This window comes from Strix uralensis, chromosome 4, assembly GCF_047716275.1.
Source record: "Strix uralensis isolate ZFMK-TIS-50842 chromosome 4, bStrUra1, whole genome shotgun sequence".
Lineage (NCBI taxonomy): Eukaryota > Metazoa > Chordata > Aves > Strigiformes > Strigidae > Strix > Strix uralensis.
The window spans coordinates 118,844,512-118,988,690 of NC_133975.1; the positions used below are offsets into that span (position 1 = coordinate 118,844,512).

At 43.6% G+C, this 144,179-nt stretch overlaps 1 protein-coding gene across 4 annotated transcripts; it reads right to left on the minus strand.

Annotated features, from left to right (window-relative positions):
* Nucleotides 1-22,536: 22,536 nt before the first annotated feature.
* BCL11B (BCL11 transcription factor B) lies at nucleotides 22,537-115,235 on the minus strand. Of its 4 annotated transcripts, none has more exons than XM_074868751.1 (4): nucleotides 114,370-115,235; nucleotides 100,385-100,750; nucleotides 72,204-72,419; nucleotides 22,537-24,548 (listed from the first exon to the last, which is right to left on the minus strand). In XM_074868751.1, exons 1-4 carry the CDS (start codon nucleotides 114,425-114,427, stop codon nucleotides 22,537-22,539), a joined length of 2,652 nt encoding a protein of 883 aa, XP_074724852.1. In that variant the 5' UTR covers nucleotides 114,428-115,235. The 4 variants fall into 4 exon arrangements, with proteins under 4 accessions (XP_074724852.1, XP_074724851.1, XP_074724854.1 ...); XM_074868750.1 differs by having other exon boundaries at nucleotides 100,385-100,753; XM_074868753.1 differs by lacking the exon at nucleotides 72,204-72,419.
* Nucleotides 115,236-144,179: the final 28,944 nt, after the last annotated feature.

The window sequence follows — 144,179 nt, forward strand, 5'->3', positions numbered from 1 at the left end:
GTTATGTCCTCCTACATGGCAAATGAGTGTGCAGCTCACATACCATATCAAGGCACCCACCTCTGAGAGGAAGCCAAGCCAATGGATTCATTTCGTGTATCTACAGCCACTAAATATTTGCAGTGAGCTAAAACACACATTCAGATTACAGCTTTCCCCTGCTAAGACTCATGTTTAAATAATTTTCAACTTCCTATTTAATTATGTGCCTTAGAGCCCACTTTCCAGATTGAATCTTTACACTAGGCAGACTGGATATACACTAGAACAGCATGTCTCGTTTCAGCAGGTATCTGGTTGGAGATGTTGCCCAGACAGCCAACTGTATTCCACAGGGGAGAATGAAAAACAACAGAACAAAACTGGGGGGTTGAAGACCCCAGTACAGACAAACACGATGAGCAGATTTGTATCTGCATGGTACTGCCTGCCCAGCAGTGCATTGCCATGGGTGAGCAGGGCCTCTGATTCTGAGCCCCAGGCAGCAAGGACAGCTTGCAATGGGAGGGCAACTAGAACCAGGGTCAGCCTTCTGAGGCAGGCTTTGCTCTGTCTCAACTCAAAATCAGAAAGACAAGCAAGGAAGCTGCTGCAAATGCCCTGAATTGTTGGTCTGTCCTTTTAGAACAATGTAAATCATGTAAGAGGGATCAGCTGAAGAAATGAAGGAGATGGGCAGCTCCTGTGCTAACCAACAACCCTGTCAGGCCTTCCCATTACACATGTCCCTAAACTCCACCAACTGAGGCAACACTCAGAGGGACAAAGAAATCCATTAATTGTTTTTCCCTGAATATGTCAAAAACATCTCTTGCCTAGTGAACCACTCTCTCCTGTAGACCCTGAAAAATCACAAAGACAGTTTATCATAACTTGTAAAAAGCATCAAATTCAACAATCTTTACAATACTACAATGGCTGAAGATTGGATCTGATATGTCTGATGGTTTTAGGCATCAAATTCCAAAACCCCTTTATCATTTCAGTTCTCCCTGTGTGTTTATGTGAGACTATTAAATGATGGCTGTTGATTGTCTGAAGTTTAATTTCCAGAAGGATTCTCTTTAAAGCTCCACTTCCAAAAAGCAACTAAAAAAATTTTTTTCCCCACTGAAAACAGCTCCTGATTTGGGGAAGTATTGGAATTGGTTATTATTAATCCTTCTGTGTGAAAATTATCTCCCACAGGCAAGTAGTCACAACAGGTACCAACAATATCACCTACAGACTTCTAATCACTCAAGGTGAGAGCAGAACTGAAGAATTTCTTCCTTCGGTCACAATAATTTTTTTCCTCTCTGCCTATCTATAGCTTTCTCTGTGAGGAAAGTCATATTTGCTGTCATAGCTTCAGCCTCACTATTTAAGTCAAAAACATGCCCTGTCTCCATTACATGATTACAGGCAGGCTTTCAACTCTGATAGTCTATGAGCTAAAGTCAAGGAACGTGAGCCAGCTGTTACAAAACAGTTTTCCTGGAAAATAGCCACCGGACCAGCAGTCAAACTAGGACATTCTACATACAAGGAAGAATAAAATAAAAAAAAAAAAAAAGCACAGCAGTACAACACATGATTTTAATAAAGTCAGGAATGCCATGAAATGTCCAGAAGAAAACATGTCTATACTAACCACTAAATTTGATGATCCATGAATGTTCAGTGCAAGAAGAGTACTGTGGCACTGAAACACCCCACCATCTTCACTTTCCATTGAAATCTGTTGCAGAAATTCAGGTGTCTTTCTATCCTGTCGAAACTTGGATACTTGCTCATCTGAGTATCTGAGGACATCACATTATGTGATGTGTCTCACATCCATCACATGTTCTTTGTTCTCTCATCATCTCCCCATGGAGGAGGAGTATGTGGCGCCAGGCCTCTTGTTTTCCTAGGGATTTTTTTTTCTGGTTTTGTCTGCACATGTTGCTGCATACTGGATAAAGCAAGGTCACAGATCATGTCTCACACTTGGAGTGGAGAACTGTGGGGCTTGTGATGGTCCTTAGCTTCTTAGGCCTTTGTTTTAATTTCATTGACGGAGAGCTTTCCTAAGGCTGTGTTTTCTTCACGTGCAAGCTTTATCCAAATGGAAGAGTGCTCTTTTGAGGCAGAAGAGCAAAACTATCAGTGTCCACCACGAGAATGCCATTTACGTAGCTTTCTACAAACTTCAGCAGATAAATCCCAGGTGTTCCCTAGAGAATTCAAGTGAGGAGTTCTGTCCTGGGCCCATTTCTGATCAGAAATGACTAAGCCTAATCATCCTCATACTACGAACCATGACAAGAGAATATATAGGTGCTGTAGCTTTATTTAACACCCAAAGCAACCTCTGCAACAAATGTTCACACCATTTAACTTCAGGAGAGAGCTTTGGTGACTAATTTAAGACTGAACTCCCATGTGTTCAGAGGCTGGGGGTTCACAGCTAGGAGCCTACTCATCCTACCAGATGCCCAGGCTCTTATGCCAGTTTCCTCATGCCAGCATGAACACAAACTGCACCAACACTAACCACAGACCTACTCACAGTGAAGAATGAACTCAAGGACTCAACTCCAGACCATAAAATTATATAAAATGCAGGAGGACCAGTTGCAAGATGTGACAACACCGCGTGGCCATGATTGCTGGCATATATCATGAGAGGAAGGAGGATGTTTAGTCAGCTTCTCCAGGATGTATTGAGAGCTGTTGGCAGCCAGGAAGGACAGTTTTGGGCAGTCGTCAGGGAAATTGCAGATGGATTAAACATTTTGGAAGGTCCGGGTATCTCAGTTGCAGGAGAATGAACGTCTGGGAGAAGGGGACTGTGACCACTCTCATCATGACTGGGAGGTGCTTCTCTGGGATTGTCTCCAGTTGACCCTGTGCATTTTGATGGCAAAGCAAAGCCATTCTGCCATGCAGAACTGAGAGCGCAGAAGCCAAGGTGCACAGCAGGGCATTGCTACTAGTTTGTTTTGAGCATTTGGGTTATTCTGTTGCAAATTACCCAAAGGAACTGCTGTTCCTGTGGCTGAGGTTCACAGTGTGAAGCTGAAAACCTAAGTCAAAGAAAAGAGAGAATGTGTGTGTGTTTGTGTAAATATGCATATTAGCTATCCTGAAGATTCAAACCAGAATTAATTGTTCTAGAAGCAAGAAAGCTTACATTTAAGACAATGAAAACAATGTCAGGCCACCAAGAAAAAACAGAGAATCACATGTTTAGCATATGCATATCAAGGTTTTTAATGTTATCAGAAGGGAAGTTCTTTCAAGAAATGCGAAGTATCCTGATTTGACTTGAACACAAGTATTCCCTTAGAAATGCTAATCAGTTAGGTAAAAATCTACAGAAGAATATTTTGTACAGATCTTTTGTCCTAGATATGGGTGAAACAAGAATAATTTCCTTATGAGATATCTACAATGGTCCCCAAACAGGGCTCTGTATAGCATCAGTTCTAGCTCTTCCTTCATCCATGAAAGCACCCCTCTCATAATTTCTTTCATTAGTACAGGCATGAGCATTTTACTGTACACTGCAAGCATCATTTCAAGGCATCATACCCATGTTGTGCTTCTAAACATGCACAGATGTGTTTGGACAAGGCAATACGGGTTAATTGCAACCTTACCAGTTATATATTGCAAACAAAATACTGACAATAAAACAAGAGACAGAAAATCAATATAGTGTCAGACAAATTAATTATCGATGGTATATGGAGTTAAAAATAATGGAATGAGATCATCCACTTAGTTATTTTCAATGGTCTGCCAAAGCAGAAAAATTACCTGTTCAGTCAAGCTTCTTTCTCCACCTGCTTCTGCAATAAAAACTCAAACACACTTCACCAGCCCTATTCATCCCTTTGGCTCAGATCATACCACTTTCCACCTTGCTGGGACCTCCTGGTGCTCTTATGCCTTATTATCCCAACTGGGAAGTGAGTTCTTCCAATTTCCAAATCTTTCCCCCTTCTCCCACTTCCTGCTCAGGTGCCCAGCACTGAAACCCACCTAACCACTCTGCTGACCCTCACCTTCCACAAAGCCCTTCTCTCTCTCACTGCCTTCTAATTTCCCTGGCCTGGATTTTATTCCCATGCATTCCTCGTTCTCTCCTTGCTTCTTTTGGTCTATCTGTTTTGCATTTTTCACATCACTCAGGCTTTTTGAACCTTTTCTTCAAACCTACTTGAAGGGCTTCCATAGCTCCATCCCACCTGCAACTCTTATAATCTCCTGTGCTTCATGCCTTTAGGTCAGGTTTCTAATTTGAATGATACAGTAACGGACCATCGCTTTCCCAAGACAAAAGCAAGATCCTGAATCGATATGTACCAGCTTGGCTCCCCTGATTTCAGGGGAAGGGTGCAGACTCAGAGCAGCTGAGCAACTCACACGCAGCTTTGCCCTAGGGGATGACTGCCACACATCACACTGAGAGTTGAGAAGTTCTCATTACCCCAGTAATGGCTATGGCTAGTCCTGCCTAAAAGCCAAAGACGGGAGCTTGTATATTGTGTTTTTATAATTGTGGGTCATTCACAGTTCTGTCAGATAGATACATAATAATCACAACAAACTTTGTTTGGCTGTTTTCAAAAACTTGGAATTGCTTGGGGGGAAAGGGGTGAAAAGCAACAAAAGGACTTAATTAAAGCATATTCACTGAGGTCACCAAGTTATGACACATACATTTGGTTAAACAATTACATTTTTGTTCATTGTTGCAAAAACTGGCAGTTCAGATTTACAAGGCCAGTTTCTGTCTGCTTAACTCTGCTGGTCTGTCTGGAGTCTCTCCTAGTGTCAGCATGGGAAAGCAGCAGCCTCCAATAACCAACGTTTACATAGGACAAAACGTGATTTTTCAGGTCCTCCTCCCTCCTGGATTACCAACCTTTAATTAACAGGACTCAGAGGTCAGTAACTCAGACTTTCTGCATTATGAGATCCTTTCATCAACAAATTATGGCTCAGATCATGCCTCCAGGCACAGCCCCGGGACAGCAGTAGGTGATGATGGCAAGTCAGCCCAGGAGCAGACCTGGGAGGCTGAACATCTCAGAGACAGCCCCGGCAGCACACAGTCCCCCTCCTGCCCCTTCCTTGGGGCAGAAAGTGCTATCTACCATCACCCTCTTCCAGCAGCAGCCTATAGCCCTCCTCATGACGGCTCAGCCGTCCCACAGAGCCACTGCCCACACGCCTGCCCGTGGGAGAGGGGAGCAGCTGAGGAGCTCCACCCGTGCACACCTGGGCACAGACAGGTTCACAATAACCTTACTCCTCTGCACGGACACATAAATCTGCCCCAACAGGTTTCTCTCCCCAGCCGCAAAATGACTGAAATATTCTGTAGATGATAGGTCTCTGAGCAAGATAAATGAATTAACAGCCAGGGCCAAACCCTCAGCTGTGAAGATTTAGAGCTGCACTGATGTGATGCAACATGGAGATTTGCTTCCCCCCCACCCCAAACCGCCCCATATATTTCCCTGCAAACCAAAGCTGTTGTCCAGCAGATTCTTCTTGCAGTTAGAGATTATATTACTGGTTTTGTCATCCCTCTTTCTCACCCCTTCTTTTTTTATGCATTTTAACCTGATAGCTTTTAAATTTAAAAAAAAAATAAGTGCTTACAAAACTTCCTGTGTGCTATCCTGACTGATGAAAGCCAACGAATCTCAGAGTAAAACCCACCTGAATAATGGTGCTACAAATGAAAATATAGAAGACACTTAGCAGAAAGTTGCCAAGAGAGGCTGTGAGATACCAGATAAAAGCCAGGGATGCACCTGAGGATACAAGGCAACTGCAAGAGGTAAGAAAGCAGATACAGAAATTTAAGCTCAAGAAATAAAACAGATTTTTGTAAATCAGAACAATGATATCAAGACAAAGATGAGAGAGGAAACCAAGAAGAACAATATTGAATTTATCAAGACAATACTAAACAAACAAACCAAAACTTGAAAGTACAGTAGTAGGAAGAAAACACAAAAGAGGGAAATATCATTTTATTGCAGTGCTGGGAAAAAGACAGAACTCCGTAAGTGACAGGGCACAAATCATTAAAAGAACGGGAGTCTCTACAGAGACCGAGTCCTGCGTTTAGAGAAACTAGCTGAGAAAAGAGTTTTTGCCTTCAAAAAGCACCTCTGAAATCACAAATGAATGAAATGCGTGGCCTGACCAAAGTGTACAGTAGGTCAAGGTACTGGCAGGTAGTTACCTTTGATAATCCATGGAACAGCCTGTCAGACAGCAGTGTGCCCTTTCTGATGTGTGTCTGGTGTCCTGTATAAAAAGAGCTGTTGGTTCCCCTTGCAGGAGATGTTTGTCTCTCTCACAAAAAAACACCAGGGCGGTTGCCACAACTGATTCTCTGAGCAGAAGTGCTGAGAGATGACTGGACATAGAGGAATACATTTCTGTGTACTGTGGGCCACAGAAACAGAGATATTCTGAATGAACAAATACAGCATCACAGTTGCAAATATACAAGATGGCCCCAACTAGGAGAGCCTTTGAAGATTGCTTCAGAAAATTTTAGAAAGATGCCATGAAGTGCATACACCAGCCTATAACACCAGCCATACAGATTTGACTGTCAGCCCCTGACTATGACCATAGGAGTGATCTGTAGGATCAGAACAAAGGTCTGCATCTTCTTTCTCCAACAGTGCACAAATACAGGTGCATGTGAAGCGTCTAAGATCAAGGCAACATGTACAACATTTCTATAAATAGTCTTCCAGTTTCCAGCCCTTTGCGGCTCAGCAATTTTTCAGGCCAGAGATGGTTTCTGTGTATTCAGGTTTCTCTTCTGCAAGCTTACAGTTTCCCCTTTAAGGCATGTAAACCTTTAGAAACATACAGCAAGGAGTTCTGCAGCTTACCTGCACGCAGGGTGAAAAACCACTTCTGACCTTCCCCAGCCAGCACCATTTCATCCATCCCTATCCACCCACAAAATTTTACACACCTCAGATATCTGTTTCACAGTCTGAATAGACCTTTTCTTAACTGTCATCTTTCCATATCTTGGATCTTTCCTGTAGACCTTATCTGAATAAGAACAATGCTAAACCACTCGAAAAAGCAAGCACCACCAATGGTCTTTGTAGCTGATATGTGGACCAAGGGAAGACAGTTTTCTATCAGGATTAATGGGGGGGGGGGGGGGGCGGGGGGTAAGGACAGAAGGGAGCAGAACGGGAAACAGTATTTCTTTAAGAAAAAGAAGGCAAGGGAGAGTTGAGAGTACATTGAAATTAATTTATTTAGGCCTGACACATGTGTAGATATGCAATGCAGGTATAACATAGCATTTCTGTAATAGAAGTGGCCTGTACAACCCAGAAGGTCAGAAGAGTCCTCCTCAAGCCTTTTGAAGCCACATGGCTCTGAAACAGCCCAGCAGAATAGGCAGAAGGTTCCAGATCTCAGATCAGTCCTTCTTCCCTACCGTTTTACCACACTGGTCCAGATTGCCACTGCACCAAAATGTGAAGCTACTTAAGGATAGCAGCAAAATATGCCTTCCTCCTAATGAGCAGGACAGCATTTCTGAGCTACCTGGGTAGCTTCATTCCACCCTCCCTTACTCTAACCCTAAATTATTCTCAGAGGAGGTGATTTTGCACTGCACTTAACTTCCATTAAACCATCTTTAACCCTACAGTGCCCCTTAATTTTAGTGAGATCAACCACAGATTAAGACACTATTCATTGCAGGAGTGACCCTGCCCTCCATTTTTGCCTCTAAGAATCAAAGCCTAGGAAACTATTTCACAGCTGATACCTGTTACCTCCCCCTCCCAGATATTTAAGAGACCAGTCTATTTGTTTATAGTACTCATTTGTCCTAGCCTAAGCAATCAAGTGCTGTCCTGCCCAGGGAACACAGCAACACTGGCAGAGCACTAATGGACAAATGCTTCCAGAGAAAAACAAGAGAAAACCAAGACAAAATGCTTGCAAATCCTCAATATCAGCTACAATCCTCTCCCACAAATGCCCAGTAATTGCTAACACTGTGGGAAGGGGCTCCAATTAGGCAATCTGCAGAGGGTAAACACTTGGGCCAGATCTTAAAGCTTCCACTGATTTTTAGCAGCTACAGATCTGTCCTGAGATCTGGTGTTCACCTATGACAAAGGCGAGAAAGAGTATGTCTTATACGTCCTGTTAGCATTTGAGCAAACATCGTGTTTAATATTAGAAGCCAGCATGCATGTGGTTGCTTAGGAATGAGAAACATCCCTTCGATATGCCCTCCAATATGCACTGGGCTGCAGTGGGATGTTTTTGTGCATTCTACTTGAGCAGTTACCAGGGTCTGGAGTCCACAGGAACATGACATTGTAATCTTGGTCATGTTTTATTTATGGGGAGTAGTGCAGCAGATAGGGTGTGTTAACAAACAAAGATGATTGCTTCAGGGGCACTCTCTCGTCCTGAGGTAATTAAGACAAAGTAGTTTCACTGGTTGGGGGATTCATACCGCAGACAACCTTTCCCTTGCTAAAATGATCTGCAGCAACTGGGCCAAAAAGGCTAAATCAGAAGCAACATAGGTAGTGTTTTATCTCTGGTTGAAGGTGCATCATTAAATGGCACTGGCATAAATTATACTCCTTAAAAATCCGTATAACATTAAAAACTACTGAGAAGAAAATGTCAGGCTCAGAGATGTGCAGATTTTCAGCTGGAGAAATATCCAAAGAATTGCTGCTGTGGCCCAGCATCTCTTTCACAGCCTGAACTGAAAACAGTGACTGTCACCAAGGCCACCCTAACCACAAACCCTGAGAGATGCTGGCCTGACAAAACATGTAAACTTGGAGTCAGGCTCAGCTGTCAGAGGATCTCAGCATCACGAGGGAAATCTATTCCACCATCAAAGGTCACAACTCAGAGACTTATAGCTGCTCACATTTGTTGGTTATTTGCAAACTGTATGGCTGTGATCACAGCCCTACAGTACTTGTTCCAGAGGAACTCACAGAAATACACACAAGGCACAGTACAGGTTTCACCAGGAAATACACTAAGACAGTCCTCCATGCCCATTTCCTCTGCTTCCTTCTTTTCCCTCTAGCCCCATACCTTCCACCGCAGCAAGCCCAGTAAGAAAACTGCCCCCAGCTCCTTCTTGCTCTCCATGGCAGCTCAGGGTCTCCGGGTGATGGGCAGGTGTGTTGGTTGGCTGAGGTCAGGCTGATCCTTCATGGTCCAACACTGTCATGCTGTGCTCCCCCCACAAGCAGAGGATGGTCTTGCCCCTTGCAGTTTTTAGCTGATGCATTGAAACCAGTGGGAGATTTTTCACTGACTTGGACAAGCTCTGGGTGAAGCTTGTATGGAAAAACATCTTTTCTTACACCTTCAGATGTCGCTTGCCATAACAACACACCTACCAAAGGATGGATGTTCCTTTAGGATTGATGAACAAGATCAAAAACCACCAGAGTTGCACTCAGGAGATCTGCGCAAAACTTCTGGTTACTTCACAGAGTTTTTTGTATGACCTTGAACAAATAACTTAACCTTTCTGTGCTTCAGATCCCCATTCATAAAGCTACTATAATAACAATTTCTTCTCTTGCTGTTTATATGTGCTTTCCAAACATATTAAGTCTCTCACAAAGCCAGAGGTAGCAAGCTCCAGCACTGCTTTTCTGAGACAGTTATAGGCATATGGGGTATTTCAGAGGCATCAACAATAAAGTATTTCATTTTCAGGATTCCCCATCTTTCACTAATAGGCTACATTTGCTGTGTAGGATGATTACAGCAGTGCTGCTGTCTTCTGTCACCATTAACCCAGAAGACTGGTCTGCTCAAATGAGAGACAATTTGAAAAGAAAGAATAAATACACTTAATGAAACCTGACAGGTACCTTTCACACCTTTCCAGGGAAAGACATTAATTGCCCCCTTTGCTTTTAACTGTCCTACGTTGGTATTTTAAAATAGATCAATATAGTATAAAACCAGTATCTTGATTGCTTGAACTGTATGTTTAATTAGGCTAATTTGCATTTTTCTCTGAGTTAAATTGAGGGCTAAATTCAGGCCTGGTGGAAGAAAGAGGCACTCTTTCAAAGGTTATGTTGCACTAGCTTACACCAGGTCTAAATCTGGTCTGCAGGTCTCTACTTAACATTTGATAACCTCTGGGTGAAGGCAAGTGTTTCCATTGAACTTCCTTGTTTAGTAAACATTTCAAAAAATCTTTGCTGTTTTAAGATGCCAATCAAAGGAGCCATGACCATTGATTTGTGAGGAAAGAAAAGGTTTGCCAAGGAAAGGATATGAGAAATGCATGAGGTGAAATTCCTTGTGAAGATGCAGTGGATATGTTTCTTCTTTGAAGTGCCATGGAGGCACTTGAAACCATGGAGGGGGAGAACATCTTTACAACAAGTTTTCCACTACTTGAGAAGAGTTATCTCCCTCCTTCACTTTGGATCCTTCTTCTGCTTTTTTTGGATACAGAATCCAAATTATTTCAGTATTTCCTCATCAAACGTACACTGTAAACTTCTGATCATTTCCTTTGCTCCCTTCAGGACAACCCTCCAACTGGCTTACATTTTTCTTGAATTGTTCTAGATGTCCAAAGTCCTCACCAGTGCTGGCCAGAGTGGACAGAGTACATCATACCATTTGCAGGCTACTCTCTTGTAGTACATCCCATGGTGGTATCTGCCTTTTTTTTGCAACAGCACATTTTTGACTGCCTGTCACTTGTGATACTTCATACCCCCTTTTTCTGACCAACAGCTATTTAGTGAATTTAGTGAGATATTAAAATCACTTTGAACACCCCCACCAGCCTTCAACATACTTTTGATCTCTCTCAAATATAAGTGTTGTCTCTAGCCCAACATCTAAGGTTTTAATGAAACTTTGTACAGAACTGATCCCAGTACTGATCCCTTAAAACCTGCTCCATTTTGAGAGTGGTTCATCCAAGATGGCTTTGTTCCCCTCGGGCTGTATGTCTCTTTCTATCCCTGAACAGAATCCCTCCCTCTTCAGAAACCCCGAAGAGAAAATCAGGAGCCTCAAGGAATTCAGACAAACTGAAATATGATGTGTGTCTGGGAGACACAGAGGCAAGCCAAACAACAATTTATTTGCAGGTATGCAGGTAGTTCTAGTGTCCTTTGTGCTCAGAGGATCTGAATTAATTTTTACTTACCTATTTTGCTTAAACAGCTATTGTATGGGAGAATTGCAGAAGCAGATCACCAGTCCTCTGAGCCAGGAGTGGTTTGCAGGAACCAAGAAATTTCCCTTGAAGCACAACTGCCTATACAAATTAGTTCACATTAACAGTTTAGGGAGAAGTCAATGTCCAGTCTTCCCTGGCCTGAGTAAGAATGACCAAAACTTCATCCATGGGAAAACAGAATGGTGAAGAGAAACATACTGGTTTTACATTGAGGAATCACTTATCACCAGGATTAAAGTGATAACATGAAATCACATCTGAATAACAGCTAACAAAAGAAAGTCTCCGAGTATGGAAAATCATGTGAACTCTGTGGATAGAGTTTCTGCATATCAAGACAAGTACATACTTCTTCGAAAAATTGCTTGAGAGATTACGTCAGAGTGAAATGACAAAAAAGCTACTTAATTCTGCTGGCTGATCATTCACATACATCACAGAAGTTCCTACTGACATGCACAGTCTACTTAATTTACCGAGAGCTACTGCTTCCTACTACACTTTTTGAGGATTGACTTACTGGGGAAGTCACACTCAGTATCACAAAGCAATCAAGGTAATTTGTTTTAAAACACTTCTTGCTTTAAAAAATCTGAAGAACTTCTTAGTCTTTTTGAAAAATATATCAGATATTAAAACCATGTACCAAGCTGGGGTGGATAGCACAAATTAGAAAATAACTCTTAGGTGATAAATAAGTAAGCCTAGCTGCCTTGGCACAACAGAGCAATGCTGATTTACACCAGGCAATGTCCTATTTTGGTTTTCTTCCCCACAAAGCAGAATTGGAAAATGCATTTCTCTAACTCGCTACCAAAAAAATATCTGTTTTCAGATCCACACCTGGGAAGAGAATCCATCTTCATAGACATATCCCCATCTCCATTGGTAATTACCCCTGTGCTGCATACATCTGCTGTGGAGTGCCATAGCATCATGGATCAACAAGACGTTCTACAGCCATGGTGAAACATCTGCCACAGAACAAGATGTGCCAACTGAACTTGTATTGCTGAGGTCCTCTCCTCTTCTCAGACTAGCTTGATCTGTCAGCGGAGAACTGGTTAATCTACCTGACTTTGCACTAGAGTAGATCAGGAGCATCTGCATCTGCAAGAGTTAATCTGCAACTCTTTTATAGAAAGGATAAACAATGGCAGAGAAGTAAACTGCAAATACTTCACATATCAAACTTCAAACTAGCACATACATAGAAACATTTTCATCAGTGAACATTTTTCATACAGAGACATGACCTTTGACTCAAAATGTGTTTTCCTCAACAAGAAAGTTCATGTTTGTTGCTGGTAGTTTGGGCATTTTAAACAGCTACAATTTCCTACTATTACTTCAAGAGTCTTTGCAATGAGCCAAATTACAGATCTAAATGTGAACCTCCTGCAGATAGAGAGGTTTCCACCAGTGTCATTCTGAGAGTTTCTCCATAGGACTACTGGAACACTTTCTGAGGAAATGACTCTGCAGCCTTTCATATCTAGCAAACTTGTTAGACCACTGTCCTGGCCATGTGCTGTTTTCCCCGAATTTGTTCTATCTGTTGGGTACAGTGATGGATTTCTACACCTGAAATATGGGGAGTTAGGAGTTATGTCTCTCTTTAGTAAAGATGAGGTTAAGCCACAAACTGAGACAGGATGAGTCTGACATTTCAATTTCTCTGTTCAAAAGTGTTCAGACATTAAAAGTAATAATTTAAGCCATTGGAATATGAGCAGAATAATATCTATGACAGGAGATTTTTTTTTTCTAAAATAACTTTGGACCACTGGCTTATTTTCAGAAGTCATTTGGAAATGCAAGGCTTGTTAAAAATCAGTGGGTCTTAGAACGCAAGTTACCTCTAAAATGGGATTTAAACTCCCATTTCACTTAGGTATTTTGAAATGTCTAACAGGCTTGATTCATCAATGATCCTCCAACACATTCTTTTCATCTGAACATTATTACCATGTGAAACATGATTTTCTCCCTTGTTTATACCTCTTGAAATCTCCTTCCCTCTCCTCTTCTAATTCTGTAATTGTATCATTTCGTTCTGTCAGTCATTTGGGGGTATTTTGCAGGAATGATGCTTTTCTCAGTGAAGCTGCATTATGTTACATCATTGCTAAGAATTCAAAGTATTCTGTGATAAGTGCCTGGTTTCTGATTAGATTGCTGCAGCCACATCCTGAATAGAAACTACTATTGCTATCAATATCAATTTTCCCTGGTTTTGCTGATGGTTCACATTGGGAATATATCATATGAAGACTTTACTCCTTTGGCCTCCTTCTTCACTGCAAAATTCTTCTCAGTGTCACATCATGGAGAGTTAAATGATGAGAGTTTGTTCTGGAGTGTTTCCACGTCTGCTCAGCTTTTGTAATTTATCTTAGTTTCACTCACCTCTCCATATCTCACACCAGTGGGAAGACCTATGCGCCATGACAAGTGAAGTCCCACATCCCCCAAACACACAGGTAGTAATATCCATCTTTTCATATAAATTAATAAATATAGTGAGAAAAAGTTATAAACAGGAAATTTCCTAGTGGTACTTTGGTATTGTGGAAACTTCACATGTCCCAGATTAGTCTGGGTAGTCACTGAACTTTGCTTTATGATCTATTGGTTTCTAGTAAAAAGCAGCATCTTAGGGATTTTAATAGTGTCTACTAGAATGTTATATGGACATTGCCCACATGCAATGGCCACTCCAATTGTGATTTCTAGAGGGGAGGCAAGGGGTCTTCATTTATCACTGTAATATCCATTTCAAATCAGTTTTGCTAAAGTAACTGGCAAACTTAAGGATATAGTGCTGTGGACTAAAATGAGCTCAGTTACACTTGTCTGTTAATCAGGAGAAATCAATATTATGCTCTAGCTTTCTACATGTACATTTGAAATTTGATTCTAAGTTATGTACACAGAGATGTATACATAGTTTTTGCACACTCGCACGCCTATAACTTGTTAGTCATTGGACATCCATTCTTTAAGTTTAAAATATTTTTGAGGAGCAATGTGTGTTTTTTGCATTATTGTAATTCCTAGACAGTTAATCATAGGAAGGATTAAAACATGATTGTTTTCCTTCACACTTTTTTTAGCTTTGATGTTCTCTAATTATACCTATGACTTCTACCATAACCAGCACTGGCACTTGCCAACTCTACATGAAAATAGGTAAATGATCTTCACTTGCACAAGAGGCTTTTCACAGGTACCCTGACAGAATAAGAAATAAATAAAAAGATACAGATAAAAGGAAACCTACATCTAACTTCTGTGCAGAAGATTAATCTGTAAATCAGTACATTTTCTGTATAACACAATGGGCTCCTGATTGGTATGGGAAATAGAATTAGAACATCTTTTGGAACTAGCCTCACCCTCAAACTACAGTCCAGCCAAGCCTTGAAGCATGAGTCCACTCTCAATAAATGTAGTACCATATTGTTATATCCTGTGATTAAACCCATGGGGAAATGGACAGTGAGAAAACTGGATGAAGAAACTTTTCTTACCAGCCAGATTTTTTTTCAATGGGTAGGTATAAAATTATATTTGATTCTGTTCTGCATAACGTCCTGTTTAGGAAATGTACTGAAAAAAAAAAACTTATATTGGTAGTGGATGGGCAAAAGGAGTGAATAGGTCTTTTTCATCTGTAACATGTGTGATCCCAGAGAACAGTTCGATATCTGTCAGTGAAATGCATGTTGTCATTGAGTAGTTAAAGGTCAGTGTTTAGCTGAGCTAGGAGAATAATTCAGAGCAAATCAACTATTAGGCAAATGTTGCCTCTTTTTTGCTTACAAGTTGTCTGCAAATAGATCACAATTTTCTCAAATATATTCATTATTCAGAATTATTTCCTGAATGATTTTGGTGTATAATTATTGGTCTGTTCACAAGCCTTTCATTTTGAGTGCTCAGTTTTCAAGCTGTTTTAATTGGATGTACAGATCACATGGTATCTTTCTGTCCTTTGATAGGGTAAATGTAACTCTTTGGCTCCACTTTCTGGTGGAAATATCTCAATTATGGAGTTAGAGTTCAATGGCCACTGCTATTCTGTTATATGTCCTTATCATTTATGTAATTTTTTGTATTTTTTTGTAAAACTGCTAAACCAGATTCAATCCAATAGAATACTTATGTAAATCTGGAGTAAATCTGTTGAATCCAAAGAAGCAATATGGTGTAGAATCAGTATAAGGAATAAGGCCCTTGAGAAATAAAATTATCTTTATAACATGTTTCTTCATTATAATAATTACAATGCTGACTTAAAGTACCTCTCCTTTCATATCAAAGTTTGAACTCCATTGGTTTCATCTGGATTTCACGAAGATTTTTCTAAACCTTTTTTCTTCTTCTTGGGTTACATAATCATGTGTGAAACAGGAGTATCCAATCCGAGGATGCTGCAAAGAGACTCATTTGGATTTAGTTGTTTGCAGCCTTGTTTGTGTTATTTCTCACATTTCCTCTGTCAAAAGGCCATAATCCCGCTTTTTTCCTCATCCCAACGTGTCTGAGTAATCAGGGCTCTGACAGACAAGCTCTAGCAGCTCAATGATGAGTTAAGCAACTCAGTGATGAGTTAAGGCATTACTACTTCCAGGAGGCCCATGCTTCTCCTTGACAGGCAGATACAGCCTCCCCTAGCAGAAGCAGTGCATGGAATATCCCCTCATGCCTCCAAACCCTCCCAGGCACAGGCCAGGACGCACAGGAGCAGCTCCTGCCACTAAATCTTCAAACACCACATCAACATCTGCAAGGCCTACAACGCCTCTAAAACTGACAAAATGACACAGCAGTGTAAAGCTCCACTAGAGTGAAGTCATGTTTATGGGGTGTCAAAAACACCCCATTCAAATGCAAACTGTACAAAATTTAGAAGTAAAATGTAACAGCCTTTACAGCTCACTGCAGAAGGCATTCAAAATGAATGTGGCATTTTGGGAATTACAGCATGAACTATTGCCCAATATAATTGTCAGTGTCGGGTTCTGATTTCATTTTCACTGTTTTTTCATGAGTGCAACTTTTCAAAGCCTGTAACTTTTATATCAGTCTGAAGCCTTGATCCAGCAAAGCACTTACACACATACCTAAATTTAGATTGTAGATTCAGGGAGCCTGAGATCAGGAAGGGACCATCTGTGGGAGCTCTTCTGTAGCACAAACCACTTAGCTTCCCCTCCTGACTTCTGAGTTGAGCCAAATACTTTAAAGTCCAGGAGCAGTTCCTTTGAAATGAATTTCAATTACCCACCTGCTTTGAATCAGAAGCCTGTTACATGGTTTGTTGGACCAGGGCCTCCAGGAAATCAGAATCTGGTCTCTGACACTCCAAATCTTTCCTGAGCTTTCCAATAATGGTTTGAATAACAATCTTCTCATTTAAGATTTCCATGCATTTGCTAACAGGTTGGCTTGATAAAGAGTACCAGGACAGTGAACTGCCTGTAACTGTCAGCTCTTATCCTCAAACTGCAAACTGTGCAAAATTCTGCCTTTAACTGTGCATGCCTTTGTCCCTAGCTGAGGAGGAGGAGCAGATGTTTAGCTGCAGTTACATTTTGGTGCTTCTCATGTAATAATACACAGTCTGTGGCCCAAATTCAGCTCCTGGTTAAATTGGTAAGTGTTCTCCCTATTTGTGTTGGCATCCAAGAAACAAAACATATTAACAGCCTTAGGTGCATACAGCACAAAGTTTATGGGGATGGAAAGAAACACAAGAGCGAAGTTCTTCTCACCATCTTCAGAAAACTGCATTAATTGCCCCAAACATAATTTCACATGAGAAATTTGACTGTTTCAAGCATTATTCTACCATTTTCTCCCAAGATCCATACTCAGGAAATACTTTACATTATATTTAAGTCCAAGGGATGTAAGCAGGACTTGAGCATCTACTTAGCATCATGCAGGTGTTCACGTGTCCTCCCCAAACAAGAATTCTCTCCTGGTTGCATCCCAAGAGAACTGGCAGAAAATACGGCACAAGCTCTATCATCTGTACTGAAGCTTCAACTCCTCACTCCCTTCTTTTTTCCCCTTCCCATCCCTCAATTTCAAAAAAACAGGAAAGACAAGATTTGGAGATCAAGTCAAATGTCCAATTTATTTTTATAACTTGAAACTGGAACAAACGTTGTTTTGAACGAGCGTACAAATGAAATGGTAGACACATGCTGAACTCAACATTGTGACAATAAGGGAAAAAAAAGAGGCCAAAAATCTTGTACAGAGAATAAAAGGAACAATAAATATTTCACTAAGCCATATTGAAATGACCTCCAGCCATCTCAACATTTTATCCATAAAAAAAAAAGTGCTCTCGTTTTTTAAACAGAGCACAAATACCAAGCAATAATAAATAGTTCCAAACTTGTAGTAAAAGACAAAACCTCCAAGTAAACAACAAAAGCTCATACAATAAGTAATAGAAAAAGGTAATAAAAATATTTTGCCTTGCCGGTACAAATGCAAACAACTTAAATCAACGTTACTTTGCTTTGCAGTTCTAAAATACAAAGAGCACCATAAAAATGAGTTTGCCTGTGATAAACAAAACCTTGGACTGTCTTTTACATAGGACTGGGATGAAATGCTGATTTTTTGACCCTTTCCTTAAAAATAGGTATTTTTCTTTCTAAAGCCAGGTTCTCGGACCTGTCCTGTTGCCAAGGGAGTTGACTGGAGTTTTTCTCTGGACTTCAAAGGCAGCAGGACTAGACACAATGAAAGTAATAAATTCAACCTTAAAATAATAACCAAAAAAACTATTTAAATTGTGAAAAGAACTATGGCAGCATTCTAGCTATTTTATGTCTATGTTATATTGTGCTTATGGCCTAGTAAACTACAGCTCTTCTAAGCAAGAAGAAGAGGGCCATTTCATTATCACTACAGTCTGCAGAAACACAACCCTTGTGCTTTTTGGTGACTTATTGTTATTTTCAGTGATCTAAGTCACAAAATTAGACAACTGCTGGTGTTAGCTATCCTGGATAATTAAAAACAACAGGGACACTGGAGCTCCTAAGCAACTTACACTAAAATAAAAGGTGAAATTCTTTCTTAAATCAACAAACTGTGGACTGAAAATATGTGGTTAACTTCTAATCTTCGTTACACTGATGCATGTCCAAGGGATTCTGCTGAGTTCTGTAACATGACTCTGGATTTATACAAAAGCCAGAGATTTGAATTTTCACCAAAAAGTGAAAATGTGCCTTTAAGGGACCACATTCCAGCCTCAGCTATGCTGGAGTAATCCAGGACTAAAAATGGTGAATAATTCCTGATTTATATCAGTTTAATTGAGATCCAGAATTTGTCCAGAAGTCTTAAGGGTATGTTGTTCAAGCCAGGAAGACATATATCTATCTGTTAGGTAGCTGGACCAAATTCTCCCTGCTGTCACACCCACGGCTCTCCAATTGCTCCAGCAGTTCTGCACCGATGAAAGCAGCAGCAGAATTTGGCATGGCAATTTTTTTTTGTTGTTTTTAAGTTTTACCGTCATTTCCTGCAAGAGCGGTGAGCTTTTTCTCCTTCTCCCCTTCACTAGAGATCAGTGCCTCTTCTGCCACTTGTCTTCCCCTCGACCCAAAAGGGAGAGAGCGTGAGAGAGAGAGAGAGAAAGAACAGCAAAGAAGAGAGAAATCAAAAGGCACAGGATTTCATCCCAGTCCCTCAAACATTCAGAAATTTATGGAATGTACAATTAGGAGTGAACAGCAGCAAAGCAGCTAATAACATGGACTGGCAAGACCTGTACATGGAGTAGGTCCTGTTCTGACAGGGAATAGGAGGGCTGTGCCTGGACCAATTTTACTTCAACCCGGTTACAGCTGTACCAACAGCAGACCATTTTACCATTTTATGTCAAAGTGGACGCAACAGCTCTCACTTTTTGCTATAAAACAACTTTCTTGCAGAGGGCAGTGGCAGGGTGCAGGCAGAAGTGAGTGGGCATGGCCAGGAGAGGGAAGATGTGTTGGACATCCTCTTGTTTGGAAGGGGGAGAAAAAAATCTCCTCTCTCTCTCTCAAATCTACAGGGAAGCTATGGGATGTCACCCCAGACACCTTTATGGGAACAGAATTTCATTTCACACAAATAGGTAATAACCATCCAGCCTGGTTCAACCATACCTGGTAAAACCTTGATGCAAGGGGTCCAGGCAACTTTGAAGTTATTTAGAGCCCTGTGGGAACAGCACTTTTTTGTAGGCCATTTCTGACAAAAAAAAATATATATACAACTAAAATTATTTGTGAACAACAACAACAAAAAAAAATAAAAATAAAGAAGCACTTAATTATTTTGTTTTGTTTCTTTTACTCAGAGGTCGTCTAACAACCCCCTTTTTTCCTGTACAATAAGGACTTCACATACAAATTTTTTTTTATTTTTGCAATATTTTATCCTGCCAAATTAAAAAAATATATTATGGCAGCCTGTTTGTTTGTTTTTATTTTTATTTCCAAATTCACTAACAAAAAGGTACATTAAATCCCTTTAAAAGGACAAGCGTACAGTTAAAAAATTACAAGCTTCAGTAAAAATACAGCAAGTGCCTACATCATATGAATCAACCAATATCAATATCCATTCCAGAAGGGGAAGAGAAGGGGGGAAGGGGAGAAAAAAAGAGAAAAATAGGTACAGGTCAGAAACGTGATTTTTTTTTCTGCAAAGCAATAACAATATTAAGCACTTTTTTCTACATACTTTTTCTACATGGTGTAGCAATCACCTTTTAATCCCCAAATACAAGATTCTATACATTTTTTGAAATAAAAATTCAACACCCAAGGCAGAAAAAAATTTACTAAAACTCAAGACTTTACAGTTACAGTGACAAGAACAAATTTATAGACCCACCATTTAAATTTTACTGCAACATTTTCAAGGAAAAAAGAAAAGTTTTTTTTTTTCTTTCTGGTTTTGTAAAATGCCCAGGCATTCTCCATTATTACAAATACTGGTCCACTTTTACAGTAATCAAGAAATTTTAATATATATAATATATACTAAAACCCCGTCACCAAAAGAAAACAATATACACATGGCCATTATGGCATTTTTTTTAATAACCTATTAAGCAAACTTTGAAAAAAAAAAGATTGCTCAAACACACATACACACAATTTCTTTTTTACCCTTGTATGTATTCAATACTGTAAACGTATTTTAAGACAGAGTGCACTAAATTTAACTTTTAAAAAAAATTAGCCGTTGTTCCTGAATTGTTTTTTCTCATTCAATGATAACAACTTGTAATTTGTGTCATTTGAGTTTTAATTCAGCAGTAAATCATTTCCATTCCATTTCCTAAGCAGCGTTGTCCTGAAAAAAAAAAAAGGCTGAGAATAATTCAGCTAATGGATGTCCGAAGTTGTGCTGGGTATACATCTTCATTTGATTGGGTCTTATGGCATTTTCATGTCCACTATCTTCAACCAGTAATTTTTTTTTTAAGTAAATGTGGCTCTTTTTTTCTAAAGAATGTACTTTTCTTGTTTTACTTTTTTTTTTTAAAAGTCTTTTCATTTCACAAAAACGTTTTGCATTTGTCTCAAGAGACTCAAATAGGAAGATCAGTTTTCAAGGCACTCACGTCAAATTGAATGGCAGTAGAAAAACTGTCCAATAAATTATTTTTATTTATTTTTCTTTATAGTGCCAGTATTGTGAATGCCATGCTTAGCAACACTGACACTTAATCTCAGCTGTTCCCTTACAGTTTAACCCACCTTTGGGCCAAATAGAAGAGTATGATGTAATTTCTTGTTGAGAAGCCATTTTTCTCTTAACCACAAACAAAAGCTTTAAAGTGCGGGTCAACATAATTAAAGTATCTAACCATAATTGTCCACTGTTTGCTAATATTAGTCATAAAAAGCTTTAAAAAATTTTGAATTTGAAAGTAGAGCAGGTGCATTTTTCTTTTCTTTTTTCTGTCGTAATGCTTTTATCTGAATACAATTCCATTCTGTTCCTAATTAAGTCAAGGAGAAAACTCTTACCAACTTCAATAGGAACAGAATCTTGCCAAGACTGGTAAATCAGCTAGAATTTATTTTTCCCTTCCTTATAATAACATCATTGTACATCATATAAGATAGTTCTAATATTTCTATTTATAAACCAAGTGCCTATGAACTGAGGCTTTTCATTGAGAAATTCACACTTTCCCATCCTCTAGTAATAGCTATTTTAACTACAGTAAGTCTGGACTAAAGTAGATGTCCTGAACTCAAATTTATGATTTTGCCGTTTAAAAGAGAAAAGATGGCAAGGTTTGAAAAGAATATTACAATGCTCAAGATGTACTTTTCCTGTCTCTGGGCAGAGTGGTGGGAGGGGAAGAGGAAGGGAAAGACACCCCAAAAAGTGACAAAATGGCACCATTATGTTGCCATACCTTTTAACAACAAGAAGAAACTATCCGGTAGTAATGCACAATTAAGAATGTTTCTGGGTTTTGTATGTAGCTGCCTTCTGCACCTATGTCTTTTTTCTTGCCATAACATTAGTGATGAAATCCATCTAGAAAAGGCCTCTATCATCAGCGACATTGTCAGTGCTACATATTCGATCCAATTCCAAAAGAAAGTGCTAATTTTAAAGATTGTTATCCGCCGTACAATTTTGTTTTCCCTAATCTTCAAGGTTATTTAAGAAGAGGAAAGGAAAAAAAAAGAAAGAAAAAAAAGAAGGAAGTATTTCTGTTCAAATGCTGGCTTCTTCACAAGAAATTACACATGCTTAGCTTAAATTTCAACAAAGCAGCGGCCCAAAATTATAATTTTAAAAGATATGTTTCTCTCCTACAATGCAAGTAATCTCAGGCTACGACTGGGTAAAATTAAAAAGGGATACCCAACAAAATTTTAAAAGAAATTTAAACAGAAAGAATAAAAAAAAGTACCTGCACATGCCAAAAAATTACAAAAACCCAATAAATACAGAAATTATTGCACAGTTAAAAGGCTCCACAATTTTTACTGCCTTAATCAACCCTCGGGTTTAATAGAACTTTGTAGACACAGGTTATATTTAAGTGCCAAAGTCTGGCACCTACCATAGTTATGCTAAGTTATGTTTACGGAGGCAAGTTAGGTCATCTTTTCTCAGTTGGCAATAGTTAAACTGTACAAATAAAATGTTACCTAGACCCCTGAAATTTAACCTAGCTGGCGGGGGGAGGCTGGGGCGGGGGGGGAGGGGGGGGGGGGGGCGGGGGGGGGGCCTTAGCTTCTTTCTGCCTGCTCAATTTTGACGTCATTTGTCAGCAAATGTTCTCCATGCCACTTTTTCATGTGTTTCTCCAGGGTGCTGTAAACACTGAAGGGCATCTGGCAAATGTCGCAGCGGTAGACCTCCTTCCCTATCTGGCCATGCGTTTTCATATGGCGCGTCAGCTTACTGCTCTGGGCACATGCATAGTTGCAGAGCTCGCATTTGTAAGGCCGCTCTCCAGTGTGGCTCCGACGGTGCACCGTCAAATTGCTGCAGTTCTTAAAGACCTTGCCACAGTACTCACATGTATCGCTCCTGCGCCCTTCCTTCGAACTGGGTCGCCCGGGGCCAGGACCGCTGATGTGGGGGGTGCTGCCTCCACTTGCCGTGCCGCTGCGCCCTGAGAGCCCCCCATCCAGCATGTCCCCTGGCGGGGTGGAGAAACGCAGGCTCCCGTTCTCCGACGAGTGCTCGGAAGAGGTCGCAAAGGGGGATTGTCGGGAGTCTGTGAATCCGAGGAACGGATCCTTCATGAAGTGCCGCGATGCTGCATACCCTACCAGCCACTGGGAGTAAACGTTTTCGGAAGGTATTATCGTTGCTGGTGGCAAGTCCAAATCTTTCTCTACCTTTATTCTTTTAGAGGAATTGTTTAAACTGGGGCTCGTGATAGGCGTCGGCTTGCGGGGGAACAAGTTTGGGAAGGGTTCACCCGGTCCAAAGTTTCTTCCATTGACCGTCCCTTCCTCAGTGCGATCCAGCTCTCCTACCACAGAGTCTTCGTCACCTGGATCTCTCTGACAAAGGTCTCGAGGACACAAGTCTCGTTGGTCAGAAGACCTTTTCATGAAGCTACTCCTCTTTTGTTTTTCCGCTAGCATGTCGTTATATTGCTGGATGGCACCTAGACTTACATTCTCGATAACTTTTCCCAGGACGAGGGATTTCTCATCCGGCAGTGACTTGGAGCCGTTTTCTCGGTTACGACTCAGCTCCGAGTCCATACTGAAGCTCGACTCTGGCCGGCTCTCATTTTCGAGCTCCTCTTCCTCCTCCTCCTCCTCTTCCTCTTCTTCATTGTCATGGCCCAGGGAAGGATCACTCTCGTTCCTGAAATCTGCCTCACTGGATTTCAGTCCCTCTCCAGTGAGCTCGCTTGTGCCCGGCTCAGGGGAACTAGTAGTGGACAGTCCATCGTCTGACCTGCCTGTCATGGAGCCAGCTTTATGCATATGCGTTTTCATGTGACGTTTTAGCTTGCTGGCCTGGGAGCAAGCGTGGTCACAGAGCTGACACTTGTAGGGCTTTTCTCCTGTATGACTGCGCCGGTGCACAATAAGGTTACTCTGAAACTTGAATGTTTTCCCACAAAATTCACAGGACTTGCTCTTGGCCTGAGGCTGGGGAGGCGTAGTGCTGCTGGGGGGCATGGGGGGCAGTGGTGGGGTGCTCAAAAAAGGTGATTTAGGACTCGGCTGGAAAGGATTCAACAGGCGATGCATAGGGTTGGTGCGACTGGGTGAGACTGGCGGAGGGGTGGAACTGTTTCCTGCCAGCTCTCGAAGCCTTCTGGAGAAATCCATCGCTGGGGACTCAATTGCCATGGGGTTTAAACGCATAACTCTGTCAAAGGCACTGGGATGCTGGGCAACTAACCCCATTTCTTCGGCACTAAGGCGATGTGGATCCAGATGATGACGAGGCGGTGGGCTGAACAGCGGGGGCGTGTTTGGGAGCCGACCCTCACCAAAGCCAGGGTGTTCACGCAAGATGGGTCCTGTCATCCGCAAAAGATTGAAAGGGTTGTTGTCTCCAAGGAAATTCATCAGTGGGGACTGTGCAACAGTCTCCGGTCCCAGAGGAGGAGGGATGGTGATGCGTGGAGTAAGGGAACTGTTTGAAGGGCTTGTTTCCAGGTAGATGCGGAATCCATGTGTGTTCTGGGCATGCTGAAGCAAGAACCAAGCGCTATTAAAAGGCTGCTTGCATGTTGTGCAAATATAGCTTGAAGGCTCATCTTTACCTATAAAAGAAAAACAGAAAGAACACTCAAAAAATAATACAGCAGAGAACATTTAAATACAGTTGGCATGTGCTTTATTTTGCTAACACACTTCCTCCTTGGCATTTCTGAAAGAAGGACTTAATTGCAATGTATTGACTGATATAAATTGTTGAACAGCACATTTACTCACCACACTTATTCACTTAACATGTATGACAAATATCACACATACGCATTCGTGCTATATACATCTATATCCTCTAACTTGCAAATAAAACTTTCCTTTATGACGCATAAAGATCCAAATCCTTTCACGTGTTTATTCCACAAAAAGGAATTTGTTTCAAGGGATTTATGACTACAGACAAAAAACAAGGAAAATGCAGTGTGGTAGGTTTTACAAGGCACCTGCAAGGAGCTTCAGTGTCATTTTCACTCTTTCATTTTATATTTGTATATACTTCATGGAGCAGTCCCCTGACATCTTGCTGAATTTAATTTATACATGCTTCAGACATGCCAGCACTTCCATTTTTAAAATACTATGTAGGTATTTAGCTGCACAAGTCCTATTCAAGTCAACAGGAACTTGGAAAACGTACCCTTGCATAAACCACTTCTGACATTCTTTTTGCCAAAACACCAAGAAGCCACTCAAATGAAACATCCGGTAATCAAAGCCGACAGCACAGTTGCAATTAACAGTAACAAATGTCGGGCCGTGCTTGAACTGGGTCCCAAGAATTTCTGAGCCTGAGCCTGCCCTCCAATGCAGAAACGCTCACCAGAGCCAAAAACATTGTTCTGTTTGCCTTTCTAGCCTCTTTGAACGACTGCATAAAGGTGGAAAGCATTCCTTTAACCTTGATTCAGCTTTACATAAAGGACAGGTGTGGACAAGTCTGCACTACAGTCATAATTTTGCTAGCTAGAAAATTCCAGTCCTGGGCACAATATAAACTATGTGCTGTCTTCAAAAAGCACTCCCCCTCCTCTTTTTTTTAATGCCTCTGCAAGACTCTGATAAATTCATAAATATGTGTCAGCTTGAAAATCATGATCCAGGATTTGTTTTGTTGTTGCTTTTTTTAAATGAGGGGGAGGTTTCCTGAAAAAACAACTACCCATTTTGGAAAACCTAAAATTAATTTCTTGCTAGTTTGTTTGTTTATGAAAGCACATATTTTGGCTAGCAATTGCCCCACTGCACCTAAAGGCACTAAACTTCCTGAAAGTTCAAAGCCTGAACCAAGCTTCCTGCCTGACCCGTATCTGCATAAGACCTGAATGAAGCCCGATCCCAGCCCCTCCACAAGACCTCAGATCCAAAGCTGAACGACATAACCCCTTTCTAGATCGGGAGACTGCAGTTCACAAAAGTCTGTTGCTTGAGCTTGAAAATGAAAGAGTTTATAAGGTGAACAGAACCATATTATCGAAACTACCTTTGTAAAGAGGAATGACTCATAGCAGTCAAAAAAAAAAAAAAAAAAAAGAAAAACATTAAACTCAGGCACACCAGGCAAAGCAGGATTGCTGCTGACTGAATTCCCCTCTTCTGGCTGTTGCTGGAACGGCTGCTGCTAACAAAACCTACAAAACCTTAGACAAGGAGGCTAGAAGATTATCTGCCTACCTATCAACCTGTCAGTCTACCTAATCTTATCACCCAATGAACATCCATAAAAGCGTAAAGGAAAAAGCATCTATTAGATTGAGACTTATTTACAAAGGTAGGTGATAAATGTGGTGCAGCTCCTCACGTTCCTATTGATTTAGTAGGGCTATTGCTGTGGATAGCAGCTTCAGACCCCGATTTCGGAGAAGCTGGCTCTTCACAGATGAGAAAAAATGTACACAACACGTCGGGTGTTTCTGCCTGGCTGACACGGCCCCGCTGCCCCAGCACTGCACGCTGCATCGTAGAGGACAGACCCAGTTGCTTTGATTAATCTCTAACAACTGCTGTGAGAAAAAACTCAAGTTTGGGAACTGTAGTCAGCTTGGAAAAAGTGCCCGTAACTGCTATTGACATTAATGAAAGCCACATACAAACATGGAAAGGAACTGATACATTATCCCTTAAAAATCTACTCAGCACTGAGGCAGTTAGGGAGTTTTATGTCAGCTCTGTAGCCAAAGAAACAGTAAATGCTCCCATTATTACTTCAAATATTTAAATTTCTGTTTCTTACAGAAATATGATGAAAATGTCTAGACCTTTAACTTTTCTTGCACAGCAACATGTGTAGTATAAAAAGTGACAGAAATCACTGAAGCAGACTAAAGTATATAACATACTCTGTCAAACGCTTTTTTTAACAATATGTTTTACCTCAGCTCACCCTAGAATAGATTTTAATAAAGCCCCTTCTGAAGTGTGATCTAATAGCAAATGAAGTGCAGCATCTTACAAGGTCATATATCTTCAAATTAAAGAGTGCTCTGCACCCTTCACCTTCATTTTATCCACTCTAATTAATCGATTTATTACCCACAGCTGTTCGATTCTTTCATTTTTAAAGTCACAGCGTGCATTCTTTTTTGTTGTGGGGTTTTTTTTCTTTAAAAAATAAAGTGTGTGAGTGTGTGTGTCTGCATGTATTCTCCTTGCTTAGCTCAAGGGCTGACAGGAGGAAGAAAGCAGCTGTGTATTAGACGACAACGAAGACAGCAACACATTTACTTCAGCAAGGCACATACATAAGGAGAAAAATTCCTGAGCAGGCTGAGGATCAAGGCCAATCTAAAACTGAAATGGCTGATTAAAAAAATTACCCTCAAAATGGCAGCTGGCTGGATGCTTGCTACTACATGTTATATGGAACTGAGATGTTTTGTTTTATTTTGTTCTCCAAAACTTCACCTCCATGAAATTCAAGTGAGGAAAGTAAATCCCCCTCCTTTTTAGTTTTTGTTCAAACAGGGCAAATTAGTGCTATTAGTGATCTAAGATTTACAAGCTAGCAGTCATAAAACAGTCTCCTCTTCCTTTTTGCTTTGTTTTGCTTTTATGCTCCTTAAGACTCCTCTCTTCAGTAGACCCCAACACAATGGCAAAATTGACTGCAGGCTACCTGGCTACCAATCTCTGACTGCCTCATCAGTGTTTGTGTGTGCATGCCTGTGTATATATATATTTTAACTTTCACAACCCTCAAAGACTCTCCCCAGACTCCCCGTTTAAAAAAAAAAAAAAAAAAAAAAAAAATGTTCATTTCCATGTTATCACTTCATGGTTATCTTGCCTAGAAGTTGCCCTGAGCAGTGTAGATCTTCACTTTTAAGAACAGAACAATGTCAAAAAGTCTTTGAAGATCCACTCCGAACATTTTTATATTCAAAAACTTGCTAAATATTTTAAACATGCCCTGAAACAGCCACATATTGCTCAAGAATGATCCTTATATTTAATAATGCAGTGCACCTACACTATAAAACTCTTTGTTATAAGGCTACTTTTGATATATGGCTATCTTAATCCCTTGCCACCTGCACTGAAGTCTGTCTAAATACCCACTTTATGACAACTACCTATATAGGCTTTGCCATATGCAGTCTTTATCACTTTAGCATGTGCTTGACTTTGAGCATATGAGTAATCAACATCAGTGAAACTTAAGCATAGGCTGAAGTGCCCTGTTGGATAGTGATGAAATTATTCTTGTGCTTAGAGTTAAGCACAAGCCAAGACTTCATTAATACTGTTCAATGAATTACACATGGATTCAACCCTACAGTCCGCAACTAGGCATGATTTTGGGGGCTGATGACTCAAGTAAAATTTTTTTATCTTTACATTAGTTGGTAGATATGGTGTATGTACTGAGTTGAGACATGCAGGCCACAAGCCCTGAGCAGTCAATAGTAGCTTCAAGGTTGCACTAAAGCCACTGAGTTCAGACATGAGACAGGTTTGTAAGGCTGGATCCTACTGAGACACAGATGTATAGGTTCAGAAATACTGATTTGAAGGCTAGGAAGGACCATGAAATTAAAGAATAAGAGGACTGGGACAAAACTTAAGGGTTGCCCTTGCCCAGTTCCTGACCCAAGGGATGTCCCTATCTATGCATCTGTAGATATCTATGGCAGATGCTCCATTATCCCACTTCAAAGGCTACCCAGATGGAGAGTCTACAACCTTCCCAAAGTCTGCCTCATTCCTTCTCTCCTTTACCATCATGTAGGTTCCCCAAATGCCTAATCTAAATCTTTCTTCCTGCAATTTAAGATCATAATATTTTGTCCTACCTACATGTACATGAAAAACATAGGAAACAATTTAGTCTGCACCTCACATACAGATATCATCCACCCCAATGATTTGCAGTTGAACCACTTCATGTCTTTTAGCACCCCCTTCTCCCAACTTGATTTGGAAATGCCAAGTAAGAGAGCTATGTATTGGAGTAGTCTGTGGCAATGGTCGACTATCTTCAGTATTAAAAAATCTGTGTTCTTTCCAATTCAAATTGCTGAGTTCAACTGCCAACCATTAGATCTCATTATGTTTTTATCTGGTAGATTAAAAATCTCTCTAGTATCTTCTCCCTAAGCAGGTAATTATAAACTATGAACTTACTGAATGCTCTTGCCTTTCCTGCATATTATGACAAAAGATGGTCTTTTCCAGAAATATTAAAATGTGTTTCCTCCATTACTGCATGACAGATTATGTTCCGTTCAAAATGTCAAAGCAATAATGAGCTTTCTTCTCTTGCATCAACAGCACAAAACAAAGCTAAATTCAGATCCTGCCTCCCAAATTCTGCCCTTACAGGGGATAGTGAGAAAAGACAAGTCAGTTTGCCCAGCCCAGAAAAAGAGTAGCCTGGGTCTGTGGACATTCATCCCATTGCAGCAGGCAGCCTGAATCCCCCGATTTATCTGTCCTCTGCAGTCTGATTTGTATCATTTTGTGATACACAGATCTTCCTTGCCCATTTGGTACATGACTTTCTATATACCCTGAATGCTGAGTGCCTTTACCCTGGAGATAAATTTCCCTCAAAATATCCTCAGTTATTCTGGATACCATCAAACAATAATCAGTGTGAGATAAGAACTGTTGAGAATTCACTATTTTCTGCTGGGCTACAGTGACATCCAGTGCCTTACAAATCCTCCCCTCAGCATGCCTGAATAATTTCATTAGCTGTAACAGAGAACAAACTCTCCTCTTTTTAATCACCCACCCATAACCCCTGCCAGGACTGCGGTGAGGACCTGTAGTCAGGTCCACATAACCACTGCCATTCTTTACCTCTAGCAACACATTCCAGATAATGTTTCTGGTTCCCTTTACAAAGTTACAACAGCAGCAATAAAAAAGTTAAGGAATTTTAATGCTGCTTTACTGCACCTTTAGAAGTTCAGGAAAAGTAGAAACTTGCAAGCTTTAAAGAAAGGACACCTTTTATTGTAGAACTCAGGAACAGACATGTATCAGGTTCCTACAATCTTTCCACCAATGTTACTCTCTTCTCCACCACTCAATTTTTAATGAGCATTTAAATAATTACTCCTTGTTATTATGATGGTTACTCTAATAATACCAATAAAGGTAGCGTGGATGCCCCATAAAAAACACACCTTTAATTGAATTATTATTAAATTAAAATGCCATAATTGAGAACACTAGTTTAACAAGTCTCCTTGTAAGACCAGCTGACATTAAAGAGCATTAAATACTGGAAAGATTTAGTGTTTCATAGTGAAGAAAATATATGGTTATACATGGTTTGACAGGTCACCTAGACAAGGGTCAAATACTTTCCAGGTGTCTGCAGTATGGATCTGCAGTGTGAACTATATTGGTTCATACCTGATGCTTGACTGGGTATGCAAAAATATTTCTCATATAGGTACTTCTCCTGAAGAGGTTTTATAAGTTAGCAAGAACATTTGCTTACATATGTTTATGATTGAATAAACATATGCTGAACACACCCAGTATCAAGAGTTTTACCCCCCATGCACTCCCTGGGGTGTTTGGAAGTGCTGCTACCACCATCTCAGAGACACTGACAGTCCCAATAAAAAAGACAGAAGTGTGAACTAGGGTCCAAGCCTGGGTGAGGATCACCACTGCCGGTCCGATGCCAGTCACTAGTTTTAACCATTAAATGCAAAAGAACCATTTCTCTTTAAATCTCCCTTCATATTAATTTTGTTTTGATGGCAACATGAGCTGAAGATGTAAAACAAGCGCAACGCCTCTATCCATTCCTACACTGCCTTGACTAAAGAAAGGGCTCAGGAGAGTCTTGAAGCATATCCTACTGAAGGTGATGGGGACTATCACCAACAAATCATAAAATAAGCATCAACTGGCAACTAAAGTTGGTGTTTTATGATTTAGCAAGATGCCTGCAGTCTCACAACCTAAGCACCTCCAGTTCTCCACTCAGATAAACAGCCACTCTCTCTTATAAAGCTCAGCCGACCTGAAGTGCATCTCAGTTAAGAGGAGATGAAGGTTTAGGTGCAAGAGCCCAAGCATGAGGGACCACAGAGCCTGTCATCATCTGGAAATGGGGAATCTCAGGATGAGGTCGGTGAAAGGAAAGAACGGGGAAACAAAAATGAAATGTTTTTAAGAGGTGGATGGAAAAATAAGGGTGTCTGAAGAAAGGAAGAGAAGTAACCGAGAAGTGTCACTTCTCAGTAACAGGACCCTGTTTCCTCCCATACTAGGCCCTGTTCTCTTTTTCTGCCTTGCTTCTTGAATAGCCTATCTCCTCCAGTGCCATCTTCAAACAGAAGAAAAATCACGACTTCATGCAATATTCCTCTCCCACACACTGCCTGCGTGTTTTACAGCTTTCCTCATCCTGTTTCTACCTTGACTAGTGAGACTGCAAGTTCTCTACAGAGATTATGCAAGAAGCTTTATGCCAAGAGAACCTACAAACCCCACAAGACCCTCTCGTTCTCAGCACTGATTTTAATTAGGGATGCGAATATTCTCGAGAGCATTTTCTACCTGTTGAAAAAGATCTACAATAGCACTGGTTGACACCAATATTAAAATATATTAATATTACACTACTATTAATAATGTACTATTAATTCTTTCTATGCTAAAGCCAACTGCCAAACTCTGTCTTTGGTGGATTAAATGCTGTCCCACTTTTGGAAGCCTATTTTATTTTCCCAAGCCATTTGTGCTTTTCAGCAGTGTTCCTTTTCTATTAGGCAGGATTGCACATTGTCTGTTTATCATTCTTGTAGTAACAAATATCTTTTTTGTCAAATGAACTCATATTTTATCATGAGTGGAAAACCAGATTAATTACCAGTCACATATTTGAGAAGTCAGACTGTCATGCTGTTTGTCTACAGCCAATCCTTTCGTAATTCCAAGAACAAAGAACATGAATCCTTGAAAGACTTAGAGATATCAACCTGATACCTTAAAATCATACTCTTAGCCAAACTCTGATCTGAACTACCCTGCTGTGAATTCAAAGTAGCATTGATGACCACCATTACAGACTTTGAATTTTTCCAGATAAGCTATACCAGGTTATCACAAACAAGGATCTAACTAGGCTTACATGAATATACCAAGTTGTGAATTTTCTTTTCATTAAACTCTCCCCAGAAGCATTTTATATGTCCTCTCTGGCATTTATACTTATAAAAAAGGAGACTGCAGGCAGACTACAGCCATGCATAACACAAACAGATGCTTCCTGCTTCTTAATGGACACAGGCGACCTTTGGCTGAAGATGCAGCTTGTGTTCAATAGTCCCATTTTCTGTGAGACTTAATCATACCTCAGATCTGTACTGCCAGATTCACATAAATGAGCCAAATGCACAGCTCTGTTTAATTTCTAGTGCATTACAAAATGGCAATATTACATTTTTAGGTATAAAATGTCAATAGTCATTTTGGGTAACTTCCTTCTGGATGTCCAATTTCTCATTCCTTAAAAGAGATTGTGGCGTACTGGAAGTTAATGTTCAGCCTACAGAAGTATAAGAAATGCTTCTACTTAGGGCAGAAAAAGAAAGAAAAATGCATAGCAAAAATTGGAACTCACGACACAGGGACTTTGACCCAGAAGCGCTATTAAAATGGGAGATAAAAAACATGTTTGTCATCTCTGAACACCTTCTTCTAATTGGTGCTAAATTCTAAAATACAAAGGCAATTTATAAAGCAGAGAAAGGGAGAAGTGTGAAAAGTAAGGAGCAAACAGGAAAATCAATTTTAAAAGATCAATAATGAATGAGTTAACTTTTAAATTAGCCCTTTGTTATACAACAGTTTCAATTGACTCCACCTTTAGCATCTAAACAGCTTTGTGTCTTTTAGTTAGTTTCTCTGGACCTAAGACATCAGCTAACAGACTGAAAAGATGCTGTACAAACCTGCAATATAAAATAGTGAAAATGGGGAATGTAATGGGGGGGGGGGGGGGGGAAATGAACCCACTCATGAGATGAAAAGACCATAGGACTACCCATGGCTGGTGGTTTAATATATAGGATCCCATTTACAGCATTCATGAAAAACCCTTGTACTGCTCAAGGACACTTTTAGGCCTTTTCTTTGCATAAGGTATTCAAATGCATTTGAAATAATGTCAGTCTTTTCTACAACATATGAAATATGCCAGCAGCTTCCCTTTAAATCAGTTTCCTGTAAGTAGTTTTGTTTGAAAACTGGCAAGTGCTGGGATTTTTTTTTTCCCACAGACTTTTCTAAGGTGCCATTTTCTCATCTTACAAGCAAGAATTCTCAGTAATCTGAATAGGAACTCAAAGGAGGATACATAAAGGAAATTGTCCATGTCATATAATGGAAAAATAAAGAGTAAATTAGGAAACAATAAAAAAAGCCAAAGGGTGGAAACAAATTTTCCTGGTTTTTTCCCCAGGAGTACTTCAGTCTGTTTTACTACAACTGTTTCTTAAGGGTATTAGGTGCCTATTCATAGTTAGTAAATGAAATAGCATTTCTGTTTTAATTCATTGCTTCTTTAACAAATGCTAACTCCCATCTCTGCTTCTTTAAATCCACAAAATCTCCACATTCAATCCTAAGAAGTATTAGAAAGGCTGTAAATCTTGTTTTAATGGAATGTACATTTAGCTATGAGGAGATAATTGACGTTATGGAGGGCCTAGATGCTGAATTATATAGGTTATCTAATACAAAGGGGACTCATTACCGAAGCACTACAAACAAGTAGTAATATATGTATATTGTTCTGAGTGGCGTTATAGCAAAAGTGTTCGGGTCTGCAGGGATTTATAAAACACAAGAAAACAGCAGACATGCACTTGTAAATTTGTCTCATTTGTCTCTGAAGTTAAAGGTTATTCCCTTGATCTGAATTTGTAATAAAAACATGCTAGACTAAGGTTTGTAGAGAATGTTTGAATATGTAAATTGTGTATAATGATAGGCAATTATAGGGTAAAAACTGGACCTTATGAATGTTACAGAATTGCATGGAGCATCAAAGTATTTTCCTTCAGATGAAATATTTATCTTTTATGCATGTTATAAGCACTTTTTCAAAGGTATTCAGCAACCTATTTGAGTGGAGAGTTGACAAAAATCAAACCATTACAACCGACTAAGACTGTGGGCTTATGCACAGGAGAAGCCACAGCTTTTTACAGAATATACATAATAAATCTCTTGAACTAATGGTTCCGGAGATGGATCCTCAAGGACAAGTTCCACTGATTTTCACTCCCTTAGATGAAAGCTGGTTTCTGGATTTTTTTTAAGAAGATGTGGGAGTGGAAGTGTGGGGAGGGAGACTAGGGAGAGTAACTAGGTAAGAATGTGAATTTTCTTGGACTGATTCAGTGAAGCCCCATTTCCCCTTCAGTTCGTTGGCTGCTGTTTTCAGGGAATAATACCAAAAAAAAAAAAAAAAAAAAAAAAAAAAAAAAAAGAAGAAAGGATGCTGCATCGAAATAGAAAGGAGTAAAGCTGGGAGATGATACTGTAGTTTATGCTACCGAAGATAAGGTTTTCTCCTTCTCTGAGCACGACAGTCTGTTCAGGTTAACCAACTGCAGTGTTAGAATAACTCCAGCCGACTTGTCACAGAGTACAAAAGTCATCAGCAACTGAATGTTCTTTTCTGCACCGCAATTAAGACGAATCAATACGACGTGCCACAAATGGTATTTTACTCTCAATAAGAACTCGGGCTGAGTTTATTCAGAATATTTTAGCGCTTCCCCAGGGGATTTTGGTCCGACGCAGATGGCAAATAAAGTACTCAGCCTAGGGCTAGAGCACATTATGCTAATTCTAATGTCAGATGTACTTTAATATACAGCTCTATTTAATCACCCCATTATTTCACATTTCCATATGAAAAACCTGCGGCACTTCTGCAGAGCTTTCACTCTGCGACAATGCCAGCTTCCTTCAACTAGCTCACTGCGAAAGAGAAAAGAAGACTGGTCATTCTCGCCAGTCAAAATGTTACAGTTTCAAAGTTTCAGTATTCCTGAATTTAAAGTGGGTCTTCCAGTGCAATTAGCAAATCGCTCAGCTAGAATGCTGATATGTACAAAATGCTAAGGAGGTGTGATTGAAAAAAAATAAAAATAACAGCCCTCCCTCTCTACCTCATCAGCTCGCACACACAGACATAGGCAGGCAAATATCTCAAATCCGCTTGCAGAACAGTAATAATAAAAATAATGAAAATATTTTCATAGTGCAATTCAACCAATATTCTCAACACTTGTCACCAAAACACTGCTATTCCCGGCTGTGTGGCTTCCGTTACTTAGAAGAACAGACATGGCTGGCACAGCTGCCAACCTACAGATGTCTCCGAATAAAACCTTCCTTGTGTATCAATAATTTTTGCCTGCAACAAACTACACCTCTAATTAGGTTTAGAAACCACACACCTTCAGCATGGGCCACTATCCAAATTATCTGCAAATATACCTTGATGCCTCATCTCTAGTGACCACAGAATTTGAACCTATGGACTTGAAGGTAAAATTATTCAAAACTGGATTTACACTGAAAGGAATGAAGGAAAAAACTTTGCTGTGGAGTTCTTTTTCAAGCCATGTAGGCTCTTGATGTGCAGACAGGGAAAGCAGAAGCAGTTCTTGGAGCACCTCTTCAGCATCCAATCTCTCCCTTCAGAGTAATTCTGTGAAGAACCCTTAATTCTGCATTTGTGTACAGTCACTAGTGAAATGAGTTTCACGGTCTCAACAAAATCTTCCCCCAGTTCGGCATAATTGGGGCTCCATGACAACTAGTACTGCACATCAGGGGGAGCCAGGTCAGGACTGGATTAAGCTGAGCTACTATTAGAGGACTGTACGAAGCTTAAGTAAATTGATCATTTTTTTAATTATTGCATTAAACCTATGACATATTTCACAAAAAAAGATCTATTTAGAAAAAGACCTACTTTTTCCTCCTCCAACCACCCAGTCTGCATCCTTTAAAAATTGTTCAGCAATGCATGCAGCAGCCAGCACCTGGGGCCAGATCTCACCTGGTTTCACTGTTATGTATCAACATTTAAAGATACAGAACTGCCCTGCTGTGCCTTGACACGGCATATGCCACAACTTCCATGTCCTAATTTGAACACAGTGGATGACATACCTCAGACTCAAGGCAGAAACACATTTTCAAGCTTTTATTTTTACATATATACATGTATATGTATATGTACATGTGTATGTGTGTGTGGTTTATATATATGTATACATGATTTGTTCTCTGTAAGACTGGCTATGAATACAGCACTATGCACAAAGGAGAAAGGGGGCTGAGTACAGGGCAGAGGTCCGTCCTTCCCCAGCTATTTCAACTAGACCTTCAAAAACACAATCTTATCTTGGGAAAAGTGTATACAACAGTTTCACCCTACTGGAAGTTTTGCCTGAATGGTAAATATAGCACACGTTAATTTAGTAAATCAGGGCAACTTTAGTATTTGTTTAAAGTAGAGAGTAACTGACTCTGAAAATGGGTAGTTAAATTCAAAAGAAGAAGAGAAAATAAATGTTTAATATCCCAATACAAAGCCCACCAAAGTCAATACAAATCTTTCCACTGGCTTCAATAGGCGCTGGATGAGGGTCTTCTTCCACACTGGGATTTGTTACTCTCCAGACACTGTCTTCAATGCAGGGATAAATCTGGTTTGTGGTGGTGTAGTTAAGAGAACTGAGTTCACAGCAGCTATAAGCCCAAAGAACTCAGCTGTAAATATTTTAGAGGGATAAATGGAGACATATCTAGTAAAGTATCTTTTGTATCTTTAGTTAAAAGAAAAACAGTCGAAATAGTAGAAATACATAAACTGAAATTAATCCTTGACAATTCTGTTGTTTTTTCTTATGCTGATATTATGTTGGGTTTTGGAAGTAAAAAAGAATAATAATAATTCTCCGTAGATCAATCCTATTTCTTTAACTCACTTTAGATATACTGACTGCATTCTTAAGAATTCTTTGAAAAAATTGTAGCTGAGACTAGCAAAACAATTTTTTTTAATAACATATTTATTCTTGGCAATAAACAAATTTGTGGAATCCCATTCAATTTCCATCATTATGGAAATTTTTTGAATGCCAGAATGTCTGCAGACACATCTTACACTAAAGGGTTCCTACAGGACTCGAAAGTCCTGTAAAGGAAAATCCCAGACTGGGTGAACAAAGAAGAAAAATGAGCAGAAGCTTTAAAAGGCTAAATATGGGGGGGCAAGGGGGGGACAATGGAATGAGTAAGGTATAAAATCCTCCTGATGAAAAATAAAACCCATCAGTTACAGAAGCAGGGATCTTGGGGGTTGCTCTAGATTAAGCAGTTAAATTGCAAACTATGACTATGAAGTTGCAAAAGATAAATCTCCAATCATACTTCCTGAAGTGCAAAGATAAAAACACAATTTTTGCTCCTTAAATAGGTGGTGGTTTATGCCACTATAACTCTGCAGAAAATAATGCCAATGTTGGCTTAAAGGAAGATCCTAAAAACTTCCTATTTTATTTCTATACAATCCAGATTGATCACCTAAGAGAAGAATAATTAAACAATGCTAAGCATCCCAACCCCTTTCAGAATGTGCTGCCGAAAAATATTTTTAGAACAATCACTGTAGTAATTCTTCTTAGTTGTAGAAACACTCCAAATCAGAAAGTCAATTTTTCCTCTATTTGCAGAAGTGTGCTGGTTTTCACTGGAAAGGCGCCTGTGTTTTGTTTGGCTGCTGTTCATATACTGCCTTGGCAGGATTTCCTTGGATTGCTTACAGTGAACATTGCTCTTGCATACAGTAGCACTCCCATTTTAACCGTCCCAGCCACACGTTTTCTAATAACACACGGAGAGCTGCAAAATCCCTATAAGCACAGCTCTTTAAAGCAGCAACAGAAGGGGGTGGGGGCGGAGGACCAGAGCAGGGGGAGGCTCTGCCCGTTGAAAATCCAGCGCTGCAAACAGAGGATAGTCCTTTTAAAAACAACCAATGTGAATTGTGTTTAAGGAGCAGCTTTCCAGGAAAAGAAGAAAGCATCTCCGAGAAGAGGGCCTGATTCAGCTGATTCATCGAATCTGATCTGCGCTGGCTGTGCTCCGAGCATCACTGAATTGGGTCCTAAGTACTGTTTATTTTCTTTTTTTTTTTTTAAATTTTTCTCGTCCTTGCAAGGGGCGCGAAGATAACTTAATAATTCCTGGTATTACCTTGCATGTTCGAGACCCTGCACCTGAGCCTGTGTTCCTTGTGCATCCCAATCTTCCGCCCTGTCAGAGGAAGGCTGGGGTACATGGGGAACACAGGGCTCCACTGTGGGAATCAAATGGGCAGGCAAGATGAAAGAGGAGGACATCTATCTCGCTGAAATAGTCGCAGGAAACAAATGCAGCATTTCTACCTACGGCTGAGAGAGAGAGAAAGCCAATAACAAAACCGTTATTCAGCTCCGTGCCCTTTACAAATAGGACTGACTTGTTAGTGGACAGCTGCGGCTCAGCCCCCCTCCACGCCATTCCAACTTGCTGCCTTTGCCACCCTGCTTTTGGAGATCGACAGCAATTTGCATCTCCATGCATCTCATTTCTCGTTAAGTAAGTTGATTAATTTGGGCGAGGGAAGTTGTCATTCAAAAAACCAGAAATTTCCACTGGCATTATTTCTGCCTTTCAAAATTCACCGACCTCCCCCCCACCGGTCCAGCCCCCACTTCACACCTCTCTTTCTCCCTGTCCCTTTCTCCCCCCCTTCCCGCTCCCTGCCTCCCTCTCCCTCTTTCTCCCTGTTGTTTACAAAGGTTTCATTATGTTTTCAACTAATCAGAAAGGCCTACTAATACACAATTAACATGTGACTATAAAAAAAATAGCTTCCAGAAGAAGGAAAAGTAATTAAGTAGAGAATGCTTTTCAGTAAGTGCTCGCTTTAACCCATCATCAGAGAACAGAGTCTAGGTTAGTCCACAATGGATGGAACAGATGCCAAGGGCGAAATGTTAAAAGCAAATAAAAAAGGACATTATTTTCTTTGGGAATAATAACTATCAACGCCACAAAAACGAACATCAGACTGCTGTTGTTTTTATCTGACCTCCTCCTCTTTCCTCCACTTTTCTGAAGTGCCTTTTCTGTGTGTTTCAATAAAATAAATACAAAAATAAAGCTATCATTTATTGCATCTTTGCTTCCAAGGTGACAGGAAACCAAGTGTCCTGGGTTCGGCTGGGATAGAGTTAATTTTCTTTCTAGTAGCCGGTATAGTACTGTTTTCAATTTAGGATGAGCATAATGTTGATAACACACCGATGTTTTAGTTGTTGCTGAGCAGTGCTTACACTAAGTCAAGGACTTCTCAGTTTCTTATGCCCTGCCAGCAAGTAGGCTGGGGGTGCACAAGAAGCTGGAGGAGTCACAGCCAGGACAGCTGACCCCAACTGGCTAAAGGAATATTCCATACCATATGACATCATGTTCAGCATATAAACTAGTGGGAAAGCTGGCCAGGGGGACAGTGCTCAGGAACAGGCTGGGCATCAGTCAGTTGGTGGTAAGCAATTGTTTTTAATTTGCATCACTTGTGTTTCTTTGGTTTTATTTCTCTTTGTTATTTTCCTTTTCATTACAATTTATTATTATTTCAATTTTATTTTATTTCAATTATTAAACTGTTCTTATCTCAACCCACAAGTTTTCTTACTTCTACCCTTCTAATTCTCTCCCCCATCCCACCAGGGGGGAGATGAGTGAGTGGCTGTGTGGTGCTTAGTTGCCAGCGGGGTTAAACCACGACACCAAGTAACCAGCATCACCATCGAAATGGCACAATGCTGTAGGTTATTAAAAAGATTTTACTTTAAAATATTTTAGGTCTGAATGTACACATAAACTAAGTTCCCAGAAAAGTTGACAGGAATTCTGCCCAAGCAATGGCAAGGGGTGTTGAACACTCTGCAAGCTGTGCTGTTATTTTAACATATAGGAACTATAGGAGACAGTTTTAAAGGTTGCAGCACTTCAGTTATTAACTTTGGATCTCCCTGCTGACACTGTCCTCAGCCTCAGAGTTGCCACACAGGTCACTAGCATATATATAACATACATTATATATATATGTGTGTGTATATTGGGGGGGTGTAAATTAAAATGTTATCTAAATAACCTTTTTTTTTAATTCAGGGATTGTCAAAATATGTCTAAATGCTCCCTGTGTTCTTGACACATTAAGCCAGATTCCACAGCAAAAATGGTTCCCTTTGGAAGAATACATATTCCTCTAGATGTCTGTCCTTGGAGTGGAGCGTTTGGGATATTTTTTATTGCTGTTCCACTCCCTCCTGTTCCCTGTTCTAAAACAAACAGACACTTAGTTGTGTATTTTGAAAACTAAATTCTGGAAGGAGCTCAGTGTTTTCAGCAAGACACTAAACACCACTTTGGTCCCACTGAAATTAAGGGGGAGCTGAGGGCTGTGGGAGGAACAGGTCCCCCAAAGTCACAAAGGACCACATGCAATAACAGCTCCTTTTCCTTACATTCTTCCCCCCCCCCCCCCCCCCCCCCCCCCCCCCCCGCCCCAGTGAATTTACATTCCAAACTATGTATCACATGGAGAGTATTTTTTACTATCCAAAATCCCATTAGTTTCATTGGCACTTTAGGTAATAAGATTTGCATGGTAAAAATTCCGTTTCTATTAGATTGGGTCCATAGGACTCACCAGCCTGATATGATTGTCAGAGGAGAGGGAGGATGTGTGGGTTTGTTACAATATGAAGATTTGTCCACACAGAATTTGGCACCAGTTTAATCAAAAGGACTCACTTTAACCAGTGCAAACCCCAGTGTAGCCTCTATCTCTGTCAGCTTAAAACTAGCTGTATCAGGAAATTTCTCACTGTAAATTTATATAGGTATGCTAAAACTGGTCAGCTAAACTGGCGTGGTAGTTAAAACAAGCTATACCCTGAAATATTCTGGATTATCTGTCTGAAAGACTGCTTTAGTTAAACCAGTGGAAGAGGGTATTCAGGCTAGAACCAAATGCTGCATTGGCTTCACACAGGAAGCCTGTAAAGAGAAATGATGGCATCCTGGGTAGGAACTGCGAGGTCTCTTTCAGGACAGAATGAAATCAGTGAGATCCCATCAGCCAGACAGTACTGCTCTTGCTCTGGTAAGAACATAAAACCCCTGGGTTACGCCCACAGGTGGCACCCTGTTTTCAACCGTGGCCACCGCCGGAAGCTTAGGGAAAAAACATGTGAGTCAAAGTAGAAAAAAGTTCACAACTAGACCCTATCCAGACATCCCAGCTGCTAGCAATCAATGATTTAGAGGCTTTCAGTGCCAGAGGTTGATCCAGACCAGACTAGCATTTTTATTAACCACTCATCAAATCTTCCTGGTTTTGCCTAGTCCTTTTTTGAACCTGTTTGTTACTTTTAGCCACTGCGACATCCTTCAGCAACGAGTTCCACACCTCCATTCAGTGTGAGCGAAAAAAACATCAGCTTTAGATCTGCTGCCTGACTCACATGGCATTTACCAGGGACACTTGCACTGCCAAGTGCAACCTGAGCGTGCCACAGCAACAGACCATCGCAAAATACTAGCGATAAGGACAGCAAAATCACACTCTCTGGTTTTACGCAATTCTTACTTCATCCAAATCCTTGCTGATTCCACAGGAGACTGACTTCTAACAGCAGATGGAAAACTTTAGGATTGGGCACAAGTCAGACACGGCAGCTCCTTCCCGAACCATCCTTCCTTTAGTTTGTTTGCTCTTGATTTCTGATTGACTGAATAGTTTCTTGTTCTGTTCCTAGTCTAGGTTTAACATCTGATCTAGGTTTAAATGCCTCAAAGGAGACATATTCACCAAATGCTAGGAGATGGGTTTATAAGTACTTTTCTGAAACTTGCCTTTTTTCCACCTCTTGAAAACACTCTACAACCTGACAATCAGTCATGGTCTGGAAGTTTTTCCTAATGCTCATTTCACACATAGTTCAGTTTACCTATTATTCATGGCTGTAGCTCTCATTCTGAAAATGCACCTGGTGTAGCATCAAGCCAATACTGAAGCCCCATTGGCTTCACAGACTTCATAACCTCACTCCAAACTTTCTGGAAATGTGGCCTGGAGGGGGTGTCACACTACTGAATCACCCCCAGTGTTCCTTGTTACTTGAATCAGATTTCTTCTACCTGCTCCTTATTTAACTTGCTCATATATTTTTAGTTCTTTTCATCTTTCCCTATGAAATGATCCTGCCAACATTTTAATCACTTTTGTTGTTCTTCTCTGAATTACCTCCAATTTGACAACACCCTCCAATTAGCAAGGTGCACACAATTATACACAGTCTTGGGTCATTGTTCTGTGGAAAAATAGTTTCCCATTTAGTCTCGCTGTGGATCAGTTGCTGACTTCAAGAACACGCTGGGATGGTGAAACTGAGGACTGAATTTGGCCCATGTGGATAACAAAGGCTGACTGAAGTGTACAAATTGAGAAGTAAGGGTATTTTCCACAGTGCGGTGTCATTGTCCCTGGATCTTCCTTTGTCTATGACCCCTGAGACCGGCAGACGGAGCTGGGTGACACAGGGATTAATTAACAACCTTCAGTTGGGACTGTTTTGCCTTTATCAATCTCAGGCAGATGCTTAACTCTACAGAGAAGTTATTTTCTAATCAAAACATCATGGCACACCAGATTTACAAAAAATTACAACTGAGGGACATGGGGTGCAAAGCAGCAAGAAGGGTCCTGGACATGCACAGAGCAGACAGCAATCAGGCTGACTTGTAGGCCAAGTTTGGCAGGAGGCTCCAGATAAGCATCTCGGAGTGTCTGACAGGGGACAGATAGTGAGGATGCCAAGGAATTGTTTGGGGGATCCCACTGGGGTATAACAAGAAGTAATGGGATTTAATTGGGCTGGTGACAGTGTAGGCCGATTATCAGGAAAATGTTTGCTAACTCCAAGGCTGGCAAACCCTTAAGAGAAGCCCCAAGCCGGTGGTGTCTCAGACAAGGAGGAGCACTTGAGAGTACACAACAAAAATAATGTGACATTGCCAGAGTCAGGGCAGCATTATGAAACAGGCATTTTCTGCTTTCTAAATTTACAACCGTGATTCACAAAAATGAATCGTGTAGCTCCAAGTGCCCTATTTAGAAACACCGGACTCAGCATGAGCTGCACACACCCCCTCCAACCTCAACGGAGGCTGTGCCTTATGGGAGCCTTGGTGCACTCTAGAAATGAGTATTATCAATATCAGTCACTGAGAGATCAGGTCAAAACTGTTAATATCTCATCAGTCACACAAACTGCATCTCTTTCCCAACACACACCTACGGATTTATTAGGGTACTTCAGCTCTTTTCTATTTTTAAATCAAGTTGATTCACATACTTTAACATTCCTTAAACAATTAAAAATATATGACAGTAAAAGGTTTTTTCCTAACTTATTAGGAAATACATATATTTATAAATTACATATTAACATCTTTTTAGACCTAATGATGTGTGCTGTCTTGCTCAAGATGACCTGTTACTCAGACTAACTGATTCTATTTAATGTCTACAAGCACAAGGTATTTTTGTCTAAGCTTGGTCATTTGGCTCTATCCATAAAACATGTTCTTTGGGTTTTGCTGGGAAGGGGGATGGAAGGGAAACAAGATTGAACACTTGAGTCAATATTTATCCCTTTGACAAGATGGATGAGGAATGGATAAATCTGGTGTATATGCTTTGTCTACTGAACTTGGCAACATGGACTCTGCTCGGCAGACCCATCAAAGTCAACAAATACTCTCCCAGTTAACTAACAGTGAATGCTAGGTACCAGACAGAGAAGTCCTGACTGCTTCAGTGAATAACATGAACTTTCACAATGAAAAAACGAGCAGCCTTATTCACTCCCCCAAGTGGTGAGATAAACACTCAAGGTCATTGAAGTGTTGGGAGAAATAATAAAATAACTTTCGAGGTACTGATTCCAAAATGCCCATTTCTAAAGCCACTTTCTCCACCCAGTAAGATCCCCTACATTTAGTGGCCTTCAATTCTTCCAAGCCCCAATGCACGCACAATTGTTCTCAACTGCACTCTTGTGTTTGAAAAAAGAAATTGGAGTAATGCATAAACCTTGCCTTCCTGAAGACTAAAGTGGGACAGAGGCATGAAAGCTCCCCTAATTCTCTAGCCCTCAAAGCATGAAAAGGGACTTGCATCTTTTTATTCTTCAAATCAAAGAGGACTCAAATCAAAGTGGTCACTCCTGCTTCAGCCTACAGGCCTGACCTTCCTCGGAGACTCGGAGCGCTTTGTCACATCTCCTGCACAGTGTGGGGTGCTCTGAAAACATAAAGCACCAACCAGTGAAGGCTGGAGCTGTATTTCACACAGCTTCACACTACCAGTTCTCCCTCCCCTGGGGGTACACCAGTGTGTTTGTGTCAGGTTTTGGAGCTGGAGGATGACCGAACGCAGAAGTTCCTTTGCACCTTGGCCATGTGCTGCCCACCTCACAGCAATCACCAGCTTTGCAAGAAGGAAAGGCTGTGGCCACGGCACGCACAATTTCAGCAAGACGGGGCGGGGCCAGGGCTGGGAAAGAGCATGGGGACTGTGAAAGGTAACCAGAGGTACTGCCTGTGACAAAGCCAACAGACTCTGATGAGGGAATCCAAATGGCAGCAAGGGTGACATCTGAAAGCTGCTCACAGAAAAGGACCGTGAAGCTCCATTGAAGCTACAGGGAGCTAGAGATCTGAATACCTCCCTTCACATCTCACTCTTGTGATACGTGCACTCCATTCCTATCTTTTCCTCACTAATTATTCTTCCTCCTTTGCCAACTTCCCCTTTGTTTTACCTCCTATCATCAAGCTTTCTTCTGGTGGCTTCTGTTTCATTTCTCCACTGCTGATGTACCAATCAGAAACTAAGCAGACCAAGTTTTACCCTATTGTAAATCTACCACAGCCTTTTACCGGAGATAAATATAGGCCTGCAGACACAATAAGGTGCAACAGAGTGGTATACGGAGAGATCTGATTTTCATTACTATAAAGATACAGACAATGCAGTTATGTGGTGATTATTATATAACCCACACCTCTATTATGGACAAACAGGAGTCAAACTTGTGCACTTAAGTAATAAAAGGTTTACAAATGGGCCTCTTCTATTAATGTAAATAGTCTTCTCTATTTTATTAAGATTCATCTACTATATGGTGCACTGAGCTAACAAGCAATCTTCAGTTGCCACCTCGCGTGTCTGCACTGCATAGTACAATTCGTCCTAGATAAATATCTCGAGAGAAGCAGGAAAACAATTAAAACTAGAAGGTAATAAATGATGAAGAAGTCTATGAACAGCATGCTGGCCCTCTTCCCAGTCTTCATTCATGCATCAAAAAATCCCACAGCTCTGAGCCTTTGAGAGGGCAGCTGGGCAGTAGGGATGTCCACAGTAATATAAATGGGAATTCGATACGATCGAAAATGCTCATTGCATTTTCAACAGCACATGTAATCTTCTCCCCTCTTCCCTCCAGTTCCCCCACCTCTCACCCTGCTACCAGAATAGATGACAAATGATCCTGTAACCAAGCAAATGGGCAATTGAAGAGTTTCAAAGTTCCAGTACATCATAGGGTAGCTATCATCATCTGGGTGATCAGGCTCTGACTGGAGACACCATCCCTGAGTTAAATACCTTCGCTCTCTCCAAATAGTTTTACCCTGGCAAGGGTCTGCAAGGGTTGGCAGAGGTAGAATTTTGTCCTCAGAGCTTAGCAGCTCTGTCCATTACTTCTGATGCTCCCTGACACATGCGAGAGGATGTCGACCACAGAGGAAATGAAGATGCCTCTACCTGACAGTCATCTACACGGTAGCAATGGAGGCAGCCCAGTTAATACAGCCTTGGTGATACTCCATCAGTGATACCCCAATGAAATTTCATCCTCAGCTAGTGAATGCTCATACAAAGTCCATCAGTAGTTACACTTAGAACAGTTTAATCCACCACCACTATTCTATTTCTTTGCATAATGTAATAACATTATTTATAAGAATTAAGTCACTGAAAACATTTTGCAATATCTAAATCTTTTTCATGGGTCTATTCTAACTGCAGTAGCCCTTTCCACTGGGGGATGGATTGTGAGATAATTGATTTTGATGCCACCACGTGCGCCCTTGCTTTAGACTCAGGACACATAACTCATGTGGAGGTCAATTATCTCATAGTACAGTCCCCAGTGGCAGAGTCTATGGCTTAAAAAGATCCTATGCTAGAAAAAGTATACTATTATCACAGGCTGGCATTTGTTTCCAAACAGAAATTTAATGGCAAAATTGTTTATTGCCTACCCACATATACATGTGGATACATGTGTGTGTATATAAAATATACATTGAATATAAAAGGAATGTGTTGAATGTATATCTATTCATATAAGTATGTCTGTAACTCTCACCACAACAGTATCTTTGATTGTAGATGAAAAAAAAGTACAGCATGGATTTTTAACTCTTGCATTGCAAAGAGAAAGTCTATAGTAAGGACATTCAGTTCTATCCATTTGAATAAACAAGGCAAACAAATGTCTTTAAAAGAAACGCAGCCCAGAATCTGCTAATTGTTTTTAAACTCTGAGCTGTATTAAGCCTTCACAAATCCTTGAGTATCCTGGCAATACTGAGTCAGCATTCACATATCATCCGTAATTGTTAACCATCCACCACAGATGAAAACTATTAGTAATAAAACTCGACTCTATTCGGTTGACCCAAGATTAAGTTTTCTGGCTGATCACTGAATGGAGGTGGTCAGACATGCATTTGTACATCTTCATTTAGCAACAGGGGCCCTAAAGAAAACTAGTCATAGGTAACTAAACCCCCCAGAAAAGACTTGGCAAGCCACCCTGAGATCACGCTGCCAAATTCCAAAGGGGGGTGAGTGCTTTCCAATCCCCAGAAGGTATTCAGGTTAGACTCTTCAGTGATGTAGAGGTTAAATCAGTGTCAGGTAGAGAAAATTGGTGCAAACAGTGGCATCTTTACCAGGCTGGGATTCTAGGCTGCACAGTAAGAGGTAGCTTGCTGATAAGGGGATAGGGCAGGAAAATCAGTCAACTGGAAAATATCACATTTCCTTTCTTCAACCCAGCTCCTTGGTGCCTCTCCATAAGCACACTCTTCCAATCTCAGTTTTTAAGTTACGTCCAATTTCTGACACCAGGTGAATGTTGAAAAGTATTCACACCTTACAGAATCACAGAATCATCTAGGTTGGAAAAGACCTTGAAGATCATCCAGTCCAACCATTAACCTAACACTGACCATTCTCAACTACACCATATCCCTAAGCACTATGTCAACCCGACTCTTAAACACCTCCAGGGATGGGGACTCCACCACCTCCCCGGGCAGCCCATTCCAACGCCTAACAACCCGTTCTATAAAGAAATGCTTCCTAATATCTAGTCTAAACCTTCCCTGGTGCAACTTGAGGCCATTCCCTCTTGTCCTATTGCTTGTTACTTGGTTAAAGAGGCTCATCCCCAGCTATTTGCAACCTCCTTTCAGGTAGCTGTAGAGGGCGATGAGGTATCCCCTCAGCCTCCTCTTCTCCAGACTAAACAACCCCAGTTCCCTCAGCCGCTCCTCGTACGACATGTGCTCCAGACCCTGCGCCAGCTTTGTTGCCCTTCTCTGGACACGCTCGAGTAATTCAATGTCCTTTTTGTAGTGAGGGGCCCAAAACTGAACACAGTAATCGAGGTGCGGCTTCACCAGTGCCAAGTACAGGGGTAAGATCCCTTCCCTGTCCCTGCTGGCCACGCTATTTCTGATACAAGCCAGGATGCCATTGGCCTTCTTGGCCACCTAGGCACACTGCTGGCTCATGTTCAGCCGGCTGTCAATCAACACCCCCAGGTCCCTCTCTGACTGACAGCTCTCCAGCCACTCCTCCCCAAGCCTGTAGCGCTGCTGGGGGTTGTTGTGGCCGAAGTGCAGCACCCGCAGCACCCAGCATTTGAGCTTATTGAAACTCATCCAGTTGGCCTTAGCCCATCGCTCCAGCCTGTCCAGATCTCTCTGCAGAGCCTCCCTACCCTCGAGCCGATCAACACTCCCACCCAACTTGGTGTCATCTGCAAACTTACTGAGGGTGCACTCGATCCCCTCATCTAGGTCATCAATAAAGATGTTAAACAAGAGTGGCCCCAGAACCGAGCCCTGGGGGACACCACTCGTGACCGGCCACCAACTGGATTTAACTCCATTCACCACAACTCTTTGGGCCCGGCCATCCAGCCAGTTTTACCCAGTGAAGCATGTGCCCATCCAAGCCACGAGCAGCCAGTGCCACTTACAACTCCATTTGTTTTTTACCACCTTAAACCCACAGAATATAGCCTCAGCCATTTGAATACCAAGCCTCAAGTCAATGTCAGTCCCAGTGAAAGATCTGCCAGAGGGACTGAGATGTGCCTCAAAGTGAAGACGTGAAAGAAATTAAGAAAATTATCTTGGGAATGTGCATCACTGGGATACTTTAAAGCTAAATGAGACCTATGTTCCTTTTCAAAGTCAGGCTGAAAATCAAAGACCTTCAAGTAAGAAAACACACACTTCAGGAAATTAAGAGGTTAGTGCAGCTGTAGTTTTTCATCACTGCTGCTTAGTCTAGGTTTATTGGCCACTTTTAAGTAGAGAAAAGAATGCCTAGCAAAGATCATCTGCAGCACACAGAGCTTCCAACCTGGAACTATTAGTATCCTCTTCAGGGTGAATAATTGCAATCAATAAATTCATCCTCTTCATCCATGTTAGAATTATTGTGGCCATGGATAGTGCAGATATGCTGGACAGATTTGGGGAGTAACCCTCCTCACTGCACTGCTCTCACTGAACTTACATCTCATTGTATTGAGCAGTAATTAACAAAAACAAAAAAACTGAAAAAATATATTTAAAAAGACCACAAAGCCAAAAGAAAAAGCCCTCCAGATCTTGTGAACTATGGGAGTGCAGGAGGCCAGGTCCCTGTAGAGTCTGGCTGGTTTAATAACACTAGTAAGAAAACAAGAGTGGTAAAAAGAACGATCAGAGTGTTCAAGAGCAGTGAACAGAATATCAATCACAGCACAACTGCCAAAATACTGCCCATTCTCCTCCTTGCCGAGACACTAACTCCAAACAATTTGCTGCAGCAAAGGGGCAGATTTAATGAAACAACATGGCCAGAAGGGTTGTGGTGGCAGGACGCCCAGCAGACTGTGCTACGCAGCACGCAGGCACCAGTGCAGGGCAGCACGTGGGCTCCCAACCCCTTGCAGGGTGCTGATCCCCTCCCCAGCTCCCCAGCAAGATGGCAGTCCCACAGCAGCCATGCAAGAGGCAGAGCCACAAATCCACCCACTCCTGTTCTCCCTCTACCCTTTCTCCTCCGGAGCAAACGCTGGGGAGATAGCTCCTGTGCTCCAGAGCTAGGCTGGTGTAGGAAATGCTGGTGTGAGCTGAAGCAGGAGAGGAATGGAGGAAGCTCTGCTGCTCACACAGTGGTGCTGGGAGAGGCCTCACTCTTGCCTTACAAAAACCATTCAGAAGCCTCCACAGATGCTGACTTTGCTCCCCAAAACAGCCTGTTGATGGTCAGGAAAACCTGTTCCCAAACAAACTGCCCCTTGGCAGGAGTCAGGGTGAAAGGACTTGAGCCCAGAGAGCCCAGCACAAGTCACTGGAAAATTTTAATACCTCAGCTTTTGTTCCAAAATGTGCCCTCCTAAGTTTTAACACAGGTGACCAGCATGTCCTACGTCTACTATTACAATTCCTGCTTGATTTAAAAACTGCTCAGACTCCCTGAGCATGCCCCACAGACCCACACACTGCATGCTGAACACCACGGGCCCATCAATTCAGCATGACACGAATTCTCACAGTGGAGTGATGTTTTGCACCGGGCTATTGTCCACAAACCATTATTTGTCGAAAAACAAACAAAAGGAGAACATTGGAGATACTTTTACATGATACTTTTCTGGTTCCTGAAAATGTGAGATAATGAATAAAAATGTTCATTACAGAATTATTCACTTTTCTCCATGATTCACGTCCCAGTAATTACCGTGACCAGCCTAATAAAAACTGCTACAAAACGAAGGTCAACTAGCAGTTAGAAGTGTTCATTTTCATTTCAATGTATTCATCTCTGGCTCCTAATGGCCTCATTTTCTCCTATGCTCTTTAATAAATACCACTGAATTACAGGTTAAATAGCTAAATTAAATTATTGCAATTACAGCATGCGGAGCACTGAAACTGGTTTACCTTTCCCAGTTCAATTAGAGGGGAAGTTTCAACAGCCTGAGACTCCTGATTGCTGTCAATATTCTGAATCACTAGGAATCTGCACTAAAGGCCAGGTTATTTGGTTACAGACTGGGTAATTTCTACACCCCTTTTCCCTCCTGTATAAAGAGGAATGACTTGAGTGCTCTCAGCTAAAACAAAATGAGGCAATCAAAGTATTTTGGGGGAAAGCAACCGCAACGCATAATTGATTCTTTTTGACTGAAGAGAAGGAAGGCTTGAAGTGGCTCAGGCTGAGGGAGAGTATAGGAAACGACAACCTTCTTCCTCTAAAGAAGAGGCAAGTACATTTTAATAAATATGAATGCTTAACCTGCCACCGGCCCACAATTATTTTACATGTACAAATTAAAGATGTTCTTCATTATTTAAATATATTCCAGCATTTGTTGATGTTGCCCCTTCCACAGGCTTAATTATTTAACATTGTTTTATAAGAATGAATATCTTAATAATAAGGACTGTTGGAAGATAAATTTAAAATAAAAAAGGTTTGTTTCCAAAAGATCCCAGAGCATGCAGCGATATTTGTTGTGGAAGAGCTCCCCCTTACTTCTTCACTCTCATGTTTGCAAAAAGCACCAAAAAAAGCTATCAAGGATGGGGGATTCTTTCCTGCAGTGATAACAGGACATGAAACACAGGCACACTCAAATACAGTTAGAAAGAGAGACTGAAATATTTTGATTGCTCAGTTCTGTTGCTATTTCTAGCATCAAGGGGAGAGGGAATCTGTTTGTCTTCCACCAAAATCCACATGTTCAAAGCCACATGTTCTGTATTGCACTTAAACAGAGAAGTGATACTGTCACTGAGAGAAAAGCGAGGTGGACCATGCAGCTAAATCACTCACAGGCTTGGATTATTCCTTCTTAGAACACCTACAGGAAGTAGCAAGAAAGGGAGTTACTTTATGCCAAGTTGAGGAGCCACATTAAAACATCTCTACAGACAAAGTAAAAATATATATACTCATTAAGGTAATTAGGAGCATATACAAAATCCTGTTCTTTTATTATCTCACCTTTAATATGTTTTGCCACTACGAGTACTTAATTCCTGGTAATCAACTGGGTGTAAGCAAGAACAGAGTATGGACAACACACTGAAACAGAGCTGGAATTAATACAAGTGTTCAAGAAGGGGACACAGATAGTAACACAACTGTGAATTAAGAATGCCACCAAGTCCTTGCATGTGCCACATCAAGGCTGTGGAACATAAATATGATTTTGCCTACTGAATTCTGGGTTGAGTTTTTTTGAATGTGGATCCTGCTGCAAATAGCCTTCATAAGCCACAATATTGCATTGGTGTTTGTTCTCAGTAGCTGGAACATAACTGTATCCCTATCGTATTTTCTACAAATTATAAACCACACATCTCATGAACTTGTGTAGAGAGACAAATTTCACATGTGAATTACCAAGAGAAGATCAAATCTGCAATGAGGTAACCGACAGTGTGGGGCAGATCCTGAATGTACTTTACAACAATGCATGAGCTAATTAATGGCAGCACCTGGAGCCCTGAAGGAGAGGAAAGCACTGTATAGCCCTTTGGGTGACTCAGCAGAGAAAGCCAGAAACACAAATAGTGAGAAAGTACTACCAGGATCACCATGAAGTCCTGAGTAAAGAGTACTAAAGGGCTCAGTGCATGTGTGAGTAGAACAAGAGGATGAGGAGTTTTGAAGGTGTATTTTCTCAGACTCATCCCTCTAAGCAAAGTTAAAAGGTTTGATTCTCCACTCACCCTTCCTCAACCTGAGAACTGTGTCCAGTTCACATACAGCCTTGTGAACTGAACCCTGCAGGGCTTGACCAGTTCTAGCCAAAACTGTAGCAACGGAAATGAGTGTTTTGTGCAAATTAGGTTACATCTCTCCGATTGTGAAGTGCATCCACTCTACAAGGTATGTTTCCACTGCTTTCCTCCCAGGGGAAAGAGGGCATCCTTAATACCCCAGGGATAACTGACCCATGTCTGGACTTTCAGATCCTATTTTGAATCTAGCTGGCATACACAGGGCATGGAAGAGACAACTGAAAGGCTTTTCTTATGTCTATCACATTATAAAAGCTCTTGGAGGATAATTGTACCAGCCAAGCAATGTAGTTAATGTATAAAGCCTATTCCTTTTCACAGAACACCACAGATCCTATCTTACAGCTTTGACTTACGTGGTTAAAGTTAAAACAAGTTTGAAGACTGTGGGATAGAGCTGCTCAGAACAGTTTTACCAAAGATTCTTGACAGCTAAGATTACCTTTGTTAGAGCTGAGTTTCAGTTTTTCATCAGAACTGTGATGAAACACAAGACTGTGCAAGAGAGAGACAGTTGCCTAGTGGTCAGAGACCTGCCCTAGTAGTCACAAGACCCATATTCAACTCCTTTTGTCAGACTGCAAATGATCTGAGAGAAAGATGCTGAAACAACATTGATACCGACCCAGAAGCCATTGCGTTTGAACCAAAATATCATGGGTTTGCCTAAAAACCTAAAAATTCCATTTCTCAGAAATCTTTAAGTTTGGGTTTCATTCCAGTAGGAAGAAAAACACAATTTGAAACTTTAATAATTGATGCAAAGTGAATATTTGTTATGCTTCTCAATTCTTAGGATGCAAATTCTTACGAGAAACCTGACAGAAGTCACCACAAAGTTTCTAGTGGGTTGAACAGACCACAGTTTCACACCTAGATCGTGGGGGGCTTTATCCTGAACACCAGTGTTACCACCTGAAAAAGTGAAGGAAGATTAATTTTTCTGGGCAATTTCAAGCTTTTGTATCACTATGAAGCTCAAGTTTCCTCACCTAGAAGTAAAGTAAGAAGGAATACTAATGCATTAGTAATAGACAATAAAAGGAAATGTATAATTTACTTCTACAATTCCTTGAATTACACAAACCAATCAAAGCTCAGACAACTTCAGAATATGAGTTTTACTCATATTTTTTTACTCTTTTTGTTTTACTCTGTGAAGCATAGTTTGTACCGTCTAGGGTGAAACTTTTATTATACTCTCTAGGGAAGAAACACCAGCTTGCTAAAGTCACTCATTCTCTTACAGATTAATTGCCACTCCCGTCTTCAACGTGAAGAGAAAGGGCAATATCACCATAATGCACTATGGAGATCTCAACAATTTCAAGAGACTCCACACCAGCCTCTCAGGACTGGTGGCAAACTGCATTGCCTGAGGGAGGGTAGCAATAAAGTCTAGAGACTTCTCCAGGGCTGACAACTGTATCACTGCAGTCAGATGCAATTAAGGGCTGGAGCAGCTGGCAGAAAAGGGGATTGACAGTGACCAAGAGAGTGGAAAGGCCTGGGAGAAAGCAGACCAAACATTAGTAATGCAAAGTCAATGCCTAGATTGCTAAATCTATGCGTTACACAAAGGACCTCCTTTGGCAACCACTACTCAAGATGACTAACGTTTGCTCATGCTGACTTCAACGAAAATTAAGTGCCTGAGAAACTGCTACCTAGGGTGAGGAAGGGTATGTCTACATGGTATTTGGCAGGCTGACAAAGGCTCACCCTGCCTGCACTCCAGCCTGGCCAGACGCAAGCCAGCACCAATGCAGAGGACATATAGCTGTGGTTAGTACAACCCCAAACCCGAGCTAACAAGCCCTGCAGAGAGACAGGGCTGGGGCTCAACATCCTCACTCACACAGCTGTATGGCTTCCGGTGCAGGGCTGGCTTGTGTCCAGTTGGCTTGAAGCATGGGCAGAACAAGCTCATGTCTGCTTGCAAAATACCACGCACACCTTCACATAGCTCTGACTTTCGCCCAAGAGGTTGAAGGAATTAAGAAATCCCACATAAAGCAGCCATTCTGGATTCTTGGCTTCTTCAAAACCCCAAAGATTCACACTGTAGAGCCAACCTTGGTTTCCTTTCCTAGCAGGCTTCAGGTATAAAGTACTTAATCTCAACAAAATAAAATTAGCTGTATTTAAATCTTTCAGGTCCCCTCGTTTTTTAATTTATTTTGCATGTTCTCAGTTACAGTAAAACTTAAAAAGCCAAATAGATCCCATGATTTGATCAGAAATGCTCCAGTATCCCCATGCATAAGTTTTAGCCCTCCCAAGAAGGAATTTTAGACACACTTTTGTTATACATTTCAATTCTGACTACCTTGGGCCAAAATACTCTTCTCTTCTGCAAGATCATTTGATAACTGCTGACCTGGATTATGGGCCTAATCCAAACCTAAAGCAAATCACTTTCAACCGTATATCCTTTTTATGCCTGTTGTTCATGTAGCAACGTGACCAGACCAGATTTCTAGAGGCCGGGAACTTACAAGCCAAGTCTGTGCCCAAGCCCCCCCCCCCCCCCCCCCCTCCCCGTTTTTTTTCCTGCCTATAGAATGGTCATACTCACCTGTGAGGGCTGATTAGGAAAAACCACAAAGATGAACTATGGTACACAGTCTCAGGCTCTCAGGAAAATTGCAGGATTTTTAAGGATTATCGCTCCATTTCTAAACCACCAAAAGACTACACTTCAGAGAACAGAGCAGTCAAGAAACAGTGCATTCTCTGGCCCCTACATGGCTTAAATTCTGAGGAATCTACATGTCAACATGATGGCCACTATTCATAAGTAACAAACCTGGACACTGTACCCTGGTGCTTTCCAATCAAACCAGATCACTACACCCATTGCCAAAAATAATGACTAATTAAATGACTAAGAGGGATGGGTAACTCAAAAGTAGAGGCCGCAGGAGTGACACAATACTGTGAGGTATTAATTCTGTCAGGGAACCTGGCACTGTTTGAGTATTTTATAACCTTTTCTCTTTGGGAACACCATGCCAACCCAGTCTGGTCATTTTATTAGATAGAAGAGGGGAATTCCTCCTTGCAGTAGGAACCTCATTGCTGCAAAGGAAAAAGTAAAGTCATCCGGAGGAATAACAAAATGTTACAGCAAGCCTGTATATTAGAGCTTAAAGTGGGACTCAGAAAGACAGCAAATGACAACTGAGCCAGAATCTTCTCTTGCTACTTACGGTACACAGACATAAGAGAGAGAAGTGAGACAGGAGCATGGCAATGGCAAAAATGAGTGGACTGTGCCAAACTTTCTCCTACTACCCTTGCCAAAATGCCCTGTTGTCTCCTGAAATACAACTTAATGGAAGTCAGGGAGCAAGAAGCCTGATCTAATGCTCACTGAATCAATAGCAATTGATTTTTCTGATAACTCCCATGGACTTTGTCTATGTCCTGCCCTGAAAGAGTTCATTTGTTCCCTAGCTATTTGATCGTATTTCTTCCTAGAGTGGATCTCCAAGGGTTGAATTTCTCTGAACATACAAGTCTATTCACTGCTTGCCTTATTCACATACCTGTTTGCCTGAGATTAAGCCTCACACATCCCCACTAGAGACACACTGGGGGAAAAGTGAGTTGGCCATGTTCAAAGTGGGACTGTGTGGTGGGCCAGCACAAGAAACCCCAATTTCTACTGGCTTCCTAGATCAGCATTTGAGCTGCAAAACTATCTTGAATTTTATTGTTTGCTCACTCTTCAAATTAGAACCACTCTGGGCTCCTTGGGATGAAAGGTTCTAGCTAAGTACATACTGTTGTTGTTGTTGTTGTTGTTGTTGTTATCATTAAGATTATTCACAAATGGAAGTGTCAGGGTAGATTCAGAACAAGTTCTGCTGAGACTCATATATCTTCCAGGCATCCATCCGTGCTGTTATACAGTATTAAGGTGTGAACAGGGAAAACCATGTACCCAGTCAGTGCTGTGTTTAAGTGGCCTGCCAATTCCAGCTAATCACCAAGTTATTTACTTCCAGTTTATTAGGCCGAAACTGCCACTAGCTGTTGGCAGCCTCTAATATTTATACCTTACTTTCCTGGGGTCTTTTCAAGCACTGCTGTAATAAAAAAGCCATTTCTTCCAGGTTTAGATGCAAGAATTAACACAGAGCACCGTACAAGGCCAAGCCAAATTCTGATCTCAGTTACAAATGTGCAACCCCATTGATTTCCAATGGCTTAATTTGCAATGGTCTTGAGCTGCTGTACCTGAGAGCACAATTTGATCCACCGTTTTCACAGAGAGGAGTAACAGCAGTACCTCTTACACACTTGTATTTTAAACACAGTAACAGTTAGACAAACATCAATCACCATCAATGGCTCTCAGTCTCATTTCCACCCCATCCAACGAGGACAAACTATTCCTCAAAAATTAGCCTAAATTATTCTCATTCATTTAATATACTTCTGTAGCTTTTTATTATTTTAGTATTTGAGCACCTCCGAAATTTCCACATCTTTATCCTCATAATACTCCCATCAGAGAGTGAAGAGTTGGAATTCCTTACTGAATTGGTGGAAGACCTTCCATGGAGAAATTAAGGGACTTTTCCAAGATCACAGGGAAAATTCAGTGGAGGCTTGGATTTAGATTTCCCAAACTGTAGGGAATAGGACATGTAATAGAAGAATTCCCCTCTGCTGTCAATACTTTTCACTTAAAAATAAGAGCATACAGCAAATTCTCAAATTCACTCACAATATTTTTCAACCTGGATTTTCCTTTTTTAGCCAGATACAGGGTCCTTTCATTGATATCACTGGGGAACCCTGGACAGGAATGCTTTATTTTCTCCTGTAAACAGAGCCTGTTGTTGGTCTCCTAAACCTGCCTTTTCCAAGGAACGCTTCCTGGGCTGTGCTCTCCTTTGATTTTAGATGCATGATTAAAACTTACAGCCATGCCCTCAGTTGTGTAAGGCCAACAGAATATCTGTCCATGCAGAGCAAACATGAGATTCCTGATGCCGAGCCGTGAAGTTCCCAACCCATTTACACCTTTCCACAGCCAACAAGAGGGAGTTCCACAATTTGCTCAGGGCCAGGCACACCTTTATTCATAGGAAAACCTCCTAAGAAGCAGCCAGAGCAAACCAATACTGACTCATAGCACATGTGTACTTGCTCAAGTGACCACTTCCAGAAACAATAAAATACTGTGGACAAGCCCTGTCCTGCAACAATTACACATTCGCAGCTCATTTGGCAGGCTAAATTCATCGCAATGAGGAAAGCCACCATGTTACAAAGGCTAGCTTTCTTTACACATTTTCTCAAGGATGTTTTCTCCTACCCCACAAAGGATGTAGAAACAACCAGTCAGGAGACTACACCAAGAGAAACTGCAACATACTTTGCTGACTGCACTCTCTAAGCTGTGTCACATCTCTTGACTTCAGTCCTGGCTCTCCTCCACAGAAATGAAGTCTACCATGCACTACAGACTGACCAGTAATGATAACAGCCACATGAGTATCTCACCAGCTTAATTTAGGATAGTCGTATTTGCATCAATTACATTTCTTCCCTGTAGAAAAAGAAAGCTAAGAAGAGAGTGGAGAAAGAAAGAGAAGTAAAGGAAGACAAAAAGCAGTTTTGTTTTTTAATAACTTGAAAGTATGAACTGATAGGGAGAGAGCTACCATTTATTTTATTTTGGTCCACTTTGTGAGATGTATCAGTTGGGAACTGTTGACATTATAGCACAGTCAGGTAGATACAGGTCAGGAAAAATCATCAGAAACAATCTAAAAGGCCAGGTTTTATGCCAGTAAAGTGTAGTTACTTTTATTGAAAAGGTCTCACTTCTCAGTTCAGTATCATCTATGAAACAAAACCCAAAGATTTAAATAAATAATCATATTTGAAATTAATGTCATTATAGTTACATCCCAAATGGAAAAAACAGCTAAATGTAAAAAGTCTCTCTGTTCTCACCAGCCTGCTGTATGTAGAGTTCTATTCAGGTACCAGGGAAACTGAAGGTCTCACTGGAAGTACTCTGCTGTAATATTGACATGACTACAGTACAGAAGCTGATGTAGCCAGAGCTCTGAGATGCCTATACCTATCCTTCTACATGACTCCAAATCCTTTCTGTGTCCCTTTTATCCTCCAGCTCTCCTCCTCTCTTTCCCTCTCTCTCCTGCCGTACACACATCCCAAGGCAGCCTGATTTATAGACAGCAAGGAAGATTTGTGTTAGTCTTTACATCTCCGTCTGTCCATCTGTGAAATAAGTTTTCTGGTCATAGACAATACCTGAATAGAGATTTAACAAAAAGTAAAAATGCAAAGGCTATTTCACAAAAAAATCAAAGTGACTAAATCTGTTAACTACTTTTCCTCTTTTGTTCACAGCAATACTGGTGAACATTTTAAAAGTACAGGAAAGATTTTTAAAAGGGGCTTTAAAAGCAAGCACTCTCTGTTTTTTGGAAACACTGACAATCCTACTGCTATTATCAGAAACCCCTGGCCAAAATTTCTCCTGCACTCTGACACACACTGGCTGCTAACCTGCTGTTACCCACTAGCTAGGGAGGCATTCTGCAACAACCAAGAGACCACCGCTTGTGAAAGGACTGTAAAGCATCGTGCATTACTAAACTGGAGAGCCTATATGAAAAGATCCTGTTTGTACCTGCTTTTATCTAAAAAGCTGTTGCGCTTTATTGTGTGCAGGGGTATGTCAAAGTAGGCTGGATGCTACAAAACCTGATCTTGTGCCCAGGCAATTCAGTCTTTTGCTCCTTTTACTGTCTGCTCTCCACAGATCTACATGAACTCAAGCTAGCAAACTCTGAAAAGCATTTGGCCTGGCTTGCCAGAAATGCTTGAGCACCTAGCCAGTCCACAAATAGAAAAGAGAGTATCAACTGCGCTTTTTTTTTTTTTTTAATGGGTTGAATTAACTTCAGAATCAGCACTGCACATGCAGTAGCACTGGAAACTGAACTTACCTGCCCCCAGACAACATACCAACACTACTCCTTGAGTAAAAACTGAGAGACAAAGTCCTGGTTGTAATCAATTCACAGTGCATTTTCCTGAACTGGAGTTTGTCAAGTACTTCTGACAATTTGAGGATAATGCTGTCTTGTGTATAGATATTTCACAAACAGAGAAAAAAGTACCTGGGATACATTATTTGTTAACTGTTCACTCAGCTCATGATAGGTGTGTGACTCTGAACTGTATTTGGCATCTAACATCTCTCTTTTGATAGATAGCGATATCTCAGCAGCCTGGTCTCTGAGCCACTGCAGACAAGGAATGGGCAGCACACGTTCATCAAACTAACATCTGCTTTCAATTCTCATTTATAGATGTGGAGTCCTTTCAGCTGGACATTAATCATTCTCTACAACAGCAATTAGATACTTGAGACAGATCAGAACAAATCAAATTAGCCTTATTTATTAAACAAAAAAATCCTAAGGAGTAAATAAAAAAGACACCAGACCATCTTGTGTGCAGCAACATAAAAAGAAAACTAAGATACTGACACACAGGAGTCTAAAAGCTTTCAGGTGCTATTTTCAAAGCCTCAACTGTAACCAAATAGCAGTGGGTTCTACTGCACAATGCCTCGTGGATTGTTTTAGCAATAAGGTATAATTGAAAGGATTATCGTGAATGTAATGTTTCCCTTTGAAAAATTCCAGGAATGCAAAAATGACTCTCATCTGCACTGCATGACTCATGTTTTTAATGCTGGAACTTAATTTTCACTCATGAGGAATTCAAGCTCAGGGAAATGTTACCACAGAAATCCTCATTCAATCGACAAAGAAAAATCTCTCTCTCTTTTGCTGCAGTTAAACAAAGCCCAAGAATCGTATCTTTGGTGAGTTTGGCTTGGTTCAGCTTCAGGCAATGGATATCCTGCACACCAAGGAGAGACACCACTCCCACGAGGGATCAAGCGGATCACCCTGAGATCAAATTCTCCAGACTAGCTCTAACCAAGCAGAGCAGCTTCCTCTTGCTGGGCTTCCCCGGCTCAACATGGCAGACAGCTCTCAGCAAGCAAGGTGAGGGACACTGCCACATTTGTGTGGAAGTTAGTAGCAAAACATCTGTAGATCACAAGACAAATCTGGACTGGTCTAGGGGGAGGTACACAGCTATCCACCAAGTACCTGTACTCTCCTTCTCTCTCTTTCCTTCAATTGCTTTTTCCAAAAATTGCTTTTATTTTTTAATGAGGAAAAAAAATGTAACATTTGTTACAGAAAACTGGCAATGCCTGAGTGAAGAAGAGCTCTCACCATCTAGATTACATGTATCAGCAGCATTTCAGGGGCTTTTTGTAAGGGGAGCTAAATGTTAAGCAGATGAGAAGTTTCATGAAAGAATACATCTGAGAACGGCAAGCAGGGTTTGGCTGTCCACACACAAAATGATCCTCATCTGCCTGTGCCATAGATTGTGAAGCCGATCATCTGCTCCCATCTAGAAAGCCCCATCCCGTGCCGGGCTGCCTTTGCTGCTTGAAAGCATCAGGATGGCATGAGCAGGTCCAGAGGAAACATGGTTCTGCTGCACGTCCTGAAAAATTATGCTGCTTTATCACCTTTCCTCTCAGCACCTATTAAGGGTGTCCGTGGGTGGGATGGAGGCTTGCGTGGGAAGGAGGAAGATACTTTTTCCAGTGAACCTGTCAGACCTCTCCTCCTCCTCCTTCGATATCCACAGCCTCCCATGCTGATCCTTCCCTCTCCCTTCCCCAGCTCCGCATACACCTGACTGTAATAACAGCAGAGATACCATCTGGGGTTAGCTCATTACATGTTTATTACTCCTTTGTTTATTTCTTCATAAATATAAACTGTTGTTACCTGTGCAAGCCTGTGCATCTAGCCCAGTTCTGGTGAGCCTTAAAAGCCCCAAATTGAAAATAGCCTAAAGATGTGAAGAATCTCAGCCGGCATCACAGCCCAAAAGGCAGCCAGTTAGCTGAGGTATGGAGAGAGAACCATTGCAACATGCAGCATGTAGAGATGTTTTTATGTTTAAGATTTCCTGGCTCAGAAGTACTGTGTTACTTAGTTAGATGTGGTTATAAATAGAAGCGCCTGCTGACATTAATCACAATAATTTGGCGATGTGGCTACTGATGTGAAATTATGAAAGGGACAGGTACCTTGCAAACCTAAGCCCAGTTTATTGTTGGCCAGATCGTTTATCAGCCAGAGAAAATAACCTTTCCTCCATGTTCTGTGATCTCAGGCAAACAGGAATCTGAGCGAGAGAGGGAGGAAGGGGCCTTGGTTTTTTATTTGATTTGATTTTTCATTTGGTTCAATGTAACTTTAAGAAATATTAATCTACTCCTTCATTTAATTTCATCTGTACCACTGGCCAAGAGAAATGCACTAATTTATAAGTTGAAGCAAGCCTTGAGATAATGTCACCCACCATTCATCCAAATTTGTCACTAGCATCCCATTAAAGCCGTAATTATTTTTTAATTAAAACTAAGGAAGCTGGCATGCGTGTGCCTACTTTATACATCTGTTATGGGTTAAAATAGCTTTTAAAAAATGTTTTTTTAGACCGCAGTCTTTTGTGGCCATGGCCTATGCCAAAGAAAACGCAAACTTGCTTATTTTCTCCATGGGGCGCAACACTGCCTATGTGTGCCTGAACAGATTCGACTGGCCGTGAAAAGAATTCTAAATAAAACACAAACATGGAATTTGGCAACGCCACAGAAGCGAGCTTAAGACTAATTCCAGCATGCGGACGGCTCTCACACAGCAAGTCTGGCTCCACTATAAATGAAACCAGGCTCTGTAAAATCGCCAGTAAAGTTTGAGTTAGGATTTAAAGAGACAGCATTCTTATTCCAAGGTTTAAGGGGGAAAAAAACACACACACGCGCGCGCGCACACGCATACCCCAGCTTATTAAGGAAATTCATGCTGGCCCAGTAAGTCTGTACATTGCAAGCTGTGTTTACTTTCAGCAGTCATTTCCATTTTAAAAAATGTGATGTTAAAAAAAAAAACACAAAAAACCCACCAAATTCACTTTGGACTTGATTTTTAGAAAAAATTGCTGTAATTATTATTGCAGGGACCACTGGCAGTGACAGCATGAATGAAGGACCTACCTGACGGCAAAGTTGAAATGATATATTAAAAAAAAGTATGAATGTTTGAGGCAGAGCAGCGGAAGAGAAAGGTGCAGAGGGGGAGAAGCTCTTTGGCCAGGCTGGCCACGGAGCAGCCTGTTCTCATCAGGCAGCCCAGCAAGTGGGATGGTGACTCACTGGGACTTGCTGGGAAGGGGCTATATGCCATACAGCCCCGTGCTGCCATGCAAAGGGGCAAATCTAACCCTGGGGCAATGAAATCCCCTGGGTAATACCTCCCCAGCAGTCCCAGTCAGCCCCAGAGAGCAAAGACATCTGTGAAGAAGAGTGAGGAGAAAGTGAAAAAGAGCATTCGCTCATCTTTACCTATTAAAGATAAAACAAATTTAAGAAATCTCAGTTTATAATCACAAGACATGGCCTGGCAAACTTAGCAGGAAAGGGCAATGAGCAAATTATTTAAGGCAGTGATGGTACTGTCTCCCACACAATTTTGCTCTCCCTTACAGCTCTGGATGATACCAGGCCACAGAATTAAAATTATACCTCAAGTGCCCACCTCAAACCCTGACCATTGGGTTTTTCCTTGAAAAGGGGAGAGCAGAGGGAAGATTTGCTGGCTAGAGGGTTCTAAATATGGGAAAAGTTCAGACATTTACAAGTGTGCTCAACTGCACTAATTAACATTGACAGTGGTGGTGGAGGCAGGGGCTAGCACCACTGCAGTTTTCACAATGCTCCTCATGGAAAATACGCAGAGAAAGTGTGAAGGAAATTGGGAGGGAGTTTACAGCAATTTCACAGGATTATTTCACAACTATTCTATGTATCTACTGATAATGATAGTGAAGTGTTCGGCTTCAGTAGGCTACAGAGTTTTTAAGATTCTACCTAAAATTTACAACAGAGGTTCAGTTTAAGGAGAAACAAAAAATACAAAGAAAAAACATGGGGTTTTATTATTTTTGTATTTTATAAGGTTTTGCAGAAAGGTGAAGTTACTCACTAATCTTGGCCTCACTGTAGGCAAAACCATAATGATCCTATTCCCAGTTTAATCAACAATTCACACATTTTTATAAAGGATTTGGATTAACCAATCGATAAACAGACCTAATTTTTGGAAAGACTTTGCATTATAAGCCTGTCTGTGCCATAATAAATGAACTTACTCTCTCTCTGTTCAACCGGAGGAGGGGAGAAAATAACCCAAATCTCTGTAGAAGATGCAAACTGAAAAAATAGTTCCCCCACAGGCAAAGGTCACTGGTGCTATGCTGAGGTCTTACGAGGTTCCAGGAATTTTTGGTTTTCACCCTGATTACCATGGACAGTTTTAAATGGTACGTATTTCCCAACAATACTCTGATTCTTACTTACTGTACATCCCTGAATTCCATAGACCATGCTCACAGCTGGCATAACAGTAGAATGCCACTGAAGTCATAAAACACCTTGTCGAAAGATGCTCAGCTAAGCATCCCTAGGCAGTCCCTAATTCAACCTTCAGTGGGCTGCTGGCGTGGTACAGCACGCCCTGGCAGCACCACGCTTGTCACACAGCCATGGAAGAGACGTAAGGATCAGGTTTAGATATGGGTCTCACGTGAAATAATCTAGGTCAGTATAGGGCATGTAAGGAGACAGGCTGACACACAGAAAGGATAGGATGCTCCCCTCGCATTGCCAGGGGAGGTACTGAAAATAATACATTTACAGTTGGCTCCAAATAGCCAAGTGATATTTAAACAAGCATAAACGCTGCAGGTATGTTGTGCAAACTGGCCTCTCTCTAACCAGAGATTCTTTATGTTAATAGGGAAGACAATAATTTAGAAAGCACTATTTCATGGCATGATTCCAGCGCCTATGTCTCCCCACTGTCTTGCTTAGTGTCTGCATTAACCTCATTCCAAAAGTCCCAGGACCTCTGACTCTTACAGCTGAATTCATAAAAAATGTAAGCCCTCACTATGTGGGATTTTTGCCTGTTCCCTTCCAAGTGCACATTTTACAGACTCATTGAACCTGGCTTCCCCAGCTTGTGCTACAGCAGGTTGTGTTAGCTAGAACAGGGACCCATAGAAATGGTTTGATTAAGACAAAAAAAAAGATAGCAAAGGCACGTACCATACTCTAGCTTACCAGATTTCTGTACGTACTGAAAAAACGCTTGGAAAGAGCCTGTCCAAAAGAAAGCGAACAGCATAAAAACGTATGTTGCTAACAGTTGCTCAGCTGTTTACTGCTCAGCCAAAAGAAGGACCATGCAGCAGACAGGAGCCCAGTGGGGCACACACGAGGTGCAACAGCCTGGCTTCTTTGACTCAAACCCCTTTCTAAACATAAAGTGTCCCATCTGAGCACATAACTCTTCCTTTCGTCTATTTTTGTGAAGCATTTAGAAAAGAAAAAAGAACCCAGGCAGCTCTGGAGGGACATGGGGTAATTTTTTGCAGTTCTCTGGCCTAAACCTGAGCCGCCCCAGGAATATGTGATCCAATTCATCTTAAAAAATAAAATAAAATAAAGCTATTTCACTACAAAATGTACAATGCCTCACTGTTGCCTCCACCTTTCCCAACTCTGGCTTGTGAACGAAAAAGCGTTTCTCATCACAACTACCTACACCATACACCATGTCTTGCCCTACTTCCTTTGACACTGAGCATTATATTTGTGCACAAGAGATTTATCTCTGTTCTCACAAACTGAACAGCCCAATTCACTTCCTGGCTCAGACACACAAACGCATCCACACATATCTGACAGAAAGCGAGAAGAAAAGTGATGACAAAAAGCTACTGCTGAAGGGGCAGGAGAAAACTCCATCCTGAATATGCCAGGTGAGGCTGTACAAGTGAACTGTTTAGCATACGCTATGTAAAAATGAATGGCAATTTACTCAGAGAAAGAAAGAATAATTGCAAACATTTATGCCTCGTGCATGTGTATTAAAAAAAAAAAATCAGCTCTCAGAAAGCTGGTGCATTGCCCAACCAAAAGGCAAGGCACCTGACAAACACTACCCCTAATTTTGTTGCTTTCGAGGTGATTGCTTCCTTCCTTCTCTTCCTGCAGTTGATTTCTTCTCTTTTTAGGAAGTGTTCACCAAGAGGCATTCAACTCCCTGAAAAGGGTAGGAAGGAGGTGGCAGCAGGGAAAGGATGGTCCTATCCTGCCAACCATCCCTTGTGGTTACTCTGCTGCAGAAACACGAAAGCCACTCCTGTCCCTTTGCTGAATACGAACACGCACCATGCTACAACTTCAAAAATAGGTCTGCTCCTCCTTCGGACAACGGAGGTGTTTCTGGACATAACAGCTGCTGAAAGCTACAGTGCTGCCCAAACCTTGCCTACTGCGCCCCATTAAAGCAGTCTTTATTTATGCTGATGTCTTCTGGAAAGTGCTGCACAAATGCCAAGAAAAAAGAAGACTGTGATTTGTTTGGGTCTTCCATCAGAGCAGCAGGCACCTTGCCATCAGTGTAACAGCCTCTTTGTAACCAAGCTACGCTCTCCCTTCCAAACTACTGATACTACCAAATACTTAATGAATCGGGGGGGGGGGGGGGGGGGAATGGGGCTATTACTAATGGGAACAACAAGGCACAAGAAAGAAGCCCTGAAAAAAAACCCAAACCGTTCAATGACATAGAACAGAAATGTCCTTCCCTTACTTTCCCATAACATTCCCTTTTGCCTCATCTCCCACCTGATACCACCAAAGCCTGTTTGTGCCTTAACAAAGATGGATCAGTTGATGTGCAGTCCCCTGGCGCTTACCTATACTCTGAAGTCACCTACTCCTAACCCAGCCATCACTCAGCAAACTCTAAAATGAAATAAATTCATTCGTTCCAATAAGCAAATTATAAAATCACCTTCATCCATCTTGTTCCTATATTTTTAAATTTGATTGTGGCCAGAGAATTGCTGGCTGGGAATTACCCTTCCCCCACTCACACATACACCCTTTAAAAATGCAAAATCTAGCCCTCTATTTCAATATTTCTGATGTCAGTGACCGGTGTCGGCTCTCCCCATACAGTAACTGCTTTAAAGCGCTGCATACAACACTGCATTAAAAATTAATTACACATGCTATTTTATTGATAGTGCATAATGTAATGAGCACCAGCTGTGCTAAACATCCAAACTCCTTTTTAAGACAGCTATAAAAAAAGAAAGAAACTGCACTTCCAAATGCTTCTCCTGTCAGAGGAGAAAAACAGCAACATCTTGGATGGATTTGAAACAGGATTCTTTGATTTAGCTCTCCATTTGGAGCGTTTGAAGAGTTCAGACTCTCGGGCTCAGCATAGTGGTATGCGATCGAGTTAACTCTCTCAATGTTGGAGTCATTGTCTTTACTTCAGGCAACGTTGCCTTGAACCCTTTTGTCCCAAGACTACTGGATTCAGTTCCACCCGTTATTATTGCAATTAAGGACTTTTCTTTTTTCCTGGGATGTCTGGAAATGGCAGGCATCCACTTTAAAGCACCTTTAAATATCGCTATTGTTCCTGCTGGTTCTTAACTTGACATAATTAGGACTTACAAAAGTTATAGTGATCGGGCATCTGTCTAGAACAAAGCCTCATCCGCGCTCAGATTGCCAGCACTGCTGCCCCATGCAGCACTCTAATTTTAGTTGCCGCTTTGCTGTCTTAAGGTCTCTTCACTGCCTCTTGACAAACACACCAGTCAAAAAATCAGTTTGTGATTAGATCAATCTATTTTGAGTTTGGATCTGATTTTAATATCTGGTGAGACAGAGAGCTGCATAGACAGACAGGTCACATATGATTTTAATACTTGGATAGATGGATGAACACACAGATTGATAGATAGATGAAAAGATGGATGCATACACTCAGACTGATGCATTACCGTTTTTAGTGTATATACATCTCTCACACATCCCTGCACTCTGTACGTACTGTCCACAAAGTCAATTCCACTATAGCATGCATTAAATATTTCACTAAAATAAATAAATACATGTAACCATGACTAATAGGGACATCTCTCCTGAATGTTAGCCAGTACTTTATGCAAAACTCTTCTTTGTGCAGCAAAATGAAAAGATACATTTACAAAGGATCTCGGGGAAACTATAGGTCTTTGTCTGCCCTCAGACACATATCGCAAATTCCTCTTTCTCCTCTCAAAAAAGAACCCAGTGCTGATCAGAAATCACGTTTTAGTGCTCTTTTTTTTTTCTGAGATTCCACTCAACAAAAAAATGAAGAGTAGAGTATCAGCCATAGTCCTGGGACTTGATGAGTTAGGAGGTTTTTGCTGGATGAGTTTGCATTCTCTGCTCTGATTACTGTTTTGTTTTCCATTGATCCTCCTGTGTTAATAAAACCCAGTCTGGAGTGAACAAAAGCTTGCTTCTTGTTCTAGTAAGAAATGTGCCGAGTGCATACCATATCATTAACATTAAAGTTTTTGAAATAATACTGCTTTCTAGACAGACTGTATTAATTGCACCAAGCTTTTTACAGCAGGGTGGTCTAATCTAGCTCTTCTTATTGGCTGACTCCAGTTATAAAACCAACACAAAATGAATACAATGATATAATTGAAGGAGGGAAAAGTATTCTTTTAAAACCTATTATTTACTTACAGGTACTTCTTTTACCTTTATTGTCTCTTTAACCTTTGCCAAGAAAACACCAGACTAGTAAGTAGAATTTCAGTAGCCAAGTAAATGGATATTAACTTTACAAGATGACTGTGTGATTTTCAGAATGTTCTAATGACTAATACAGCTGATTCCTTGAATTAACAGACGCTTGTTCCTCTCTTCTGAGCTATGGCCCCATGCTTTCCTCTATTTTAGACCTTAAACTTCACAGCCCTGTCCATTAATCACTGCTGTCCATGCCCACTTGCTGTTTTTATATATGCAACTAAGTATCGTAATTGCTTTCCACCTCCTTCCATCAGCCTACATGTGGGAAGGAAGCAGTTTCACTGGTTAGCTGAATATATGTGCATTGGACAGATTTAATTATCTTTACAGAGGTATATAAAACCCTCACTCGTGGGCCCAGGTCCAAAGATTTTGGATCAGGTATATATCTGAACACAGGCATAGGAGATAAATTATTATCTGTGCCATTACAATCTCCTTTGTCTTATGCCAATTATAATTCCATTTCTGGGGCTTTTGCACTGTAGGATCTTCAGGGCAGAGACTTTTTTCTTTGGAGAGCAAACCGTAAAGTGCCATGCACTTCTGTGCTGAGATTTTCAAAGCTCATTTCTCGTTAACTTTAGTGGGAAATGGGCATCCAAATCTCTTAGGCAGCTTTGACAATTTAAGCCTTAATGTACAATATTAATAAATCAGCATCATAAAAAGAGCCTTATGAAGATATATTGGGAAAAAATAGCCCCACAAAAAGCATTGCAGTGTATGTGTGCATGCATATGGGCATATACTTTTCTTTACATAATTACGTCTCTCAACAATCATTTGCATGTCTCTGTTATGCAAAAAAACCTGTGTGTGTTTTACAGTTACTCTGAGCAGTTGCAATTCATTGAAATGAAATAAAAAGCAGGCTCAAAAAAGCACCCTAATCTGGCAAGGGGTAAAGCAAAATGAATGCTTTGCCCATTTATATTTTAGATCCAAGCTACACAACCCTGTGAATTTCATGACTCTATTCCAACTTCTAATTAAATAGGCACTAAAAACATTTAAACGGGAGAACCCAATTCAACAGACAGAAGCCTCTGAGGGAAAAAATAAATAAATAAAGAGACTGAGAGAGAGATTGTTCCAGTGGCACATTATTTTTTTAAATCACACGGAAAACATAGACCTTTAGTCTCAAATTCTTCACCCTGTGGTGCCTCAACACAGAGAACTGAACAGAGGGGACCACGACCAGTACTGGCCGAGTGACACAGTGGACACCCAAGCAGACTTCCCAGCACCATTTACTGTGATAGAAACTACTATCAGCAGCTCATTTTCTAAAGATTGCAAACAGCCCTGGATGAAGCAGTACAACTTTCCCTGTGCACAACTGAATGCTACTCAGCATTCTGGGTGATCACTCTTACTTAGGTCGGAGATTTCCAAATGTAGGTTTCATACGTGTGTACCCCAAATCCCACCAGCAGCCAGAAGTTTAGATTCTCCAGCACAAAACTGCTGGGATTATGGAGGGCCCAATTTGTGAGTGCCCAGCAGAGATTTGGGAGTACCTGCAACTTCAAGCCTTCAGAGTTGAAGCCTGCTTGAGAATCGCAGGGAAAAACTTCAGGTCCTGAATTAAATGAATGCTGAAAAACAGGAAAGGTAAGAAATGATGAAGGAGGAGGAGAGGCGGGAACTGCTGATGGCTTTTGTTCAAAGAAGGAAACAATTCCTCAGAAGCAAGAACAGGGCTGACAGAATAAAAGGCTAATCAAGTCAAAGAGACAAGCAGATCTCTAAAGCTGGAGCAAGTGACTGTTGCAAATGTCTGTATTTAAAAAGAGGGCACAATGCAGAGATCATCACTAGATTATTAGTCAACACAAAGAACTCACTTTTCTTTCATTTCCACAAAACATTCTGGGGGCTAGAAAGATCCCACAACCCTTGCCATGGGGTTTAAACCATGCCCAGGCTCATATACAGTGAATACTATGGAGCTAAGAAAGGGTTAAGTAGACATAATCTCCTTTTTCAAGGGAAGAAAATGTTTCTTTCAAGCAGAACTTGACCAACTACTGTCATAAACATGTAGCATGCACTTTGATATAACCTATTCTCTAAGTGCTGCAGACTGCAGCAGTAATTACAGGAAGCCATGATAACAGGTCTCTCTCCACAGACCTGGCATCGCTCTCCCAGCAAACAGGCAATTCGGAAAACGCACAGCGCATAACTCCAAAGTGAGAACTCAAAGTACACAAAGTACAAAAGCCTCGCCTTCCCACATTCTTTAATAAGTTATTCCTTCCTTCCTTTTCTATTTTTAGTTGTACTTGCTTCCCTCCCCACTAGCTGCTGGCATCAGAAGCAACAGGGAAGCAGGGCATCCAGTTCACTGTTACAATTACCTGCCTACCAAAGGCACCTGGGTGCATACTGCACCAGGGAAGACAGAGAACAGCAAACATAAGATCAGTTCCAGTTTGGTTTACTGGTTACAGGAAGGAGGGAAGTGGGAAGGCAGGGGAGCTATCCGACTTTCTGATCCAGCCCTCGCCGTTCGGAAGAGCCCATCTCTACAACCATCTCAGCCCAGTTAGTCAATCTGCTGAGGCTGATGAAACAGAGCCTGATTAAAACAGCATCCCCCCCACACTGCGTACGGCAGCTCGGATCGGAAATCTGACCAAAACCCCTGGATGCGCTGACTGCACTGCACCACACAGCACATTGCTGCAAGCCCAGTGCCTGCACCTCGGTGCAAGCAGCTGGGTGCAGGCTGAGCCTCTCCCAGGCGGCACAGGGAGCATTCCTCGCACATCCTGAGCTTCACCCAGGGTCAAAACAGGACCCTGTGGAGTGCTCTCAGCCTCCTCCCAAAAATATTTTATCTTTCAGGACTGAGGATTTCCAAGATGTAAATTTAAATTCCTTGCAAAACTTTTTGCCTCGCTTTATTGCAACAATGAGAGATGTACAGGGACATTCCCATGAGGTATAGTGTACTGCAGCCAGGTGGTACCACTGCTTGTGGAAGGAAAAAGCTGAGCGCAGCAAAGTTTTGTCAGCTTCAAGGGGACATGAGGAGCCATTTCCCAAAGGCTTTACTCCTGACAGTCGGTGCTGTCTCTCTAAATCCTCTGGTTCTCACACATTACTTATCCAGCATCATTCTGGGAACTCCCTATTAAAACTCCACACACGTTAGCATGAATGAGGGCTGCAGGGTTTGGCCCACCACAGTGAGACTCCATAAACGCTTGCGGATTTTGCCACAGCTGTATTTTCTTTTAAGCCCTCCCCATTTTCACCTCTCCAGCCCGCAGTTCACCATAGGCCCAATCTTGCAACTGAGCCATGCTCGGAAACACCCACTGATTTCAAAGAGATCACTGGGTCTGAAATTATGGGGTCTGGCGACAATATGTCCATGTCCTCTTTGGCTAGCTCGGTGCGCCCTCATTTCCACATCACTTTCCCCTCCTTGCGGTGACAAAAGTCAGGCATCCAAAAGGAATAAAGGAAAAGAAAAGCTGACGGGGGAGAGGCGAGGGATGTGTGGCAAGTTACCAAGGAGCATTTTCTCAAAGCAGGGGAGAAAACAGCATGGAGCACATACATCCTGTGCGCACACGGACACGGAGGAGAGCCTTTAATATGAATGACTGGGGAGGGAGGGAGGGAAGGAGGGAGGGAGGAAAAAAAAAAGAAGGGGAAAAAAAAATACCTCAGATGTTAAATGTTATCCAATTAAGCTTAAAATAAACAGCCAGAGAGATGAAATCTTGATACTGGGGTATCACATTCTGTGAGGAGTCTCAGACATTTGTTCACAATGTGGCACAAACAGCCTGGCAGTGGCCGCTGGTGACAGCTGAAGGTGGGCAGACAGGAGGGGAGGGATGGGGAAGTGGAGTGAGCACATGCCCTTTCCCACTCCTCATCCTTCACCAGGGTGGAGGGGGAAGGAAGAAGGGGAGAGGGGTGGTTTAGGGCATCTTCTCTGCCTTCCCCACGCGACCCAGTGAAGGCAGCTCTCCCACAGCAAAGACGACATCACTTGGCAGCACTACTGACCTTCAGATAGCAACAAAAAAAAAAATGTTTCTATTACCTGACAACTGACAATGACATCCAAATGTGCCTGACGTCTCAGTCTGAATCTCAGTCTGAGTCCCGCCAACTGAGACTGCACGTGCACCACAGCAGGGCAGGCTAAGGCAGGGCGGGAGGGAGGCCAGTGCGCGGAGAGGTGACGTGATCACGGATGTGTGAGGGTGGGAGGAGGCAGCTATGGGAGCCCCCGGCAGGTTTGCAGGCCTGGACGGCCCTGGAGAAAAAACAATAGAAAAAACTGTCAGTCGGATCTAAGTTTGAAGGGACAGAGGAGGCATCATCAGGGGAAACAGGCGAGGCGGGGGCTGGCTGCCTAACACACGACACACTTGGTCTGAACCCCTCTCTGGGTACGGCTGAGGCTGGCAGGCTCGCACCGGGCGCGGGAAGAGCAAGAAGAGACTTGGGGGATCTGCGAACCCGGGCTGGGGGCCCGAGGGGGCACGGAGAGGTACAAAGTGGTGGGAATGGCTCGTCCTGGCATGGAGCAGAGCCCGAGGCAGCAGACGTCGCCACCAGCACTTGCTCAGGGACTGAATCAAAAGGGGGATTATTGTTTTACGGCTGTGTTAATGCATTGAGCTGACACAAAACTGGGCAGGCTTTCTGCTGAGCCGCCGCTGAAGCGGGCTCCACACACCAGCCTGGACAAAGTGCGGTGACTTAGAGCTCAAATGGCTTCAGCGAGGTGCCAGGAGCCGAGCTCCCAGAAGGAAGCATTGGCGGCCACTGTACTGCCTTCCCGCTTGAGCTGCAGCCAGTTGTGCATTTTGCATGCCCCCATTATGCAGGCCGCTTCCCTATCAAGCCTGCAAAGAAGGGAGCAACCTTTTTCCTGGTAGCTAAAAGATGATATTGTAACCTCCAACAGTATTATTTATTTTTAACCCCTCTAGGAATCACCTGACATTTAAAAGCTGTATTTAAGAGTTTTCTCCTGCTCCGATGGAAATGCTCGCTCCTCCTGGCACTAGTCCAAACTGAGCTCTGCAGCTTTGGAAAAACTAAGATGCAAGTCTTAAATATCGGTATACGCCTGCACAAATACAGATATGCACAAACATACACACACACACACACATGCAGAATCAGGTATGAGTCACATTTTTGGCTGGTGCGAATTAGCAGAGTTTAAAGGGAAGGCGAGTGAATGGGTACCGCTTTACATCTACTGAGAATCCCACCCGATTCATTTAAAACTACGCCTGCTACTTAATTATTGAATAAAGGGTAGCTACTAATCAAGGGCAGTTTCTAAATGAAGATATGTGGTGGAGTGGTCGCCATTAAAAAGCTGGCATTTGCCAACAGTTACCACACAGTGGTAGATCAGAAACCACAGTTTCCCCCTGTATTTAGATCAGGAAATATGTGTGTTAATTGTGGGGTATCTTCTGGCAAATGTTCTGGTTTTTTTAACAGTGGCAATTCTGGCTGTGCATGCATGTGCGCCTTTGCAGATACATGCAAACACTATGGCAGGAAGGAGAAATATTTATCTGTGTTCCCTTCAACCCTAGAAAAAACATTTTCTAAAGGAGCCTACACTGTGGCAGCAAGGAGAAATATTTATCCATGCTCTCTCCAACCCTAAAAAAGCAACATTTTCCAAGGGAGTCTCTCCACCACGAGAGTCCCGATTCGGAAACTAGGCCTGCATGTTGATCTGACAGCTACACATGTGAGGCAAACGGGGATACTTCATCCTTGGCACAGCATCCAGTGCTCCAGTCTGCAAGGACTGCATTTGATTTTGTCGTTTATCTTAAATGGCTAAGAGACCACCAGTGCAAAACATTTGTGTGAAGCTTTTGCCAAAACCACAAGTGAAGAGTCTAAATTCCCTGTGTAAATACTTGAGCTTCAAGCATCAAGGATAAAATTTCTGCTCTTTTGTGAAGACTGGTTTTAAATAGAAGCCATCTCTGTGGCTCATGGGATGAGGAAGGGTTTTTTTATTTTGGGAGCTCAGTTGCTTGGCTTTTGTAACTGTTTGATCTCCCTGGAAGTACTACACAAGCAGGTAATGATAACTACTATCCAGATTGTACCTATGTTGCATTTTGGGCAGGACTGTGCACTAGGCATGTGGAAACTGATGTCAGACACAGATTTCTATGTGTGTATGAACCACTCTACTGCCACTGTAACATATATGAATAACAAGTTTGGTTTTTTCATAGAACAATCAAAAAGTAACTCAGATTCCCTTCCGTGTCTTGAACAATTGTATCTTACTTTCCTAATATTATAAAAATAACTAGGCTAGCATAGGCTATGTTGAGCTGCCTGGGCACTTGTCCTTGCTGCAAAAGTTGTGAGCTTGAAATCAGGATTTGGAGTATGACCACAAGGCAGCTACATCTCAGGTTATACCTAGACATGTCTGTGGCCCCACCATGACTAAGGGCGCAGGTCCTGCAGTCACCTGGCCCTCTACAGGTTTTGAAGGAGCTCATCACACAGAGGAACTATGTGAAGCCCACCAAGGGCACCATTAACCACAACTGCATGGGTTTTTAATGTGGAGGTGCACGGGTCTTAGCACGCAACACTACCCTGAGAGCAACAGCCTCCTCTCTAGTCCTGGTGGACCCCAGTCATCCATTGGCAATAAATTTGATACTATCTGCCCAGCCCTGAGGCATTGAAGAAGATGCTAAGAGCTCACCAAGTGGGTACAGGGAGGCCTCCCATGCTCTTATCCAATACATGTCCTGTAGTGAATTAAGGTTTCAAATAGGAGGTTTCTAACCATCTAGGCACAGGGATCCTGTAAGGGCCTTCCAACAGAGGTACTGGGAGCAAGCCAGCAATCCACTTTAACAAGGTACCTAACAAATTCACAGGAAAGACTGTATGAACCAGTTGAAGGTGAATGGATGGAACTGAACATGTCACTCAGAATGTCTTTTTACTGTCCTTTGGTGTATATATGAGAAAATCTAAGAAGTGCTAACCTAGTGTCAGAAAGGAAAGGGTTGGTAAGGGAGAAGAAGAATGGACAAAGAGACACTCTGGCAGATGCTCAGGGAGTCCCACCACCACTCCTGAATCCAGCGCTAAAAGACAAAGATCGTGGGACTGCCAGACCAGGAGGCTGAGTCTGCCCTTACAAGCGAAGTCAAATCAAGTGATTCCTCCACCTCTTTGCCAGCACTTTAGGGTTTCCTTCTTTGTCACAAATCAGGACAGTCCTATAGAATCAGATCAAGTGGCAAATCATGAAGAGGGAAATCGTGTCTACTGGTCTCGAGGAAAGGCATGGAGAAAAGGAGTGCTCTGTCGTTAGGTACATGATACTTCTTCATAGCTATAGAAAGAGTAACAGTGGTGCTCAGAAATGCTCAGCTTGTGTCTCCTAGGAACATGTCCATGTTTTACTTCTCCAGCTCCTCTTCTGTGGGATTTTTCCCCATAAAGGCTCTATTTAAAGCTGAAAATGAAGATGGGGGCTCTACCATTCTTCAATTTAACTGCTACAGGTGATGGAAAAACACAAAATGAACAAACAGATAAAAAGATAAACAGATATAGGTAGATAGACAGATGGTATCCTAAGGTGGTGCTGAGAGTTTCCACACAGCACCGGGGGAGGGAGGGGAGCCAGTCTCTGGAATTCTGTGGCCAATTGACCACATCATGTTGCAAACAGGTTTCAAAAAGAAAACACTTCTGTGCATCCCTGACTGCCACAAAGGGTAGAACCACAACTGGCACTAAGTGAAAGCAGACCTCAGGAACTGCATTGCAATCTTAGAGGCAAAAATTTGATCCAACTGGGGTGAGTGGGCACACACATGCAGCTCTGTGTCTCTCGGACATTGCTGACACGTGTGAGGCTCAGTTTTTCTCTTGGGTCAGCACTGGAAAATCACTCACCTGCACTGCAGATCTCAATTATATATTCTGCATTCATTCTGCACAGATGTGAAGGGGAGTTTTGCATGTAGCATGAGTGTGAAACATGCACAGGGACTGTCACTGTGTAAATAAAAAATCTGCATTGCTGATGGTAAAGAACGATTTTGTCCTCATGCTTTAAACAGGCTTGGCATACATTCAGTGACTGTACACGGCAGTAGCTCACAGGTTATGTTGACTCCCAGGCACTGCTAAGAGTAATTTTTTTTCTCTCTGCTATTTTTAAACTTGCAAAGAAGAAAATAAGGTAAATTGGACATGACCCCAGAAGATGGAAGTGAGCATAAGAGCCTAGATGAACATGACAAAAGCCACAATCAAGGCATAAATTGCATCCTTTTGTTGTCCCTCTCCCTGAGCCTAGGCATGACTGGCCATATGATACGGTATATGTAAAACACCACGCTCCTCTGGCACATCTGCAGAAAAGTCCCTGAGCAAAGCACGAAGATGGAGCCGCAAGCAGCATTCACAGTGCCCCACCTCGGTGTGGTTCAGACCAGGGGACCTGATATTAATTTAAGAGATCTTGCTTTACGTCTTGCGTTGCATGTAAACGCAGCCATGCATAGCTGTGTAACTGGTGCGTCCCCAGGGGTGTTGTGGGCTTGTCTGGGTGGGTGCCAGGGTGTGTATCTGTGCACAGGCAGACAGGCAGGTGCACAGGAAGACGTGTAAGCCACTTAACAGGGCACGAACCAAGTTTTTCTGTGTGTCTCTCTGTGCCTGTCTGGTGATGGAAAATCAATCAATAGCTGGTTAGAGACTAGAGCTCAGTTCCATTATTAAAAAACTCTCTTTCAATAAAAAGAAAAACATCTGTTCAAACAGTGTATGGGTACAAATTCAGAGTGCAGGCTACAGCCTCATCCCTGCCCTGTGCTTGTCATGTTCAGGGAGAATACTGCAGATGTTTTGAGATGGGTTTTACATGTACCATTGCAGCAGCCTTCAACAGACACATCCAGAAGTGAAAGACAGATCTATTCACTAATCTTTCCAACAGAATTTTTTCCAAGCTTTTCCTAAAATAAGTTGTCTCATCTGTATTACACCCTCTCATACGGACTGTTCCCACCTGATACTATTATCTTTCTACCATATCTTTTTACACAGACACCAACAGGGCTGATGAAGCAAACATACACAAGCACACATGTGTACACACACAGAGTGTGCAGAGACACAGGCACAACCATTTCCAACAGCAACTAGCAGAGCAATGCATGCACACCATGCAAGTGGCAGGCACACACAGCATCCCCCAGGAAACGCAGAAGGACTCAGTGGTACAGGCAGACACGCTATTACACACACTCACGTACAGAGTCCAACGCTCAGGCAGACACACCTGCACACCAGCCTTTACCTCTTCCCCCAGCACACACACAGTGGTTTTGGAGCAGTTCCCCCGCACCAACTTATGATGCTAAGACTAAAACTTTGCTCGCGCTGGAAATGGAAAGGCTGCACTGGGGAAAGAAGAAGGAGGGCAGGGAAGGGATTTCTTGTTATATTTTGCTCAGGGATTTTTTTTTTTTGGCAGACAAGGATTCCCTTTGAATTAATACATTTCTTTCTCCCAAGAATTTCGAATGATAATGCATAAATGAGTCATAGATCAAGAACAGCGACGTGGTGAGCAAGAAGGAGAAAGAGTGTGAGTGAGGGGCACTGGCACAGAAATTTGACAGTACCCCAACTCCCCCCCTTCCTCCCCCCATGCCAAGACATTAATTCTCACAAGTCGGAGAAAATTACTATGCATGAATGCAAAAAGCATGATCAGGAGTAATTAACATGGCTTCATATGCAAATTTTATTAATGCAGAAGTACAAAGTCATTATGCAAATGAAACTTACGTCAACTCTCTTGACAAATATTCATCTCTAAAGCTCAAGTTTCTCCCTTCTAATTTTTTTTCTTTTTAATTTTTTGGTGTAAAACCAAAAAAAAAAAAAAAAAAGTGACGAGGACTGTTTGACAAGTTTGCAAAGTTGTTTTTCAACCGGAGAAATTTATTCTTGCATTGTTGATATTTTTTTTGTTGTTGTTGTTGGCAGGTACACGACAGCTCATGGAGGAGAGCGGGAGGATGGGGGACGCAGGCTACCAGCAGCAGGCAGCCAATCAAAACGCCAGCGGCTGTAATGAGCGCGATTGATGACTGTTTGGCTTTACTGCAGGGTAATGAACTAGAATCCAGTCTGAGGAGGAAAAAAATATGAATATTCATGAAGCTGTGCTCCTGCCTTTGATGATTAAAGAAATTTTTAATATTCAAATAAGCGCTTGCCAAGTGATTAACAAAGAACAAGCACGCAGGAATATGGAAATGGAGCTGTGGAAGATTTGGGAGTCACAGTCTGTGCAGAAAAGACAGCACAAAATTTCATAAACAAGATAGGCAGATAACCCAATTCAAATCTGAGCAAATAAAGGGGGAAAAAATCCCGTTCTTTTTCATCAGTTTGGATATTGTATCAGTCATTTTGTTTTAGAGTGCGAAGGAGAATAAAAGCAACCAATGCAAGAAGATGGGGGGAAAAATCCAAACCCTGAGAAACCCAACCCAGCAATTACAAAGTAAGAATCCTGGGTTAGAAACTGATAGGAAAATGATGGCTAAGTCCATCGACTGCTGTGGGCTATTGCTTTTCAAAAGCAGGAGCCTGCCTGATGCTGAGAGCCTACCGGCTACTGAGAACCACCAGCTCGTTGTATACGACAGGCAAGAGTCAAAAGTATCCCGAAATAACCAAGACCAGACCCTGCCGTTAAATCCCTTTCCTGAGGGTGTACTGCAGGGCTTGACCACTGTCTGGGAAGGGAGGGAGGGCGTGCAACAGAAAGAAGAAATATTGCCAGGGAAAAAAAAGGAAAAAAAACCCCAAAGTGTAAAAGGAGGGTGCAAGGACGTCTCAGCTGCCCACTCTGGTAATCAGTTGGTAAGAAATGTGTTTTCCATGTGTGAGCCAGTAAGGTCCTCCACTCCCCACAGGTTTCTGAACAAGGATACAAAAATCCAGCCACGTTACAAAATGTCTGATAAGTTCAGGCTCTCACAGTTTAATAGCTTCACTAAGGATTCACACTGAAGCACATAATAACAATATTAGCTGCTAAAATGACTTTGCAGTTAAAATACATCTAATTAGCAGTCAGTGATATCCTTTTTTTCTTTTTTTTCTTTTTTTGAGAAACAGTTAACTTCAGGCCTACCGTATGCCAGAATGAAATGTGGTTGAGTTCTTTCTGTTACTCAAAAGCCAGAGTAAGGATGTCTTCAAACTCTTAGGGCACTGGAAAACCAACTCACCTTCTTTGTTATTAGATCCTGGGATTTCACAGGCCTGTTTGGCTTTTCTGCAGATCTTTAAAACCTCTGGTTAATTATTTCCTATTTTAAAATCTAAAAAAAACATAGGCTAGGTGCCATTTAATAATTAGCTGGTGTCTTCAGAATGTAACATTTCAAGTCTACTTTAAAAAAATAATAATAATAATAACCGCATGAGAACAATGCTACAAAATGCACAAAACGGCCATGACCAGAACCTTCAGAGCTGCCGTGAAAACACATCATGGAGCTAATGGGATATTTCCCCCTATATCTGCTCCAATTTTGGAGATATGAAAATACCCACTACTGATGTACCACAGGGAAGAAAAGGGAAAAAGAAAAGGAGAAGGGAAGAGAAGGAGAGAGAAGAAAATAAAAAAAAAAAAAAAGAAACATCTAAACATAAGTAAAGATAAGGTTAAACACCATGCAGGGGTATTGCTGTGAGTCTTTCCTCTGAATAATGTCAAGACCTTTCGAAGATGCCTGTTGTCTCTAGGTGCACGTGGGCGGGTGAAGTGTGGTATTACATAACACACAGGCGGCAGCGGCTATGCACAACCGTACTGATTAGAACGCTTGACTGTGAAACTCAGCTCTCCATTTCCTGGGCTGTTCATAGCTCGTGTCAGACCCTTGAACACCATAAATGTTATCCTTTGTCTGTGAGATTTCTTGGCTTTATTTTAAACAATGAATTTTCTTTTTTAATTACAGAGACATAACTACCAGCTCATACAGTTGGTTGCTTTGAAGCCCTTCTTAAATGGCAGTTGAGTTCTACCATATAAATGTGAATACTTAATATTTATGCCGCATTTTCTTCCTTTCTTTAAAAGCACCCCATTTACATATTTCTGGAGAATAATGATACTTCAGCAGGGCAGGTGAACATACATTTCAGCATATAGAGTCAATGGGAAAAAGTATTAAGAGTCAAATATTGTAAAAATCAGCCCCTAAATTTGAGTGGCTTGAATTGAGCATGCAGCTGTGGTTGCCTGTCAGTAGTTAGATACTGTAATAATAATAATAACAACAACAACAATAATAACAATAATAATAATAATATGCCTTTCATTTCTCTAGTGCCTTCCACGCAAAGATCTGGAAGCACTTTACAAAGATAAATAAACTGAGCTTGGAACACCCCGTGTGGTTAATAAATATCCTAATATATCTAAATATCCTGTTTTGAGCATGCAACTCTTCTCACTGCATAAAAATCCACATTTTAGGTTGTCCACATATTTGTGCATGGCATTTTGAGGCTCACACATCGAGGGCAGGCTGTTAAGATTTTTACTTACCTAGGAGACCATGTGGATTCCCAGAAGTAGCCCACACTATGCCTGCAAGATTGCTTATGCCATGCCAAAACCTGTCTTTTATGAAATGGGGGTGTGGGTTGTCACTGGACCCGCTTCGGGGCGAGGGTGGGAGGCCCACAGGAGTATCCAGGTGCCGCACGACAGCGTCGGTAGCATCCCTGTGAGCCAGGTCCCCGTGGGGGCTCCTGTAGGATCACCCGTTCCCCCTCCCACCTGATGCTCATTCAAACCTGCTCCTGGCCCCTTGTCCGTGCTTTGAACACGAAGCTAAGTGAAAAACTGAAATATCTTGGCTCATCCCGATTAAACACACAAGAAGAAGGACTCTCGCCCACCCCAAGGCTGCATTCATCACCTCCTCTCACCGTGCCCTCTACCCACCCCACCGACACAAGGATTTGCCCCAGGAGGGCAGTACCCCTCTGCTATGAGAGAAACCAGGAGCGACAGCAGGGGGGAAACAAGGGCAGGATTGGGCCCAAAACATCATAAGGCATAAGTAAATACAGCATGCCAACAGATGTGATATAAATATAACAGAGGAAACCAGGGCATTTTCTCATCTCAGGAAGGTGGTCTTGCAGACAGGGCTCTGGTCTGGGAAGGGGGCCAGGACGCACATCCCAGGGCACAAACCACCCAGGCTATGGCACATCCCCTCCCGGAGCTCAGCTTTCCCCTTCCCACCCTCTGCCCGTCTGGGCTGTTCAGTCCCAAAACGCTTCCAAGTAGAGCCCAGCTCTCGCTCCAGGGGTGCAGAGTGCCTAACACAATGCTGCCCTGATCTGAGCTGCAATGTCCAGAAGCTACTGCAATAAACTAACGAGTAACAATAATCACCCTGATTTGTGGAGTTTGTTTTCCAAAAGGCATAAAGGGTTGACAATAAACAGTTCATCAATTTTCCCAAGTTTGTTCCCCAACTCTTGTAATTAAGTCCTGGGGAGTTTCAACGGTTGTAAAAATCCTTGTGGGGATTAAAATTTTTAGTCCTGATTATACCGTGAATATTTCTATATACCAGCAAATATTCCTGATGTAATTGAAACATATAACCACCCCAACAGACGATTGCAGCAATTTAACAGGCCCTGGAATTAATAAAGAAACTCAGTGGATGGAAAGAGCTGTTTCCAAAGGGCAAAATAATATATACAAGCAGCTAGAGAGAGAAATACCACTACAAATAATCTGACAGTTTGACCACAAGAGTATGGTCAAGAGGCTAAAATGAAGGAAGTGAAGTGGCCAGTGAAGAGCCCCATATAGGCAGGAGTCAGTAACACTTGTGGACTTCTACTCTGCCTTGGCTATTCGGGATTGAGCCCTGCTCACACCAGCATACGCTGTACTGCACACACCTATCCTCAGGCAGAATATGGCCTCTGGAAAAGAGAACAGCAGGATTTGTGTTTGGGTAAGTATCTCTTCCTTGCTCGAAAGTTTGCCTCCTACCAGTATTTTCAAATTTTTTCCCTATCCCACATTAAAATTAAAAATAAAAATAAAAGTGGTGAAATTAGGCAGGATGAGGCTTTAGCAGCTCTTCAGCTGTTTGGTAGCAAAAAACAATTCCTGGAAGGTGGGGGGAACCTGGGGAATGAGAAGCAGATGAAGCCACTCTGCCCCTCTGTGCCTCAGTCTCCCCATCTGTGAAAATCAGCTAATGACATCCACCTGAGTTAGTTAAATGTCCTGGAAACCAAAAAGACTCTGTAACAGCAATATACAAAGCAGCAGCACTGTTAACTGGTTCACTGCTGGAAATGCGAAGGAGGGCCATCAGGTGATGCCAATGTCCCTGCAAAGCACAGATGGACAAACTTAATATACAGACACTATTAGCTTTGGGAGAGAATCACAGCTCCTGTTTTTTTGGATCACCCCTTGCCAAAAACAATGTAAGCGCAGGAACTTTTTAAGTGCTGAATTTCAGTGTGAGAAATAGTCTACCTGCCTAGTGTGAATGCATACGTTACACTTCAAGTAATATAGCAGTGTTTGGGGGGATCCTATTAACGTGCACATTTATAATTTGCAAATTTAAAAAAAAAAAAAAAGCATAGTCACACTTAGCAGAGCATTTCACTAACACCAAGCAAACTTAAACAAGCAAGCAATTGTAGAGGGGGAAAAAGCAACAGAGATTTTTAAAATTAGGATTCCCTTTGAGTTTTGGATTTCTCAGGAGAAAACCAATCCAGCTGCATGTGTACAAGCAGGCCCAAGTCTGATAACTGAATCTGTCAAATTAAATGAGCAGAGTAATCAACTGGAGATGGCAAAACAATCCACCAAATAAGGGGAACCCTCAGGATCTAAAGCTTCAGTCCTTAATTTACTGGACATCAGCACAACTGAGTAAATAATGTTCTCTGAATGGAAAAGAGGCTAGAAAATTAACTAGCTTTTAAATAATGAAAGAAAGCAGACAAATAAAGCAGCAACCAGGAATCTAGTTCAGACTATAATGTAAATTAAAAAAGGGAAATAATAAACCAACGTTTCATTTGCACAAGGAAGCATATTGTGAACCTGCACCCCATCCTGCTACTAAATAACACAATGAAAAGTTTCACCCAAAGACTTGGATCCAAGCAGAATTTGGCCAGTCGCAAGTGCTAATTAGACAGGATAACCCAACCCTACATCAGGAGAGGTAAAATACAAGTACGGTACAGAAAGAAGTCCTTATTCCTCTCAGTATGACACAAGACTGAGAGCAAAGCCAACTGCAAGAAACCAAGAACCATTCTGCATTCAGGACATTTTTTCTGAGGTATATTTTTTCTGGACCAGATTTCCCCATTAACTCCCAATTCACTCATTTATTTGTACAGAATAGCATCTTTCTCCATAAGATAACAGACACAAAAAGCGGTTTTATTTTCAGGTCTGCTTGAAATGGAAGCTGAAGTTGACTACCCAGGAAAGTGTGTTAAAAAAAAAAAATCTATCTATATATAAAACCAGAGATACTCACAAACCAAGGTAAAGCAAAAGAATTCCTTCAAACATCCATGGTCAGGATGAGTAAGTGATATTAAAATCATACTTATCACCCCAGTAAAATAACGGCTAGTGGGTTTTTGTTTTGTTTCTGATGAAAATGTCAGTATACTCATACAGCAGCTTATTGCTGTATATCACAGTCTAAACCAAATCTTTCTGTAACCTCTTGCATTACAAGCAAAATCTCTAAAATGTCACCAACTAAAAAACTGAACTAGCCTGTAATTAGTTTCAACAAAGTAGTCCTTTTAACCCTAATTTTCTAGATGTAGATGGCATTTCCGAAGTGAGCATTATGAACCTTCCTTAAGGACAAGTGGAATCAAATTGTAAAATTGTAAGCAGCGATCTAGTAGTTCTTCCTCTAAGCAAGCCTTTTTATTTCCCTGTAATAAATTCAAATCCAGTCTTCAGTCTCTTAATAGGTGATCAGAGAAAATATGCATGCACACCTAAACCGCTACAACAAACCTTATTTTTTAAATAACACTTCAATCACTAATATAATAAAGACTGTTGTAACACGTTAGCACTGGTATCATTATTCCTTATGATTCAATATTCTAATGACTGGCTGTAACAGAGGTTTATGTTCTGCCGAGGTTTATACCACTATTTAATGTAATTAAGCAAACTGGCAGCCAATGCCTCTATGGAAATATCATTTCTATCGCAGAGTATTCCCACTAGAAATTCAGAGGAATCATAACATACAAACTTTGATTCTGTTTATTTTTTCCCCTGTTCTGAAACTGATCTGGCATTTCTTGGACTTAGTAGAAGAAGGAATTAATTTGGCTTCTGTAGACATGTTATTATTGACAATACTAATAATCTATGACAAATGGGCCATCCCCGCTCCTCTCTTCCAGCAGGCATTGCAGCCTGCAACATCACTTTGCAAAACCCCAGAGCTGGACTCTCCTCGTGCTGGGAGCCCTGTGAGTGTACCAGCAATGGGGTTTTAAGTAAGCCATTAAAATGCTAATATTCAGCACGGGCCAGATCCCTGTTACCACTGAAAGCAGAACTAAAGCTCCTCTGGAGACAGGATAAGGCCCTTCCAATGTGATCAAAGAGTAAATACATGCAAAGCTCTGATGGGAAAAAGGATCTTTTTTCTAATTTTAAAACCAAACAGGGAGAGTCCACCAGGCTCGTAATCCATGTTACAGTCACATCTGGGATAACAGTAGTAAGGAGGATGGGTCCAGGCTAAAAAGTTGCCACCTGAGGTCAAAGAGGAGCGCTTAATACCCAGGATTGCATCAAAACAGAGTTAGTTACCTTTTGGGCTACACCTCCCTGCACTCGACACAGCTCTTCTGACAACAGCAGAAGTGCCATATATATATATATACACACATATGTATGTATATACATACACGCACATACAGCTGTGCACGGCTTTGTCACGTCTGCCCCCACCTCGCAAAGGGAGCTCAGCCCCTTCGGCAGCCCTCACTCAAGCAAGAGGTTTATGGGGGCGCCCAGGGGCGTAGGGTCAGGAGCAGAATTCAGACCCAAAACCAGAGTTCACCCACTGCCTGCAACAGCAGAGCTCATGAACTGACTTAGTTAAAATAAAGGCTTAGTTACCTCTTCCTCCCAGCTGTAAAGCTCTCTGTAGAGGGAAAAAAAACCCGTTAAAACAAATCCCACACCCATTTGTGGGGGGGAACGGGACAAGGAATGATAACAAGAAAGAGAAAATGTGTTTCCTATTATTGCTATCTCCAGTGCTTGCACCTCCACAAACAGCTTAAAGGAGGGCTTCTGGAACAGAAGTTTAACTTTCCTTAATCTCGGCTCTTAAACTGCCAGGATCTGATTACATTTTCTCCTTCTCCAGATTTTAATACTTTTCTTTTATATCCCAATATGGGGGGGAAGGAAGGGGGAGAATCTCAGTGTCACTGTAAGAAAGAAGTCACCGGGTTTTGCGATCCAGCAGCTTCCTTGGCAGAGGGAACTGCTGGTTGGCATAATCCACTCGTTTGACAAAACTACTATTTCTGGGCACAGGCTCAAAAACAGGTAGGAAGCAAATGCTGAGAAATAAGGAAGTAAAAACAGCCAACAGATTTTTCACTACCAAGAACGCCAAGAGTAAACATGATTTATTTAGCTGTGTTTAACATGTCTCTTCTGCACTAGACTGCAGAAATCTGCTTGCATTTAGAGCAGGAGGAGGAGGAGGCGGGGGGAGGGGATGAAAAGGGAATCCATTACGGCGCTCCGCTGGTACTTTCTGAATTGTTCAGTCACACAGTTTTATTGAGTACAAGTATTTTCTAGCCCAAAATATATTCATGTGTCAGAAGAAAGCAGCACTAATCTGCTGTTAATTAACAAGCTGCTGCTAACAAAAGATGAAGGACCCAATTCATACAAACAATATTTACGTGGGTGTCGCATGATTTTGTCACAGATCTTTTCTTTTTTCTCCCCCCACCCCCTTCCCCTGCCTCCTCCTCTTCCTCAGCACCCAGTTGTGGGGATGCAGCACAGAGGAGTCCTGGCTCTTCTTGGGACCAGCACCTACAGTGGAGATGAGGGCACCCAGCCTTGTCGCAACCCAGCCAAACTCAGACAGGATCTCACCCGAGGCACTCGGCGCCGGGGCTCCCATCTCCCCGCATGTGGAAGGGCCCTATCACATGCTTGCAAGGGAAATTTCCTTAGATCCTTATTCAATTACGAGGCAGAAGCCATCTTCTGGCACTGTGCCCACGGTGGCAATGTTGCCGAGGCTCTGGGAAGTGGCACGAAGCCTCCCATCCTCCATCCATTCTCACCAGCGGCGCGCGGGCTGCAAGAGGGGACAGGCGAGATCGCCACCCTCCCTGGTGCCCTGCCTCTGATTTTGCATTTGTTTAATGAAACCTTTTTGCCGAGGAGTGTGGGGAGGGGGGGAACATGCTAACAGCACAGAGACCCAGAGGGATTTGGGCTTGTTCAAAAATACCAATGAACGGCACAAAAGGGTAGGGCTGTGAGTAGTGAACCAGAGGGCAGGCTCTCCCAGCCATAGCCCCACTGCTGTCACCCGCTCCCTGCTGTCATTTTGGGCAGTAGCACTTGCAGCCTCATCCAGAGGGGTGCTGAGCACAGCAGGCCGCCCCGAGCCCCTGCCGGACGCAGCCGGGCGCTTTTGAAAATCAAGCCATTCACATCTTTTCTGCCTCATCTGAGAAATGAGAGTGCCTATCTGCATATCTCCTGTGGGCGGTTTAAAGCTGGTGCTGACAAAAAGATGGGAGGGTTAAAACCGACAGCAACGAACGCTAAGAATTCCTGGACTTGCTCCACTCCCGGGAACAAAGGTGGAATTGCAGGGTTGGAGAAAGGGCTGATGGTCTTCTGCACTGTACCCATCAAACCACGCAGACCTGCCCTAAAGAAGGGTTATGGGGAAGGGGGTTAAGGCTCTGCTCAGCACTGCCATCACACAACCAGGGCTGGGAGAAGTGTACGGACAGGAGGGTGGGAAACAGAGGTATTTAAGTATGATTTGAGAAGCGCCAGGGTTCTCCCATGATGGCATGCTGGGGTGCTATTTCTGCTAGCACAGTGCTCTGCACAGCCCAGTTAGTGTCTCGCCCCGAAGGCCACAGTTTCCTTGGTAAGAAACAAACTCTGCTGGAGCATGTGCACATCTGCCTTTCTAGGTTTTCTCCCTGTACTCTTAGCCAGTTCCCAAAACATGGGTATTTCACTGCAAAATTTACAGCCACCCACCCAGCACATTCCCCGGGCACCCTCACCAGCACCCAGTCCCACCACTGGGCTCTGCCCTCGCAGGAGCCTCTGAGAGGGACCAGCCCTGAATGCAAACTAGCACCAAGTCTTCCCCACATCTTCCCCTCTTTGTGGATGTCAAGAGTCACCTTCGCCATTTCTAGACCAGCATTTTAACAAAGTCCTGGCCTGGGCTTTTTGGAAGATCTATTTTTTAAATTTTTTTTTTGTTAGCAGTAATATTTGAAACAGACATTTACCATTTGAAAAGCAAAGCGAACACATTTAAACAAGTGTCTTAAAAGAGCTAATGAAAAAGAAACAGATCCATCTGTATTGTATTCTCCACTCACTATCACTAAAAAAATAAACCTTTCCAGACAGCAGGGAAGTCTCACAACAACGAAGACAATAGGAGTTCCCAAGCTTTCCCTGGAGGGATGAGGACAACCCCACCACCAGTGAACCACCCCCACCCCCCCCCAGGTAACTAATGCCGGCTGCAAGCTGCAGGTCACCCAGCACAAACCTTAGCCTGAGCAGCCCCAAGGCTCCAGCACTAACAGAGACCTCATCAACCCAGCTCGTCAGCCCTTCCAAAACAAGCAGATGTTTTTGCTAGGGGTCTCTGACAGACACCACTGCATCCATAACCTCCCCCTGCTTAAATATTTCTAATGAATGTTAATTGTCGGATAGGGATCATTGAGGATTGATGGTGTTTTTCCTCACCCTCAGAGCAGACGTGGTAAGGATGAGGCCAGTCGAAGACAATGCACTGTCAAAAGCACCTCAACCTGAAGGATGGCTGCTTCTGGTGGCCAGCAAAGATGTCCTCTGCTCCTGTGTACTAGTGCTGCTAACAGAAAACTACCTTGTGCATCCCCTTCAAGAAACAGCTTCAATTGGGTATCCTCGATCAGCCTCAAAATCAAAAGTAAAGTGCATCATCTTAAATGATGAACTTTGCACGATGAGGATAGCATCCTTCAGTGGAGCCTAAGGGGGCTGGAGTGGGGGCTCAGGAGTTTTTTTAGAGGATTTTGGGGGTTATTGTTTTAACTTCTTTCCACAAAAAGGCCCTGTACCATAAACATTAATCAAACACTATATTCTGCCTTTTAGTCTTGAACAATTATGAGTACAGTTTTGTGATCTTTAGCCATATTTACTGATACTCAAAGGCAGATTCTATCTTGTTAGATTGTTATAAATGGGACCCCAGGGAATCGGCACACAGGCGGAGGCAGATGTGAGAGAGCCTTCTCAGAGCTCGGATGTGCTTCAGTTTTCTACTGCTGAAATTACAAATGTTTTGGAGGAAAAAACCAACTTTAGATTCCTCTGCCAGATCATTACAAAGAGCTGTCCGTAGACTGAAAAAAAAAAGTTCCATTTTGCTGAACTTAAGATTTTTTAAGGTTAACTGTTAAATTTCAAAGTGTGGTTTACATGTGCTGGCCACTTGTATGCACAAAAGTTTCAGAGACAGACACAGAAAAGGTTTTGGGTTATAAACCATTAAAGAAAGAAACCCACAAATTCTATCTCATTCTCTCTTAGTTAAATATATTGTTTCTGCTTCAGACCTGTTTCATAATACCATAAAATAGAGGCATGTTTCCGACACTCAATTTGAGAAGCCGTCACATTAAAGGTAAACTTTTAATCTGCTATAGACAAACAGCACACATTTTTATTTCCTGAGTAACAGCTCTGGAGAAATGTTTAAACAAGAATTTAAGAGCTTTGTAGTAAAGCCACATATAGGGGTCTCAGACAGCTACTGGGTTTGAGCTTCTTTTCTTTGTTGTTGTCCTTTTTTAATTCTTTAAATAACCTACTCAGAAGTAGACTTCTAGGAGCAGAGTAACCAAGATGCACAGTGAAGTGAACCTCTAGGCTTGCTTTTATTTCTAGTTAATAAAAAATAAATGTTTAAACTGAAACTCAGGCCTGAATTTCTAGCTATTCATCCCCATCTTTTTATTTTCTTAGGACTCACAATCGAATACTTTTAAGAAGTTAATTGCGTCACAATTAGTAACACATTAGTCCTCCGAAATTTTTAATAGCAACCCAGGTTTTTCCCCAAGGCACTTAAAAATGGCAGGCTCGGCTATAGTCTCCTTTTTTAAAAACTCCCATGCACTTTCTTCTTTAAAAACCTCCCACATGCATTTCACTTGGTCTGAAAATACCAGCACAGATCTTAATCCTGCCAACGCTTACAGACACGCTTAACTTTCTGCACATCAGTAATGCCACTGACTGCGAGAGGACCGTTGGCGTACCTACAGCTCCACACAGGCTAAGGATGAAATCCTGCCTTCGCTAAAGCCAATGGCAAAACCCCCATTGACGTCAATAAGGTTATGGTTTGACATCCAGTTTGTTGCAGGATTGGGACCATCCTCATTTCAAGGTACTTTCCCAAACGCTTTTTTGCGATTTTTTTTTCTCCTTTCTTCTTCCTGCTGTTTCTCCCCCTCACCTCCCACACTCACTCTTGTGGGGCCTCATATTGAGACCACTTGAAAACTTCTGCCTTTCAAATCCCTCGGCGAGGGAAACCCCCTCGCTGAGACAGGAAACATCCTTTGCAGGTAAAGCTGAAAGAAACTATTTTGCCCCGCTGCGTGCGTTTGAGTAAACTAATTAAAACCTGGGAACTTGGGTTCCAAACGATGCCAAGAAGCAATCGTTAATATGAGCTGAAGTGGAATGGGAAGCTCCAGACGTTTAAAATTAGCTGTAGGGAAAAGAAAAAAAAAAAAAAAGAAGGGAAAAAAAAAAAGCAGAGGGAAAGGATTTTTTGTAATTTTAACATAAAGCTCACATGGTGCAGAGCTTGGACTGCATGGAGTTAAAATTAATTTACGGGCTTGCTCTACAGTGAAGGGGGAAAGCACTGCTGAAAAGCAGGGGAGGGGGAAGCAGCGGCAGCCGGCTCGGAAGCGCTGCAGCGCTGTGAAGAGCAGGCAGAAGTGAGCAAACCAGCTGAACCGCTTGCAGAATTAATCAGTAACAAAGAGGCTGGAGCTGTTGGCGGGCTTCAGCCCTTGAACCTGGACTCTGCTCTATAAATTTCAACTTGGAATGGCTCTCTACTTGTTGAAAGACAGGTTGGCTCTGGGCCAAGCCATAGGGGGAAAAAAAAGAAAAGGCCAAAAAAAAAAAAATTCCTTCTTGCTCAGGAAACTTCCCTCAGTTTCTAACTCTTTTTATGAGCTAGTAATAGGCCACTCTAGAAAACGGGAAACGAAAAGCCGGTATTGAAAGGAAAAAATGAGCTGGGAGTTGGTTTAATAAAGAAAATAAAACAAGTAGGTGCTAAATTCAAATCTGGATTTTGCTTGCATGCAAGTACATCAGCTATAATAAAAGACTTGAGAGCACTTCACCAATAATTCAGAGGAGACTTTTACAGTTACGTTAGCTGGCTACAGGTTTGACTCTGAAAATAATAAATGTCTTAAAAGAAGAAGAGGGCTGTTTAATCCCTGTCTGCAGTCTCGTCTTGTTCTCTCCTCCCCCCCCCACTTCACCTTGTTTAAATGACCATTACAAAAGCAGCGTGGTACAAAAACCATGTAGAACCATCATTTATTCAGCAGTATCTCTTTACTTTCTTATTTTTCCCCTCTTCAAACAGGGGTGTGCAGGAGAACCAATGCTCTCCTCATTGCCAAGGCAATTTCAGCCACAAATACCTTGCTGCCGAGGTGCTTTCTCAGCGTGAGCAGAAAAGGAGCGGGCTGAGGCAGAGTGAGGGGCTGCAGTGTGGAGGGGGGGACCTGTCAAAGTGGGAAGAAAGAAGGCAAACATCTATTCAGAGGCCAGACATGCTGAGCAAGGTCAGCTGCAGAGACACAGCCCCTTGCAGCAGCTATGCAATTACATCCAAAGTCTGCCCAGCACCGAGAGTCCCACAACCTGCATGCAAGGGCTGGACCGGAGATCTACGGCAGCTGGAAGAAGGTGTATAATGATTTTAATTGCTCCTCCGAGGTGCTGAAGGGTAGATGAAATGCTCTTTAGCTAGAGCAGAGGGCTGATGCTCTTATACCGTTTGCACGAATATGTGCAGATAAAGTACCGTAATGAGAGAGTGGAGAGAGAAGTACGGCAAGTGCCAGCCCTGATCAAAAGGTGAAATAAAATATTGGAAAAAAAATGCAGCCTAATCAGAGCATGGAGGAGAGGCATATACAGTCTCTTCACCAAAAGTGGCTGTTAAGGTAAATTAGATTAATCACTCCAACCTCCCTTCCTCCCCAAACTCCCCTGTTTTTAATGAAGGGGCTTACTCCCGTAAGGCTGAACACCGTCCAAGGCTGCTGGACATTTAAAGCTATATACTTAACACGCCTGCAACAGATATGCATCCTGTACTTCCACTTTCCAAGAAAACTGGGATCTGCAACTTGGTAGGTCTTTTCCATCTGCAGCTTTTATGACCCTGCTGAGGGACCAGCGAGCAGTGTCCCTCTTTTCTTGCTCAAGAAATACGCTACCAAATGACAGAAGAAAGAGTGAGTTTAAGAGCTGTTGGGCTTAACAGTGGTTTGTGATGATCGCACCCGAATCTTTCTGCAAAGGCATACATGCAAAGAGGAAAAAACAACCGCTAAGTAACCACTTCACATCTGCCATTAAGATTATTAAACTCCTTACAAGCGGTATCTACCCCACATTCCCCACTACACACAAACATACACACACCCCCAAGCTCTGCAACATGGCAACTAGGAGCCAAGACGGCTCTCCTCTCCCCGCTGCAGCAACCACATTTGTTCCTGTTAAGGGGTTAACGATTCGTTTCCACTACTTCTCTCGAGAAAACCTACAATGAAAACATTGGCTCACGAAAGCGTTCTCACTGCCAGAATGCCACAGCGCGAGTGAAAAGTCCGTTTTGTTTTCATTACATCTCTGGGATTTCCGGCTTAACTCCTGAGCTTAGACACCAAATCCCTAGATACCCCACCCACCCACTTTTTCTTCTTTTTTTTTTTATAACATTTCTACTGCACGGCCCACCAATTACCATTTGGAGGGTGGGAGGGAATGGGGAGAAGGAATCATGCTGAAAAGGATGCTCTCCTTGAAGCGAGCACACGCGTCTCCCAAGCCGAGAGCTACCCAGTTTCTCCGGGCTTCCAGGGTTGTCTGCCGAGAAACACAGTTTTATTTCTATACCTGGCCTCTCTCCTCTAGTTCTCACCCTCCAGGCTCCCATCTTCCCACTCGGCCATCGAAGCCAGCGCTGAAACTCAGCCCCAAATCTATGCCCTTTGAAGTTATGTGACATGACACAGAAATCCAAGCCTTTCTTGTACAAAAAAGTATGATTACTTCACAGGGTTTTTTTCTCCAGTTATGATAGAAAAATGTTCCAATCTCCAAAAAACCCTAGAAAAGTTCAACCTTTATGTCACAGCCGATTTGGTCACTGTGTGTATAGGCAGCACAGTTCAAACACGAGCTGAGAAAGAAAAACAATCTATGGAAAAGACATGAAGGGGAGCAGCCTCATGCTATAGCAGCACTTCTGTCCTGCTGAAGCAAAGGAAGCGTTTCTGTGCCTTAATGTATTTATTCACCGTCGGAGAGGAACAGCAACTTTTTCTATCTGTATCGGAGCTTTTCTGGTTTATAGTACTTTCACGCAACCAGCTTTCCTTCGGCTACATCTCATTGCAAAATTCCCCTGCAAGTGCACACAAAGTCCTTTCTTGCCATCAGTACTCCACTGAGCACAAGCCTATTGCTATTAGTCACATCCACAGAAATGCCAAAGCAGTCTACAGGACGGTTGGGCACTACTTTTACTTTGCTCCTAACAGTTGCTCACAAAGTTGTCAAGAAAAATGAGCAATGACTGGCTGACCAGTGCCTTTTCAACATTTACCATTAGTGTTGTCTAAAAAACCTGCCAATCTTTCCATGCTAATAATAAGCGATATACACACAGTTTCTGCTCTCCCACACAAGGCCCAAGTAATTTCACAAGAGGCCCCAAGTAGAGGCTAAAAACCACTTTGTTGGGTGACATTTTGACTGGGCTTTACCTTTGAGTAAGTCCAGATTCCTTCCACTGAGTTAAAAGAGGTTAACGGCAGTACCAAGCTGGTGCAAACAAGCAAGTTTTGCTCTTAAAGAGTGACTCCCAATACACGTCCACCCCAGAGCAAGAAGACTGGCCACGTGTACTGAATGACCTTCTTAAATCCCCTCTCATCAGCCTGCAAAATGGCACTTCTGTCGAAAAGGTTTTACCTAGCATTGTCACACATAAACTGAAGATGACTATGACAAAGAGAGATTAGACAGAGAGAAAATACCAGCAGCGAGCTCCTGTTTCGCAGTTCAGCACCCCATGCATTCGGGGACAGGTCCCCACTTGCGCCACCCGATCAACCTGGCATGACACCGCCAGTTTCAAGGGAGTTACCCCACATGAAACCGGGCTGGAGCAGGGCAAGCCGGACCCCTCACCACTCCTCCACCACCAGCACCTGCTGTCCCAGCCTTGTGCGAGTCCAGCTAACCACACACAGGGCACAGAAAATAACTCTGAAAAACAGGATGGTGAGAGGAACAAAACAAAAACCTAAAACCGGCAGGGAGAATCAAGGGCATAATGTTCTTCGGCTGTTTTTTTAGTCTGCTTTTTAAAACTTGGTGCAATTAATTTCACACTTGACTCTCAGGGATGCTGGGAAAGCCTCGGTGCCTGGTGGGGCCAGACCCCAGGCAGGACATGGCTGGGGGCAAGCTAAGATGGTGGCAGGGATTTGGTGGCTTGTAGCCCCTGGCCCGGGCTGAGCAAAGGGCGGTGGAACCTGGCCACACGGGTGTGGTGGAGTTCAAGCAAGGGGAAGAAAGGGTTTCGTAATCGGCAGGTTTCTCACCTTTAACTCTTGCCGGGATTAGCACGGCGCTTACCCGTGCCTTGGCGGGAGATGCTGTGCAGCGCCAAGCAGCCACAGCCCTGCCATCCCTCACTGCCAACTAGGGGGGCACACCAAGGATAGGAGGCTGTCAGGCGGTCACAGGATGCCCTCCGCACCAGCCCCCTAAAGGGGAGATCACATCACCTAGGGAGCCTCCACCTGGCCTCACCAGAGGCCTTAAAACTTTAAGCCATCAACGTTTTCTGGCAGCCCCTCGTCATGCTTGAAGCCACAACAAGCCAGGGAAGGGCACCGTGGGCCCCTCCCGTGGGCTGGGGGTGCCCTGTCCCCGGAGGAGAGCCAGGCTCCCCCAACCTGACCCCCCGCCCTGCCCCGAGCACAAACAGGGCTCTGAGTGAGATCACCCGGCTTGTTTTTCTCTCCATGACCCAAGTCAGGACCTCAGCCAAGGTCCCTGGGGGCAGGAGGCTTGCTTGTTAACCCTGCTCTCAGCGGAGCTGCAGCCGACACCTCCCCTGTGTGTGTCCTCCATGCTGCTCAGCTGCACCAATTAGCAAAACACGTTGCTAAATACCTGGTGAACCTGCAGAGGAGGAGGAGGCCAGGTAACTCCTCTGCACTCAGTAAAAGCCTGGCAGATGCGAGGGAAGAAACAAGCCTGGAAAAGCCTCACGAAAAGAATCTCAGCTGCAACATGAGTTTCTCAGGCTCTGTTACCACACACTTCTGGAAGCCTCTTCTTCCCCACGTAGCATTTTTCCTGGCCCGGTTTTGACAAGTCACTCCTGCAACACCCACCACCCTGGGGAGGTGCTGCTGGCAGGACCTGGTGCCATGGTGGCCTCAGAAAGGGGATGGCCCCCATGCCCCATGCTGGGTCGGTGCTGCTCAGGACATCTCTTCTCAACCTGCCCGACATTGCTGCCACAGGCCTCGGGTTGTTTGAGTCTGCGTTTTCCTCTCCTCACGTGTGAAGGCATCACGATGGCTGTCTGAGTCCTACAGTTAATATGGGTGCACGGGTCCATAATGGTACATTGTAAGTGAATGTCTCAGGGTAGACAGCAATAATAATTAGCTGTCATGATTTGAAAAAAGGATAATCCATGCCATTGAGTTAACAATCACTCACACAACACACATGGATTTAACTAATCTTAATTTGGGAGAAAAATAACAATTCTAAATATATCAAATAGCCTATTTCATGGCAACCTGCGGCGGTGTTTATCTCTGGCTTCCAGCACATGCGAGTTATTTAGTTTCTCTCACTGGCAGTTTTACCATTCAAAAGCCTGAAATGAACATTCATGGAGCAGGGGTTGCAGTTAAATCCTGCCTCAGACAGGGAGCCTTTTTTCACGATGCACATCTACTTCAAGTATAACGTATGGAGCCCAGCACTGGCAACCAGGATGGGACGAACGAGGAATTCCAATCAATCCCCTCCCCTTTCCTAGCATCATCTTTGCAGAAATTAACTACACTGTCTTATTGAACCTCTGCTGCTGGTGTGGTTCTCTGTCCACAACGGTACGCTGCCTGGAGCATGCAGAGCAGTCAGTGAAGCTGGAGAAGGTCTGGTCCAAGTGGTGCCTACTCCACCGAGGCTCCCTCCTCTGCCGGCGTTCTCTGAAATCATCCAGCATTAAAAACAAGCTGAATGATACTTTTTCTTTAATCTGGATCACTTCAGAGAGCCGTGCTGAAGTGGCCTGCAAGCCCAGCAGGGCCGTGAGGTGGACAGGAGGTACTGTCAGACAAAGGACAGCAGGAGCCACCTCCCCACGGCCTTCTTCAGCCGGGACAGGTCACCCAGTTGTGCCCAAGACCTGACAAATATGAAAGATAAAAAGAGGTATAAAATACAGCGGTAGTCTAATTTTTTCCAAAATACCTGCCAGCGGTGAAGTGAAAGAAGCAGTGACTGATAACTCCTAGCCATCTCATTGGCCTGGCTGTGTTTTGCTGTGCGACAATCTGGTACATCTGTTTGATACTATCACACCCTCTGTACGAGAGGCAGAACTGATTTTCAAACAGGTCAGCCAATTTGAAAAAAAAAAACCCACAACTTTACAGGACAAACTGCTCCTAAGCAAGTCACGTCTTCCCAGTGCCCCAGCTAACATGCTACCACACACCTTACAGACAGTGGTAACAAAGTGAAAGCACCTCGAAAAGTGTGGATTTGTGAGTTACCAGGCAGGATGATAGACTCCATTATCAGAAGGTCTTTAAAAGCTGATTGCGGAGATGAAGTTGCCTTTGTCTCTACTGATATCTAGAAATGTTAGTTGGAGATCTGCATTGTGTGCATGCAAATTCTTGCAGACTCCTGAGCTCTACCTGCCTCCCTTGAAGCAGCACAAGGTCTGTTACGTGGTCAAGAGGCATTCAGTGACCAGAGCAAGCGGAGTTACCAAGAAAGAAAGAAAGAAAGGCAAAAAGAGGGAAGAAAAGACCTCAGGACTCCAGAGCACCCTGTGCCAGGGTGAAGGCTCGGTCAGAGTGGTGCTGCATCCCAACATCCTCACGCCCAAAGGGAAGAGAGGTGCAACGGCAGAGCCAAGCTCGGCACCTGACATACCCTTGCTACACTCAGCCATGGGAAACTGTAAGGTTTGGCGGCTTAGTCACACCGCAGAAGGCCACACAAATTATTTCGACCAAATAAAAAGGTCTACAAAAATAACACAAGATCAAGGAGAGGAGCTGAAACCTATTTGAGGGCAGCAGCGGTGGCAGCGTATTTCAGGGAGCCGGAGTGGCGAGTGGGTGATTTCTGGTTTCCCTCTTCAAATATAAAGACTCAATTATCTTTGAACAGCTTGCTTTACACATGAATTGACACATTTATTTTACAATAAATAACTGAAAGTTATCTATGTTTCCTTTACTGTTAATCTACACAAAGAAATAATAAACAGAGCTTGTCTACAAAAATGCAACTACTGCAGTCCTCAGAATTCAATTAAGCTAAAATAATTAATGCTTCCACCATATTAAATTACTTTATACATTTGAGCTACTGAAGTTTTTTTATTCTTTAATCTTTTTCGCCTTTTTATTTAATAAAAAAAAAAAAGTTAGTTTCAAAGAGGGGGGGCTGGCTAGGAGGGGGAAAAAGAGCATGATTTGCTGTTAAAATGTAATGGTCTCCTTTAGCTGACACAGCATGTACAGTGTTTTGTGCCTTTGATTAAAATAACATTTTAAATGCTTTGAACAAACATATCTCCCCATACTTCTAAGGGATTATTTTACATATTTCTTGGTGGAATAAAGAAATTCATTCTTCCTGTCGCAGTACAGAAAGGCTAAGAATATCTTTCGTCACATATAAAGTAAAAATACTGTAGGCTGTTGCATTATTACCAAAAAAATAAAAAAATAAAGGGAGGGGGTGGCGGGGTGGGAGAAAGCTGCCTTAGAGATTAAGTTTCCCTTTTATGAAATCGTATTTAGTCTCTTTTTTTAACAAATCTAACAACAATGCTCTACAGCCGCTCACTGGGAAATACCTTTAATGTTAAATGCAGATTCTGATTTTCTTGGCTAATGCAGAAAGCCTTTCTATTGAAATATAAATAAGGGGTTTGGTATATCCCACTAAAGCCTTTCCAGTGAATGACTTCTGTGGGTTTTTCATGGCTACCCTCCATGGCTGTAATGTGAGGCTTTTATCCTACTATTGAAAAGTATCCGCTGCTATTAAAAAAAATATGGAAGGACACTGCACCTTTTTATCTCGGAGCTGGGCTCCTAATTGAGAAAGTATTATTACTGCACTATTTAGTGGATGTCCCTATCTCCATGCACTGCTGAGAAAATGCCAATCAAATGATAAACCCTTTTATTTTTCTCAATTCAAAATCTTTCCTACATATTTTCATTTGATATTCAGTTTAGTCTGAAAGAGATTAGGTGCTCCAGATTGGCTTTTAAATTTTTTTTTTATGCCTTTTCCACATGTGAACATCCCCTTCACCCCCTCCCCCAGCAGATTTTCTGCATGGCAAATGCATTCGTCATACTGATGCTGACCCCCAGAAGCTGGGATGGGACGGCACCCTCTGTGCCGGGTATAGCCACTGAGGTATTCCACTACAGACTGAACTTGGGCACAGATTAGTAAGAGATGAGATCTGGACTGCAGCTACAGCACAGGTCTCCTGGACCAACTTTACTAAACACTGGGTACCCTCCGCAAGGGTCTGAGCACCATCAGCTTGCACAGAGATCAACAGCTACTGAGAGTGCTCGGCGCCATTCAGGAGGCTTTCAGCAGGCTGGAGGAGAAGGTCCTGAATACTTCTCTTCTGCTCCCACCAAACGGGAAAGAAATCTAGCTCTCAGAGCTGCTACACCATGAGGTAGTCATCTCTGCCAAGAAATGCATTCACAACTGCAAAAGGATGGGGAAAGCTGAAAAAGGATGGGGAAACCTGAAAAAGGATGAGGAAAGAACAGGCTCAGGTCTTACAGCAGGGTTGCTTACAACGCTACAGCACAGGCTGCCACTGCTAATGCCCCCAAAGCTGCCAGCTGCCCCACGCCAAGACAGTGACTGCACCCGAAAAAGATTCCTAGAAGACAAGGTAGTCAATGAGTGGCATATGCCCTCTCCTAAGAGGCAGATCATCTGGAGATCTGAAGACTCCAGCAGTTCAAAGCCTCATTTACTGGATGGCCAAGTCCATCAGAGGTGCTGGGACCGAACTCTGAGACTTCCAATGCTAAAAACAGGAATCTCTTAAGCTTCAATTGTAAAGATATGAGCCTCTCACAAGGGATCCCCCTCAGGGGAACACCTCTACTACAGACAGGATCCTGGACTGTCAGATCTAATCCCATAGGACAATTTCTAGAGAAATCAGGATAGTGGCAGCAAAGACAAATTGCCACTGGTCTTCTGTACGGGATGCAGTCAGTTTGAACAAAAAAGGCACGTTTGAGGGGGGATCCTGCTGTGTAACATAAAACCCCCACTCACTAGCAGGGAGCAGAGCCTTCCTTTCACCACTGCAGGGGAACACACCTCTGCAGAGGGGAGAAACGCTCTGCACAACGGAAGCGGCCCCACACCAGGCGCTCTGCAGGAACCACTGCACAGCGGCTCGCCCAGGTGGATGCCATCACCCGCCTGCCCACCACTGAGCCGGGGAGGTCGGCTGAGTAAATGTTAACTGCACCACATACGAGAGCTTTAGAAGAAATGCCTGCAATTTTGCTCACACGGGCCAGCCTCTGCTCTCGTCTCCTCATTTGAAAGCCCCATTTGGGGCATGTATGTGAATGGAGGTGTCACCCACCCAACTGCAGCCATCTGTAGACACCCAGGACAGGCGGCACAGGCAGCAATGCAGACCAGGAAGCTGACATCTACGCCAGCGGAATGAACAAACAGGGACTTAATGCACCCCTAATTTAGCCCTCACAGACAAATCCTCTTCCCACTGCAGTCAGTGGGAAGAGGATTTTTCCACTCTCTTCAGTGGGGTCGGGATTTGGTCCTTCCCAGTGGGTCTGCATGTTACAAAGGGTGTCTGAACTGGACTGAACTGAGCACCTCACCGAAGTCTCCTATCCCTCCACCACTGCTAGCTGCTTAAGGATACTCCTGAAATGGTTTCTGACGCCCACTTTCTGCTTTTTCCTACACGTACTGGCTGCCCCTTGGCTCTCCCGAGGGACTTCTCTCCAGGAGCTGGCCCTGCACAGATAGCTACGCTGAATTAAACATGGGGTGGACAGCCCTGATGAGCCCTGCATAGCCGTGAGGATCCTCCAGCGCAATGGCTCCTATAAAGACCTGTTACTGAAGCCTCTGTTTCATGGCACTTTCTAGAGGGCTCTTGTTAAAAGATTACCTAGGCAGTTGATTGAGTGTAAAACATGCTGTACCTGCAATGTTCTCCTGCTTGGGGCAAATTCCTTTTGTAGGCGTGAGAAGACGGTCTTCTTCATCGGGTGTGACTTGGATCCCGATTTCCACTGGCTCTGACACTTTCCTGAGCTCGGCGCGTGAGGAGGGGGGAGGGCTGCTCTTATCCATGCTCTTTTCATAGCAGGCACCACCAGTGCCATTGCACTGTTTTCTCTTGTGCTCTATAAAAACCAAGATGTCTCCCAGCGGGAAGTTCATCTGACACTGTCCACAGGTTAACAAGTCGGGGTCTGTCCCGCCTGCGGCGATGCTGATGCCGCCCGGCTCTGCTATTGCCAGGCTCTCATCCTCGTCGGCGAGTGCCGGTTCCACATGGTCAGCCTCTGCTTTACATGGACAAGGAGAAAGAGGGAGGAAAGGGACGAGGGGAGAAGAGAAAGAGATTGCTTTGAATGTTCACAGACTCTGAAGGATGCATCACGAGAGGCCCAGCCTCCCCCCACCCTCCCAAAGAAGCCAAGCCTGATTAGATCTTTCTTTTATTTTTCAGCTTTTCCGCTCTCCCAGAATGATTTCAATATATTTTGCAACCAAGCCTGCCTGAAACAAAATGGAAAGGCTGACCTGGCATAGCTTTCCTGACAGCTCCTTCCCACTGCTGCCAGCACTGCAAGGATATCAGCAAAGAGCCATTTTGCAAACGTTCAAGCCTCGAGTCACTTTCTGAAATAGTTCATCTCTTTTTATCCCATCTTCTCATTCCCACCACATCTCCCAGCCATCTGGCCAAGGCCTCATCCAGCAAAGCTTACGCACCCGAACCTCTCCTCCTATTTTAGAGAGAGGAGGAAAGCTTGCATGCTCCAAACAAGCAGGATCAGGCTCCCTGTGGCATACTAAATGAGTATCACCTTGTCCCATTACAAAGATACCGGCAAGGTTAAATGACCACCCATTATCACGAATTACAGCAAAATGTTTGCAAGAGTAAGGTAAGCAGGATACGGTCTCATGAGAAGTTAAGGCGTTTCAAAAGTGTGTACAGTGGGAAAGAGAATGAGGCACCTATTTAACATACTGGAATATTGGCTGAGCCTGAAATCTTCCACTCTGTTTTCCCAATGTCAAATAACCCTGCAGTTGCTATATAAGATAATAAAAGTTTTTTGTTTAAATCTTGCCCATGGACATGATGGATTTCAAACCATTACCCCCAAAGACTGGGAAGGCATTTCTGAGTGACCGCCATCAGTTTCTAAGAAATAAGTAACTTCTCATTTCACAATTAATAAAACACAGTGCGTTTTTAATGGGTATTTAGAAGATAATTCTTACATTATAAAATAATTACGGATCACAATCCATTTCTGGGGCAAAACATGTTTTTTGGTTTGTTTTCTCTTGTTCTGCCGTGTAACTGCCAAATCATACAAACCTTGGTCTTTACTCAGGCAAAATTTCCACTGACTTTTGCCTAAGGCTGTTTTGCCTCTGCAAGGACTATAGGATTTGGGCTGAACAAAACAGAAGAACTAACAGTATGTAAATCAGTGAGTGAGACCTCTAATCGAATCAGGATTAAAGGAATAGGAGGAAAAATGTTCTCTATTAGCCTGAGCGGTTTACTTATGGATTTCCTGGGGAAAGCGAGTCGCACAAATATCTCAAAGAAGTAAGACTGAGATAAACAGATGTTATAATCCAGATCTGGATTCTCCTCCTGGCCAAAAACAAAAGGAGTTTTGTCCCACTCTTCGGCAAACTGCAAAAAAAAAAACCCACATAGGAAAGGGACAAGAAGTAGAAGGTGAAATTATTATTACCTGGCAACAAAAATGGTTGAGCCTTGAAAAAGGCAGTTTAGAAAAAAGAATCGCCCCCGTTTTCGCCTTCCAGAATAAATAATTGATCGGCGTATCTACCAGCTGTATTACAAGTTGCATCAGAGCTCACTAACAGTGAAGCAGAGAGCAGCAGCAGCACCAGCGAGAGCAGAAAAGGACAGGAGCCCCAGAGGAGTACCCGAGCCCGGACCATCCTACTGGAGCAGACGATGGGCACGGGAAGGCTTTGGTTTCCTAACTCACACCAAGATTACCAAATACACAGCACAATACTCGTTCTGAAAACCACAGATTACTTTTTTCCCCTTAATCTAAGTTTAAAAGGAGTTTGAAGACATTACTACATAATTAATTCACCAATGTATATCATGAAAAAACACCTTCTTGCCTTAGTGAAAATGTAACCATAACCCTGTGCTGAACAGGGACTGCTGGGAAGGGAGGGGATGCCTGCAAACAGCGTGTCACGATGCAAAAGGTAATTATTTAGTGCTGCAGTTCCCTTTAATGATCTAACATTGAGCAATATTGTTTATATTGAAGAGAGCTTGCACCTTTAATTACCAATTACATATACATCATTTTAGAGCCAAAAGAAAAGGACTGTGAAAAGAGTTCTTTAGAAATGTGTGTGCTATTTCTAGGAAGAATTCCTATTAAGGGGGAGCAGCGTGTCAAAATATTAAAAAAAACAACCATAGAGAGAGGCACACACAGGCATGCAGATACACACGCAGGAGATGGGACAAAGAGCTGGAAAAGACAACACGAAAACAGGAACAGAACCAAGGGTCATAACAAAAAAAGGTGGCAAAGGGGGAAAATGCAACTGGTTTCACCTAACATTCCTCTAAAGCCTTCAGGTTAAAGTCTGTCTCTTAAATTACAAAGGTTGAATTTATTTATATGTATGTAACAAATAAAAAGAAAATCACAGATCTCAACTTTATTATCTTTTTGATGTGAGGATTTTTTTTTTTTTGCCTGCGATTTAAATTGGGCTCTCCAGAAAACATACCAAAACTGCTGCATTTGTTAAGGGTCCTGACCAGGCGTCTGTGGAAACACGAAGGAGGTTTGAACAGCTAAACTGTTGCAAATTCTTTCTTTTCAGTTCTACACTTCATTTGAATATTAGTTAAATCCACATATGCCTATTCACTTACACTCGCTCACTCTCTCTTTCCAAAGACTCTGCAATGGCACTTTTTAAAAATAACATCTGGTATTCCTTCATATTTTGGCAGTCGTCACATTACCGAAAATCAGCTTTTCGTTTTCTTGGTACGCCGAGCCCTCGTGATCAGTAGTAATTGGGTTTCAAACTATCAAAAGATTTTTCACTCGACTCTATTTCTGATTTGAGCTTAATAAATCATCAAACATGATACCAGCCATACACCAAACAATGCAGAAGCTGTATTACATCCCCTTATTCGGGACATGGAAAACAGACATAAAAGACTGAAAAACAAAATACTGAATAGATCTTCAAACGCATTTTATCCATGTCAATTTGCCTTTTTTTTTTTTTTTACTCAGAATAAAAAAAAGAAAAGGCTTCCTATTGACAACTCAATTAAGCCATTAAAAACCTACATTCAAGTAACATTACAGGAGAGATTTAAAACCCACAAAGGAAAAGGGAAAAAAGCCTGCAAGTCCAGCCCATAACGCATCGGGTCATGCCTGGTTAACACAACAGCCAAGATCTTAGGCTGTTTAAGGAGTCCTTTAATACCAATGGGGCAATTTAGGCCAGTCTCAATCTTAAATTCTGACTCCACTTGTGTCTGTGGGTTTCAAATGAGTCGCTTCACATTATTTGAATTTAACTCTGTGGTTTTATTGCTGTTTGTTGGTAGCTGGGTTTAGGGGGAGGAGGGTGTTTCCTCACCAGTATTTATTTAAAATTAATTTCTATTTTTTTGAGAAGGAGGAATCAAGCCACACAAAAAAGGAGAATGGAAAACACTTCATCTCCTTTACGTGGGAAAAGGAAAAAAAATGCAAATGAGCTATTTCCAGCCAGGACTCATGCCCTGGTTCTTCCAGGTGTGTTAAGGTGTGCCCTGCATTTTCCCTGCACCCAGAGATTCCTCCGAAGAGGACTGCCTCGACATTGCATGATTAGGGAGCACAGCGAGTCGGGGACGGGCAATGTATTGGGATGTGAGTGACACTTTTTATCCGATGACTTCATGAAATTAAGGCAACCGGACAATATAAATCATGTGCTTTACTTTGAAAAGCATTACACTTGCTGGCTGGACTCTAAGTAGCATCTCCAAGCTCTCTGGCTGCGTCCCACACCAAAATACAGTGGACAAACTCCTTAATTCCATAAAGGAATTCCACTGTCACAAAACCACCAGCACTTCTACTTCAGCGTGGTGACATCATTAGAGCATATGTGCCCCATGCAAACAATACCCTCATGCCCACTATTAAAGCGAATGCACATGCTAACTACTTTCTGCTTGTCAGATGTCTCAAAATCATACCCATTAATAGTGGATAAGACTTACTAAAAATAATTTCCAAGGCCTCAAAGGACAGAACCGTGGATGCTTGTTCACAGGGTTTGGGTGAGGCTGAGTCCAGGCAGCAGTAATTTATTTTCTTGCCTTTTTATTGCACAGCAGAATCAAGGTGAGAAGGGATCTAAAAGTTGTTAACCTATTCTTTTCCCTATTTTTCCCGTCCCACAGTATCAAAAGGAGGCAGAGAAGGGGGGGAAGAGGAAATGGTTTGGTGTCAGGCCAAAGTGCTGTATGTGAAACCTCCCCTCCACAGTCGGTTTCTGCACAAATTGATAATGGGGTGGTTAAGGCGAGCGCTGGCAGTGCCTTCCCTGCAGAGGTGCTGCTGGGTGCCCCACCTGCCCCAGCACCCCACCACAGCCACCGCCCACCCTTGTGCCCACCTGGGGGGCAAAGCACGGGCTACCCCTGGGGCCACCCGTCCCTGGGACGAGCTGGGGCTGCCCAGGGGCTGCCACGGGGGCACGGCTCCTGGCGCCCAGGCACGGGAAGCCGCCCACAAGCGTGCCGCAGCGCACCGAGCGTGCCGCTCTCCACGCACAGTCGCTGCTGTCGTGAAGGCACATCCAGAAAGTGTTCAGCCTAGTTGGGGAGTGAGCACAAAGAAGTGACTCGCTCATCAGGGTGTTGGCCCAAAGCAGGCCTGAAAATGATGTCCCTTCAATCAACACCCACATGTCACATTTACTGTAACATCAACATGCTTAACGGAAATAGCTCGTATCACACGCTCTCTGGCTGGGTTATCACCGAGATCGGTGTCAGGATCCTCGCCGCACAAAGACTAACGCTGCTCGAAGCGGGCGATGCGGCTCCTTGCCGTCGAAGTTTATCAATAACCCGTTTCCAGAGCCCCCCGCAGCTCCCCGCAGCTGCAAGGTGCAGAGCTGAGCCTATCCTACACACCGCAGCAGCGTCACACGCAGCGGTACCAGGCGCCGCTTATCTGCCACCAATTTTGAATTTTTCTGAGGGCTGAAAAACAATTGTCTGTAGTTTGGGGGTTGGTTCTTTTTTTCCCTAGATAAAAGTCTGAGGCTGAGCTGGCCCCGAAGCGGCAGCCTGGCGGGGGGGGCCGCAGCCACGCCGTGCCCCGCCGCCGCTCGGCCTCACTTTCCGAGCGACCCTCCGGCACGTGCGCACGGCACAAAGGCGGCGGGAGCCGCGCGAGCCTCTGCAGCGCGCCAGCCCGCGCCGCCGGGGGCCGGGGCCGGGGCCGGGGCCGGGCCGGGCCGAGGCGCTCTGGCCACCACACCCGCCCGCGGCGGCGGGATGGCGCCCACCGCCCCGGCTCAGCCCGCCGGGCCGCCCCGCGGGGCACCGGCGGCGAGGGGACCGGGACCGAGGGGGTCCGGAGCCAACGGGGGAGGGGGCGGGGGGGGCTGCGAGCCGTTTGGCTGCCCCGCCTCAGGCGTCCCCGCGCACAGCCGCCCGCTGGAGGAGCCGCCGGCCCCGGGGCACGGCGCGGCGGGGCCCCGCGGCAGAAGTAGCGCGAACGGGTGGGAAAGCGGCGGGAGCCTCCCGCGCACCTGAGGCGGAGCGAGGCGGGCAGCGCCGGGGGGGCCGGGGACAGGCGCGGGGAGACGCCACAGCGACCGCGCCGGACCCAAACGGAACAAAAGCCAAGAGCATCCCAGGATCCGCGCGAATCTCCAACGTTTGTCAGATGTTATTTCATCAGAAACTATGTGCAGCGTTAGCGAAGGGAGTGGCGTGTCTCCTCTTAAGTCAACTATGCGTTCATAAAAAAATATTTACTGCTTTTGAGAGCGGAAAATGCATAGGCTCTTCTATAGACTGCAGAAGCTGTAAATCTCCGCAGATAAAATGGGATGCGATGATGTGATATAAAAGCATTCTTTGTTCCCCAGTGAATACGTTTGTTTTATTTAAAACTAAACGACAACCAAGGAGAGAAAGGAGCGCTTGGTGCCACAAAAGGAGAAGGAGCTGTATTTGGGTACAGGCTTTCAACTGGCGCAGAAAGGGATGTTGGAAGCACAGATTCTTACCCAAGGATTTAAAAGGCATGATCAAAATTAAGTAATTAGTTTTGAACATGTATTAAACACACAACAGCTCTGTTCTTTTCTTAAATACCAGGCTCAAAAGAGACTGTGTTTCTCAATTGTGTATGGCACACTGTTGCTCATATACAATTTTCTTAAGCTTTTTTTACTTTCATTGGAGCATATTCATTATAACATTCAGCAAATTTATGGCTTCTTCCAGTGGCTTAGTAAAAGGGGTCATAAAAAAGTTAAGTAAACCAGTGTGTTTTTTTCCTCTCCCTTAACTTTGGATTCCTTTTTTATACTGTGCTGTCTAGTGCTTAGTCTTTGGAAAGTACCTTGGGCATATCCAGCACACACACAAATTATCAGCTGCTCCAGGAAAAAAAAAAAAAAAAAAAAAGCGGAATTTCTTGCACTGAGGCAACTACACAAAAGACTTGCATATGTCAAAAATACAGAACTAAGTCCCTGTGAATGCTGCACCATTAATCAAATCCCCGATCTGGTGTCACTTTTGCCAGTAAAATGATGATATTCTTCTAACCCCCTTCTACTGGCGCGTGCCTGCAACGCATGAAGTGTGTCCCTCTGCTTTAATTTGTTTTCGAATAGCCTGCTTTAGGCATTTTTTATATATCCTTTGAAAAAAAAAAAAAAAAAAGAAAAAAAAAAAAGAAGCTGCTACTTAAAGCTCCAGCAAGGGTCTACAGTACCGAGCAAGCAACAGCTTTTCAGGAGGGAGGGCAGACAGCAAGCAAATTTAACTGATGTTCAGGAGCTGAACACACAACTGCTTCTGAGGCTGTAACCGTGGGTGCCGAGGAATGGTGTGCAGCCTGCCCAGATACATTTTAAGAAAGTAAATAAACACGAAAGAGGAAGGTGCTGTAGTAAGAGCGGCTGAATGAATCATGCATTTATCAATGCACGCAGTTATTGATGTCTTTTCCCTCCCTCATTAAAAAGATACATATATATAAATCCGTCTACAGCCAATGCTGATGCTTCACCAACTGCTTTTATGGTATCACTAACTTTAAAGCAGGCGGTAACCCCCAGCGCCCATTTATTTTTCTGCGTGCCTTCCCTGGAGGCTACTGAGGGGACACCAAATTCAACCGACAACTGCAACACAGCCTTGAAGAAACCGAACTGCAACCAAAAAGAAGGAAATGCTCCAGCGAGGAGGCAGAGAGACATTTTGGGGTAGCAGGTCTCCACAGGGAGACTTCTCCAGCTGGCTTCAACCTGGGGAGCGGGATGGGTGGGAGGCAGAGGAGGGAGCGGGAGGAAGGGGCACGTGGGTGTGCATGCACTGGGTGGGCAGAGGTGACAGGGAGGAGGAGAAGGGGGGTCGTTGTTTCTCTTGGTAAAAGTTAACAGTTGTGGAATGGAAGGAAAGCAACAGTCGGTAAAGTCTGAGGTTTCGGGAGGGGAGAAGGGAAGGTTTTCCCCATGGCTGGGGAACACCAGCATCAGCAGCAGCCCGGGGAACTCTGCTCTTCAGCTTACCGGTCTGTCAAATGAGCTGGCTGCTGTCTATATGCTTCCAGCTAGCTCAAGTCAAACATTAAATGAAGTAGAGAAATCATCAGATAAATTGCTGGCCCCCTCTACCCAAGAGTGAAGGGTTTTTGTACAGCTGATGACAGCCCTGATCTTTTGTCTGACCTAATTTACTTCTCTTTCAGGTTAGAATAAAGCGCGCTTTCCTGTCGCGGGATAACCTCCATCCACATATTGTGCCCTAAAAATAAAAGGATGCTTGTGCTATGTTAACAATACCATAACTTGATTAGTTTCTCAGGTTGGGTGAAATAAACTTTCACTGATCAAAGCTTCCCGTGTGTACACCACGAAATTATATGTTTGGGCAAGAAAGCGTCCCGCTAAAGTCCATCCACGACAGGCAAGCCGACTGCAGCAGAGAACAGCACAAGCCCAGCAGAGCAGTCTCTGAGCTGCTCAGCAGCAACTTCTACATGTCAGATGTGATTTTGTGTTTATTTCTCGAGGAAAAAAATGCTTATTTTCATTTGCAGGAACTCTCAGATTTTTTGCTACAAGGACCTGAGGATCAAAGTACAGTAAGCTATCTAATATCAAACAAATCCTCTTGGCGGGGGTACATGTGGCTTTCTGACATGTAATCAACGCCACATTATGTACGTGTATGTCTGCTTTATTGCTGTACACACCTTCCCCTAGAACTCCAGCTTCCTCGCTATGTGTTTTTACATCCACTGGAACAAACAAACGGATCTCCGTGGGTTTCCCCCCGCCCCACGCACAGAGACTCTCTCATGTACAGGTATCATTACCCCGATCGCTATCTTACAACAACAAATTGAGAATTTAAACACTGTATGTTGACAATGAAAGGCACTGTTAAAAACTAATTTTAATTAAAAACTCCTGTCCGCCCGAGTCAATTAATCAGCCATGATTTAGCTAAAAATAGATTTGTCTCGCTCGCAGCCCCTCTCAGCTAGCGCTATATAGATCTTCGCATGAAAATCAATACTACAACTTTACAGTGAAAACACTTTGCAGCAACGTGCAGTGTCTGAGCTGCGGCTGCTGTTTCCTGGGGTAGCGCATCCCGCGCAGCAGCGCCGGCGGGGCCGCAGCCAGCCCGGCCATGATACAGGCTATGAGCTCCCCCTAGTCGTCAACACCCGCCACTTCCAGCCGGGGGCACAAGGCAGGCTTGCGAGGCAACTGAAAAAGCCAGTAAAGTTTATTTTGGAAAGTATTTTCCATCAATAAACAACACAGAGCGCAAAGCAATCCCGGTAGGAAATGTGGAAGAGAAGCGAACACCTTGTGCGAGGCATTTTTGAAGCGAAGGGATTTGCTAGCAGCAAGCTCAGCCCTGGGAAGAGCCGCTGAAGAGGTGTCAACTGAAATCGGTAACTGATATCAATAATTTGTACTACTTCTACGAGCGCACACTCCTCTAAGTCATAATTATTGTCAAATATGCCACAAGACAACCCTTTGTTCTGCAGAGAAACATACATTTGCACAAGACAAGGGCTCCAACCATTCCTATTAAAGGCAGCAAGGTTGTAAAATCCTGAAGACTTTTATTTCTCAATATTTAGATAAGCCTGACAAAATATGCTCTGCATCTGCCGACCAGCAAAAAAATGCAAAATGATTTCTCACCCGCTGTAGATCTATTTAAGCCACTGAGCACATCAACCAACAAGGACGGAACAACCTAGATCCACAGTCTAGTTACTCTGCACCAGTTTTTAAAAAATATTTCAGAAGACCAGAAACTGTGAAAATGTGCTAGTATTTTTTTTAGCTTGTAAGTCCAATACAAATATATTCAAATGGAAGGCAACCTGGAAGTCAACGGCATACGACCTCGGTTTTTTTCCTGTCCTATTTAAAGCCAACTCATGTAATGTCTTTTAAAAGCACGTTAAGCTTTTCTGTGCACAACTATGTGGGTCTTATGAAAAAGTCAGCCATCTCTAAAGTAACAAAAATTTCCTCTTTAATTCTTCGGTCACAGCTTACATCCTCTTCGTATTAGCTGATTAATACATTGGCGTGGGGAGGTTTCTGTAGGAAAAGTGCATTAATTGCACTAAACCTAAATGCGTTTTAAGAGAAGCTTCTTGAAGCAATTTGCAAAACTTTGACATGCAAAAAATCGTAGGGTTTTTTATTATTATTTTTAATAACTACAAGCATATACAATGCAATAAAGGAAATTATTACTCTTCCTAGGGAACCTGTTGACCAGGTACTGAGAGCCTCCTTGGGAAACCTGGTTCTCTACCTGGAATTGTATGATTTTACTGTGCCTTTCCCTCCCAATCTTTGCTGCTGCTCTACAGAAATGTTCTTGCTTTGCCGCCTTCTGCAAAACTGCTACAAGCGAGCTTTTCACATGCTCTCGCCTTTCACATTTCCTTCAAATGCAAAATGCAGGGCTAGTTTGAAAACAGATTTCTCAAGTTAAAAAAAGATCTTAAGCTGGAAAATCAGCAATTTCAACCAAACCAAAATAACGTTTCTTTGCACAGAGCAGCTCAGCCTCCTCTCCTCTACACAATCGCCTCTTTTGCTTTGTCCACCCATTTAAGTGAGCTTGGCTACCAAGTTTGTTCTGTCCACCACCACTGAAGAAAGGTGCAGAGCTGCTCTTTTCACTCCAAGTGTTGCCCCTCTTTTTGTCCTGCACACGCATCCATTACAAGGCTGCCTGGGTGAGCCTGGCAAGGACAAGCAGGCCACTCCGTTTTGCAGCCTTAAAGATCACGGTGCTAATGAGAGGCTGCAACTCTGGAGCACAACTACATTGCAGCCACTCTGCTTTTTGTGTTTGTTTGTCTTACACTCAGGATCTAAACGTTTCTCCGAACACCAAGAGCATGAAACCCAATAAACTCCAGCTGAGCAGTGTCCGAAAACCCTTCTCTCTCTCTCTCTCTCTCCCCATCTCTCTCCCAATCTCTCTTTCCTTGCCTGGCACAGACCTCCAATCCATCCTGAAATGCAACTCTCCTGACAGATGCCAAAAAGGGAGAGAGAGAGGGGGGAAAAAAGCCCAAGCTAAGCATGACATAAATGCAAAATTTCTGAAAACGGTATCAATTCATCCCGGCTTTGGAGGCTTGGCTCGAGGTTGGCTTTATTTTGTTGTAAGTGTTTTGGTTCCCCATTCCCTTGCCCGCTACTTTCCAAACTCCCCCTTACAGAGGACAGTCTCCCTGGCTGCTTTTCCCCCACGGATGACACCTTCCAGAGGAGTGCGGGGATTGCGAAACCCCCTCCTGCAAGCCTGCAGCTGAGGCTCAGCGCCTGTGCGCTGAAATGCCTGCGCTTCCTGCTCCCCCAGCCCCAACCCCAGCCCCAGCCGCAGCCCCCCCCGGCTCCCACCCCCTCCTCCCCTGGATACCTTCGTTTTTTTCTGCCACTGTTCAGTATGCAGCCTGATTTCTCCGCCAGCTTCCTCAGGATGGAGAGATAGATAAATACAAGAAAGAGGGGAGGGAGGGAAGCTGCGTACCGCTCTGCTCTCCATTCCTCCCCAGCCTCCCCGCTAAACCCATTGTACACCCAGCTCCTCGGCACCTTTTCATGCTCTCCTGCCTCATTATTTACTTTCAAGTAAAGCGATCAGAAAAGGAGATCAAATTGGAAGAACAAACCTACCTGGCTCTCTTCTCCACCCCACCTCCCCCCCCAGCAGCAACAGCAACGAGAAAAGAAATGTTTCACCCCTTTAAACAAATTCAGACGTGCGCAACAAACCAGATTTTCCGCACACCCCCTTTCAACACCCCACATCTCCTCGCAATTGAGACAGAAAAGAAGTGGGAGAAATTGCACGGGGCGATTTAGAGGGGTTAGGTTGTTGATGCTTTTTCTTAAAAAAAAAAAAAAAAGGAAAAAAAATAAGCCACCAACAAAAAAGGGAAACGCATTTTCCAAAGCGGATGGCTAAAAACAAAAATGCAATTAACGAAGGGGAGGGAGTTGAGGAGGGGGGCAATCCACCTTTTATGGTGATGCAAATCTGACTCCAAAATAACAATGAATTAAAAGCAAACACACCCCCCCCCCCAGAAAGCGCTGAATACCAGATGCATCTTCATTTGTGTTTCACCAGCTGATGGGCGGGGGGGGGGGTGGGGTGGGGGGGGGGGGGAGGAACGGGTTAAAAAATAAAGGCGCACACCAAAAAAAAAAATTTTAAAAAAAGGAGGAAAGACAGAGCGAAAGAAATTGAAATTTCGGGATCCAAGCCGTCCCCCCACAACCCTCCGCTACGAAAAGAAAAAAATCTCACAAGAGGTGGAAAAATTATATACACACATATATATCGATTCCCAAGGAAATCTTACAAACAGAAATTTATCACCGGTAACAAAGAAAGAGAGGAGCTCGCAAGCACCAAATGCTCCTGGCAGATGGCTCCTATTCTTGGCTTTCAGGGGAGGGGAGAGAAGCCGGGGGAATATTTTATTTATTTATTTAAATTCTTTAAAATCTCAACATAAATATTCGGATCCGCCGCGGCTCAGGCTCAGCCCCGGGCTGGCTCTGTGCGCGCCGCCGCCCCCCGCAGCACAGCAACTTGCGGACCCGTCTTGGGGGGGTGGGGGGTGGTGGTGTCCGGCCGGCCTTCCCGGCGGGTCGCGGGACCCCATCCCGGCCTCCGCCCCCCAAACCTCACCACGGCGCGCCGGGCATTTTCTACCAGCCCCCCCCCAAACGGGTCCGATGCTATAGGGGGGAAATGGGGACCCCCCTGACACCCCCCACCCTCCTCGTGCTCCGGTGGCGGAGGAGCAGCGGGGAGCGCTAGGGGCCCTCGCCCCGGGAAGCGCCCCCCCCCCTCCCAACTCCACACCGCCCCCCCCCCCCCGCCCCCCGCGGCACAAGCCCCGCGGGGACGGGAGCGGCGGAGCGCCTGGCGCGGGGACCGGCCCCCGACTCTGCCTGCAGGCGCTCGCCCCTCTCCCGGGGCTTTAGGGTGAGAACGAAGAGGAGGGGGGATGCTGGAGCTGGAGGAGGGGGCGCCTCCTTCCTTCCCCCCGTTTTATCCTTCCCTTCCCTTTTTTTTTTTTGGGGGGGGGGGGGAATATGTGTGTGTTTTCATTTCACAATGAGAGCTTCGGCAAAGTGCAGCCGCCGCTCCTGCCCCGGCACCGGAGGCGGTGCCGCTGCCCGGCCCGCATCTAGTGCCCCCCAGTCCCATCCCCCGCCTCGGCTCTCCCCGCGCCCCCCGCCACCGACAGACACCCCCGCCCGCCCCCGGCCCCCCTGCAGCCCCTGCCTCTAGCCCCAACCGAGCTGGTCCTGCCTCCCCCCCAGCCCCCGCTTTGGAGGAGAGTTATCGCCCCGCCGGCGATGCACCTGGGGCGGGCAGGGTGCAGCCTGCCCATCTACCTGCCCTGCGTCCCGGCGGCTGGGGGGGGGGGGGGTGCGCTCGGCGCCTGCCGCTGCCGGCCCGCGCTGCCCCGTGCGGCCCCCCGCATCCATGTGCTTCCCGTGCAGTGCCCCCCGGCCTTCTCCCCCCCCTCGCTGCCCACCTTGATCCCCCCGCCCCGGCCCGGCCGTCACGCCGAGGCAAGGCGCTCGGCCAACTTTTCCCACCGCTCCGCGCTGCCTCCGGAGCCGGGACCGAGGAGCGGGGGGCCGGGGGCGAGCGGCGGAGCCCCGGCGGGGTGGCCCGACCCGGCCCGGCCCGGAGCGGCGCGCCCCGCTCCGCCGCCCCCCGCACACGCACCCGCTGCCCGGGGGAGCCCCCGCCGCCCCCCGCCGCGCCGCGCTCTGCCCGCTGCACGCCGCCTGCCTGCCCGCCTCACCTCCGCACCGCTGCGAAAACGCGCAGCAAACTTCGGGCTTCTCCCCCCCTCCACCCCCAGCCCATCCCCCCTAGCCACACACCCCCCTCCCCTCTTTAATTCCCTTCTCCTCTCCCTCTCTCTGAAGTCATTTACCAGCTTTGGTTGCTCCTGGAGTCTCCCCCCCCCCCCCCCCCCGCCCCCCCCCCCCCCCAACCGCTTCCTCCCCTTCCCTAATTTTGCTCCTCGATTTCGGCTCGGTCTGGTTCCAAGTTCAAACTTACGTGTGATAATCTCTCTTTGTGACAAGTGCTGCGGGTTTCCCTGCTTGCGACGGGACATTGCCCTGGCATTTACACTGGCATCGCCTGGAGAGCTGCACTGGTTTGGGGGGATGTGTTGGGGGGTCGATCCTCCTCCTCCTTTTTTTTCCTCTTTCTTCTTCTTCTTTACCGAGTTCTTCTTTCAAAAAAAAAAAAATTAAAAAGGAAAAAAAAAAAAGCCTCCTTTTTGTTGCTGCTGTGGTGCACTGGATGGGATCCCTCTCAATTAAAAATCATCATCATCATCATCATGAAAAGCTCTTTCTCGCTCTTTTTTTTCTCTTTCACACACTCTGTCTTTTCTCCACTGCTTCTGCCACTTGGACTTCCAGATCTCTTCTTGAACTTAGGAGGATATGCACCGCCAGTGACACTTTTCTCTTTCCCTCTTTCCAGAGTGCTTGGCAAATTGGCAAGTGCGCTTTTCCACCAGGAGGGTAAAAAAAGAAAAAAAAAATAAAAATTGAAAAAAGAAAAAAAAAAAAGCAGGAATATCAAGAAAAGTACTAGAATTGGGATTGCCCCCACACGCAAAAATTGCCAAAAAAAAAAAAATGTTTTTCAGAGATTGACCCTTGCTGGGTAGATATATAGAGAGAATTTTTTTGAAAAGGGGTAGCCAAAACTGTGTCTCCTCTTTCCCAGTTCAAGTGGCACTGCTTTGCCCTGGTGCTTTTGGATTGCCAGTGCTCCTGCACCACTTTGCACTCTTCCCCCCTCGCCTGGCACTGGGACTGGAAGGAAGGAAGCCCCCAGTGCAGCTGGGCTGGTGCTGGCTATTACTATTATATATTGCAATGTGAAGATGGCGGAGTCCTGGTTCTCTGGGAGCGCTCTGTCTCTCTATGGCTGGGGCTGCCTCTGTACAATGGGATAAAATTCAAGTTCAAGTGCGGACGTGACGTTTAATCTGCACTAGAGACAAAAAGACCCAGAGAGTAGGAGCACTGGGGGCGACTAGCGGTGGCTTTTTAACATTGTACCCTGCAAGAGAACAAGAAACGCCACTCGCACACACACACACACACACACACACACCCGCACCCACACCCGCACCCGCGCACCCACACCCGCACACAAACTAAAGCACATGCAGGGCTGGGGCGCGCTCCGGGCTTGCTGCAGCGCTGCTTTGTACGCGGAGTGCCGGCGGCCCCGCGGAGCGGCGGGCGGGGAGGGGGGGCGGGGGGGGGGTCGAAGGAATAAATCCCCATCCTCCCGCACGGCCAAACTTCCCCGAGCCCGGCGCCGGCCGCGGAGAGGGCGGCTGGGGTGGGGGCGGCTGCCGGGGGCCGCGCTGAGCCGCGCCGGGCTCCGCGGCCGGCGGCCGGGGGAGGCGCGGGCGGGCGGGCGGGAGGCTGCGGGCGCTGCCCGCCGGTGCCGCCGCCTCGCCGTTACTCATTGCGGCGGCCGGTCTCCGCCGTCCGGGCTCGGCGCTGGGTCGTGCTCCCCGCCCCGCCGTCCGCGCCCGGGAGCGGCCGCTCCCGAGGGGGCTCGGGCTGCTCTTCCTTCCAGGCGCCGCGGCAGCTCCTCGTTCCCCTTGCATTTCTTTCAAACAGTTTTACAACAACACAAATATCTGTGTGGGTTGGGGAGAGGATTTTTTTTTTTTTTTCTTTTCTCCCTCCTCTCTCCCTACCCGAAGTGTGATGGTAGCGGGACACGCGCGCACACCCGATCCGCACACGCACACACGCTCCGACCTTCTTCTCCCACCCCCCTACCCCCCTTCCCTTAAAATCCTGGCAGAGAGGATTTTTCCTCGGAGGAATTAAGTCTCAGCCACGAATCGAGAGACGCCGAGCTCCCAGGGACCGCATCTCAGTGCACTTGTCCTCCTATTTCACACGCAGGTAAATGCCCGCAACTGCGTGCGCTTCTAACTTGGGAGATTCTTGGAAACCAACTTTTTCCCCTCTACCTCCACTCTCCCAGCCCGTCTCCTGCCATTTCCCCCCCCCCCCCCCCCCCCCCCCCCCGCTCTCTCCAGACAAGGAAATTGTTCGGTGCAAACAGCTTTTCAGCACCAGGTCTGGACAGGGCGAGGAGAATGGGGAGAGGGGGAGGGCTGGGGGCTGCAAGGCAGATGGAGCAGAAACCCAAGAAACCCAGCCTCCACCCGGAGCACGCCAGAAGAGCCGCTTTGCACTCGTGTCATTTACTTTCCACGTTAAATGAATTTTTTTTTTTTTTATTAAATGGCATGAGAGCCCTTGGGGGGGGGGGGGGAGCAGAATTCATCTCGGTGCCCTTAATCAGCTTTGAGTCGAATTTGGCTAAACAGCATCGCTCTCGCCTCCTCCAGCAAATCTGCCTTTTCCTCCCCACACCCGTCCGCCCGCTCACAGCTCGCATTTCGGCGCTGCCAGCCCCCGGCCCCCCGGAGCCCGGCCCGACGGCACGCCGAGGGCAGGCGCGCCCTCCCCCAGCTCCCAGGCCGGGCGGTGGGCGCCGGGCCAGCCCGGCAGTGCCCTCCTCTGCCCTGGCTCAGCCCTCCGCCTCTATTAACGCACGGCAAACACGTCAAAGACATTTAACGGCGCTTAAGCTGTTTCGATTCTTCGCCGTGTGTGTTTTGGTTCAGTTTTGCAGGGTCCTGCGAACAAAAACAAGCGTGGTGATGGCAGGGGCTCCGCGCCGCCGGGCAGGGGAGGGCAGGGGGTGCCCCGGGGCCGGCCCTGCGGGGCAGCGCTGGCCCAGCCGGCGGGGCCGGGAGTCGGGATGCCGGGGGCGGGGAGGGAAGGGGCTTCCCTCCGCTGGTCTCCGCACCCGCGGGGAGGGGTGCCCGGGCAGGTCAGTAGGGATGGGGGCTGCTCTCGCTCCTCGCCCCCACTCTGGTCCCTCCTCTGCTCCCGGCTGGCGAGGCCGAGGGGCTTTGTGTGTCTGTGCCCGCCGTGCAAAGCCCGGCCGGCCCCGGGGCCACTCCGCGAGGCTGCGGCCGCGGTCACGGGTGGGGGGTGGGGTGTCGCTTGACACCCTCGGGGGTGCAAAGTCCGGCTCGCAGCGGCGGCGGTCGTTTCTCAGCACGCTGCAGGAAGCTGCACCCCTTCGGAGCGCAGCTTATCGCGAAGTTACTGGGCATCATCTGTTGATTAACCAGTGTCTTCCAGTGGGCACAGGGAGCAGGAGATAAGGGCCGGCAATGATTGACCAGGCGGGCGCCCCGGCTGCCTGGGGCGGCGGGGCCGGCGGAGCCCCCTCCCGCCCGCACCGCCTCGTCGGCTGAGGGCAGGGCTGCGGGGGGTGAGCCCCCCCCCGCCTGCCACCTCCTCCTCCTCCGAAAATACATCCCAATAGGGGTAAAAAAAAAAAAAAAAAAATTCCAAAGTGATTTCTCAGTCTCCTCTTTCCTCCCCTGTCTGGCACTTGTGATCATTAGCACTGAAAGCTGTTAATGTCTTGTCTCACAGCTCCCCCTTTAGTCTCTCTGCTCTCCCTGTCTCGCGTTCAAAGCCAGATCAATAGCAAGCTCTTTCTAACCTTGACCTATCCCTCGACCCGCCTCCATCTGCAGCTGGCCCCGCGCTTGTGTCTCTCCCCCCCGCCGCAGCCGGTGGCAGCAGCCCCGCAAGAGGGGCCGAGGTCCCCGGGGGCTGCCCCGGGCGGCGGCCCCCGACATCGCCCCGCTTTGTCCCGGGCTGCGCGGCCGTGCTGAGCGCCCGCAGCCGGGAACGGGGGGCTCTGCCCCCGGCCCCCCGCTCCGCCGCCCTGGGGGCCGCGGCCCAGCGCCGGCCTCCCACCGACCTCCTGCAGACCTGGAGCCGCCGCTCCCCATTACAACACCCCCCCCACCCCACTCCACTCCCCCCCCAAAAAAAACCCAACCGAAACAACAAACCAACAACAACAAAAAAATCCCCCAAAGAAAGAATAAAACAGGCAAAACGGGAGCATAGCCTGCAAGAAGAGAGCAAGCTTTTCGCTAGCTTTAAAGGTGCTGTTGTCCCTTGTCTTAAATTAGGGGGAAAAAAGCACTCTCATGCACAAAACAACTTGTATTAAGGTAATCATCTTTTCTGTCTTCATAATATACCAGGGATTTGAGGAGTTCTCATCTAGAAACACCATCTTTATCATAGGGGAAAACAAGCTAATATAATGTTAAATATTTCATTTTATCCTATATACAACAAGGCATGCTGAGTCAAGAACTCTCTGCACACACATGTTCAGCTTCTGGGTTTCTCTTTCTTTTTTTTGAAATTGTGCAATGTCTTTAGCTAAAATTTGGCACGGGTATAGATACATAAATAACAGTGGCTTCGGTGTAAAGAGGAAGTCCCAATATCCTCACGGAGGATAAGCTTGATGTGTCACTTGGACACTTTTCGAATGCATTTCCACTTTCTCCCCATTTGCTCAAATAACTTTTCAGTGGAAGAAAAATTGAAGCTGCAGATTCTGTGTGATGTGATTTTATTTTTTTCCCAGCCTTTACTGAGAAAGCTCATGCTAAGTTAGAAGTAAATTGGTTTTGATACAGATCTGGGAGTTAGGGGTGGGAAGAGAGGGAAGGAAAGGAAGGAAGGAAGGAAGGAAGGAAGGAAGGAAGGAAGGAAGGAAGGAAGGAAGGAAGGAAGGAAGGAAGGAAGGAAGGAAGGAAGGAAGGAAGGAAGGAAGGAAGGAAGGAAGGAAGGAAGGAAGGAAGGAAGGAAGGAAGGAAGGAAGGAAGGAAGGAAGGAAGGAGGTTTGAGACAATCTTGACATAAATGAGGCTGCTGTCCTCATTCCCTTTGGATCTTTAAATGTTGCTTCTTGGGAAGAAAAAGAAACATAAACACAGGGCGTTGATCTGATCGGCTTAGTTAGCCGCTCCACCTTGTGAAAAGACACAGAAACACAGGATCTAACCAGATCATATTTACATACATATTAATAAAGCTCCCGAGGTGGCAGTTCAGCCTTCACATACAGTGCAAGGATCTCTGCGAGTTCTCATTTTAGACCCATAAAAAAAGATAAAAAGAGGTCTTTTGGGCTTCCCTGAATATTTTTCTGCAGTGGTTTTATATCATTTCTGAAAATTACATAGTTAAGTGGCATCAAATTTCTGGGTGATATAATAACTCAAAATGTGTAATTTTTTTGTATCAAATCACTTTGCAGCCATAAACAGAGCTTCAGAACCTCAATCAGAGGAATGATTTGGTGGGGTTTTTCATTTATGGCAAACGGTAAAATTGTTCTTGTTATCTATTCAAATATATATAAATTGCAACATTTATTCACTTGATTTTCTTTTCCATGACACTGGTATATTTGAGGGTGCAGTGAAATGAAGGCTTAAGAGGATAATGTATTATCCCCTGCCCCATTCCCAAGACTTTTTGGAGAGAGGCAAAAGCGATGCCCATTTTGATGTCTTTTCAAGACATTTGGTATCCCCTTATTTTTGGTGGCTGTCACTTGCTGATGTTTCCAGGAGCGAATTTAGAAAATGAGATTTTCTCAACATTTACATTCTAAACCTTCCCTGGAGTCCCATGCTCAGTCAATGGTCTGTGGGGGTTTTTTTGTGGGGTTTTTTTTTTCCTGCAGAGCCCCTAATTTTTCGAACTTGTTCCAAGTATTAAACGTACTAGATAACAGTCCAATGCTGGGTCCCAGTTTTCTCCCTTTTTCAATTAAAATAAACAAAATCAAAACAAAACCTCTCCCCTCACCCCCACAAAAATAGTCATGGAACCAGCAAGCCAGAGCAGAAGGAAAAGAAGGAAAACACTGATTCTTTTTTTTTTTTTTTTTTTTTAATCAGATAAAATGCAGGATTGGGCCCTATTTTCCTTCTTCAGTTTAAAAGGTGCATTCCTAAAGGCAGAATTTGGTCTGTTTAAGCTTCACGCTTTCTGGCAGTAGAGATTCAGTTGTGACCCCACTGAAATCACTTGCAGGACCCAATCACTTTCAGGGACTGCAGTGAGAGCAAGACCTGCCCCTACATTTGTAACTTGAGGGTCTCTTTAAAAGTCGGATCTAACAACTCTCCCCAGCACCTTCTTTCATCCTGCAAAGGACTGCCTGCATCTGCATGCACACACCGACAGGCAAAGGTAGAGGGGAACATGCTTTGCAAGAGTCCAAAGTAAGTAAGAGTCAAGCATCCCATCTGTTGTATGTGCTCCGTTCCACTACGAATGCCATTCGGGCATCCAGGTAACACACGGGTTAGGACTGTTATTTACCAAAAAAAAGACGGAAAAGATGGAAGATGGGCAAAATCTGCTATTGCTGGGGAGGCTTTTTCAAAAAAAGCTGGCACATCTTCCCTAACAACTTCAATCCAAGGATTGTTTGTATCTTTGGAAAACAAATGCCATCATTGCTTGGTGCAATAAGCTGAGTTTTGTGAACCAGCACTATGTTTCACTGTTAAAAAAAAAAAAAAAAAAAAAAGCATCCCTGAAAAACTCCTAGAAATTGAGCTATATTTTTGTCTGAAGAGGTACTTTTAAAACTTGCTCCATTATGGAAATGCATAACATGAGAGAGAGAAAGTGATTGAGAGATTCATGTGCAACTCGGTTTGCATCTGGAGGGGACAAAGAACCCCTACTCCCTCCCCAGAGTTTATACAACCTGAAATTTGGGATCCATACAGCTCTCCTCTGCTTTCAAGTGCAAGTTTCAACCAATTTCTTCTCTTTCCCATCTCAGACGATTTTAAGAGGATTTGAAATCTTTGGATTGTTTAAAGTAACAAAGGCCTCTAAGCTCTGAACGTTGCAATGAAATCTTCAGCTTGAACTCATGACAGAAACGTCCCAGCCTGCCTCTTATGAATCATGAAGATCCAAATCGAACATCAGGAAAGAACGGCACCTCATTCATTGTTGTTCTTTATCCTTCTATGTTTTCCTGCTTTATTTTATTTAAATAGGGTATACCCATAGTAACATTGTTATTATTTTTATTATTTTAACTTGGACAAGGGAACTCGAACAGGGGAATTCATCAGTTTCTGGGTTCAGTACCAGCCTCTGCAGTTTCATTATTCCTGTTGACAATTACGGATTGCAGAAGTGTGGATGCCTGGCCTGGGAGTGCTTGTGTATTGCACCCAAATTACACATTCCTGTTCATAAAGAGTGGAGCAAAGTATGAATGTGAACGTCATTGCTTGTGTCTCAGGCAACTACTCACATCTTAATTGAAAATGATCAAATAACAGCGTTCCCTTTGACAAACAAATGGCAATGTCTCGCCACGCTCATTGAAAGTGCTTAAGCTGAAAAGTCAGGGGCAAAAGCTGGTATTGGCTCTAACATGCCGAGAGCACATGTGTGTGCACACACACACGTGCCCCAGACCTGGATTATGTTCCCTTCCACCTCGGTTCCTTCAAGGATGCTGCTTCTGACTTCAGGATTGTGTTTGCCACTTTCCCAGTTTGATTTTGCCTTCTCCCCTGGCACCTTGCTTTTGCTTCTGCGCATGAGCAGCAGGTCAGTGCCACTGTGATAGATCGGTTGTTCCTCTCACCTCCGCTGACACTTTGAAATGTAATTTAGGGTGATCAGGCCACCTTGGTGCTGGGTGGACCAGAGGTTTGATAGCACCCTAGTCAAAGGCCACAGAGATGCGAAGCATTTACGGAGCAGCAAATGAAGTCTTTTCTGAGCCAACTGTTCCACCTGGACCCCACTACAAATTATTGTTTTCAATTACCACCTGTGTACTCCTTCCCATGCAACTTATTGATGTAAAATTACAACAACACTGGTATAAATAAGTTATGCTGCGGTTGTAAAATGGAAGAAATTTTGTTGTAGCAATTATGTTCAGCAAGATGACAAAATAAATTTCCAGTGCTGTGCTTGCAGTAACCTGGGGAATTTAAACCTCATAATTTCCATTCATTTCAGATAATTTGGAGTAATTTCTATATGTAATAACTTTGTAATGAAAAACACAGCGGTACTGAAGTGATTTCAACTTTTTTTTTTTTTCCTATGGTATACATGGCACAAAATAAATAATAAAAATAATATTTCCTTTTTGTATGTGTTCGGTAATTCTTTCAGCAAAATCATAAACTAATACCAGGACTAAATCTCTGTCCATGAAATGAAAAATAAATTGAGTTAAAGAAAGTGAAAAAGTATGAAAGGCCTTGGATGTTTTATTGTGACTTTATTAAATTGTATCATCTCTATGCTCTATGGTATCCCCAGGGGTTACTGTTCTGGGGAAGGGCAGAGAGCTAGATAGGTACATGTCCCTAGATCAAAAGCAGAGATGGTTGGAGGAAATTCATACAAAAGTGTTTAATTCAATCCTTTAATTTTTAAAATGGAAACTGGAAGTAATAATAAAAAAAAATAAAAAATGAGAGAGGTGTGGTATAGTACAGGACAAAAGGCACAAGTCACTTTGGGGCACTGATTTTCATTAGTGTATTTGATGGTAAGTTACTTAGAGACTGTAAACGTGTGTAATCACAGAACATGTTCCAATACAAGGGAATAGCATTTAATTAAAGATAAGAAAGAGTACTGTACATCACTGAAAAGCGGTATCTGTGTCCTACTTACCATCACAACACAAGGCTATTATTACACAATAAACAAGAAAACATGTGCTCTGCTTTGTGGAAAGCAGTGGTTTCCTTGGGAGAAATAGTAATACAATACCAATAATACTATTTTTGCATTTATGTCTCACTTGCATCCTCAGGTGATTCATGAAGGTGGGTAATGGTTGGGATACTTCTAGTAATGAGCAAAAGAAGGCATAAAAGGTGTACCTATAACCTTGAAAGGTTACCCAGCCGAACTGTGGGACAAAAGCAAAAATGCAAGATTACAAAGGCTAAAAGCCAGTTCTCTTAACTGCTAAAAATCCATCTCCCGATAGCATCTCTACCTCTCTTCTTCAACAATAGGATATTAAAATGTCATGTTATTATTCAGTACTAGGCTACTGAACTGTACAAGAAGAGGGTCAGTTTGAGTAAGTTCTTGCAGTGTCGTATGTGGATGGTACTCAAAGTTTGTACCTGTCCCTGCACATCCTTGAATTTTCAGATGCCCAGTGACTGCAGGGTCTCACTCCCTTGCTGGCTTCCCCATGGCTCGTGCTGTAACCCAGGCTGCCTGAAGATAACATGAAATGCAAGAGGACTGAAGACTTATGACAGCCCACTGGAAATACTGTCCAGAGATTATGCAAGAGCAGCGCAGGGATAGCCAAAACCACTGTCTGCTCAGAGGAGAGGAAGGAAAAAGGCAGTCTAGAAAATACTCTGATTTTGAAGGGGACACATAAAGCCACAGAAAAACTATTGCACAGATTCTCAATTTGGGGCTTACCTGCTACCGAAACCAGTGGTTGTTAGGTGCCTAAATAATTCTTGAGGCTCTGTTGCCAGTTTGATCAAGTCAGGATTTGCCATGCAACACTTTGTGTCCCAGGTCACCAGGATATGTGGGCCCAGGGGCCATACTCCAGCAGATACTTCGGACAATTCAGGTGTAAAAACACAAGAGGAAATGTAAGGGAGGTAAAAGTCAGCCACAGTACAACAGCACACAGCAGTTGGCACCACGGTTTTAAAAATACAGATTCCCATCCCCAACCTTCACACTAAAGAAATGGAAATGGAAACAAAGTTCTAAAAGCTAGAAGCGGGTAGAGGTCAACAGCAACATGTAATGGCAGGGAGCTGAAAAACTCTGATCCCTCATCAAAAGCTGCCTCAAAAGCAAGGACCAAAATAGAACCCACTTGTGGTCACAAAGTTGAGGGGCTACATTTGAATAGTGGCTCCTGTGTCTCTGTATCTTTGTGTAATGATGTTGCAGCTACTGAGGGAGCTGTCTGCTGCTGCTGCTTGGAGCCTCCACACCAAAGCCCAGGAATGTTTTTTGAAATCTATTTTTTAAACATATATATGTATGTGTATATATATATATGCTCATTCTACCTTTTGTGAATTTTCTGATCCCCCTTCAGAATTACAGGTAATTGAACTTTCTTCCACTAAATTGCTCAAAAATTCAGTAGATGCTTTCCCAAATGTAATTTTTTAAGAGAGCAAGTTAATGCCTATAAGCAAAGCAAACAATCATCTACTGAAGTACATACCTAAATTCTTCTCAGTCAGGTTAAGACAAATCTTTCCAAATGGCAATACCCTTGTGTATTAACTTCCATTTGAAGCCTGACCCTTCCTGAGCCTTTCCTGCTAGAGAAGGTGTCTTATATTGAATCTGAGCTGGGACAGGGCACAAATGGATTTTATTTGTTTTAGGGAGTATATGTAGATGAGGTCAGCCTCTAAATTGAGATTTTTTTTAAAAAAAAAAAACAAAACCAACAAGCTATCTTTTCTGTATTCAAATTTTAATTGAGATACTGCGCTCAAATTAGCTATCCAGAAGCAAAAGTATACTGGGAGGAGGAAAGAGAGATGACGACAAAGGCAGTTATCATTTTAAGTATATTAGTAAGTCCTCTTGCTTTTTAGATTATTCATGTGTTTGCTGAATCAGGGCCTTATACAAAAGTACACCCAAGGCCACATTTGCCTGTATGCACAGTGATGAGCACACTACCAGCGTTTGCCATGCAAAGGAGCACATCGAATAAGAATAAAACAATGCCAACAAAATCCCCCTCACCCCATGCGCAAATTAAATTCATGATGAGCAGGCCTGAGGGAGGGAAGCAGCAGTGGAGGCCTGGCATGCCATGTTAAACTGAATCTCCCTTCTGCCTACTCCTCCACCTCTTTCTTTTCCTCCTCCTCGCCATGTGGCATCCTACTCTCCTGCTGCTTGCCTGCTACGCCTCTGCATCCCCTCCGTGAAGCACCGTACGGTAGCAGTAGCAGCAGCAGGAGCACGCTGCCAGTCCCTGCCTAATCATCCCCCACCATGCCGTCCAGGAAGACCTGCTCACCCCCTCAGCCTCCTGTCCCACCGACCATCACGCAGCTAACTGGGGGAAGTCAGGCGCTAGCACTGCAGCCAGGATGCTCGGGCGCCTTCTGGACTCGCTGCAGTTGAGGACGCAAGTGTTAGGCAGCTGACAGATACTCTCCCCCTCCAAAGACCCCACCAAGGCTGTTGTTGCTGCCACACCTGTGATTTATCAGGCGGTCTGGAAGGGAATCTCAAACAGCCCCCCGTGAGGCACCTGGACCTACTATCCCCTCTCCTCTGCAGCAGCTCACTGAAATATTGAACTGTTCTGTGCCCTTTTTCAGGATGAAACCTCATAGACACATTCTTCAGGGTGGATTTCACTGTGGTTAACCCCGTGCTGGTCACTCATGGCTATAGCTGTCACTTTATCACTCTCTATCACGGCCACGCGGCTCGGGCAGTTCCTGGTGCTGGTGAGTGAACTTTGCTGAACTTCACACTTCCCTTTGGCTGCAGGGAGTTGGAGGAGGAGCCGTGGGAGGTCAGGTACTCTGGACTGTAGCAACGGTCCAGCAACGCTGGTGATAATACTTTTACCACTGACAAACCAAGAGACACCTTATCTCTGAACCTGTACAGCATATCTGTTTGCTGCAGGCTGGACATTGTTCTGAGATGACCAACCCATGCAAATCAATTTACAGTTTCAGTGTGATACATTCTGCTGATATTGTAAAGGATATAAAATAGGGATACAGTAAAACCATCATGTCTAAAAGCCTCTGTGTATATTAGCTTTCCACAGACAAAACCTGCAAATGCTCTCACCCCTGTATACACACCTTCTTCATGTTTGCAGAAGGGCATTCAAACATGCTGAGGAGGGCTGGGCATGCCTGTGGGCTCTGCGCAGGCAGCTTCTGCCTGTAGGCAGCCGTGATGGGCTCTTCCCAGTGCGGGGCTGGACAGTCTTGCTGGAGATGCAGGGCTTGCTATCTCAGCCACAGACCCTTCCAGACCCAAGCTGCCGAGTCATGAGATCTTACAAATTCAGCTTAGCAGTGAGTTGGGATCTCTTCATCATATGACGCAAACCTGCCCCAGAAGCCGTAGCCATAGCCTTGCTACTGTTTCATTGCTGCCACCTTCAGATTTTATTAAGATTTGGGCATTTTTTTCATGAAAAAAAGTTCACAGTTAAAAAAAGAGCTTTTCCTAACTGCAGAGGAAAAAAAAAAATATTAAATGTGCCAAAAGCCCAAACTGTGCCAACCAAAAGGCTCAGCATTCCAGAGAAAAAAAGGACACTTTACTAAACACAATAAAAGGAACTAAAACAGCAAATGCTTCTTCAGTCACACGCACAGCACTCAGGCTTACCTCATGAATCCCGAGTGCCTGCAGTTACCATCTTGTTCTTCTGTATCAGCTCAGGCTTTGTGTGCTTTCAAGAGTATGAACCCTGAAGCCATTTCCCGGCTGGCCAGCATCCAGCAAGACAGAAACCTGCAGAGTTGGGGGGCTTTGGCTGACCAGAAACCAACTTCTGGGGCACAGCCATTAAGAGCACAGTAACAAAGCTGCCGTAAAAGCCTGATGGGTCGTGTGAGAGGTCGAACTTCAGCCATGCTCCTCTCACCTAGCAGAGTTCAGAGGGTGAGCTTCAGTGCAGGAAAGCAGATGAGAGGCCCAAGGCTGGCCTGGCGCAGCCCGGCATTGACCTGGCTTTGGCTTCTCCAGCCACTTGCATTGCACAGTGCTGTGCAGAAGTGTCTGCTGTTCCCTGATGGAGCATATGTGTGCTTGTATACTGCTGGGTACCTCTTGGATTTAACTGTAAGTCACCACAGGCATAGTCCCCTATGCTTGAGGTCTTAATTTTTCTGATGAATATGGTGAAACATTTGGATTCCCCAAGGAGGCTCATTTTGTGGCCATTTGGGACATTTGGTATTCAAATTGCATGTCTCTGGGGCATGTGCAATTCAAACCTTTCAACTTTCAGGAATCTGCCCATTGCTCTTGAGTATTTGGATTAGTGGGTTTGAAGGCTAGAGGCCACTTGCATAATGCAGGCAGCAGACCCTCACCCAGGCTTTTGAGCAACCAAACCCACAGCTCCCATTTGAATTGTAGAAAGCCACTCAGTCTTAAGGACATGTCTGCAACAACCGTAAGTGAATTGTTTCAATAACGTGTTGCTTCCCCAATTAAAAAAACAATGCACCTTATTGCCAACTTGAATTTGTCCAGCTTCAGCCTCCAACCAACTGATCTTACTAACTGATCTGTGCTAGGACAGAGAACTGAATCCTTTTGCCAATATCAGTCATTCCCAACTTCTGGTCACAAAATTTCTGAACTTTCTCACCAATAAATCAGTTGTGATCACTCAATAAGAGGTATAGAATCCAGAATCCAAATCACCTCCTTACCTCTTTTCTAAACTTTTCCCAGCACTCACAAAATTACACAAGACTTCCTTTACAGTGCTAAAAAGAAACAAAACTGGTGTTCTCACCTCGTTTGCGGAGCCAAAGAAATCAGTCATCAGGAACCAAAATAGATTTATTGTGCATAACAGACCTAGAGAGCTTGCTGTCTTTGTTTAAATGGACCAGTGAAGGAAGGACATTCAAAACCCATTTTTGAACCAGAGCTGTGCTATAACCAGTCTGCATCAAAGGCAGATTTACTGAGGAGGATAAAAAGCCTCAACCCTCATCGTCCTCCCTAATTAGCTCTAATCAGTGAGAGATATTCCTGCCACAGGCTAAGGGAATTGCCACATCACTGCAGAGCCCTCATATCCTTATCACTGCTGTCTAGCATCCTGGAGGTTTCACTGTATTTACCCTTGTCCTCCCTCTCCTTTGGTTATTATCTCCACTTTGCTTCAAACCAGAGGGTGCCCTGTACTTTGCTGTTTCTATTGAAATAGATATCAGCTAGGAACTTCTGCCCTTTGAAGACTCCACTGAGGTATTAGGTACATTTTTAAGGGACGCATATGCCTTTCAAAATCCTGCTGACCAGAGCATGAGGCTGGGACTCATGAGAGCCAGGTGCACTTAGAAACAACCACTATCAGCATCAGCATCCAGCTTAACAAACTTCTCTTTTTTTCCCCCTTAGATTCTAGCTTAAATATTACTTAGAGCAGAATGAAGTGACTGTCCTCAGTACACAAGAAACGGATTTGTGCTATATAAGCACTTTCTGCGAGGGATTGTCTTCTTGGATCTTGCTTGTACCTTGCCAGCACAAAAAATCCATAATTGCCCATTGAAGAATATTGTGAAGCGTAACTTTTCAAAGAGAATTGTATTTTTATCTACAGTTGTTGCACAGATGTCTTATCTCAAGTTGTGCTTCAAAAAATTGTATTTACAAAAGAAATACACGTTTAAATATATGTTTTATGCTTTACCTAGTATGTATTGGAATAAAAAAGCAGATGTTCAATGAGGCCGTGTTTTAAAGCTAGGTCATCTGTGCTGTCTTATATCTATTGGAGAGAATGTCCAGCTTAAAATCTCTGCCTATTCCTTTCCTGTTATTACTAAGTGATTCTTACACAGTCTTTAACACAGGTCAGCTGAGCTATTTTGATAGTGAGAGACCAACTTCACATAGGTAAGGTTTTGTTACTCATTTTCATTAAAAGAAGGGCAGAGCTGATTCCTCTGAAATTTCAGCTGTCAGGAAGCGATGATTATTGTGTAAGTTGTCTTTCTTTTATTGATAATTCTAGCATGCCAGTTACTTTGAAATATATAGATACCTGCATAGGAAGTGTCAGATATTTATACATCCTGATGCCAAACAAAGAGGCAGTTGGTCCCACTGTGATTGCACTTGAGCTCATGTAGATGGAATTGCTTCAGCTGTAGGATGGCACCACTGGTTTTAGAATTTGACCCCATAGTCTACAAGGAGATGTGTGAATGCATGTGGCCACGTGCCAGGCTCTTGGCACAGTAGGCAAACCACAAATTTAGCCATCTCTTAAAAATATAAACTGAAGAAATAATTTTTGATGATTATATAAATTAGCAGTGTAAGATCTATTGTAAGGTAGATAATGCACTTTCTGAAACAGGAACATATAAGCTCTGGACCTGATCCATCTGTGTCTGGTACCTTGTGTAGGCATTCAAACATGTCCAAAAATGAGTGCCCAAAGCCACCAGGTCAGGACAGAATATTTTATGTCCCCTTTACCCTTTATACATGATGCACAGGGACATATAGTCAGGAGGTCTCTGATCACAATGCAGAGAGTGTCTGGGTCATTCTCTGGGCAATGTTATCTTTTCTGACGTGGCACAGGGAACAGAGCTATGCCCTTTAGTCCTGTTTGAATCCTGAACATGTCCCACAGAGACTGTCTGTCTCCTCATAGAAGTTGAGGGTACTCAGGGTTTGTACTGTGATCGGAGGAAGGCTGTGCACTGCCCTGGTGCTCTGACCTGGGTGGTGATCTTGAATGTCAGCTGTTATAAACTCTGAGCAATAACATCTCTTGTTTCATGGATTTATTATCAACAGCCTGCGTTGCCCATTGACCTCAAGGTGGTTTTATTGTACATCACCATGATGTGGTCACATTTCTCCAGGTTAGAATTGCTGCTTATCACTTCTTTCAACGGCATTGTGACTTCATGACCCAGATGGCTCTGACATGGCTGTTGATGCAAGGACAGATGTGGGTCCCGAAGGCTGGTGGCAATGCTCTGCTCGGTGTGTGGACCCCCAAAATCCCTCCTGCTACTGAAGCCACGCTGCGGGTATCTGAAAGGCATTCTGCTTTTTAATTCCTTAGGGAGTTACAGGATTGAGGCAAATGTTTTGTTTCTCTACCTGTCTTGCATCTTTGCCCTTGCCAGGCATTTTTCTTTCAGCCTTTCTTGTTGTTTCACTACAGAGCTCCTACACTCGCCTCTGCTGCCTGCGTTATTGGTAGGCTGTTCCCTCCCGCTTGCTGCCTTCCTTTGCTGTATTGGTTTGACCTTTTCCTGGGATAGCTAGCTGTTCCCTTGCTATCTGGAGGTGTTTCTCTAGGGCTAGATCTCCTCTTTTTATACTTTTCTGTAAGAGGGACTCATATGTCCTACAGATGATCTTGGCTCCATTTAGGGAGTGTTTAACATCTCCAGAGCTATGGATTTTGCAGCTCTGCAAGGCGGGTGTCTATCTCAGCTCTTGCTTCTTGAGGTGGGGTAAAAGATACAATATTTCTCCAGAGTCTCATTCTATCTGCAGGGTCATGATTCTAATCAAACACCTTTATCAGCTATTCCAGTGTTTCAGGCATTATTCCTGGCAACAGCATCTCACTTGCTTCTTGTCCTTTAATTCCCAGTGAGACAGTAAAAATCTTTACCTTCATTTTCTCATCTTTATCTCTCATGGTCAGCTCTGCATACAGACTTGGTTCTGTCTTCCCTGCTACTATACGGGGTTTTTTTGTCTCCCTTCATGTTACTTGTTTGCTCTGTTTCTAGCTGCTGCTCTATAAACTTGCTCTTCCTTGCTTGCTGTTGGTTCACTACCTGGGTTCATGTACCACATGCTGTGTGATCCCATGAGAGGACTGTAATACTTCTAGGTGTGGCTCTTTATTAAGACAATTTCTTTGTTTATGCTGATATGCCACAGACGCTGACTTCCTGGTGCTGATAAACTCTTCTGTCCTGCCATTCTTGTCTCCCTGTTGTGTTCCCAGGGGAGGCTGGAAGTGTCCAGCAAGTCATTGTCCATCACAGTACCTGAGCTGCTGCCACCGTGGTGGGGTGGAACATTCAGGGACAGCGACTCCTTTGCACTTTCATTCTCTGCTTGAACACAGGACGGGGTAAAGATCATTGCCAGACAGCAGGATAAAACTGACCAGACATGATGGGACTGCCCAGATGCAGTGGGAAGGACTTATACAGTCACACACACACACACATTTGCAGGGTTTGAACTCTATCATACCTGAAGAGAAACAGACACTTTAAGGTACAATTCATCTTAGCCTAAAATGCATCCAAAGAGTTACTCCCCCAAAAATCCTTGTTTCCCTCCTTTCTTCATCAAAGGAGCAGAATATCTCCAGAATGGAGATAACATGAGGTGTGAGTGTTTAGGAGAGAAGGAAGCTTAGAGAAATGACCCAGGGAAGAATATTGATTTTTCTCTGTTTTGCTGGGAGAAGGATAATAATTCCTTGTTCTTTTGTACTTGAGAAAGGAGAAAACTCTGCTGTTTGCTGCAAATATTCAGGGTCCAACTCTTCTCTGCTGCAGCCTTTGATGTAGTTGCTACTTTCCTTTACCCAGTGCAGCTATCCCAGTATAAGACCAGCAACAGAATAGAGAACCAGGCCACGTATTTTTTTAAAAATAGATGAAAAAATAGATGAATGAAAAGTCCTGCTCTCCTGGTGTTAATGGAAGGCTTCTTTGTATTTAATACTGTGGAGAAAATTTGTCCAAGAGCAATTCAACCAAATGTAAATATTGCCCCCTACTAGTACTGCCAAGATCAATGAGAAGCTGGATTATCTGCCTCATAAGTGCTACCATTTACGTTAAATCAATGCTGGGGCTGGTTACAGCTGATTTTATTTTTTTTGTAATTTCCTCTCAGTGAATGCAATGCTGATGAAAGGTCTCAGGCTGAAAGCTCTGGAAACTGAAGTAATCTGGTTATCAAAAGAGCAACCTCAGGTGTGGCACCAGCCTGTCCCTGGGGTGTTTCCAGGAGACACACCCTAGGTAGCTCCAGTCTGATGCCCGCTGGGCAGTTGGTCCGTCTGACAAAGACACTTACATGAGTGCGGACTGCAGGACATGCCCATACCCCAAGGTTTCCTCACTCAGGTTAATAGGCTGCAGAGCTCATTCACTGCTCAGCTGTCATTATTGAGAGCAGTCTTGTGGAGATGGAGTTGGGGATATTAGTGGATGCAAAACTGAATATGAGCCAGCAATGATTGCTCGCAGCCCAGAAAGCCAACCGTGTCCCAGGATGCATCAAGAGAAGTGTGGCCAGCAGGTTGAGGGAGGTGATTCTCCCCCTCTACTCTGCTCTCGTGAGACCCCACCTGCAGTGCTGTGTCCAGCTCTGGGGCCCCCAGCATAAGAAGGACATGGACCTGCTCGAGCAGGTCCAGAGGAGGCCACGAAGATGATCAGAGGGCTGGAGCACCTCCAGGTGCTGAGGACAGGCTGAGAGAGTTGGGATTGTACAGCCTGAAGAGAAGGCTCTGGGGAGACCTTATAGCAGCCTTCCAGTACTTAAAGGGGACCTGCAGGAAAGATGGGGAGGGACTCTTTATCAGGGAGTGTAGTGATAGGACAAGGGGTAATGGTTTTAAACTGAAAAAGGGTGGATTTAGACTAGGTATAAGGAAGAAATTCTTTACTGTGAGGGTGGCGAGGCACTGGAACAGGTTGCCCAGAGAGGTGGTAGATGCCCCATCCCTGGAAGTGTTCAAGGCCAGGCTGGACGGGGCTTTGACCAATCTGATCTAATGGAAGGTGTCCCTGTCCGTGGCAGGGGGGATTGGAACTAGGTGGTCTTTATGGTCCCTTCCGACCCAAACCATTCTATGATTCCTCACTGTTCATGTAAGTTTAGGTCCTTATTGCTATGTTGAGTTTTTTGGTGGACACGATAAAGAAGTGGAAATTCATTTTCATTGCATACTCACACATTTTTATTCATTTTCCACCAAGATTTATAGAGGAAATGTTTTTGTTTTCTTCTTCCAAGAACGTTCCCAGAAGTGAGTCTTGCAGTATCTACCAAGAAAGTTGCACCCCAATCCAACAAAGCAATTAATAAACATGTGCTTAAAATTATAAACTATCCCACTGACTGAAGCACTCTGCCAGAGCCAGGACATCTTTCTCCAGTCCTGATTTTTCATTTTGTCATTATAAATTATCAAAGTAACGGAAGACAAGGCAGTGACACGGGGCAGGCTTACGCCACAAGTGCACAAGCGTCATCCCACACATCCAACTCAGAAGCAGTTAGTCAGGGCCTGGAAAGCACATTTGTGCTTTACATCACTTCCAGATCCAAACTCTCATGTCCACTTAGCACTGCCCCCTCCAACATTCGGCTGGATCCAGTGAGCTTTACCCCAGCACCCCTCGGTGGCATGGACCCCATGCACATGCCCACAAACTCCCTACAATGCCAGGACTTTCCCCGGAGAGGGTTCATATGTGTGGTCCAAAGGGAGATTAGCATCGATTCTGTGGGAAAATTCCTGTGAGACGGGGTCCCTACAGCTTCAGCATGGCCACAGCAACATTTTTGAGCAGCTCGGGATGGAGGTGGCAGTGCCAAAGCTTTACAGGAAATCTGCAGTATGTGGAGCAAAAATGGTTCAGGACACCCTGAGGAGCCTCAAAGCAATATGACATTTTGTCAAATTTAATCCAATTCCACATATTTTGCCAGTGCTTTCCAAACTTCGTTGTCCTACGAATTTGGCAACTCTTCCTTGTCTACCCTTACAAAACAGGATCAGCTTTCAAAGAGAAATGTGCCCAAGCAAAATCTGCATCTTTCTTGCCAGCAATTGTGGGAACATTTTCCATCTCCTTTGCCTTTCTGTAAGAGCCTTCTCCCTCCTGTTTGGAATAGCCTTTATAGGACATTCAGTCCTTCACCCTGACCTCCAGAAGGCCTTACTAGCTAAGGAATTTCCTGAGCTTTCCCTTTTGGAAGCTGAATCTCCTTCAAGAAAATGAACACAGTTTGGAAAATGAGTTTTTACTCATTGCTGAGACAAAATATCCATCTTTCATAACATTGATGAAAAGGTGATCTCTCTGATAAGGGTAACAGAACCAAATAACCCTCATACAGTCCAATAACTGAAGGAGCAGTGGGCTATATACATGCACTCTCACAGATGCATTCATACCTTGCCATCTGATGAACAGCACCTGAACTGGCAAGTTGTATTGCCTAAAAGTGCTAAGAATTAAAGGAATTTTTCCTTTGGCTCATGTTGTCTGAATGTTTGTCCTGAGAATCGGAGAACTAGGACCACTGTTGTCACAGTATAGCAGCAATTCTGAAGTTTCAGTGAGCCAATACTCTTGCAGTAGTCTGCATTTTTAGTGCTTTTCCTTGCAGAGGTTTTTTTTTCAAATCCCATCAGTGAAGGGATTAGGTGGGGTGAGGGGAGAGATAACTATCCAAGAAAGTAAGAATATACATCTATGAGTCATCACTTGTCTTAACAGACCAGTCCTGAGAGCAAAGAGTGCTATAGAAATGTCTATTTTAGTCCAATAGAAAAAAAAGTTTGGAGAAGTGAACATTTCTGCACAGATTGTCACTACTTTGTGAATACTCACTGAAAAAGCCATGAATCTGGTACAGCTCTACAGCAGACAACTTTGGAGGAAAGCTTATTCTCCGGCCGTGAATTATGCACAGATAATTATACTGTTCTTTTTTGGCAGCCCACTCTGTGGTTCCCATCTTGGCACATCATCTTCTGTTCCAAGTCGTACACCCATTAGCTCAAGCCTGAGAGCCCTTCCCCAGGTCACACGCACAACACCCTCTGAAGGAGTGGAACCATGATGACAATTTGTCAGATATGATAACTAACAAATTAGTGCCTCGCGTTGCCGTCAACGTTTGGGGTTTCTGATACAGTGCATGTAGAGCTATTCATTAGGCATGTTTGACAGAGGGTGGGAGTGGAGAGGTTGTTTTGTCTTCCTTCACTTTTAATTCTGACAATTGCAAATACGCTGCAGGCTTCTCAGCTCAAACGCTCATTGCACTATCCTGGCTAAATCCTAGTGAGGAGAAGAAATGAGCTCTCTTGGGTGACCACTCCAGTGTGTAGGAGTGAAGCATCCTTTTCATATTCTGTCAGCGCTACAGTAAAAGCAAAAATCTTTCAAAACATCCTTCATGTATATATTCAGATTCCTCATACTTTTATTCCACTTTAGGAACATAAGATCATTGGAGACGTCCTAGTTCTAACAAGTATTGTGGAAATACATTGTCAAAGCCTTTTAAAATGTTCCCTTAGATACCTCATCTTAGAGGCAGCTGAGCTTTCAGCAGCTGTGAGGTACTGTAGTTAGCTACAACTGCTACAATTTGTTGCAGCTCAGCCTCCTGGAATAATTCCTGTCAATGAATCATTATGGATTAGGCCATACTTAAAAGGTTAATTTATATACAACTGCTGGAGCTTGTATTGACCCTTCTTACACTGGTCTAAGGCACTGAATGTTTTATTGCCTCTCTGTATAAACAAAAGTTCCAGATAACTGCATATCCTTGACAAGATGTTCTTAACTCTTTCAGCGATGGGCAGCCTTTCTGAGATAGCTCTGCCCGTGAGGACGCCGGGAACAGTGTGTTCAGGGATACATCAACACCTCCCGTTTGGGGTTCCTGCTGTGCTTGCAAAGGCCGTCCCATTACATCATGGCAATGCCAAATTGGATTTTGTAGTTTTGCATCCCTGATAAAAATATGAGAAAGAAAAGCTGTGCAGGGAGAGCTAAAAATCTTTCATTGGAGGAAATGATGTGATTTAAGGGATATGCTTATTGTTTGTTGCTCTTCCTTCTACCTGGAGGAAGGAGTCGTGTGCCTTGGAGGTTGTCCATTTCTTTCCAAGTCTATCACCTTTCTAGTAAAAATATGATTTATCCTGACAAACCTCCTGTCACCTGATGCACGGTTAGCCACAGCACAGGTAGGTGTTATTTGTGAATAAAGTTAATCATATGTCCTGGACATTTCCCCACATGATAGCCACAAGACAACAGGTAGTGTTCAGGTACCCAAGGTATGCTTTAATCCCCAAACATACATGGTGCTAGTATGGCTTGGGAAAACAGTAAAAACACACTGCAATAAAAGCTCAACAGTGGTTTAAATGTCTACAGTTGCTCTGCGCAGTAGAGATTGTGTTTGCAATCCTTCATGGCCCAACCATATGTTATGGGAACACAGGCTGATCTGAGCCATCTTCTCTGTGCTTTAACTGCTGCAGTGCTGCAATCTGATCCTCCCCACAGAAATGCCTGTTGGTGCTGCGGCCAGGACCTCCGCCATCCTGAAACGATTGCGGTGGAAAAATCAGATGAGAGACTCCCTGGGCTGCATCCACCATGGGCATTTCAAGTTTCCAGATACTAGTGGAACCTGCAGCCACATCCCAGCTGGAGTACCCATTGTTGTAACATCTGCCCCACAGCTCTTTGTGCTACACAGATTGGGACTCTTCAGCACACCTTAGACATCACGTGCCTCCCACAGCACCTGATTTCATTGTATGTATAGCACCTATCTATATGCATGCTCTCAGCCATCCGTTACTCAGGCATTCACTGCCCACAAGTGAAAGCATCCTCCTTGCTGCTGCTCTTCTTCCCAGGGTTTGAGAGGCAAAAACATGGGATGTATGTCTTTGTCAAGTTTTTTTCTAGATGGAAGGACCTAGTCCTTCTGAAGCCATTTCAGTCCATGTTTGCCAGAGATGTTTCCGTCATCTCTTCCTTCAGACATGGGCTAGGATGACAACTATGATCTACAATTTTTTCACAATTTAGGATGGTTTTGGTGGGAAAAGTCCATCACCTTCTCTTCTCAACGGGATACCAGCCATCACAGTGTTGGGGTACAGTGAATACTGTTGCTGCCATGGGTTGTGTGGCTGTAGCTGGGTGCTGAGGTCCCTGAACTCCTGTGAGTCAGATATTTCAGGACTAGTCCAGAGAGCTTGTAAGCCATCTCGTATCTGTCTTTGCATATCTGGGCAATACTGCCACAAGCAGCCCAGTTTTCTGGGGTGGCAGGAAATGTGCATGGCCATCTGCAGACATACAGCTCAGAGCTAAAACCAAAATGTTTTTAACATGCAACACGTTGGGTTACTCAGATTAAACTGAGCTACCTTATCAGTACTCATAAACCCTACCCTCACATATTTAACAGTAGTCCTCTCTTCTGCCAAGACAGTAGAGCATTGTTCTCCTCCAGGTACGAAGGATATAAGCAAGACCTCTGTCTCCCCTTCCCAGATATAGAAAAAGGTTTTTGTCTCTCCCAAAGAAACGTTTTTCCCAAATCCCATGCTAAGAAGTTTTCCTCCTTCATCTATAAGATTACCAGAGGGCTGAGGGGCTTTTTCTGCAAAAGCCATGTGTCAGTCCCACACAGTGGAAGGCCTCTGTTAAGCCCCACACCAAACCTCTCTGGGCAGGTTATCAGTACCTCTTTGCTGCTGTTTGCCCCACTATCTCTCTTCTATATAGAGACCCTGTGTCTCCCCCAGGCTCAAGTAAACTCACTGCAGCCCAGTGCTGTCCTTCCTGGGGGTACTTACCCATGCAAACAGGGAAATTAAGAAACCAAAGTGACCTCCCCAGGTCCTCAGATGTAAGGAGGTGGCACACCACTTTATACTGAAATGTACATTTAATATCAACTGTTCATTTAGAATAAAAGCAGCCAGGCTGGCTTAAAAATAAATGCAATACCAATCTGAACAACAACAAAAACATCTCAGCATGCCCAGGGTGCCCTGCTGTGGCACCTTGCTGCTGTCAGACCCCTAGCAGGGCTGGACGGAATGGTGGTTGGGACAAGCATTTGAGATGTTTTGTCATGGGAGTGTGAGCAAGTACAGAAATGCCTCTTGATCCTGCTCCTATTTCTGCATCTCCTGTTCTGGGTAGTGGGGACATGAGATGCCTGTTGGGGTCAGTTTTGCTTAGGGAGGGTTCATGCCCTGCTTCTTGCCATGTCCGTGCCCAGCTCTTGACTGCCAGAAGTGATTTGTGATGTGGTGGGTTATTTTTGCTGAAAACAGAGGTATTTCTGCTAGGAAGAGAAAATGGATCTAACTCCTGCCCCACAAAAACAGATAAGGATTCATCTGTCTTTGAAATTGGGAGCTGCTTTAGAAGCCTATAGCAGGTCAGCCTTTTCTCATAAATGCGGAGAGAAGAAAAAAGTCTCCTCCCATATACCCTGGATAGAGATGCAACACAGAAGGGGAGACTTGCTTTCCTCTTATCATCCTGCCTGAGCTCAAGGCCAAGTTTCCTCTGAGAAGAGGCCCAATCCACTGTACACCATTTTCAGCAGCAAGACATCTCTTGCGGAAGGTCTTCCACTTGTTGTAAATAATAAAATATTTATTTGCCCAGAGATTTGGACCTCTCTTCTTTATTTCACATTAGTGCGCTAATCTCTGGCAGCAGAGTAAGTCTCTCTCCCCCTCACACGTGCACAAGTGCTCTCATCCTCCAGTTCAATGGATATTTATTTTTTACATAAAGTAGACTAACTGGAAGACCAGAGTATCTGATTACCTGTGGGCAGTGCATGATGCTGAGATGACATGCAGTGAGCAGGCAAAGAGGTCTCTACTCTACTCTACTAAAAGGTGGTCTCTACTTCCCATTTTAAATGGTGTGGTTGCCATGGGGTAAAATGGGATACCTGTATGTCTTAGCAGTCTTCTTAGGCCCAAATACAGTAGGCATCTAAATAGTTTCAAATGTAACTCAGCTCCTCTGAGAGGGCTTCCTCTAATGTAAAGTTTACTCCTGTGATGGGACTGAAGTCACATTTGGCTAATATCTAATTTTTTATCTTAAAAATGACATGGAGTTTTAGGATGCTGAAAATCCAAAGCCACAACCACCTCCTTATCTCTCTTGCCTTAGGTAATACCTCTCTTCAAACCAGAGAAACTTCTAGCACATTTTTCGTTCTGTCACAGACCTCTTTCTGGGGAACTACAGGTTTTTTGTCTGAGAATTTCTGTCATTGAATTCTTGAGTCCAAGACTGGCAAAAAAAGAAGTTCTCAAAGAGCTTTCTGAAATTGCTCTGCATTTGTGAACTTGAAAATAAACAGAAGTCTCAACTATATCATGAACGCTGTGTTCTTCTTCATACCCAATAAACTTGGAAAGTCTCACAGGACCGCTTACATGAGTGGACACTACAAATGCAAGCAAGACGACCACAATTTGTCTCCTAGAAAATCTTTCAAACTTCGACAGAGGGCAAGTCCTACCCCTTATCACCCTTCCCCAAAGAAATCAGCTATTGTAACTACCTTTGAAGTTGGCTGTACCTAGAATGCTACTGAGAGCATTTTTCCAACATTGCAAAAAAAAAAAATTGTCATGACAACATATTATTAATAACTAAACCTGCTGCTGTTCTTCCTCTGTGGCATCAAAATGCTAGAAAGTACTTAAAACAGGAAAGATAATAATCTGTTTAATAAACATGTTTGATTGTGGAAGACAGAACTTTTAAAGCTTTTCTAGTTGAAGAATCACCTAATCTATATTAAAACCAAAGGACAACAGGGGAAATCTAAGAATTTTGGAAATCTAGTTCATTTATTTTTGTCAAATTCTCTTGTTTGAAGATCTGTGAACGGGAGAAAGCATATATTCAAGAATTTATGTTTATTTTTACAATATGCCTACAGTATGCCTCTGACCAGGGTGGACCAGAGTGCTGGCTCCTGGGCTGGATAGTGAAGATTATGTGGCTTGGGCAACAGGATGCTTCGGTGATGAGAATTACTGATGCTTTTTGTCTCAGTTACTGGTTCCAATACAGCCCTGGTTTGTAACTGCCCACCTCTGATGGCTGCTCTCAATAAACTGTTTGCTATCTCAGACATGACCAACACTAGGACTTGCTTAGTTAAAGCTCCACAAACCAGTATGGCTGTAAGGTGCTTCTTTTCAGTGTAGACCAACAAAGCCATGACTACTGTTAATGACTGACCATCTATGCAAATGTCACCTAATCTTGGTCTCTGCACCAGGAAGTGTGCTGATGGCCACCTGCAGCTGCAGCCTCTATAAGGTACACAGGACATGAGGGCACTACCTCCTGCGTAAGCATCCCTATAACTGCAGCAGTCAGGCTGGGGTTTACACAGAGAGGAGCTCTTCTCCCCACAGCAGGCACCCTTTCAGAATAGGACTGAGACAGGCTGGCAGGGTGTGAGACAGCAGTTTGCACAGTTATCATTCAACCTGCACCTATGTTGTGACTGAATATATGCCCTCAGGTCTACAGAGAGCAATACACAGCCTTTCTTTAAAAAATATGTTATATTGGAAAGCATTTAGTGTAGTACAAAGCCAGTAACTGGGTGTGTCTGTTGAAACTCTGAGTCATTTCTGAAGTCCACTCCAAAGCCAAGTCATTCGAGTCCTAACGGGCAAAGAAGCAGTTAAGCAATTACTGCAGCACTGCAGTCCACACTGCTGATAAAGAGAAGGGCTCAAGTTGTTGTCAAAGCTCAGAGAAATGACCATCCCTATTTTTATATTAATCAACAGGTCTAAGGTTTTAATTCACACCCTTGTCAATTTTGTTGCAATAGGATGTAGAACAAAATTGGATACAGATTCATTTCAGTCAACCCAAGTTATAATTATTGGTCAAAAGTCACAATGCCAGACACATTTATTGTTAGCTATCTCAGTAATCTTTAACCTTCCATGGCAAAAGATATCCAAAGAGAAATAGAAAACAAACAAGGGTTGGGCATTAAAACATAATGACTCAACTGAACCTGCTCTAGCTTAAGGCACTCTTTTCTCGTCTTCTGTTTTAAATGTCCCTCCAAGCTTGTGAAGCAAGCTTGACATCTGTATCAGGACACAAGAGGTATTAGCTCAATAGTGATCTTGTTCATGGAGCATCTGTGAAAGCATTAGGTTCTCTGAAATTCATGGGTCTAGTCAATCAAAAGCAAAAGCATCCCCTACCGCTGTGTGATATCTTCACACATTGTTTAAAAGTCTAGTTTGAACTGAAGATGTTCATTAAGTCTGTGCATAAGTTCTAGCCCCTTTGTTAGGTACTGAAAAGGTAGATATATCAGATACTGTGCAAAAAGCTCTGAAAAAGTGCATATCGCTGTGCTGAATTCATATGCCACTTGATATTATGTGCACCAGAGCACATAAGGTATGTCCAGAGAGATCATTCACCTATTCTTTAAATATGCAAACTGAATCATGAAATGTCATTAGCACAAACAGAGCTAGACAGCACTTCTGCCAACAAAGCAGATGAGCTTGAGTTTAAAGCTTTAAGGAGACCTGGGTTCAAACCTTAGCACTGACTTTCTGTTTGACCACATGTCAATTAATTACTCCAATAATCTTTGCAAAGTGATGTGAGATCTTTGAGTGAGGGATGGTGTAAGAGCAAGGTGATACAAACTTCTGTTTTTCCATGGTGTCTCTAAACACAATACTGAAAAAAAAGAGCTGTGTGAAACTATGATTTCATTTCACAGGGACTCATTTCTCTTTGGTCTGCAAAGGAATTACACACCCATGTTTCATTTTGACTTCTGGGGTTCAAAAAATCCACCTTTGGCCCTAACACTATGACAATCAGTAAGATTACTGAGAGACACTTTCAAAGATGTTGAAGCCCTTGATGAACGAAGTCTGTGGCTCACAAATTTGCAGGAACTGAGAGAATGTTAGTTGGCTGTTTGGTTGTGGGTTTTTTTTTCTGGGAATGAATCACCTACTTTCACCTGGTTTTGAATTGACACCATGAGACAGTGTTTTTGGCAGGTTTTTTTAATCCAGACCTGTGAGTCCTCCTATCTCCTAAACACTGTGGAAATAGTTTTAGAAATTCAGGCAGATTAGAAAGAGAGAAAAGGAGCGCACAAGGGAAAGAAAGAGAGAAATTTCTCAAAGGGCTAGCAAATCTCAGTAACCTTTTGGCAAACGTGGTCTGAGTTCCAAGTTTGCGATGAAACCTGAAGCCAGGCAAGTTTCTTGTGATTTGGGGCTCTGCTATGAACATTTTGCAGAGCTCTAGCTAAAAGGATCTGTCCTGCTGTGCTGCACTCTGTGCCCTGTGTGCAGTGCATTTGTCACTGTGCAGAACAGAGGAGGGGAGTACAGATCAAAGGCAGCAGAGAAAGATGGGCTCAGCAGCATCCGAGGATCAAGGTGCCCCTTAAAGTTTTTGTGTTTTTCTATTTGTTGCTAAATATTTTTATTTGGGGGCGGAGGGGGGGGAGATGCAGAGAGGAATCTGCAGCCCTCTAGTTCTGTGTTTTGCTGATCATTTCTGTCCTTTGCACACTGAGCTTTCTCATCAATTAATGCCCTAGTTCCCATATAGAAGCACATTTGTGATCTTCACATACAGAAAATCAATCTGATTCCTTTCTGGATAAACCCTTGTCTCCCAGAGCAGGCGAGCTCTAGAAGTCCATTTCCAAAACAGTGTTTGTGATGCTGCAAAGGAAGTATTTGGATTAATTTCTGTTTCCCTGCTTATGTGCAGAGATCTTCAGGCAATCAGAAACATCACCTGCAAATCTTCCTGACAGTACAATTTTGCCTGTAGCTATGAGGTTCAGTCATACACAACATGTCTTCCTTCTAGTCTCATCGCTCTTAGAACAGTGCTGGGCACATTTTCTGTTTGCATTATGCTTAATTCATAGACTCAGCATTTGGCATTGTTTGTAAGTCTATCATTATCTTTGTTCATATTGACATCAAAAGCTTCCCTTCATGTGTGTGTCTATGAGCTCGGTGGAGCCTCTCTATCAATCAATCAAGCAAGCAGGCAATCAATCAACGTACAAGTATCTGAAGCTGCTAAATACAACAAGAGAGCATGTCAGGCAGATACCTGGCTTCTAATTAGGACTAGGTATTATTCTAATTTCTCTGACTTGTTCTGTACTTCGTAAGACCTGGGGAAGTACTTTGTCATTAACATGTCAATAAAGCAATACAAATGAGGCTGGAGGGAAATATCAGCTCCCAGCACCACAATGTCAGCCCTGGTCTCTGATGCATTCTGTTGCTGGGGGGTGGGAGGGGGGAATGCACTTTCAGATGTGTTGATCAAAGAAATATCATATACAATAGATTTTCTTTTCTTCACTCTAGTGGCTGGGTGGCCCATTGCGATTGATTGAATTTTATGGATTAAGTGAATAAGTGAACACACAATGACAAGGAGTTTGTGTTACAAAAGCTAGGATGCCAGATTCTGCATCCCTTAAACCAGTGTCAGTTGGGAATAATTCCACTGACAGCAATAGAGTTACACTAGATTTCTTCTGAGGCAGCTTGGATCTGGCCTGCTTTGGTTTTTTGATGGCTGTAATTTAGTTTAATTATTTATGCTAACCCTTTATGCCATACTTTAAATGTACTATGATATATTTTCTCAAGGTAGAAAAAATTTAGTAATATAGGTCATTACTGCAACATTAACACTGTTAAATCTTTGGAGAGAAGAGATCCCACTGCTGATGGTGTGAAAATGATGAGGTATGTACATTAGCATAGAGTAAGATAAAAACATTCGACTGTAAAAGCAGGGAGAAAAAACAACAATTCCTTTTAACACCTCATGTTATTTGGAAATATCAAAACAATCTATTTATTTTTTTTTCTTTATGTGATATTGGTAAAATAGAACAAAAAATAAGGAAGAAAGTTTAGGGATCCTGAAAACGTATGTCTGGAATTAAAAGTATCCACCTAAAAACTCTTCTTATGGCAATGTACTTATCTCTGCTCCCTGAAAATTTCTCAACTGCACTGATGACAACGAAAAAAAAGCAAAATAATGTGAGAAATAATAGATTTGATGACTGCAGAACCTGAGTAAGCAAAATGGTTTTTCTTAGTAAATTATAACTATTTATTCTTAGGTAAAATGATTTTGCTTAGTAAATTATAAATCTTTATTCTTAGGTGGTTGCATAACACAAATAACTTTAAGGAAGAGCTGTTCTGTTCATGAGATTTAGGGATTGTTTAATGCATGAATGAACTGCTGCCATCTTCTGACTTTTCTGAGTTCTGCA

Bases quoted from the DNA above. Each gene is read 5' to 3' on its own strand.
- BCL11B (XM_074868750.1), bottom strand. From the start codon at position 114,427: ATGTCCCGTCGCAAGCAGGGAAACCCGCAGCACTTGTCACAAAGAGAG. The intron at 72,420-100,384 runs GTACAGCATGTT...TTTTTTCTCCAG, and splicing joins CAAGCAGGAGAACATTGCAG to GGCCGTCCAGGCCTGCAAAC. The intron at 24,549-72,203 runs GTAATAGAAACA...TTTCTTTTATAG, and splicing joins ATGTCATTGTCAGTTGTCAG to GTAAAGATGAGCCTTCAAGC.